Source organism: Pelobates fuscus, chromosome 6 (genome assembly GCF_036172605.1).
Source record: "Pelobates fuscus isolate aPelFus1 chromosome 6, aPelFus1.pri, whole genome shotgun sequence".
NCBI lineage: Eukaryota > Metazoa > Chordata > Amphibia > Anura > Pelobatidae > Pelobates > Pelobates fuscus.
In genome coordinates this window covers 27,085,483-27,229,661 of record NC_086322.1, presented here as the reverse complement: position 1 = coordinate 27,229,661, position 144,179 = coordinate 27,085,483, and the positions used below count along the sequence as shown (strand labels likewise).

The following is a 144,179-nucleotide window of genomic DNA, read 5'->3' as shown; positions in this document are numbered from 1 at the left end:
ACTCTTGTTTAAAGGAGCACTATATGGTCAGGAACACAATCATGTATTTCTGACCCTATTATGTTAAAACCACCACCCTGGCCCCTTCTTGCCTCCCTAAGTATAGTAAAATATAACTTGTATTCAAGTCTGCAGCTGCTGGCTCTGCCTCTGAACTGACTGTCTGCTGACATCATCAGAAGTGGTGGTCTGAGCAAATTACAATACTTCCCCATAAGATTGGCTGAGACTGTCAACTATGCAGATCAGGGGCAGAGCCAGCACAAGTCCAACATAGCCCTGGCCAATCAGCATCTCCTCATAAAGATAAATTGAATCAATGCATCTGTATGAGGAAAGTTCAGTGTCTGCATGCCGAGGGTGGAGACACTGAATGGCAGTGCTGCACACTAGGCAGTACTGCCCCAGGAAGCACCTCTAGAAGCCATCTAAGGAGTGCCCAGTGGAGTTATTTTCTCTGAAAAGAAAGTGTTCACTGCAAAAGGCCTGGATGGAATTATTCTACTTACCAGAACAAATACAATAAGCTGTAGTTGTTATGGTGACTATAGTGTCCCTTTAAGTTTGGAAGCTTAAGAGGGATGTATGGGATGTATGGGAACAAAACTTGTGTGGACTGGCTGACAATAAAATTAGTTTGGGTAATCAGACGTTGGTCTCTCTAACACTGTGGCATGTCCCCTTTCTTCTACACTCACTACATACACCTTTTCTCTGTCTCAGACTATATACCAGGAACTTCTGCCTGCTAGTAAGAAAGTAAGGAGACAAGTGGACATGTGAGTGCTAGGGGACCGTCCTTAGAAAGCATGGAGTGAGCGCATTTTAGGATGCATTTATGTCAAGCTCAGGGTGCTGCCTGCATAGTATGCCCTTAGTTGGACAGCCTGCAGGATTGGCTGGCAGCCTGGCATGCATTCATGCCAGGCTGTCCTTCAAATTCTTTGGACAGACATGCCCCCTTTTTGGGAGGCATGACTGTTTTAGTGTTTTTGGTCAATAAGATCCTGTAATTAGGCCCATCATAATTGTCAGCACCAGGCCCAGTGCGCTCTTAATCCGGCCCTGACACTGGGAGACATGGGGACACTAGGCACACTGGGAGACATGGGGACACTGAAACATTTGGGACACTAAGACACTAGGGACACAGAGACATGGGTACAGCGGGAGACTATGGGACACTGGCTGGGAGACAGACACTTGGGGACACTGGGAGACAAGGGGACAGTTATGGACATAGACATGGGAACACTGGGACATATAGGGACACTGGGGACACATGGGGACACTAGGCACACTGGGAGACTTGGGGACAGTGAGACACTAGCGACACTGGATGGGGGACATTGGGACACTGGGAGAAATGGGGACATAGTGTCTCTGTGTCCAAATTTCTCAGTGTCTCCCAATGTTCCTATGTTTCACATCGTCCCCATGTGTCTCAGCATCCCCATGTGTCCCAGTGTCCCCTAGTGTCTCAGTGTCCCCATGTTTTCCAGTGTCCCCAAGTGTCTCAGTGTTTCCAGGTCTCCTAGTGTCTGTGTCCCCATGTGTCCTAGTGTCTCAGTGTCCCCTAGTGTCTGTCTCTACATTTGTCCCCTAGTGTCTGTTTCCCCTAGTGTCTCAGTGTCCCCATATGTCCCCTAGTGCCTCAGTGTCCCCTAGTGTCTCAGTGTCCCCATGTGTCCCTGCTGCCTTTCCCCCCATCCCTCTCTTACCTGAGCTGTATAGCTGCTGTCTGGACTCTGTGCTGTATTGCTGCTCCCCCACGGATCAGTAAGTAGTAGAGAGAGGCAGGAATATGCTGTAACTTCCTATCCCTGCCTCTCTCCACACACAGTGACCCCTACTGGCCGGTGCTGGTATTGCAGAGTAATCTCCATTTATTCTGAGAAAAATACCTGCATTTGTATTGGCCAGGCAGCCTCAAGACTGCAATACTGGCATGGCCAGGCAGCCTCAAATACCAGTCAGGTGGCAAACCAGTAAAATACCAGTCAGATGGCAAACCTAAGAGTAGTGTGTAAAAAAAAAAAAAAAGTTTTTTTTTTTAAAATTTTTTAAATGGGCCTATTCCATGGGCCTGGGCCTGGAGCTGCAGCTCCATCAGCCCCTATGTTAATCCGGCCCTGGTGGTGGGGGGTGATGGTGGTAGTGGGGGTGAGGCTGAGGGTGGTGGGGTTGATGGTGGTGGGGGGTGATGGTGGTAGTGGGGGTGAGGCTGAGGGTGGTGGGGGTGATGGTGGTAGTGGGGGTGAGGCTGAGGGTGGTGGGGGTGATGGTGGTGGGGGTGATGGTGGTAGTGGGGGTGAGGCTGAGGGTGGTGGGGGTGATGGTGGTGGGGGGTGATGGTGGTAGTGGGGGTGAGGCTGAGGGTGGTGGGGGTGATGGTGGTAGTGGGGGTGAGGCTGAGGGTGGTGGGGGTGATGGTGGTGGGGGGTGAAGCTGGGGGTGGGAGAGCCTACCTTTCCCTGGTGGTCCAGTGGGCTCCCTGGTGGTCCGGTGGCCACTGCTCACGGTCTGCAGCTCCTCAGAGCTGCAGACCGTGTAATTTCGCGAGATTTCAGAGCGTTGCCGTGGTAACACGCGGCAACGCTCTGATTGGCCAATTCTCGCGAGTCACATGGTCTGCAGCTCTGCACACTGCGGAGCTGCAGACCAGTGTCTGCGATGGTGGCCGGGCAGCCAGGTCGGGCCTCGCACCCGGCGGCATACCGGGCAAGCCGCCGGGCCCCCTCCTGGTGTCAGGTCCTCGGTCACTGACCGAGGACCTTACACACTCTGCCCACAGGCGGTTTAGGCGGTCGCGAGGCCCCCGCCAGCGCGAGGCCTTAGGCGGCCGCCTAAACCGCCTAATTAGAGAGCCGCCTCTGCTTACAGATTGTGCTTTGTTTCACCACAACCACTGTTTGTTTTTCAATTATTTATAATATTTCCACTCTGTAAACACCTCATTTTATGTACACAGGGTTACTTTCACTCTCTATAAGAGGTCCATAGTGAATACGAATTATTATTATTTTTTTTTTTTTTTGCGCACCATCACTACTATATTGGATATAGCTCTATAAAATATTATGTGTAAAGAATTAATTGAATATGTCAAAACTTAACTCTGCCTTTATGTACTTGTGAGTATGAATATATCTATCTATTTTTTGTATATCTATATATATATATATATATATATATATATATATATATATATATATATATCTGTAATAGAAGGCTGCACTCACAGATTCCCATAAAATATAACTTTTAATAAGTCTTGTTAAAAGGATCAACGTTTTAGTCCTACTTGAGGACTTTCATCAGGATCATACAGACAATGTACAAAATACAGTATATATATATATAGGTTACAATAAAATGTAAAATAACTCACCCCAGGTGCTCTTTGTTGTGATCGGCGTCTAGCCCTAGCATAACATTGTTGTGTATAGTTACCATAGTAACGTGCTATGGAAATCGAATATGGCATAAATATGTAATCTTACATTCTAGTGCTGCTGTAAAATATTATGTGAATGGACATTTTATAAGTGGTGAAACAACTAGGGGCGTCATAGGGCGATAATGTGTGGGAAACAATGTATAAAAATAAAGTGCTTACTGCTGTTGAGGTGTTAGTGCAAAATCAGTCACTATGTAAAGTGCTGTGACTATGAAAGTGACAATTATTAAAGTGATATAGTGCTAAATAGGGTGATCTGCCACCTTATTAAAACAAAATTTTCAATTTGAAAAAAAAAAACAATGTCAATTTAAAATAAAACAGCTTGCAACTGCATGCTACATTCACAAAGAAAAACTAAATAGTGAACTTACATCTATCGCTTAAGGAATACATATCTCAATATTAGCTAGAAATACTATTATATCAGGTATCAGATATCATGTATTAAACACTTAAAATAATTACTGATACCTAAGATACTTTGATTAGATGATCATGCAACATTGCGTCTAAGCTGAGGACAAAACAAAACAAAAATATATGAAATCAGCAGTTAAAAGAAGGGAAAGAAAAAGAAAGAAAATGAGAAAAAGAAAAAAAAGAAAAAGAAAAAAAAAACATACATTAAAATAGCATTAGGGGACATAAGGACTGTATGAATTCAAATTACACAAAAGAGTGTAGAGACAGAGCTTAATTTAGTCCATTTGGTGCTCACTTTCATTAAATAATACATTTAAAATTTAAAGTAAATTAAGTAAGTAAATTAGAAGAAAATATAAAAAGAAAAATAAATATTTGTAAACAATGCCTGGATGTCATCACTAGACTATGTGTACAGCAAGTAAAGGCCCCAGTTAATATTTCTTAGTAGAAATACTCAATGACTGAAAAACCTTCCAGTAAGGTGCTATAGCACTGGGTATCCAGTAATTTAAACAAGACTCACAGACATCTGTATGATAGTGGAGCAGTGTCTGACAGCAAATACTGAAGGTTCTCATGTTTTACCCTCCTAGCTTTTCACCAACATCCTTCACTCACTTAACAGTAGATGAACCTCCGTACCATTCACCTTCTTCCACCCAAAAAGTGGGTGTCTGCATGTCTTCAGCATGAATGCAAATTGAAAAGGGACTAGTAAATAAAAACATCTATTTTTTTTTACATAATTTAAGTGTTGAAAGTGCCAGCAGTTTATTATTCACTATAAACTTTAGCTTTATTTTCCTATGGCATGCCTATCACATATTTCACATACAGCTTTTCAACTGATGCAAATTCTACCCAGTTGAAAAATGCCGGTTTCATCAGCTTTGTTATTAGGATGTGTGTCACAGAGTCTCAAATTACCCAAGGTTCCAAATATTCCTTTCTAACAGATTTTACAACCAAAGGGAGTAATTTGATAATTTGCCTAATCATATTGGTCAACAAACTAAGACATTATGAACACAAACAAGCTTACAGTTGGAATGACACACAAGAGAATACAGTTCACAGAAAATAGTCATATCAGATTACATCTTCTGGATACTAAATGATAATGTTAACACATATGGCTGTAATGATGAAAGAATACACAGACAAAAGAATAAATCAAGGTTTGCAAATTGCAGCTAAAATGTAAAATGATAATTTTGAGACATATGGCTGTAATTCTGAAATCATTCCCTGACAAATAAAAAAAAAAATATGTGTATATACATATAACCCACAAGCCGAAGCTCGGTGTTAGGTGTGGAGAAAACACTTGTCTTGTAATGCAATATACAGCCTTCCCCAATGGATATCCCCTTACAAAATAGACACAATGCAGAATATAAAGAGAATTCAGATGTTGATCTGCAAAAGAAAATGATTGCATAGTGTTATACAATTAAAACAAATCAGAACACTGCAAAGCTGGAAATACATAAAGATACAGTAACAAATCAAAATACAATTTAAAACCTCAAATATCCCCAAAAAGTAGATGCTGATATTCCCCTTTTGGGGATATTTGAGGTTTTATATTGTTTTTTAATGTGTTACTTTGTCTTTATTTATTTACTTTGGAACCTGAGGAAGTCCTAGGTTGGACGAAACATGTAGGACCTTTTTTTGTGTTTTATTTATATTCATTTAAAAATAAAGAGAACATTTTTTTTTCCAATTTGACAATTTTTATTTTCCAAGAAATGAAGACATGGGATACAGAAGAGAAATAGGGGGGTAGGGCAGTACATCACATTTTCCATCATACAGTATATTCGTTGTTACATGGTACAGTAAAAGTTCAATGACATTGTATCCATAGTGTTAGACCTGGGCTTGCCATCTATCTATGGGTTCTGGACCTGTCTTGCTCTCAACCCCTGTACGCGTACCATTATGGTCTCTGACCGATTTGACTCTAACTGCTTTGTATCGAGTACAGTATATGCTTCCCAATATGTGTTCTCCTCAAGTTTTCCCTCTAGTATCCCGGTGAGGGAAGGGTTGGAATAGCTGGTGGAATGGGGGGGGAAGAAGGGGGGGGGGGGGGTGGCTTAGCGAGATCCGCGTGTTCCTACGCCTACCGGTTCTGTTCCCTTATTGTTTTGGTGTTATCTGCTCAGTACTCTTGTTCTGCTAAATGTCCTCTGTCTGTCCTCTCTGTCCATATCCCATGGGCTCCCTCTTGTACACCTGGGGTTATACCCCCTTGTCTTACAAAGTCTCCTTCGGGGGTCGAATCCATGGTTTTAGGGCTATTCGCTATCCTCCTGTCCTGTGGGGGCATGTGTGGCTTCCCAGCTAACTTGTGCTTCCTCAAATCTTGGGCTGTTGCCATAGGTTTTCCTCGCTACCTTTTCGTAGTGTAAGTTAGTGGAGATTTGCTTTGACAGTACTCTTTTTGTCTGTGCTGTTATGGTTTTCCATTCTCTAGCTATGAGCGTCAGGGCTGCTATTAGTATGTGGAAGACCAGTATTGCCCCAGTTCCTTTAAACTGGTCCAAGTTCATAAATAGGAGGCACAATGCTGGGGTCAGTGTGGTGTTGGCGTCTACCGTCTCTTTAATTATGCACTCTACCATCTCCCAATAGGGATGGATCATCTCGCACGTCCACCATATGGGGTACATCGTGCCCTCTGTCACCCTGCATCTCCAGCACTGTGCTGATGTTCCCGGGTATATTTTTGCCAGTCTGGCTGGCACCATATACCATCTATAATACACTTTCCTCATTAATTCTAGGTGCGTTGTGCACAAAGTCTTCCCCTTGTATGCAGTTACAGCTTTTGCCCATTGGGTTTTGTGACGAAACCAACCTCGCCACTGGGCATTGGAGAAGCCTGTTTGCCTGCCTCCTACCTGCTGACTATGGCCCCTGGAAAATTGGTACGTTTAGAGAACTATATTTGGGCATATTGTATTTTATTGTGCGACTGCTGGCCCTTTAACCCCTTAAGGACACATGACGTGTGTGACACGTCATGATTCCATTTTATTCCAGAAGTTTGGTCCTTAAGGGGTTAAGCACAGTGAATGGTATTTTATTGTACGGCTGCTGGCCCTTTAAGAACTGTCTGGGGACATATTGAGACTTTGGGTAACAATACCCTTTAAGACTATGGACCCTGAAAAGTATTAACTTTTATTGGGTGTGTATGGCCCTTTAAGAACCGTCTGGGGACATCTTGTAACTTTGGTGAACAATGTCCCTTTAAGACTATGTCCCCAGACCTGTAAAATAACTTGTTCCTGGCTTTCTCCCACTTGGTTCAGTAAATAGGGCTTACTGAACCAAGTACCACACAGGCGGACCACCCAGAAGCTAAAGTGTGCAGGCAATTTACCTCCCAGGCTGTGAGGTTACTGCAAGTTAATTGCCGAGCGCTGGGTGGCCGCCATTCGACAGTCGAACACGTGGCGGCGGCCATCTTTGTTCAGTCGAACGCGGTCAGCGGTGTATGCTAAAGATTCTGTGGAACTGAAATCGGCTACACATTTTGCCGAACACCGCTGACCCTTACCTTCTCCCATACTGAACTTGCAGCTCCAGAGACTAAGTCCCGTTCGAAATGGGACTTAGTCGTTTTTCGGCATGAAATTGACCGGCCGCACAGCCCAAATCTATGGAACTGTTTTGGGCAGGAAAATGTGCTTGCGGTCGGTCATAAAGGGACCTCCAGCTAACTTTTGATCCACTGGAGGGATTTGTCTGATTTTTGGAAGTGTTTATGTTTAAAGTGTGCTGATTCCAAATATGTAATTGTTATGAAGATTGGATGTACGGTTTTAAAGTTATAGCACATGTATAAAACCTGTAGTTTTCCTGGCTGTAATAATTATGTTAACTGGTTATCTGAGGGGAGGGAACCTGTGGGTTGCAACCGTTATGCTATTGGCTATTTTACCCCTCCCCTGTGGGCGGTCTTATATGTGTAAGATGGAAATAAAATCAGACTGGGTGTGCTAGCACCTCAGATCATCTTGTACCTGTCACGTTCCGTTCCTGGCTGCGGATCATTCTGGTAATGGCTTCTGGTATCCAGTACTCCTTTTGCTATTCTTGTTTAATATTTCTTGGTTTTTGGTTTTCTATTCTGTGTCTGGTTTTCTTTATGCTGGGATTTCTGGGTTCATTCCTATAGTTCGTCCCTGGATTTCCCAGTCTCCAGGTTTCCTTTAAATGTTTGTTTTATTTGCCACACCCTTATGTTTCCAGCTTTCATTATGTGTTAGAGTTCCTGCAGGCAGCGGCTCAAAGCTTCTGTCCTTTCTTGCAGGTAAGTGCTATATATGTGTTCTTAATCTGTGGTTGTTTTAGCATACATTAGGCAGTGTAGGACCTGCCAGATATGGGGTACATTGGCGTTGTTGGCAGGCTTAAGCAATGTATGATCATATAGTGTGACTAAACCCCCATGATTTCCATATGTAGTACTTAGTTATTTCTCCTCTTGTTTTGCCTTTGTTATCTTGTCGTGTCTTAGTTTGTATATACCTGTCCATGTTCAGTCCTGTCCAGTCATGCCCATGTTTAGTTAATGTTCCCTAATGTCTTGTGTATATGTTCTGGGTTTAGCTTCCTATCCTTCTCTGGTTCTGGGTTCTACTAGTTATGTCTTGTTTTCATGTTTGGTGCCTGTTCTAGCTTTGTCTTGTTTCTAGTACTGGATACACCCTTGCTGCAGAGCCTCCCTATTTAGCTCCTGGGAGGTCTGCTTATTTCCTAGCTCCTAGTTCCTTGGATCCGCAGAAGCTGAATCAGGGTTCTGGTTGTGGCTGCACAAACGCTGGTGCTCAACACCAGGGGGCGTGCGGTTACCCTGCACCAGACCCTGCTAATCCACCTCCACGCTGAAGACTCCCACATCATCAGGCATTATGGGTCCCGGTCCATGCGCCGCCACCTGGACACTGTGTCTGGGTTCCGGGCACCGGACCGCCACCCTGACATATGGCCATAGGCACAATGGAGTTCGTGGAGTGGACCCTGCAGCTTTCCTGATCTGTTCTGTCTGTGTCATGTCTTGCCTGGATTTCGCAGCATCAAGAGTACCTGTATCCGCAGTGGTTGTCTTGCCCTGCTTTCCTGGCCTGACCTGACTGTATCCTGTTCAGTCTGGATTATGCAGCATTCAAGGGTACCTGTATCTGCAGGTTTCATCTTGCCCTGCTTTTCTGGACTATGCAGCTTTCAAGGGTACCTGTATCTGCAGGTTTCATCTTGTTCTGCTTTTGTTCCTGTTTTTCCGGCATGCAAGAGATTCTGTATCTGGACCAGTCTGCTGGAGATGACTTCCTCATTCCTGTTTTCTGTTTTGGAGGGGGTCGATCTGCTAAGCTGTTCGTTGGTCGATTCTGGTGTTCTCTTGTGATGCCTCGTTCCTGTTTGCTGACATACTCCTTTTCTGGTGGTGATCTTCATTCATTGCTGGTGGCTCTTTTTGCAGGAGGCATTTCCGGTGGGGGATGCTTGCCTCCGTGGAAGTCAAGAGGACTTCATTGCAGTATCCGCTCACCATTCCTGGTCTCTGCCTGAGAGTTGTTGGGAGCATCCGGACATTCCTTTCTGGTGGTTCCTATGCAGGAGACCTTTTGGTTGGGGGATCCTTGCCTTCGTGGAAGTCAAGAGGACTTCGTTGCAGGACCCGCTTTTGTTCTTGGTCTCTGCCTGGGAGCTGTTTGGAGCGTCCGGAGTTCGCTCCTTAAGAGAGGAGTTATGTCACGTTCCGTTCCTGGCTGCGGATCATTCTGGTAATGGCTTCTGGTATCCAGTACTCCTTTTGCTATTCTTGTTTAATATTTCTTAGTTTTTGGTTTTCTATTCTGTGTCTGGTTTTCTTTATGCTGGGATTTCTGGGTTCATTCCTATAGTTCGTCCCTGGATTTCCCAGTCTCCAGGTTTCCTTTAAATGTTGGTTTTATTTGCCACACCCTTATGTTTCCAGCTTTCATTATGTGTTAGAGTTCCTGCAGGCAGCGGCTCAAAGCTTCTGTCCTTTCTTGCAGGTAAGTGCTATATATGTGTTCTTAATCTGTGGTTGTTTTAGCATACATTAGGCAGTGTAGGACCTGCCAGATATGGGGTACATTGGCGTTGTTGGCAGGCTTAAGCAATGTATGATCATATAGTGTGACTAAACCCCCATGATTTCCATATGTAGTACTTAGTTATTTCTCCTCTTGTTTTGCCTTTGTTATCTTGTCGTGTCTTAGTTTGTATATACCTGTCCATGTTCAGTCCTGTCCAGTCATGCCCATGTTTAGTTAATGTTCCCTAATGTCTTGTGTATATGTTCTGGGTTTAGCTTCCTATCCTTCTCTGGTTCTGGGTTCTACTAGTTATGTCTTGTTTTCATGTTTGGTGCCTGTTCTAGCTTTGTCTTGTTTCTAGTACTGGATACACCCTTGCTGCAGAGCCTCCCTATTTAGCTCCTGGGAGGTCTGCTTATTTCCTAGCTCCTAGTTCCTTGGATCCGCAGAAGCTGAATCATGGTTCTGGTTGTGGCTGCACAAACGCTGGTGCTCAACACCAGGGGGCGTGCGGTTACCCTGCACCAGACCCTGCTAATCCACCTCCACGCTGAAGACTCCCACATCATCAGGCATTATGGGTCCCGGTCCATGCGCCGCCACCTGGACACTGTGTCTGGGTTCCGGGCACCGGACCGCCACCCTGACAGTACCTTCATGAAGTTTCGGCTCATGTTTGGGGGATTGGAGAACTACACTCTGGGGATTGCTATAATCACTATACTCCCCAGGGTATAATCGCTCAGCTCTGCTAAGAGCTTGTTCCTGTTCCTGCTCTCTGGAATTCGGAGAGGTCCATCTACTGGAAGATAGACCCTGGTCTTGGGTCCAGAGTGGGTAGCGTGGCGAGACCCCAACCAAGCTGCGGCGGTTCGTGGGAGTCTACAGTGGTTATGGTGTCTGGTGGAGTGCTTGGAGACCTCGGAAAGCACTAGGAGCATCCGTCAGCGGAGGGTACCCGGTCGGGGTGCCAGCGGTTCCGTTACAGTGGTGGCAGCGGTGGGATGGCGTCAGTGGGAGGTAAAGCAGCTCAGAGACACAGTTCGTTTGGAGTTACAATTGAGGGCAACGTTTGTATTCGTACAGCGGCCCTGTTCACAACACAATGGAGAGAGTTGGCACCCGGGCAGCACTGACCTGCGAGGAGACGTTCCTTCGGGAAATGCGATGGCGACTGGCGTGTTTTAGCAAGGATGTCCCGGACAGCGTTGTCCGGATACTTGAGGCTCATGTGGCCGAGGATCTGCAATACCAAGCCGAACGAGCCGGTGGGGGACACCCAAGCCACAGCGGCAGTGTGGGTCCCAGGGAGCTGAAGGTACCGTCCTTCCTCCCCAGCGGCAGTGTGTGTCCCAGGGAACTGAAGGTGCCCTCCTTCCTCCCCAGCGGCAGTGTGTACCCCAGGGAGCAGAACTTGACCAACATGCCATCTCAGATTTAAGCATGAGAGAAATTCTGCTAAAATGGTATGGGGAAAGCATGTTTATTCCCTTATTAACAGACATGTCCCTTTCAATTTCGACAGACGCTACTGCCACTTCTGAGTTTGCAGCAATTTTTGGCAATGAGTGGTTATGGGGCAATTGGCCAGAGGAAGTTAAGTACATCCCAGAATTCACAACCACATCTGCCTTTTTTGGGTTTGCCTTCTCCATTTACTTCAAGGACACATGAGGGAGTCCTTGTTTAGGATTGCTGCCTTGTGTATTTCTTTTGATATATTAGCGCTGACTCCATTTTCAGTTTTTTCTTATTTGAGTTTTACCCAATAGTGACAGCTGCAGTAACATGGGGCGTGTCTTGGTCAGGTAAAACGAAAGGTGTTTGTAGCAGGACCTGGGTACCCCGGCTGGTTACCCCCGCTATTCATGTATTAAGAGACCCATTTCTGCCAGTAACTGGATGACACACAGTTTCGGAGGTTTAAGCACCGACTACCTTATCAAGAAACAGGCTTCTTTTAAGCACAGACCCACTCAGGGGGTCTCCATTCAACATAACATAGTCACAGGCAGGAGGGGGCTGGGTTCCAAATAACAATCTCCCGCTCTGGGAGATACCAACAGCACACAGGCTTACACCTTCAAAACATTACATACAGGGGGAGGTAAACTTTGGGGCTCGGCGCCCTGGGAAGGGAAGGGGTCGCACAGGTAAAACATGTATCGTTAGATCCCTGTAAATAGCAGGACTATTGGGTGTACAGAGCCCGAGATACCAGCATCTAAGGCTTGAGGCTCTGTACATCCCCAAAATCAGTTCCACAGCGTCACTTGGTTTGGTCCGGTGAACTTCGCGCCTAAATCAAGCAATAGTCTATCCTCTGAAAGGCACAAAACAAATTTGCGCCAATCAGCGCCCAGGGAGGAGAGGGGTTTCGCCACCCAATCAAAAGAGAGGCCGTGAACCAATCTGGCTCAGGAAGGAGAGGGGTTTCGCCGCCCAATCATAAGAAAGGGCGCAAAACCCAATTTGAACAAGTGCTCCTGCTCTGATTGGTCGCCAGCTCCTTGCAGCAACCAATCAGTGCTCCCTCGTGCCGACCAACCAGGAGAATTGTGCAAACCCAGTTTGAATGGGTGCTCCTTCTCCCATTGATCAGCACAGGCTTACACGTGGCCACTGGGCCCTGTGGCTATGAGACCGACTCACAGCCCCAGGGATTCCCTGTTGGCATATGTCCCTCTCTCGGGTAAATATTCCCATGCTGGTATCTATCTGAGAGAGCCTTTTCCTGGGCAGCTATGAGCCTAGCCTCATAGCTCCCAGGTAGGGGTGGAAACAGTGGTTATAGCTCCTTTGGGCGTGTCCTAACCGCATATGTGAGCAGACGTGCAAAACGGTTGCTCTCCCGCAATGCGGCTTTTACAGCGAGATAAAATCAACAGACCGACCAGAAAATCACCACATCAAAGGGGTAAATAATCCGGCAGCCAATGACGATGAAATCGCTGAAGAAATTAAAACAGAAAACACTGAATTCCCACATGGAGAGGAACCAAAACATGGAGCCCAAAAAACAAAATGGCGCAGATGGGCCTCACCAGCGTGCAGCTCAGACATGGGAGACAGCAGCTACGACCGGCACAGCCCAGCAACAAATACATCAATCAGGCTGATAATGCAGGAGCTCCAAGCTTCATTCAAAGCCGACCTTCTACAAATGACTGCCGACATTAAAGCAGACATCCACAGCTTGGGGGAATGCACGGCACGCCTGGAAGATAGAACCGAGGAGATGGCGGAAGCACATAATTCTATGGTGGAGGCCTACACATCCCTGGAACACAAAATAATGCTACTAGAGGAAAAAGTGGCGGATCAAGAAGACAGGAGCAGGAGGAATAACATCCGCATAAGGGGCATTCCAGAATCCATAACACAAGCAGACCTGTCTAGGTATGTCAAAGACCTATTCAAAGCCCTGATTCCTTCCCTGTCTGAATTCGACCTGATCCTAGATAGAACGCATCGGCTCCCCAAGCCTAAACACCTTCCCCCTGACACCACAAGAGACACCATCACCAGGGTTCACCACTTTATGGTCAAAGACCGAATTATGCAAGCGGCTAGAACCACAAGCAAGTGGCCAGAAACATACACAAACATCAAACTATTTACAGACCTCTCCTCAGCCACCATGTTCAAACACTGCAAGTTTGCACCGATAACAGAGGCGCTGAGAGCCGCAAATATGGGGTTTCCCCGCAAAATGACTAATTAAAAGAAATGGCGTGGATAAATCTATTATGAATCCAGAAGACGACAAAAGAATGCTCCTGAAATGGAACATACCGTTACCGACCAGCAGTCCTCGGAAGAAGCAAGCGACAGCCTACGCACCGAAGTCGCTCTCCAAAGAATGGACCCAAGTGCCCCGAGCTCCAAACATGACATCCGATCAAGAGGCTTCACCATCTTGAGAAGACTAACGAATTATACCATACCTCCACCATCAAAATGGACTAAACGTACGGGTTTCATTTTTCATTTTATGTTTATAATTGCCTGGTTACCACATGACATCTTAGGATGGTCAGTCAGAAGACCCCAAACCTAAGCTGTGACGGGTTAGTAGTGCCCAGACACACCATGCTCAGGCTCAGATTATATCTCTTAATTTGTCGCAATCTCGATACCCTTACTCTGAGTAAACACCACCAAGGCTCAGACATAGCCTTAATTCTCAGTTGCTTAGGGCAACCTAATGTCACTACAGAGTGACACACGGAAAATTGTACATAGTTTTTCTCCAGTTAATTCCCTTACCCCTTTGCTGAGTATGTCCACTACCCATACTATGCATATTGCAATGCAATACACAAGGCTTGTGACACCCACAACCACAACATTTTCATACAGAGATCAGTATTTATATAGATAGTGATCCCTTACAAATAACACAGCAAAAATCACAATAGTCTAATGGTAATTAAGATTATGTCCCTCAATGCCAAGGCGCTTAAAGCGGCACTGTCATGCCGAATCCCGTTTTTTTTTAACCCCCCCTCCCGCCTCCACTACATCCAATTGACCCCCTAGTCACCCCCAAATGCCCCTAAGCCCCCCAGATTACCTATTTTTAAATCTGTATCTTCTGCCCCGATCTTTATTCAGGGCGCCGCCATCTTTGTGTGGGTAGGTGAAGTCCCTGTGGGACACGTCATCTACCCACACGAGACAGACTGTGACATTCCCGCACATGCCCAGTGAAACACCTGGACATGCGAACGGGAATTTCATCCATTCATTCATCAGACAGACGAATGAATGAATAGAAAAAATCAGACGAACAAACTAACACTGAGTATCAGTGTTCGTTTGTTCGATCAGTTTATTACAAGGAGGGAGCTACCGACGTGCAGCTCCCTCCTTGTAATATGTAAAGACAGAAGCGGTGGGGAGGTGTGCTCCCCACCACTTCATAAGCCCCCCAGGTCCCCCCCTCACTCTATGTGGGTCAATATGACCCCCATAATAGCACAAGGGAGATTAAAATCTCCCCAATGCCCCTACTCGCTATACCGCGCGTAGGGGCATGTCCACTAAACAGTGAGCAGCCTGTGGCTGCTCACTGTAAAAACATAAATGGTAATAAGGGGGGGGGGACCTACTGTCCTCCCCCCTGGCCCCCACCCCTGCGCGGTGGGTGGGGGCACTAATAAAATAATAAGAGGGGGGACCTACTGTCCTCCCCCCCGGCCGCCACCCCTGCGCGGTGGGTGGGGGCCCTAATAAAACAATAAGGGGGGGGGACCTACTGTCCTCCCCCCGGCCCCCACTCCTGCGTGGTGGGTGGGGGCCCTAATAAAACAATAAGGGGGGGGGGGGACCTACTGTCCTCCCCCCCCGGCCCCCACTCCTGCGCGGTGGGTGGGGGCCCTAATAAAACAATAAGGGGGGGGACCTACTGTCCTCCCCCCCGGCCCCCACCCCTGCGCGGTGGGTGGGGGCCCTAATAAAATAATAAGGGGGGGACCTACTGTCCTCCCCCCTGGCCCCCACCCCTGAGCCCTGGGTGGGGGCCCTAAATAAAGATAGGGGGGGGACCTACTGTCCTCCCCCCTGGCCCCCACCCCTGCGCGGTGGGTGGGGGCCCTAATAAAATAATAAGGGGGGGGACCTACTGTCCTCCCCCCTGGCCCCCACCCCTGAGCGGTGGGTGGGGGCCCTAAATGAACCCCCCCCCATCAAGGTGACTAGGGGTCCCAAGCCCCTAGTCACCCCCCCCCACCCCAAAACATTCTAACCCCTACCTACCCCCCTCACCCTAAAAATAGTGAGGGGGGAATAAAATAACTAACCTGTAAAAAAAATAATTAAACTTACCATTTGACGTCTTCTTTTTTCTAAATTCTTCTTTCTTCAGCCCCCAAAAAGGCCAAATAAAAATCCATCATACCCGTCGCACTTTAAAAAAAAAAAAAAAAACGAGCGCCAAAAAAAAATTAATCCATGTTCACCCATGGAGGGCACGCCGCGTACTGAGCTCCGCAGGGCGGGTCAAGGCTTATATAGCCTTGCCCCGCCCTGCAATTAGGCTTAGAACACACTGATTAGTTGGTTTAAGCCAATCAGAGTGCTCTGTGTCATTTTACAAGCGTGGGAAAATTCCAAAGAACTTTCCCACGCTTGTAAAATGACACAGAGCACTGTGATAGGATGGTTTTCAAGCCATCCAATCACAGTGCTCTGTGTAATTTTACAAGCTTGGGAAAGTTCTTTGGAATTTTCCCACGCTTGTAAAATGACACAGAGCACTGTGATTGGATGGCTTGAAATCCATCCAATCACAGTGATCTGTCATTTTACACAGCGTGGGAAAGTTCTTTTGAATTTTCCCACGCTGTGTAAAATGACACAGAGCACTCTGATTGGCTTAAACCAACCAATCAGTGTGTTCTAAGCCTAATTGCAGGGCGGGGCAAGGCTATATAAGCCTTGATCCGCCCTGCGGAGCTCAGTACGCGGCGTGCCCTCCATGGGTGAACATGGATTAATTTTTTTTTGCGCTTTTTTTTTTTTAAAGTGCGACGGGTATGATGGATTTTTATTTGGCCTTTTTGGGGGCTGAAGAAAGAAGAATTTAGAAAAAAGAAGACGTCAAATGGTAAGTTTAATTTTTTTTTTTTTTTACAGGTTAGTTATTTTATTCCCCCCTCACTATTTTTAGGGTGAGGGGGGGGTAGGTAGGGGATAGAATGTTTTGGGTGGGGGGGGTGACTAGGGGCTTGGGACCCCTAGTCACCTTGATGGGGGGGGGGGGATTCATTTAGGGCCCCCACCCACCGCTCAGGGGTGGGGGCCAGGGGGGGGAGGACAGTAGATCCCCCCCCCCCTTATTATTTTATTAGGGCCCCCACCCACAGCGCAGGGGTGGGGGCCAGGGGGGGAGGACAGTAGGTCCCCCCCCTTATTATTTTACTAGGGCCCCCACCCACCGCGCAGGGGTGGGGGCCAGGGGGGGGAGGACAGTAGGTCCACCCCCTTATTATTTTATTAGGGCCCCCACCCACAGCGCAGGGGTGGGGGCCAGGGGGGAGGACGGTAGGTCCCCCCCCTTATTATTTTATTAGGGCCCCCACCCACCGCGCAGGGGTGGGGGCCAGGGGGGAGGACAGTAGGTCCCCCCCATCTTTAACCCCCGCACAGGGGGGGGGGGTTTATTAGGTGTTTTTTTTGTTTTTTTTTTACAGTGAGCAGCCACAGGCTGCTCACTGCTTACTAGACATGCCCCTACTCGCGGTATAGCGAGTAGGGGCATATTATTTACTAATACTAAGTAATCTTTACTTAGTATTAGTACATTTGGCTTCAAGACCAATTCAGGTATTTCAGCCTTTTAGTAGATAACTCCCTAATTCCCACGGTATTAGGGAGCTATCTACTAAGCGGCTGCAAGATGCAGCCACAGCAATGAATAGGATCGGAGTTTCATTCATTAGAATGAAATTCCGATACGAACAAAGTACCGAATTGCATCCTAACACCAATGGAGAAACAGTGCTCATTCTGTTAGGATGCAATTCGGCAGTTTTGCCGGCGTTCTGTCTAAGTGACAGGACTTTCGGCAATACTGACAGGAAGCATTGTGGGAACTGGGAGGAAAGCTAGGGATCATGGGAAAATTGCTCTGACCAGCGGAAATGAAGCACACTTTGCTCCTCCGCTGGTCAGAGCTGGTCAAGCGGAGGAATCCTCCATAAGACAGAGTCCCTACTTTGTCTTATGATTTTAACCCTTTCAGGACCGCTGACGGTTCAGGACCGTCAGCGGTAAAACATGCGTTTGGACCGCTGACGGTCCTGAACCGTCATAACGGTCTGGGGCTACTTACCTGATCGCCGTCGGTCCCACGGCGGCAATCAGTGCTCCACCCGGTCCAGGGGGGTTGCCTGTCTGCCCGGGCAGTCCCCCCTTGGCAGATCAGGACCCTGCGGCCATGTGATCACTCGATCACATGACCGCAATAGGTGTCTGTGTATCTGCCTGCAGGGGGACTGTCTGTGCTGACAGGCAGTCTCCCTGCAAGTGAAAAATCTAAAAAATAAAGTTAAAAAAAAAAAGTGTAAAATCAGTGTAAAAAAATAAATAATAATATGTGTATATATATATATATGATATATATATACATGTATTATATCTATATATAATATATGTATATGTATCATATATATAATGTCATATTAAGTGTATTTTTATATTTATATATACGTATATTAATATAAAAATACACTTATATTTAAATTACACACGAATATATACAATATATATAATTGCTATATATATGGTATATATATATATTATTATAAAATACAAATAATATGTTAATAAAAATAAATAACAAAAAATAAAAATAATTTTTAATAATTATAAAAAAATATTTATATATGCAATTTTATTCTAACAGTATTTTGATAGATATATATATATATATTTATATCAAAATATACTTAGAATGTAATGATATATATGTATAAATAAATAAATAAAAACAATACGAAATATACATATGTCCATATACATAATTACATAAATAATTTCCTAAATATACACGTAGACGTCAAATATATAAATATGTATATATATTAAAATTCTACATGTGTATTTATGTAATATTTTTACCTAATTAAGTAATTTTAATGATTGCAATTTGAGGGACCTGCCTGCCAACCCAGGCCGAAAGTCCAGATAATTTAATTTGCTAGCACTGTGTTTAACCCTGTAACTTTCTATGACACCCTAAAACCTGTACATGGGGGTACTGTTTTACTCGGGAGACTTCGCTGAACACAAATATTAGTGTTTCAAAACAGTAAAACATATCACAGCGATGATATTGTCAGTGAAAGTGAAGTTTTTTGCATTTTTCACACACAAACAGCACTTTCACTGAGGATATTATTGCTGTAATACATTTTACTGTTCTGATACACTTATATTTGTGTTCAGCGAAGTCTCCTGAGTATAACAGTACCCCACATGTAGAGGTTTTATAGTGTTTGTGAAAGTTACAGGGTCAAATATAAGGCTTGATTTTACTTTTTTTTTAATTGAAATTTGTCGAAATTTGTCGTATGGTAGCCAAGGAATGAGAATTAGCCCCATGATGGCATACCATTTGCAAAAGAAGACAACCCAAGGTATTGCAAATGGGGTATGTTCAGCCTTTTTTAGTAGCCACTTAGTCACAAACACCGGCCAAAGTTAGCGTTTTTTGCATTTTTAACACACAAACAAATATAAATGCTAACTTTGGCCAGTGTTTGTGACTAAGTGGCTACTAAAAAAAACTGGACATACCCAATTTTGAATACCCTGGGTTGTCTACTTTAAAAAAATATGTACATGTTAGGTGTGTTTCAGGGATTTATGACAGATAACGGTGTTACAAGGTCACTATTGATACATTTAAAATATATATATATATTGAAACAGCAATTTCCTACTTGTATTTATAGGCCTATAACTTGCAAAAAAAAGCAATAAAGCATGTAAACACTGGGTGTTTTTAAACTCAGGACAAAATGTTGAATCTATTTAGCAGTTTTTTTCATTAGCTTTTGTAGATAAGTAAAAGATTTTTCAAGTAAAAGTCCAAAAACATGTTTTTTTTTTAAATTTTTCACCATATTTTATTATTTTTTTTAAATACAATATTGGACATAATACAAATAATGGTATGTAAAGAAAGCCCCTTTTGTCCTGAAAAAAAAATATATAACTTGTATGGGAACCGTAAATGAGAGAGCGGAAAATTACAGCTAAACACAAACACCACAAAAGTGTTAAAACTGCTCTGGTCCTTAACGTACAAACATCGCAAAAACAGGCCGGTCCTGAAGGGGTTAAAGAAAACTAAAGAAGAATGGAAGAAAAGAATAACAGATCCTGAGAGAGGGGGAGAAGAGGAAGAGATTGAGGAAAGGTAAGTTCGGCATGACAGTGCCGCTTTAACTCCCCAAACAAGAGAAGGTTGGCTATACAAGAGGCAAGGAAATGTGGGGCTCTAGTGGCGTTTTTTCAGGAGACACATTTTAAATGGAATGCCAGGCCTAAATTTACCTCCAAATGGTTCCCCCATGACTTCCACACGTTATTTAGCAAAAAAAATAAGCAAAGCCGTAGCATTCTCATCAGTCCGAAAAATAAGTGATAACAAAGGGCGATACTTAATATTGTAATGTATGCTTAACAATGCTCCATACACCTCGGTCAATGTGGGCGGTCCTAATGAAAATCAACATGAGTTTTTAAGTGGAATACTAGCAATAACTGATATGTATAAATATGGGGAGGTAATCATTGGGGGCAACACAAATTTCTTATTGGATAGCAGAACTGACTCATCCACCACTGCAGAAATTTCGAGTGGCACGTTCAAGCATAGAACAGCATTAACTGCAAAAATATGCGCCATCTTAGCCTCCCACCACATGGTAAACCCATGGCGCATCCTGCACCCAACAGAAATAGACCACACCTGCCATACAGCTGCTCACAACAGCTACTCACGTATGGACGGGTTCCTCATCCTCATACATCAATGCCTCACACGGTCGAGTCTACCATTGGGGTAATGACGTGGTATGACCATGCTCCCATCACTCTCAGTATTGAAGAAACATTCGCCAACAAAGGGTCGGGCAAATGGAGACTTAATGAGTCTCTTCTTACAGACCTTTCCATAGTCTCACAGATAACCACAGTCCTACAAAATTACTTTGCTGAAAACCCGACCGATGACTCCACCATTGAACAAATATGGCTAGCCCATAAGGCAGTCATATGAGGCAATTTTATAAAACATGCCAGTTACACACAAAAAAACAAAGAACAGCGGAATACAATACTCTCCTAGCGGAAATCTAACGCACTCCAATAAAAAGGAGCCAAAACCTACCACGTACGCAAAACTGCTGCCTCTCCAAACTCAATTAAAAAACATTGAGCTAGCCAAAACAACATACCTACTCTGAAAAGTCAAACATAACTTTTTTGCAAATGGTAATACGGCAGGTGCTATTTTGGCATCGCAACTAAAATGCAAAAGTGTCGCCTCCAGGATTGCCTTCCTAACTGACTCTAAGGGTAAGAAAATAACAAATCCCCAGAACATTGTGGACCAATTTGCTCTCTACTATAGTGAGTTATATAACCTCAAAGATGACCCTAGTGTAACAACACCCGCCCCAGACAAAATAGACAAATTCCTAATGAACCTCAACTTGCCCAAACTAACTGAGGAAGACTTAACACCCCTAAAATAACCCTTCTCTCTTAATGAGCTCATGACAGGGATCTCACAACTCCCTGCTCACAAATCACCAGGCCCCGACGGGGCACACTGGAATCCAGAAAGTAGCCAGGCCTTTTTCTCGCAATAGATGCGGAAAAAGCCTTTGTCTGCGTAAATTGGGCTTACATGACCAGGGACTTGTCAAAATTAAACTTTCCTACATCCACTATACGAAGCATTATGGCACTGTATCACCACCCAGCAGCGAGGGTCTCCCATGGTGGGTTTCTATCCTCACCTTTTCCCATCACAAATGGGACCCACCAGGGATGTCCCCTATCACTCCTTTTTGTATATACTTGCTCTCGAACCTCTGGCTTGCAAGATCTGTTCACACCCCGAGATACAAGGCATCAATATACATGACAGGACATAGTCTAGCACTATTCGCAGACGACATTTTTATAGCACTATTAGACCCAGCACATTCCCTCCCTCACTTGCTAGACCTCCTGCAAGAATTTGGTAGTATTTCATATTACAGCCTAAATCAGGACAAGACCCAAGCTCTGCCCATTAACCTGCCAAAAACACTACTAGATTCACTTAACGCCTCCTATCCGTTTGATTGGAAATCAACTTCCCTAACATTCTTAGAGGTGAAGATAGCACCCTCTATATCCACCACTTCACAACTAAACTATAACCCCCTTCTAACGCTATGCAAAACAAAAATTAACAAATGGAAGCATATAATGCTTTCCGGGCTAGGGAAAATCAACACTTATAAAATGATGATTCTTCCACATATCCTCTACATCTTTAGGATGCTGCCTCTTGGGATCTTAACACAGTACTACAACTCACTGCAGAAACTGTGCAGCACTTTTATTTGGGGCAGCAAGAGACCCAGGGTGTCTTTAGCACTCCTACAAACTGCACCTCGATTAGGGGGGTAGGTCTCCCAAATATCAAACAATACCACAGAGCACTTACTATCGACAGGATTTCTTCTTCATGCCAAACCCAGCCCAATCCAATTGAGAGAGCACAATTCAAAGAACAATCCCTAACTGACTACTTATGGACACCCAGACAATTTAGAGCCAGACGGCACGACCTATTTCAAACTACACAACTTACAATATCTCTGTGGGACGTCTTTGTGGAGACTATGGGTCACAGAAATACATTTCCCCCCCTAAATCACCAATGTCAGCTCTCAAGGCGGTTGTTTCAGACATCCCACTCAAATACTGGAATGACGCAGGGATAACCAAAATATCCCAACTAATAGATGTCAAAGGAATAATCCCATTCCCAGCCTTACAAACCAAGTGGCAGATCCCGAACCGAGCAATTTTTTTCCTATCTACAATTAAAAAGTGTTTTACAGGCACACACATCACTCTCACAAAAGACACACAGCTCAACCCGGGCTACCTCTTATCTGATTCTAGAAAGGTGTTGGGCATCACCCACCAACCCAAAGGCACTCACGCTATGCTATAAATCATGGCAAGAACTCTCAATAACCAAACCACACCCACATAAAAGTCAATGGGAGACAGATTGTGAGGCGAAACTGACAGATAATGACTGGCTACGTGCTCTCAATGACCTGTCCAAGTGGACAAAGTGCTATACGTACATTGAGGCCCACAAAAAACTTATATACCACTGGTATATGACCCCACAAAGGCTTCATAGTATCTATCCCAGTACACCCCAGACTTGCTGGAGGTGCAACACTTCTATGGGAACCTTGTGGTAGTCCTGCAGCGACATCCGACTCCTCTGGACCGATGTGTACAAAGTATTGAAAAACTAGACATCCCTAGATTTCCACTAACAAAAACTACCTGCCTGCTACTCATACTCCCTGATCACTTAACCCCAGGGCAAAAACAAATTACAGCCTTAACTATGCTAGCCACAAGAAACCTAATAGCACTACGGTGGAAATCTTCAGACTGCCCTTCCCTGACCCAGCTACTGATTAAACGTAATCAATTTAAAATATATGAAAAGATGGCAATAATGACTTCACAAAAGAAGCAAGAATTTGACATGAACTGGAGGAGTTGGAGTTTGGACGGAGCGGGAAGGGACTAGGTCCAAACCATTAGCGATCCATTCAACGGACAAATAGAAAAAAGTGGAGCCGCACACAATGTGATCATACTCAAGACCCAAACTCCGGCAATTGCGGAACTAGGACAATCACATGACATTCTAATACCCCCCCTCCTACGACCCTACCAGTTAACTCATACCTCTCCCCTCCCACAAAAAGTGTTTAACCCTAATCTGTGGGACCACTCAATCCGCTAGTGATAAGAGGCAAAACAATTTACGCTATTGATCTGCACACTCAGTTGTACTTCATCTTGTGAATTTTAAACAAAACACTGACATTCTGAAAAGCTCACCGACAATAACGCCCTAACAACCCATTGAAAGAGCTATATACAACAGAAAGAGAGAATACCTGCTTAGACAGCTACTTAGAAACCCCACCGCATAATATTAAACAAAATCATACAACTGAGAATATACTATGTCTACACCTGAACACAGGGGTCAAGTCCTGGGGAATAAAGTGTGGGAACTCACTCGAGTTCCCCCGTAACCCCACCACCAGAACAAAAAAAACATGCATGCATATATAAACACGTTCACAGACACACACACATACGTACATACATACACTCACAGACACACACTCCCAGACACACACACAAACACACCCAGACACACACACACACAAACACACCCAGACACATACACACACACACACTCCCAGACACACACACACACACTCCCAGACACACACACACACACTCCCAGACACACACACACACACTCCCAGACACACACACACACACACACTCCCAGACACACACACACACACTCACAGACACATGCACACACAAACTCAGACACACACACACACACATCCACTCAAAGTCACACACATACACACACTCACACTCACAGACACACACACATACACTCACAGACACATACACACACTCACATACACTCACCGACACACACACACTCACAGACACATACACACACACACTCACAGACACACACACTACCAGACACATACACTCACAGACATACACACATACACTCACAGACACACACGCATACACACAGACACACTCCCAGACACATACACACACACACACTCACAGACACACACACACATACACTCACAGACACACATGTTAATGATGATTCATGACATGTTAAGTGATGATTCAGTCAGTATTTGTTCAGCGAAGTGGCGGCAGAGCATCACAGAATGTGATGTATTTTGTGTGCCATAGCCCTTAAGATCATCATATACTAAATGCTTCCAATCATGTGAAATAAGAAGGCAAGATAGTAATTTTGTGAATTTTGTTGCATAAATTACTGTACAGCGATACCTTCAAATTTGAATTTACAGAATAAATGGAGCACAAGAACAGAATTTGTTGCGGATTTAGCTTTGTATTTTCTAACTCTATTCTCTGCAACATTCTCTTCCAACCTAAAATAGGGAGAAGGGCTGCGCCACAAAATGTCAGTATAAAAAATAGTCCAAATAAAAAAGAGAGAGAGTCTTATCTGGAACAGGTCCAATAGGGGATGTGGGATCTATGGATGTTGGTCCGGAGTGGATGTCCTCTTTCTCCTCTTTCTCCTCCTTCTTAGGGATTCACTCAGATATATGGAAAAACGAAGAGAAACAATAGTGCAATACGTCTGGTAAAAAGATACAACAGTCTAAAAGCTGGTATAAAACTCACATGTGGGGGAGCTATAACTTGCTCTAGTATGAAGGGCGTGCAGCGGTATGATCCCCGCTTATGGGATATATGGAAAGTTCCTCCGTCAGTGGTCAAATATATAAAAAAGAAAGGAGACAGCAAATAGTGCTCACTGGGTAAAATCCACGGTAAAAAGGAAAGTAAAAAATAATACTCACAAGGATGGAGCAGACCAACTGCTCCTTGATGATAGCGGTGGTATTATCCCCACCTAGGGATTGCTTGTGGTCCAAAATGATGCCAGGTAGTAAACAGGTATAAAAACAGTGCTCAGTGTATTAAATAGATAGATGGTACTAGTGAAAAAGTGACCAAATAATCTTTAATATAATAAAATACACAGTAAAAGTCCACATACGCGTTTCGCCAATACGGCTTTATCAATATGGAAAAAGAACCTGGTACCTGGCAAGGTAAAGTTTAAATAACAGTACAGATAATTAAAATTGGCGCCAAAAATTAGGAATAGCCAATCAGAATTAGAATAATGAGCAATGATAATATAACATATTAAAATAGACCAGTTGTATGCAATATACATTACAATAGGCTCTATGAGCCTTATAAAATATCAATATTATAAAAACGAAGGTTAGTTAAGATAAAAATGCATTTGTTAATGCGGTCATGTGACCGGCAAGCGGCCGCAAGGGATTCTGGGGCTTGGAGTTTATGGACGTCGGCAAGCACTGCGCAGCTGCCGACGTCCTTATGGGGAAGTGGGAATTAGACGTCGGCTCGCATATGATTGCGGCCGGCGTCTGACGAATTGGTTCACACTGTGATGTGACGACGGCTCGCGTGTAGCTGCGGCCGTCGTCATAGAGACACAAGACACATTGTAAAACCGGCGGCTGGCACAGGGCTGCAGCCGTCGTGTAGTAAACCAACTAAATTAGAGGGTCATAGGGAAATATGATCGGGGAGAAGGCTAGGTGTCTGATATACTGAAGAGTATCATCAGACACTAGCCTCACATATTGAAACAGTGTAAAAATAACCACATAACGAATTTTGATAGAAAGATGCTCCACAAAAATAACCAATTAAATGTACAGTATAAAATATTATTACAATATGGTAAAACCTGCAAAGCTTAATAAGCAGAAATAATAAAAGGCTGAATAAAAGGCATAAAATTACAGGAAATTATATAAATCGAAATCAACATTTAAACCATGAGGTGTGAGAGTTTGGAGTGTGTACACCCACTCCATTTCGGTTTTTCCTAGAATGTTTTTAATATTCCCCCCTCTCCATGGAATAACACATTTTTTTATTCCAATACACTTTAATAATCTAGGATCTCTATTATGTTTAATGAAGTGTTTGGATACTGAGTGATTTAAGTATCCATTTTTAATGTTTCTGCAATGTTCGCTTAACCGCGTTTTCAGGCACCTTGTGGTCATTCCAACATATTGGAGGCCACAAGGGCACTCAAGCGGATAGATAACATTTTTAGTTGCACAATTGATAAAATCATTAATTTTGTAAACATGATTTGTCATTTTTGAAGTAAATTGGGTGACTTTATTAGGAACTGTGGGGTCCGTGCTTCTACACACTATACACATTTTGCATTTGCAAAAACCCTTAATCTGTGGAAAAAAAGAAGGTGCATGTGATGCTTCTCTGGTAAAATTCTTAGTTAATATTGATTTAAAATTTGGAGCTCCCCTAAAAACTATATTCGGACGTTCTGGTAAAATCTTTTGAAGAACTTCATCCTGTTTTAAAATATGCCAGTGTTTCTTAATGATTTTTTTTATATTATTACTTTTATTATTATAATTAAAAATGATGGGCAGGGGCATAGGGTTATCTGTATTTTTTAACTTATATTGTAAAAGTTCATTTCTATCTTTATTCTGGATTTGTTCAATGGTATCCATAAGCTCTGTTTTAGAATAATTTTTCTCGATGAATTTGTCTTTTAGGAGATTTGCTTGTATATTAAAATCACTTATTTCCGAGCAATTCCTCCGGAGTCTTAATATTTGGCTCTTGGGGGCGCTATCGAGCCAGGGTTGGTAATGGCAACTTGTTTTGTCTATGGCAGTGTTGACACAGACTTTTTTAAAAAATGTTTTCGTGTTTATTTTGCCATTTTTTATAAAAATATTCAAATCTAAAAAATTAATATGTTCCCTACTATACTCATAGGTTAAAATAATACCTCTGTTATTAATGTTAAGATTGTCCATAAAAGAGTTAAGATCATCCTCAGAGCCATCCCAAATAAAAAAAAGGTCATCAATGTATCTAAAAAATGAGACTTCAGGAAGATAAAGATATCGTGATCAAGCCAGCTGACAAAGGAGGTGGGATTGTCATATTATCCAGTCAAATGTATATTGAAGAGGCACACAGACAATTGAATGATACCAATGTGTACGAAAAACTTTTGTCAGACCCAACTGCTCAAACACAAATCATTTTAACCCAATTTTTAAACAAAGGCTTAAATTTAGGGATTTTAAATAAACACGAATTTAATTTTTTTAAACAAAAAATTCCCGGTAATACCTGTTATATACTTTCTCCCCAAAATTCATAAAAACGAAACCTCACCCCCAGGGAGACCTATTGTGTCGGGCATAGGCTCCCTTTTGTGCAATCTGTCACAATACATAGACACCCTTTTACAACCATCCGTTAAACTTATGAGATCTTATCTCCAAGACTCTATGGCTCTTTTAAAGTTCTTAAATGATTTTATATGGAAACCCAGTTTTATACTAGTTACTTGTGATGTGCAGTCATTGTATACTATCATACCTCATGAGATAGGTTGTGAAGCTATCAAAGACATATTAACAAAAGAAGGTAAAATTGCCGGTACACAAATCGATTTTATATTAGAAGGTATTAACATCATTTTAAAAAATAACTATTTCTGGTTTTTAAACTCCTTTTATTTACAAAAAAGAGGGACTGCAATGGGTACTAGGTTCGCTCCCAGCTATGCCAACTTATTTATGGCCAACTGGGAGTCTGAAGCTATTTTTAGTGATCATGCCTGGAGAGCGAACCTGGTCTCATTTTTTAGATACATTGATGACCTTTTTTTTATTTGGGATGGCTCTGAGGATGATCTTAACTCTTTTATGGACAATCTTAACATTAATAACAGAGGTATTATTTTAACCTATGAGTATAGTAGGGAACATATTAATTTTTTAGATTTGAATATTTTTATAAAAAATGGCAAAATAAACACGAAAACATTTTTTAAAAAAGTCTGTGTCAACACTGCCATAGACAAAACAAGTTGCCATTACCAACCCTGGCTCGATAGCGCCCCCAAGAGCCAAATATTAAGACTCCGGAGGAATTGCTCGGAAATAAGTGATTTTAATATACAAGCAAATCTCCTAAAAGACAAATTCATCGAGAAAAATTATTCTAAAACAGAGCTTATGGATACCATTGAACAAATCCAGAATAAAGATAGAAATGAACTTTTACAATACAAGTTAAAAAATACAGATAACCCTATGCCCCTGCCCATCATTTTTAATTATAATAATAAAAGTAATAATATAAAAAAAATCATTAAGAAACACTGGCATATTTTAAAACAGGATGAAGTTCTTCAAAAGATTTTACCAGAACGTCCGAATATAGTTTTTAGGGGAGCTCCAAATTTTAAATCAATATTAACTAAGAATTTTACCAGAGAAGCATCACATGCACCTTCTTTTTTTCCACAGATTAAGGGTTTTTGCAAATGCAAAATGTGTATAGTGTGTAGAAGCACGGACCCCACAGTTCCTAATAAAGTCACCCAATTTACTTCAAAAATGACAAATCATGTTTACAAAATTAATGATTTTATCAATTGTGCAACTAAAAATGTTATCTATCTGCTTGAGTGCCCTTGTGGCCTCCAATATGTTGGAATGACCACAAGGTGCCTGAAAACGCGGTTAAGCGAACATTGCAGAAACATTAAAAATGGATACTTAAATCACTCAGTATCCAAACACTTCATTAAACATAATAGAGATCCTAGATTATTAAAGTGTATTGGAATAAAAAAATGTGTTATTCCATGGAGAGGGGGGAATATTAAAAACATTCTAGGAAAAACCGAAATGGAGTGGGTGTACACACTCCAAACTCTCACACCTCATGGTTTAAATGTTGATTTCGATTTATATAATTTCCTGTAATTTTATGCCTTTTATTCAGCCTTTTATTATTTCTGCTTATTAAGCTTTGCAGGTTTTACCATATTGTAATAATATTTTATACTGTACATTTAACTGGTTATTTTTGTGGAGCATCTTTCTATCAAAATTCGTTATGTGGTTATTTTTACACTGTTTCAATATGTGAGGCTAGTGTCTGATGATACTCTTCAGTATATCAGACACCTAGCCTTCTCCCCGTTTCCCCGATCATATTTCCCTATGACCCTCTAATTTAGTTGGTTTACTACACGACGGCTGCAGCCCTGTGCCAGCCGCCGGTTTTACAATGTGTCTTGTGTCTCTATGACGACGGCCGCAGCTACACGCGAGCCGTCGTCACATCACAGTGTGAACCAATTTGTCAGACGGCGGCCGCAATCATATGCGAGCCGACGTCTAATTCCCACTTCCCCATAAGGACGTCGGCAGCTGCGCAGTGCTTGCCGACGTCCATAAACTCCAAGCCCCAGAATCCCTTGCGGCCGCTTGCCGGTCACATGACCGCATTAACAAATGCATTTTTATCTTAACTAACCTTCGTTTTTATAATATTGATATTTTATAAGGCTCATAGAGCCTATTGTAATGTATATTGCATACAACTGGTCTATTTTAATATGTTATATTATCATTGCTCATTATTCTAATTCTGATTGGCTATTCCTAATTTTTGGCGCCAATTTTAATTCTGTACTGTTATTTAAACTTTACCTTGCCAGGTACCAGGTTCTTTTTCCATATTGATAAAGCCGTATTGGCGAAACGCGTATGTGGACTTTTACTGTGTATTTTATTATATTAAAGATTATTTGGTCACTTTTTCACTAGTACCATCTATCTATTTAATACACTGAGCACTGTTTTTATACCTGTTTACTACCTGGCATCATTTTGGACCACAAGCAATCCCTAGGTGGGGATAATACCACCAACGCTATCATCAAGGAGCAGTTGGTCTGCTCCATCCTTGTGAGTATTATTTTTTACTTTCCTTTTTACCGTGGATTTTACCCAGTGAGCACTATTTGCTGTCTCCTTTCTTTTTTATATATTTGACCACTGACGGAGGAACTTTCCATATATCCCATAAGCGGGGATCATACCGCTGCACGCCCTTCATACTAGAGCAAGTTATAGCTCCCCCACATGTGAGTTTTATACCAGCTTTTAGACTGTTGTATCTTTTTACCAGACGTATTGCACTATTGTTTCTCTTCGTTTTTCCATATATCTGAGTGAATCCCTAAGAAGGAGGAGAAAGAGGACATCCGCTCCGGACCAACATCCATAGATCCCACATCCCCTATTGGACCTGTTCCAGATAAGACTTTCTTTCTCTTTTTTATTTGGACTATTTTTTATACTGACATTTTGTGGCGCAGCCCTTCTCCCTATTTTTTGTATCTGTCACTTGTTTAAGGGTTTTCTGAGAGATCCCCTTATAGGGTTGCTGCCTTCTGGGTATTTAGCGCTTACTCTTATTTTCTGTTTTTTATTCTCTTCCAACCTGCCTTGCCTCCCTCTCCTGATGGGAAGCAAATCATCTGTGGACCAGAGGGGGGCATGAAGAACCCATGCCTCATCTGGCACAGAGCTCATAATAATGGTTATCGAGGGGCTCAGGAAGTATTGGTAGTTTTTCCTGACACATACACTCACAGACACACACACACACACACACACTCACAGACACACACACACACACTCACAGACACACACACACACACTCACAGACACACACACACACACTCACAGACACACACACAGACACACACACACACACACACACACTACCAGACACATACATTCATTCACAGACACACACACTCACATACACAAAAATAATTTGTATATTTTGTTTTAAATTTAAAAATGTCCACCCAGCCTCCCTACCTGGAGAGCTGGCGTGGACCTGTCCCTGGGGTCCAGTGGGGCTTCAGTGCGGCCGGCTCTTGTCTCTCCCTGTCAGATGCGGCGAGGGAGCTGTGTCCTCTCTGCTCCCTCTCGCCGCGCGGGCTGTCTGCTGATGCCGGGAGCCGGAAATGACGTCATATTCCGGCTCCCAGCATCAGCAAACGGCGCGGCGAGAGGGAGCAGAGAGGACACAGCTCCCTCGCCGCGTCTGACAGGGAGAGACAAGAGCCGGCCGGGGGGGGTCCTTCAGGTGGCCATTAGGCCACCTCTTGGGCCCCCCCATGACAGGGGGGGCATTTGGGGGCGGCATTTTTTGCCACTCCCTGAGTGCCTGCAGGACCATAAACGGGAACGGCGTTCCTGCACTAAAAAAAGTGCAGGAACGCCGTTCCCACGCGTTCCTGCAGGACTCGAGCCCTGCCTGAACACCATTGTACTGATGCGAACCACTGTAAAGGAATGTCTTATGTTATACCAATTGTTAACCATTGCGGAAATACAGAAAAGTGTGTACCCTAACTAATCCACCCCTTTTTCCTTTCTGTATCCACATTTGCACTATGAAAATAATAAAATACGTATTAAAAAAACATAATCAGTTCTTGCTAGAGTTTACTATTGTTGACACATTTTCTATGGAAACAATGGTTGCTTTTATTTCTTTTTGCCACCTTCACTTAAAATAGTCTTTAAATACAACTAAAACATACTTAACCAGCATACAACAACATATATTCACGCTATGGCCTAACAAACACAGTTTCCTTTAATCCTATCAGATTAAAACAATATTAAAAAGGTATCGAAGACTCTGAGTTCTATTCCTCCACCCTCTAGATTACCCATACGCAGTCATCTGTTCCAGTAACTTTCTGATCTTATAGATACCTCACCTTTCTAAACACAAACAAATCACTTCATCACGACCAAAATTTATCTGGGTTTCTCAGGCCTGGAAAATTCAGTGTCACAAACTCTTACACTCCCGACTACATTAAGAGAGCTTACCTTATAAAGACACAAGACCATAATCCCTAAACCATACAAAAACTAGTGTAAATAGTTCCAAATCAATGGTGCCCCATCAACATTTTGAATTCATACCTACCTTTATTCAGGGTTCCATATCAACCTTTGCTAGCGCGACAGGGCAATACTCTGACAACCAGTAGATGTATGCTTTATGTCACGGTGTTACGGTAAGGTAAATTCTTAATCCAGCTAATTACTCTGGTCACTCCTTTCGTATAGGACCTGCTACCACAGCCTCCAGCAAAAATATACCAGTACATATCATTAAGACCTTGGAATGGTGGAAGTACTTTGCGTACTCCAGTTATATACCATAAACTAAAAAAAATAATAAAAAAAAAATACCTACAAGATTTGGCTAAATTTAATAAATAAAACTACAAACACAATTAGAACCATTTGTAGGTACTAAAGATTTTGATATGCTCTCTGAACAAGTAAAAAATAACCTGGATAAACTAGAAAACTCTATTATTGGAAATAAGAAAAAGAAATATCAAAGAGATATAGAGGATTATGCTAATAATAGAGTAAGAAAGATGCCAGGAAATAAAACGACAGATCGGCATAAATCAAGACCTCCCAACAAATCATATAGAACCAGACATGAGGAAGACATATATGTGTACCTGTCATGACTACTAGTGTGGTCCAGCACGCAGAAACTATGTAAAGATATACATATATAAGGAAAGGGAAATAACAGGATAGAGCGTAAACCGGACCTTAGAACGGCCGGACTAATACGCTAGAGACAGAGAATGGTCAAAGGGAAAGCCGAGGTCAAGGAAGCCAGAAAATACACAATACCATAAAGACAAGCCAAGTCAGGGAAACCAGAATATAGAATAACCAGGGAAAAGCCAAGATCAGGATACCAGGAAATCAGAAACACGAAAATAGCACTCTCAGGAAACCAGGAAACGGAAACCACGACAGGGCAGAGTACTGGGGTGAGTTAGGGGTTTAAATATCCCTCTCTATGCTGTGATTGGTCAGAGGGCGACCTCTGACCCCAAAACGTGCGTGTGCGTCGACGTCGTGACGTCACGCACACGTTGGTATAAGTCCCGGGGGCAGGGCTAGCAATAGACGCGACCACGCGGTCGGGGCCATCTTGGATATGGGCGTGATGCCCGGAAGACCTGGGGGAGCGGTTCCCGGCTCGCCGACGAGCAGGTAAGCTCGTGTTGTCGGCGCGGTCATGCCGGTCGGCACGGCCGTGAGACTCGCAGGGCCGGCGACCGCAACAGTACCCCCCACTCGAAGACCGTGCACCGGGCGGTAAGGACCGGGCTTAAGAGGAAAGCGGTTGTGAAACGACCGGACAAGACGGGGCGCATGGACCCGGTCAGCAGGAACCCAACAACGTTCCTCGGGACCATAACCCTTCCAGTCAACAAGATAGGACAAGACACCTCTGGCCAATAAAAGCCGAGGGATCGCAATCAATTTTATTACCTTTAACATCAATTTTGAAGTAGTTTAAGGGTTACCATGTACTTTAAGAAGAGGAGCATTTTTAAATGACCAGTCAGTGATAAACAAAACTGGTCAAGTAATTGTACAGGACACCATTTGTATCCTGCGGGGTATAACTGTATGTCAATAGGTGGTCCCATTTTATTTGTTTTGGATTGTCGTAGGGTTAGTGTGTAGTGGTCTCCTTTTTTTGTTTAGACCTGCAATTTGCAACATGTTGGAAGTATCTTTGATTTTGTCTATTGTGAACTCGTTTGGTCATAAAAACCCATAAGATATATTGCTGTTTTAGTTGTTATGTTTGTTTGTGTTTCAAAATATTTGGTATCCAACAGGTCTGAATGTTTCTCCGTCTATAGGTTGACGTTTTGTGTTAAATCCGTCTTTATTGAGATTCACAGTTTGAACAGTTTTCCCACGCAGGTGAGGAATTGCATACATAGCAAACAGTATGGAAAACAACATTGAATTTAGTTCCCTGCTCAAGTTTGTCAGGACTTTTTTTCTTTCCTTTCCTTTCTTTTAATCTTTCTTTTTTTTTACTCCCCCCTCTCTTTCCCATTCCCTTCCTTTTCTCTGTTCTCCATTGTGTAACATAGAAACAATACTGGTGGTTTTGAGGAGATACAAAAACATGCAGGTGGTATAACAGTGGAATACGATAGAAGTTAGATTCAGCCTGTGTATTAATGATCGAAAAAGGTTTATGTGGCACTGAGATTGTCAGGCATTTAGTATACGGCCCACCTCTCTGGTTTTGAGGAGTGATATAGAATATATTCTGGGTCTCTAGGTAAGGTAATTTTGCTGCAGTCGGGAGCTATCGTAAATTGGGTATATACCTGCATTGCAGGGGTGTGGAGGAAACAAAAACAGAGTGGGTAGAGGGGAAGGAAGAAAGAAGAAGAGGGTAGGTACTGCGTCGAAGCCAGCATGGGCACCGCCCCAGGTTCTCCACCTCTTCCACCCAGCCCTTGAGTAGGGTGACATTTTGTAGGTTTGGGGCCTTCTAACTGTTGAATACCTTTTAGAATGTTCTTTATTGGATGTGAAGAGAAACTGTTTATGGCTGGTATATGTGTTTATTACAGGATGTTGTGCTCCTGTTAGATAAAGTTTTATAGTATCTAATGTCAACAGATCGATAATCTGGTATGCTGCAATTAATTTGTTGAAGATAATTATTGCCTGCCTAATTTATCTTTCAGTCCTTTTTGTCCAGTTCTACTGGTACCAGAGGTGGAATAACAATAGTAGGTAAAATGGGTTTGTTAGGGCATAAGACTGTGGTTTAAGTCCGGCAAAGTGGTGACTGAACAATTCCATTTATAAGTGGCTCCAATCTGTCTGGATATTGAAATGTGCCAAGGCAGCGGCTGCCATGGCTGAGAAAGACTTATGGTAGTCATAAATTGTATACCCATCGTACTTGTGCCCCAGATCTACCAATTTGTGCATATAAAATTCCAGTTCCTCTCTACATTGGTGATAATCATATTATGTGTCTAAAAACCCAAAAGCTAGGACAAATTCTGGTATTGACAGTTTTTTGCTTAATCTGGGGTCTCTGGCTTTTAGTACTACTGATAGGTCTCTGTAACTGTAAGTTTTGTTTTCAAAAAGGTCTTGTGACGCTATTAACAAAGAAATAAGGTTAATGTCTTTCCCTTCCAAAATGTCCTTCCTAATGTTGGGTGGTACTAAGTGTGCTGGTGTGATGATATGTGTCTTGGGGACCTGTGAAGTTTGTGCAACAGTAACATTACCCTGAGTAGTGGTTTGGTCAGTGCTCGATAAGACAGATATCTGGTAGACATGTTCAATTTGTTTAATTCCGAATGCAAATTCAGACGAATTTCGGCAATTCGGACGTTCGGATTCTGAATTTCTGAAGTGCCGAAGTCCTGATTTTCGGAAGTACCGAACCGAATTGCCATAGTGCCGAATTTCAGAAGTGCCGAAGTGCTTCGGATTTCTGAAAAGTGGCAAAACAAGAGAGGGAGGGAAAATTATGCGAATGATAACAGGAATCTAACCCTACCCCTAACCCTAGATGTGTAAGTGGTTGTAGTGGTTAGGGTAAGGAGGGACCATGTTACCATGGTCACCGGCAACTCCGCTGCCCAGCCTACATGTAGCCAACAACACATTTGACTATAGAGAATGGACTAAGAGAGGGTGCACACATGTAAGAGACCTCCTAGAGGGGCACAACCCGAAACCATTCCCCATCCTCCAAGAAAAATTTCACCTGCCCCCCAGACTGATATTCCCATATCTACAACTTAAATCAATGCTAGGGGCCCAAAGACCCACAGAGCAAGGGGTGTGCACGCTCACATGGTTAGAGACTACGTGCATTAACCAAAAGCAGAGGAAAGGGATCATATCTATGTGCTACTCGCTCCTGAATGTGGGTACCCCAGTACATCTAGACAGATTCAGTGAGGCATGGCAGATGGATCTGGGGAAACGATTTGATGAAACCCAATGGGCAAAAGCTGTAACTGCATACAAGGGGAAGACATCGTGCACAACGCACCTAGAATTAATGAGGAAAGTGTATTATAGATGGTATATGGTGCCAGCCAGACTGGCAAAAATATACCCGGGAACATCAGCACAGTGCTGGAGATGCAGGGTGACAGAGGGCACGATGTACCACATATGGTGGACGTGCGAGGTGATCCATCCCTATTGGGAGATGGTAGAGTGCATAATTAAAGAGACGGTAGACGCCAACACCACACTGACCCCAGCATTGTGCCTCCTATTTATGAACTTGGACCAGTTTAAAGGAACTGGGGCAATACTGGTCTTCCACATACTAAAAGCAGCCCTGACGCTCATAGCTAGAGAATGGAAAACCATAACAGCACAGACAAAAAGAGTACTGTCAAAGCAAATCTCCACTAACTTACACTATGAAAAGGTAGCGAGGAAAACCTATGGCAACAGCCCAAGATTTGAGGAAGCACAAGTTAGCTGGGAAGCCACACATGCCCCCACGGGACAGGAGGATAGCGAATAGCCCTAAAACCATGGATTCGACCCCCGAAGGAGACTTTGTAAGACAAGGGGGTATAACCCCAGGTGTACAAGAGGGAGCCCATGGGATATGGACAGAGAGGACAGACAGAGGACATTTAGCAGAACAAGAGTACTGAGCAGATAACACCAAAACAATAAGGGAACAGAACCGGTAGGCGTAGGAACACGCGGATCTCGCTAAGCCACCCCCCCCCCCCTTCTTCCCCCCCCATTCCACCAGCTATTCCAACCCTTCCCTCACCGGGATACTAGAGGGGAGACACAAAGGGCTTAGAACTTGGGAAAACTTGAGGAGAACACATATTGGGAAGCATATACTGTACTCGATACAAAGCAGTTAGAGTCAAATCGGTCAGAGACCATAATGGTACGCGTACAGGGGTTGAGAGCAAGACAGGTCCAGAACCCATAGATAGATGGCAAGCCCAGGTCTAACACTATGGATACAATGTCATTGAACTTTTACTGTACCATGTAACAACGAATATACTGTATGATGGAAAATGTGATGTACTGCCCTACCCCCCTATTTCTCTTCTGTATCCCATGTCTTCATTTCTTGGAAAATAAAAATTGTCAAATTGGAAAAAAAAAGTTCTCTTTATTTTTAAATGAATATAAATAAAACACAAAAAAAGGTCCTACATGTTTCGTCCAACCTAGGACTTCCTCAGGTTCCAAAGTAAATAAATAAAGACAAAGTAACACATTAAAAAACAATATAAAACCTCAAATATCCCCAAAAGGGGAATAGCAGCATCTACTTTTTGGGGATATTTGAGGTTTTAAATTGTATTTTGATTTGTTACTGTATCTTTATGTATTTCCAGCTTTGCAGTGTTCTGATTTGTTTTAATTGTATAACACTATGCAATCATTTTCTTTTGCAGATCAACATCTGAATTCTCTTTATATTCTGCATTGTGTCTATTTTGTAAGGGGATATCCATTGGGGAAGGCTGTATATTGCATTACAAGACAAGTGTTTTCTCCACACCTAACACCGAGCTTCGGCTTGTGGGTTATATGTATATACACATTTTTTTATTTTTATTTGTCAGGGAATTATTTCAGAATTACAGCCATATGTCTCAAAATTATCATTTTACATTTTAGCTGCAATTTGCAAACCTTGATTTATTCTTTGTCTGTGTATTCTTTCATCATTACAGCCATATGTGTTAACATTATCATTTAGTATCCAGAAGATGTAATCTGATATGACTATTTTCTGTGATCTGTATTCTCTTGTGTGTCATTCCAACTGTAAGCTTGTTTGCAGGGGCGGACTGACACCTCACAGGGCCCTCGGGCAGTGGGTGATCAAGGGCCCGCCCTCCTGGTCCTGGTCCAAGGTTTTCTGGTTCCCTGCTATTCTTCTCCCCCTTCTTTCTGGTGCTTTTACACATATATTATGTGTAGGCTGCCCAGCACACAGAATGGATGTGTGAGAGCCACACAGCCCTGACTCCCACATCCCCGAGTGCCCCCCAAAATGGCCAGATTAACTTTTCAGGGGTTAATCCAACACTGTTTTTAGATGGAGTAACCCTTGCTGGCGTGCCTCCCCAGCAATTAAAATAAAGCAAATTTAATACACACTTCCACTACTTTTGCTTTGGACATCACAAGCAGCATCCCCCACATGTACAACCTTAAAACTAGCCACATGTGTTTGGAGTCTACTTGTGGGGTTGCGTGCGGGGATGTGGTTAGTGATGTGTTCCTGTATGTTAAAGTGTTGTGTTAGATTAATCCTTTCTCTTGTTTTACCTGTTGTACAGCGCTGCAGAATATGTTGGCGCTTTATAAGAGATTGTAAAAGTTGTGTGTGTGGAGGCTGTGTGCAGTATTGCAATGGTGGGTATGCTGTTTGTGATGTGTATGTGAAGGGAGGCTGCATGTCATTTTGTATGTTTGGGGATGCTGCTTGTGGTGTGTCTATACAGTGAGGCTCCTTGTGGGTTTTTGCATGTGTGAATGGGGCTATTTTCAGTGCATTATGTGAGTAGAGAGGGCTGGCTGTATTGCAGTGTGTGTGGGATAGAATCTGTAGTAGGCATCTGGTGGTTACTGGGGCTGTAGTGTGTGCATGTTTGGATAATAGAGGTTCTACTGTGTATAAGTTGGATAGTGGCTGTAGTGTGTGTGTGTAGGGGGATAAATGCTGAAATAGGTGCAGGGAGGCACAGAGGCTGTGGTGGGCAATGTGAGGCGCGGGGACTGAGGTGGGCGCAGGGAGGCACAGGGACTGAAGTGGGGGTGGGGCTGGACAGAGTATGAGGTGGGACATAGATGTTGTGGTGAGCTCAGGAAGGGACATAATGGCTGTGGTGGGTACTGAAAGGGATAGGAGCTATGGTAGTTGGAGGTGGCATAAGGGATGTGGTGGGAGCATAGGGGCTTGGGTGGAAACATGGATAGGTAGATCCTGGGGTGAGTGTTGGGAGGAATGGTGGCTGAGGTGAGTGCAGGGGGGGGGGGGTGAGGTGGGTGCAGGAGCAGCTGTGGTGGATGCAGACGGGGCTGAGGTGGGTGCAGGGGAAGCTGTTGTTGGTGCAGGGACACAGGAGGCTAAGGTGGGTAAAGGGAGAGCTGAGGTGGGTGCAGGGGGAGATGTGGTGGGTGCGGATAGACAAGGGGCTGTTGTGGGCACAGGATGGGACATAGAGGCTGTAGTGGGCACAGGGAGGGACATAGTAGCTGTGGTGGGTACTGGAAGGCATAGGAGCTATGGTAGGTGGAGGTGGCATAGGGGCTGTGGTTGGTGCATAGGGGATTAGGTGGGTACAGGGATAGGTAGATCCTGGGGTAAGTGCAAAGAGGAATGGTAGCTGAGGTAGGTGCACGGGAACTGAGGCAAGTGCAGGGGGAGCTGTGGTTAGTACAGGGGGGCTGAGGTGGGTGCAGGTGGAGCTGTGGTTAGTACAGGGGGGTCGAGGTGGGTACAGGGAGAAAGGGGGCTGAGGTGGGTGCAAGGGGAGATGTGGTGTGTGGAGGAGGAGCTTAGGTGGGTATTGGGGGCTGAGGTGGTTACTGGGGGCTGAGGTGGGTACAGGGGGGCTGAGGTGGGAGCAGAGGTGGGTACTGGGGGCTGAGGTGGGAACGGAAGTAGGTACTGGGGGCTAAGGTGGGTAAAGGAGGTTGAGATGGGTAATGAGGGGTAGAGGTGGGAGCAGAGATGGATACTGGGGGCTGAGGTGGGTACAGGGGGGCTGAGGTAGGAGCAGAGGTGGGTACTGGGGGCTGATGTGGGTACTGGGGGGGCTGATGTGGGTACTGGGGGGGCTGATGTGGGTACTGGGGGGGCTGATGTGGGTACTGGGGGGGCTGATGTGGATACTGGGGGGGCTGATGTGGGTACAGATGGGGTGGATGTGGGTACAGGGGGGGCTGATTTGGGTACTGGGGGGGCTGATTTGGGTACTGGGAGGGGCTGATTTGGGTACTGGGGGGCTGATTTGGGTACAGGGGGGGGGCTGATTTGGGTACAGGGGGGGGCTGATTTGGGTACAACGGGGGCTGATTTGGGTATAGGGGGGCTGATTTGGGTACTGGGGGGGCTGATTTGGGTACTGGGAGGGGCTGATTTGGGTACTGGGAGGGGCTGATTTGGGTACTGGGGGGGCTGATTTGGGTACGGGGGGGCTGATTTGGGTACAGGGGGGGCTGATTTGGGTACTGGGGGGGCTGATTTGGGTACTGGGGGGGCTGATTTGGGTACTGGGAGGGGCTGATTTGGGTACTGGGAGGGGCTGATTTGGGTACTGGGAGGGGCTGATTTGGGTACTGGGAGGGGCTGATTTGGGTACTGGGAGGGGCTGATTTGGGTACTGGGAGGGGCTGATTTGGGTACTGGGAGGGGCTGATTTGGGTACTGGGAGGGGCTGATTTGGGTACTGGGGGGGGCTGATTTGGGTACTGGGGGGGCTGATATGGGTACGGGGGAGGGGGCTGATATGGGTACAGGGGGAGGGGGCTGATGTCGGTACAGGGAGACAGGGGGGTGCTGACCTGAATTAAAATTATAAGAAGCTTACCTGTGCTGTATGCCAGGCTGCTCCAGCTCCTTATCGTCCAGTGCTCTTCAGGCAGGGCAGGAAGTGATGTCACTTCCTGGCCCCGCCTCTTCCTCCTCACACACACAGCACCGCGCAGCTGGAGACCTGGCAGCAAGAACTGAATACTCACTGCCAGGTCTCCCTGAGAGAGGGGAAACGGGTGAGGGAGGAAGGGGGTTAACTACAGAGTGATATGCTGCAGGGGTCCTATATCACTGGAATAACGGAGGAATCATGTTTTCTGGCTGAGGAGATCTCTGATCTCCACAGCCAGAGCATGACTGTGCTGCCGGGCCCCTGACTGCCTCGGGCCCTCGGTCCATAACCGATCTGCCCGACCTGTCAGTCCGCCCCTGCTTGTTTGTGTTCATAATGTCTTAGTTTGTTGACCAATATGATTAGGCAAATTATCAAATTACTCCCTTTGGTTGTAAAATCTGTTAGAAAGGAATATTTGGAACCTTGGGTAATTTGAGACTCTGTGACACACATCCTAATAACAAAGCTGATGAAACCGGCATTTTTCAACTGGGTAGAATTTGCATCAGTTGAAAAGCTGTATGTGAAATATGTGATAGGCATGCCATAGGAAAATAAAGCTAAAGTTTATAGTGAATAATAAACTGCTGGCACTTTCAACACTTAAATTATGTAAAAAAAATAGATGTTTTTATTTACTAGTCCCTTTTCTATTTGCATTCATGCTGAAGACATGCAGACACCCACTTTTTGGGTGGAAGAAGGTGAATGGTACGAAGGTTCATCTACTGTTAAGTGAGTGAAGGATGTTGGTGAAAAGCTAGGAGGGTAAAACATGAGAACCTTCAGTATTTGCTGTCAGACACTGCTCCACTATCATACAGATGTCTGTGAGTCTTGTTTAAATTACTGGATACCCAGTGCTATAGCACCTTACTGGAAGGTTTTTCAGTCATTGAGTATTTCTACTAAGAAATATTAACTGGGGCCTTTACTTGCTGTACACATAGTCTAGTGATGACATCCAGGCATTGTTTACAAATATTTATTTTTCTTTTTATATTTTCTTCTAATTTACTTACTTAATTTACTTTAAATTTTAAATGTATTATTCAATGAAAGTGAGCACCAAATGGACTAAATTAAGCTCTGTCTCTACACTCTTTTGTGTAATTTGAATTCATACAGTCCTTATGTCCCCTAATGCTATTTTAATGTATGTTTTTTTTCTTTTCTTTTCTTTTCTTTTTTTTTCTTTTTTCTTTTTTTTCTTCTTTTTTTCTCCCTCTCTTTTTCTTTTTTTTCTTTTTCTCATTTTCTTTCTTTTTCTTTCCCTTCTTTTAACTGCTGATTTCATATATTTTTGTTTTGTTTTGTCCTCAGCTTAGAAGCAATGTTGCATGATAATCTAATCAAAGTATCTTAGGTATCAGTAATTAATTTAAGTGATTAATACATGATATCTGATACCTGATATAATAGTATTTCTAGCTAATATTGAGAATATGTATTCCTTAAGCGATAGATGTAAGTTCACTATTTAGTTTTTCTTTGTGAATGTAGCATGCAGTTGCAAGCTGTTTTATTTTAAATTGACATTGTTTTTTTTTTCAAATTGACAATGTTGTTTTAATAAGGTGGCAGATCACCCTATTTAGCACTATATCACTTTAATAATTGTCACTTTCATAGTCACAGCACTTTACATAGTGACTGATTTTGCACTAACACCTCAACAGCAGTAAGCACTTTATTTTTATACATTGTTTCCCACACATTATCGCCCTATGACGCCCCTAGTTGTCTCTCCACTTATAAAATGTCCATTCACATAATATTTTACAGCAGCACTAGAATGTAAGATTACATATTTATGCCATATTCGATTTCCATAGCACGTTACTATGGTAACTATACACAACAATGTTATGCTAGGGCTAGATGCCGATCACAACACAGAGCACCTGGGGTGAGTTAATTTCCATTTTATTGTAACCTATATATATATATATATACTGTATTTTGTACATTGTCTGTATGATCCTGATGAAAGTCCTCAAGTAGGACTGAAACGTTGATCCTTTTAACAAGACTTATTAAAAGTTATATTTTATGGGAATCTGTGAGTGTAGCCTTCTATTACAGATATATATATATATATATATATATATATATATATATATATATATATATATATATATATATATATATATATATACACAAAAAATAGATATATTCATACTCACAAGTACATAAAGGCAGAGTTAAGTTTTGACATATTCAATTAATTCTTTACACATAATAATTTTTTTTTTTTTTTTTTTTTATAATTCTTTATTTTTGTTGTGCATGGTATAACAACAGGCTTGTTTAGCCACAATAGCAGTCACAAGCAGTAATGAATGAACAGGTAAAACATAACGTGGCATATGAGTGTACAGCACAATTTTAGTTTTGTAAGAGAAAAAACATAAGAAACAAGCTATTCCGGTACCTATGCCTATCTGGGTAGGCTGTTATATGAAATGCATTAGCTTAGGTACGCATTATGTATTTACATTGCGAGGTCGTGGCAGAGGGTAGCCTAAGGTGACGGTATTATGCATGTTAACAAAATTTGGCTCAGGCTTAAAAGAGAAAATAAATAAAATAAAAATAAATAACTATTGAACTATGCTGGTAACCATCCCGGATTGACACATAATATTTTATAGAGCTATATCCAATATAATGTACATAGAAAACCTGTGGGGATTGGGTCCAGAGAATGTTTTACCACCAGAGATCTTACTTAAATATTAAACTAGAAACATAAAATTTGTTTTAATTCTGGGCCCTAATTTTATTTATATTCCCAAATAAATGGAATTTTGTATTTATTTCAGGTCTGAATATAATATTGAAACATTTTGGAAAAAATATGCATGCTAAAAGTCCAGCACTTGAGGCAAATATGGCAAATATCTCTACAGCCACCATGTATTTCCCTTTGGTGCTCAGATAGGCTGGGATCATTGCAATCCAAACACTGCAGAACACCAGCATGCTGAAAGTGATGTACTTGGCTTCATTAAAACTGTCCGGTAATGTCCTGGCTAAAAAAGCTATTATGAAACTAACAGCTGCCAGGATTCCCATATAACCCAGGACTGAGTAGAAGGCAATAACTGAACCTTCATTACACTGAACAATGATCGTTCCTTGATGAGAATGTGTGTCAAGTTCCATAAAGGGGGGTGAAATAGCCAACCATATTACATTAATTATAACTTGAACAGCAGAACAGCAGAATACAAAACAGTTGGAGACTTTTAAACTAACAAAGCTTTTCCAGACACTGCCAGGTTGAGTGGCTTTAAAAACAATATAGATAGTTATAGTTTTGCCCAAAATGCAAGAGATTGCTATTGAGAAGAGGGTTCCAAAAGCAGTTTGACGCAGCATGCAGGTTATTTCCACAGGTCGACCGAGGAACAGAAACACACAGAGAAAGCTCAGCATGATGGACACCAGGAGGACAAAGCTGAGCTTCTTGTTATTGGCTTTTACAATAGGCGTGTCTTGATACCAAATAAAAATGACTAATATCATAAATGTTATAAGGAAACACAAGATTGAGAGAGAGGACAAAATGATGGCAATAGTATCATTTCTGTAGGCTAGAAATTCTTCCAGTTTTGGAATACACCGATCTTTCCTCTCATTGGGCCATTCAGCGTTTAGACATTTCTCACAGTTTTCACTATCTGTAAAATAGTAAATAAAATATTATTTGTATGTGAATAAATATAGATTTATAAAACCTATTTAACCCCTTCGTTACCAAGCAATTGCAAATACGCCACCTCCAGGATACTAGTAATTTGGATGTCCTTGGAAATCATATTTAAATGTTTTATTGTTTCAGTATGGATAGCACGTTATTAGATGGACACAAAAACTAACATTTTAGTTGGACAGAAACACTTTATAAAATCATGTACCTAATAATGAAGTTTCAGACAAGGAAACAGTGTTGTAAATAAATATATAAGTATATTGTCACATTGCCATGATGTTGCCCATACCATAACACTATGGTGCCAAGATGTTACCCATAACAAAGCAGTAATACATGCATATACATACATACATCCCAGACACACTCACTGATACTACCAGAAATACAAACACACAAAGATTCAGTGCCACACACAGGCTCACATTCTCAGGCCCACACAAATTCACAATGTCAGAGATAGATACACACTCACACAGAATCCAAAATACACTGTCAGACATATGCACATATATACGCAGATATACACATTCACAGTCACACACGCAGTATTAGAATAGTTCACACACATTTACTCTGGTGGTGTAGTGTTTTGTAAGTCCTGACAGAAGCCGTCAGACAGGCCCCCAAGCACATGCTGCTTCCCTGCTTTTTTCTGATGTAAAGTGCACCTTGATATAGTTATGGAGTAGGGACATAAGTGTGTCTGGTGGCTTCTGTAGGATCTACAGCACACTATCTCTAACACTGCGTAAGGTGTATTAGGCTAATCCATCCTCCGATTGCCTTCTTCACCTGGAGCATGCCCAGCAGCTCACAGCAAATGAGATATGCCACCCCACTCAACCACAGCCTAATTAGCTAACCACAAAAATGATAGGCTTCTCAGTGTTTAGTGAGATAAACATATATCCACCTTTTGAATACAAACTCCCTGTTCCATCCACTGCATGGGAGCAACATACTGGTTATGTGATACATTATTGTATCAGTATTGATCTTTTCTTAGGCTACTCTTCATATATATATATATATATATATATATATTTGTGGTCAGGAAAAAAAAGCTGAGTAAATATTAAAATTATTATATACAAAAGTCGGTTGTCATGTGCCTGTAAATAAAGAGGGCAAATAGGAATTTAATAATGCAACACTTTAATACGTTTCTAATCATAATACCATACGAGTGGTTATTTAGTGTGCTCTTACCTAGCTAACTCTTTAAACCCATGTCTTAATTATTTTTCAGGTTCGGGTATGTATCAGTTGTATGACGCCGATTAACATTGCCTCAGTCTTTTAATAATGTGTACTCATACATTTTGGCTAGATGCTTCTGTTGCAGCACCTATGCAGAATAAATGGCCAATAAAAGCCGTGGGATTGCAATCAATTTTATTACATATTACATCAATTTTGAAGTAGTTAAAGGGTTACCATGTACTTTAAGAAGAGGAGCATTTTTAAATGACCAGTCAGTGATAAACAAAACTGGTCAAGTAATTGTACAGGACACCATTTGTATCCTGCGGGGTATAACTGTATGTCAATAGGTGGTCCCATTTTATTTGTTTTGGATTGTCGTAGGGTTAGTGTGTAGTGGTCTCCTTTTTTGTTTAGACCTGCAATTTGCAACATGTTGGAAGTATCTTTGATTTTGTCTATTGTGAACTCGTTTGGTCATAAAAACCCATAAGATATATTGCTGTTTTAGTTGTTATGTTTGTTTGTGTTTCAAAATATTTGGTATCCAACAGGTCTGAATGTTTCTCCGTCTATAGGCTGACGTTTTGTGTTAAATCCGTCTTTATTGAGATTCACAGTTTGAACAGTTTTCCCACGCAGGTGAGGAATTGCATACATAGCAAACAGTATGGAAAACAACATTGAATTTAGTTCCCTGCTCAAGTTTGTCAGGACTTTTTTTTCTTTCCTTTCCTTTCTTTTGATCTTTCTTTTCTTACTCCCCCCTCTCTTTCCCTTTCCCATTCCCTTCCTTTTCTCTGTTCTCCATTGTGTAACATAGAAACAATACTGGTGGTTTTGAGGAGATACAAAAACATGCAGGTGGTATAACAGTGGAATACGATAGAAGTTAGATTCAGCATGTGTATTAATGACCGAAAAAGGTTTGTGTGGCACTGAGATTGTCAGGCATTTAGTATACGGCCCACCTCTCTGGTTTTGAGGAGTGATATAGAATATATTCTGGGTCTTTAGGTAAGGTAATTTTGCTGCAGTCGGGAGCTATCGTAAATTGGGTAGATACCTGCATTGCAGGGGTGTGGAGGAAACAAAAACAGAGCGGGTAGAGGGGAAGGAAGAAAGAAGAAGAGGGTAGGTACTGCGTCAAAGCCAGCATGGGCACCGCCCCCGCCCCAGGTTCTCCACCTCTTCCTACCAGCCCTTGAGTAGGGTGACATTTTGTAGGTTTGGGGCCTTCTAACTGTTGAATACCTTTTAGAATGATCTTTATTGGATGTGAAGAGAAACTGTTTATGGCTGGTATATGTGTTTATTACAGGATGTTGTGCTCCTGTTAGATAACGTTTTATAGAATTTTATGTGCATGTTTCAGGTTGAGGTGGCAAAAGAAGGTGACTGCCACCATAGTATCTAATGTCAACAGATCGATAATCTGGTATGCTGCAATTAATTTGTTGAAGATAATTATTGCTCGAGTGGATGAGCATATGGTGTTCTCTATTAGAGTAGCTTGTGCTAGTGTTTTCACATGAGCCATGAGAAGTGCGAGTCCAGGATGAGGTCCTGAAATAACAGTGGTTTGTTTGGTACTTTCTCTGCTGTGGGATGAGATTGAAAGAAAACCTGTAAGTTGTAATGAGACAGAGCGAAAACTGCGGTATTATGGTTGCCTGGGATGTGAACAAGGATCAGGTAAAAGTGTTAATGAAGATGACCTACCCTTATTTATTATTTCACAGGCAGCTGTATTGTCTGTGTAACACTTTACTGATGTCCCCTTCCATAATTGCCCCTAGACTTGTGCTGCTGCCACAACGGGATACATTTCAAAAAGTGCAGAGGTTTTGTTGAAAGATGGTAGTCTTAACGTCTCTTTTGGCTGAATATCTCTGAATATGGATGCAACTTCTTATAGTCTTTGTTGAGCTCTGATACCTATTGAACAGTCGTGCAACAACCTGCAGGCACTGAAACTGCAGCCACCTGCATTGAAATTATTCTATATCTGTGCTTTACCTAAAACACTATTGGCCTACCTAATTTTATCTTTCAGTCTTTTTTGTCCAGTTCTACTGGTACCAGAGGTGGAATAACAATAGTAGGTAAAATGGGTTTGTTAGGGCATAAGACTGTGGTTTAAGTCCGGCAAAGTGGTGACTGAACAATTACATTTATAAGTGGCTCCAATCTGTCTGGATATTGAAATGTGCCAAGGCAGCGGATGCCATGGCTGAGAAAGACTTATGGTAGTCATAAATTGTATACCCATCGTACTTGTGCCCCAGATCTACCAATTTGTGCATATAAAATTCCAGTTCCTCTCTACATTGGTGATAATCATATTATGTGTCTAAAAACCCAAAAGCTAGGACAAATTCTGGTATTGACAGTTTTTTGCTTAATCTGGGGTCTCTGGCTTTTAGTACTACTGATAGGTCTCTGTAACTGTAAGTTTTGTTTTCAAAAAGGTCTTGTGACGCTATTAACAAAGAAATAAGGTTAATGTCTTTCCCTTCCAAAATGTCCTTCCTAATGTTGGGTGGTACTAAGTGTGCTGGTGTGATGATATGTGTCTTGGGGACCTGTGAAGTTTGTGCAACAGTAACATTACCCTGAGTAGTGGTTTGGCCAGTGCTCGATAAGACAGATATCTGGTAGACATGTTCAATTTGTTTCATTCCGAATGCAAATTCAGACGAATTTCGGCAATTCGGACGTTCGGATTCTGAATTTCTGAAGTGCCGAAGTCCTGAATTTCGGAAGTACCGAACCGAATTGCCGAAGTGCCGAAGTGCTTCGGATTTCTGAAAAGTGGCAAAACAAGAGAGGGAGGGAAAATTATGCGAATGATGACAGGAATCTAACCCTACCCCTAACCCTAGATGTGTAAGTGTTTGTAGTGGTTAGGGTAAGGGGTTAGTGTGTAAGATTAGGGGTTAGGTTTAGGGGTTAGGGGTACAGTTAGGGAATTGCCGAAGTCCTGAATTGCTGAAGTGCGCAAGTTCCGAATTGCCAAAGTCTCGAATTTCAGAAGTGCTAAAGTGTCAAATTGCCGTAGTCCTGAATTTCGTAAGTGCCAAACCAAACCAAATTGTTTGTCCATGCACATTGCATGTTAACTTATTTAATTGTGGTGTAGCTTTCCTTCGTGAAGCTATTTGATTGATGATGAAAATAGGTATAGAGAAACATAACTTACGGATGTGTATCTGTGTAGAATAGATCACGTTATTCTGAAAGAATATAAAGAAATACGAGCGTACTTAGGTGTAGAACACAAACTTAAAAAACTAAATATATATATATTAGAAATGTCATACCTTTATTAAACCGTAATAATCATTGATGCTTCACAAATGAAGAAAACCAAATAGCCCATAATTGCATTTCTACAGTAATCCCACTGTGAGGAACTGACTCTGCTGGGTTTCGAACCCTGGTTTACATGCTGCTAAACCTCTTCCTTACCACTACACCAGCCTGCCTTTTGCAAATGTACCTGAGATCTGGTAACCTTGACTCTATAAGCATTGGTATCAGTGACAAGTCTCTTCAGCTGTGTCTGGTCATGTGTCTGGTTCTTGGCCTATAAAAGCCACTTCCTGTATCTGTACCTTTGCCAGATTATTGTGGTTCCTGTACTCTCTAATCAAGCTTGTTCCTGTTTCTCCTACCTGTTGCTGATTTTGGACCGTTTTTGACTTTGCTGCTTCTCCTTCCCACTGACCTCGGCTTGCCTCACTACGATTATCATCTCTCTGTTCCAGTCTCCCATCTCTGCTTAAGACCAGAAGGCCACTCAAGGCTCAGGGGCTCAACCACCTGGGTAACGAGTGGCTACCTCTGGCAGAAAACATTGCTGATCTGGCTACTGGACTCCAAAACTTTGTAACATCAATATCATTACACCCACATACATATAGCACAAGCAAACATTGCAGTATAACAGTTCAGTTTTTCAATTGAATGTATTCAGTCCCCCGCAGTCTCCTCCTGAGGCACGGACACATACATACACCACACACAAAAAGTCACCCACATACATCATCACGCACCACACAATATCACCTTATGGATAGGCACTCCTATACACACAGTCACCCCACCAGTCTAACACAACACAGCCTCGCCAAAAATACTTCAGACATAGCAAAACTACAAGCAGACTCCCCATATACACAACGAAGACACAGACATATGCTCGTAGAAAAACAAACATACACTGATGCTCACTGCCTGTCATGCTTCCAATCAGCTCAGATAGACTTAAACTGAGGTGAACTTTAGGTTCTTTTTTTGGAATCTTAGTTTTGTCTTGAAAAACAATAAGAATAGCAGGAATTAAGGGGAAGTGAAATAATAAAGATAAAGGGAGAAAGTAGAACATATAGATGGAATTACATTGCAAGATAATAGAAAACAAGAGTTAGGCAATATGCACTAGGCAGGATTTTAGGAAAATGATGGGAACAGAACCTATAAGTGAAATTATAGGCAGAAGTAGATGGAGAACCTATGAACGAAATTATAGGTAGATGGTATAAGGAGAACCTATAAGTGAAATTATAGGCAGTTAGTAGATGGATAACCTATAAGTGAAAATATAGGTAAGAATGAAGACAGATAACAGAATTCAAGAGTTAGGCAATATGCCCTAGACAGGTTATAAAGTAACAGGATAATTTAGAAGTGATATTACAGGAATATAAAGAGAAGGAAAACCTGTAAAAAAAATTATGAGTTACAGGTAATGAAAATACAACTAGTCAATACAATAGTACAATAGGGAATCTTATCTATAGAAATAGCTGGTCTAGATCAATCCTCGTAATACCCCTGCTTGGAGGTCATTTAGTCAGCCCTTGAAATTATGGGTAATTATGTTAAGGAATACATTCAGAGGGGATTGCAATCTGATGTAGGTGAGAATGTGTGTTGTTCTCCTTGTTTTATAGGAGAATGTATATGTATTGGTTTTGTGGGGAATGCTGAGACTGGGACAAGGAGTAAATAACTAGGATATAACTCTGAAGTGCATTTCTATGAATATACAGGGTTTAAATACACTATTTAAAAGAAAACTTTTATATGAATTACTCGGAAAGGACCGTATAGACATAACAATGATTCAAGAAACTCACTGGAAAAGGGAGGAGGAGATCAGATGAAAATATGAGTGGTATGAGGTAGCTGCACACATGTCTCTTGAGAGAGTAAAAAAAGAGGAGTGGCCATTATTTTTTCAAAAAAGCTTAATAAAGAGACAATCTATTCCGAGGTAGATAAAGAAGGTAGATATCAGATTTTAGTATGTAATATATACTCAGTTAATTATACTTTTGTAAATCTGTATCTCCCCAATGTTTTACCAACCAAGTACTTAAATAAGATAATGGAAAGGGTGGAAAAAGTTAAATTGGGATTGTTAGTCATAACTGGGGACTTTAATTGTGTTCCAGATACAGTATAAGATAAAAAAAAAAAGGTTGAGATACCGCACCTCCTGAGGCGCCTACTAGTGGCCCTACTATCACCACGACAGGCGAAGTCCATCACAGTGGATGGGTTCTTCCGGGCCCCAAAACCGGCCTCCGCACCAGCAGCAGCCCCAAAGTACCTGATCGTGCGATTCCAGCACTTCTCAGCCAGAACCGCTATCTTAACAGCGGCTAGACACTGCTCCCCCTACATATTCGAAACGATGGAACTATCCTTTTTCACTGATCTTACAGGGGGCACCTTGGCATGGAGAAGGTCGCTCAGGCCGTTTACGACACTGCTGCAGAAACGTGGCCTAAATTATAAATGGCACCAAGCACGCAAATTGATGATTCAACACGGTGACACCAACCATGCAGTGCGTGACCTCCAGGAAGCCAGAGCGCTACTACCTACATTGGGACTCCCTCAGGACTCTCTAAACGCAGCTGAACCTCAGGGTACAACCAAACCGACACACAAGTGGAACCCCGAAAAAACGACACCCTTTATCCCACGTGGACCCACGGCCGCACGAAGTGGAACTGTGACTACCTGACTATGTCGGACTCTGAACTGTGATGTACAGGATCTGATAATCCAAATGTTGAAAATGTTCCCATGTTATGCAGCCACTATAGAGTTATTCTGCTGCTAAAGTTATTTGTTGTTACCCACACTCCTCTAGCAGGAAGGTCTATCGACCGCATTGCTTCCCCCCCCACCCGACACTAGCCTAACACACTCCTCGAGCCTAACCCTGACATAGCCGGGTGTAATAAATCTCACCATATATAGGCATCCCTTGCCCTCCAAGTAAAACACTGGTGGCACTACAACGGCATTACACGCCGGTAACGCATTCTGAGACAACGATACCACCTGGAGTGAATACTCAATTGTATGAATACACCTAGTAGGGCCTCTGTATTCAGATATCTTATGTTCTGTTCTTTTATGTTATCTTAGTTACTCTACTGCTAGCTCATCGGGGAACACTGCGAGTACACACAAAAGATGCATAGCTATGCTCAAGTTCCTCACAAGCCATCTGGGCTTGCCACTTTTAAGGTCTTTATATATTAGTGTATGATACTGCATGCCTGGACCAGAATGTATCTACTAGTTATTCATCTATAAAACTAAAATGTGCCTAGCATCTATCACCACATGTTTGTAATCCTATGTTTTATGATCAGTGTGCAACAATCGTTGTGGTTTTGCGCATCTAAATGTCACCCTCATGCACGATATAAATAAAAAATAAATAAATCAGTAAGCAATTAAAAAAACAATCCAATACCTTAAGAAATATAATGCAAGAAAATAACTTAATGGATATATGGCGATATATGTATTTCATGTGAAAGAAAAAGAATATACACACCACTCTAGAGTACATCAATCATTGTCTAGAATCGATTTGATTTTCGGCAAGAATAGTTTAGTTGAACAAAAGCAGAAAATTACAATAGAGGATAATCCATGGGCGGACCGTAGTTATAACTTGTTTGATATAAAGGAAATGAGAAAATATAAACCTTTTACTACGTGGCGCCTGGATGATAATATCTTGTCTAATATAGTAGACCAAAACCAAATTAGAAATCTAATAGAACTGTACTTTATTGAAAACAAAACGGAAGGATTGTCGTATGCAACCATCTGGTGTGCCTTTAATGCCATAGTGAGAGGGTATTTGATAAAACTTAAAAGTAAAATCCAAAGAGAAAAAGGCACCTTGAGGGAAAAATTATATATAGAGTATTATAAGCTACCCAAAAACATAAAAAAATACTTAACTAATGAAACGACAAAACAATTAGAGGAGATTTAAAATAAAATAAATAAAATAGAAATGGAATGGATCAATAAAAATTTAGAGAAAATGAAAATGAATTTCTATGATGACAAAAATAAAATAACAAAATGGTTAGCTAACAAACTAAAGAGGAAAACAGGGAATAATAGGACAGTAAGTATTAAAAAAGAACAAACAACATACAGAAATCCAGAGACTATAGCAAAAAATGTTCAAACTTATTATGAAGAATTATATAACATCCCAAAACAACCTAAAGAAATTCAAATCAAAACTATCTAAAAGATATAAACGTCCCTAAATTACATTGGAACCAAATAATTCTCTAAACGTACCCTCACTAAAGCAGAATTTAATTGAGCTATCGAAAAACTAGTAAACTTCAAAACTCCCGGTCCAGACGGTTTGACAACAACCATCAGGGAATTGAAACTGTGTATATATGCGGATGACACTATAATGACACTGACTGATCCAAATGCTTCCATTGCCCATTTCATAAATGAGAGAACGCAATATAGCAAAATATCCAATTACAAGATCAACATAGATAAATCTGTTATGTTTAAAAATTGTGAAGGGGATAGAAAAAAACAAATCTTAGATTAATATGGCTTTAACCCCTTAAGGACTGGACTGTTTTTGCAATGTTGTACGTTTGAGACCAGGCCTCTTTTTACACTTTTGTGGTGTTTGTGTTTAGCTGTAATTTTCCGCTCTCTCATTTACTGTTCCCATACAAATTATATATTGTTTTTTTCAGGACAAAAGTGGCTTTCTTTACATACCATTATTTATATAATCTCATGTAATTTAATTTAACAAAAATAAAAAAAATATGATGAAAAATTTAAATAAATACATGTTTTTTGACTTTTACTTGAAAAATCTTTTACTCATCTACAAAAGCGAATGAAAAAAACTGCTAAATAGATTCAAAATTTTGTCCTGAGTTTAAAAATACCCAGTGTTTACGTGCTTTTTTTTTGCAAGTTATAGGGCTATAGGTACAAGTAGGATATTGCGGTTTCAAAACATACATTTTTAAAATGTATCAATAGTGACATTGTAACACTATTATCTGTCTTAAATCTCTGAATAACACATGTATATATATATTTTTTTTAAAGTAGACAACCCAGGGTATTCAATATGGGGTATGTCCAGTCTTTTTTAGAAGCCACTTAGTCGAAAACACTGGCCAAAGTTAGCATTCATATTTGTTTGTGTGTGAAAAAAGTATAAAAAACTAAATTGAACGCCAATTTTGGCCAGTGTTTGTGACTAAGTGGCTACTAAAAAAGACTGGACATACCCCATTTGCAATACTTTGGGTTGTCTTCTTTTGCAAATGGTATGCCATCATGGGGGCAATTCTCATTCCTGGGCTACCATATGCTCTCAAAGGCAACGTAACCAACCTGGCCTTTTTCAATGTAAAAATAATTGATCCATATATTTGACCCTGTAACTTTAAAAAACGCTATAAAACCTGTACATGGGGGGTACTGTTATACTCGGGAGACTTTGCTGAACACAAATATTAGTGTTTCAAAACAGGAAAACGTATCACAGCTGATGATATCATCAGTAAAAGTACTGTTTGTGTGTGAAAAATGCAAAAAAAGTCACTTTCACTGACAATATCATCGCTGTGATATGTTTTACTGTTTTGAATCACTAATATTTGTGTTCAGCGAAGTCTCCCGAGTAAAACAGTACCCCCCATGTACAGGTTTTATGGTGTCATAGAAAGTTTCAGGGTAAAATATAGTGCTAGCAAATTAAATTCTCTGGACTTTCGGCCTGGGTTGGCAGGCAGGTCCCTCAAATTGCAATCAATAAAATTACTTAATTATGTAAAAATATTACATAAACACGCACGTAGAATTTAAATATATATGCATATTTTTATATATTGAAGTCTATGTGTATATTTATATAATTATTTATGTAATTTTGTATATGGACATATGTATATTTCGTATTATTTTTATTTATTTTTATATATATATATATATATATAGATAGATATATATACAATTTCATTCTAAGTGTATTTTTATATAAATATATATATATATATATATATATATATATATATTACTATCAAAATACAGTCAAAAATACAGTTAGAATAACATTTCATATATATATATTTTTTTTTTCTTAAATTGCTATTATTTTTACATGCTTTTATTTAATTTAAATTACTTATTTGTATTTTATAATAATATTTATATACAATATATAGTTATTATATATATACGTGTGTAGTGTAATTATAAGTGTATTTTTTATTAATATATGTACATATTAATATAAACATACACTTAGTATGACATTATACATGCTATATGTAGACATATTATATAGACATAATATATATGTCTATATCATATATATATATATATATATATATATATATATACATATATATATATATATATATATATATATATTTTTTTTTTTATTAACTTTAATTTTAATTTTTTATGATTTTACACTAGCAGGGAGACTGCCTGTCAGCACAATCAGTCCCCCTGCAGGCAGACACTAGGACACCTATTGTGACCATGTGACCACTCTGTTGAGCGATCACATGGCCACAGGGGTCCTAATCCGCCATGGGGAGACTGTCTGGGCTGCAGGCAGTCTCCCCACACCGGGAGCAACGCAGATCGCCGCCGGCGGAACGACGTCGGTCGGGTAAGTACATTGGACCATTAGGACGGTTCACGACCGTCACCGGTCGGCAATGCAACAATGCCGATGACGGTCCTGAACCATCCTCAGTCCTGAAAGGGTTAAAGAGGCCAAGGGAAGCTTTGATTATTTGGGTATATTGATGTCGGATAACTTAGATAGACTAACAGAGATTATTTTTTTAAAGCTGATGAAATCTACAGGGATGACTCTAAAAAAAGTGGAACACTTTGCTACTGAGCTGGCTGGGAAGAATTAATATTGTAAATGCCTATATGGTCCTTAGATGGACTTATTTTTTAAAAATGATACCATTAAAAATCTCCACTAGCTGGTTAGAGATTATACAGAGAATGTTTAGAAATTGTGTTTGGAGAGGGAAAAGACCTTGTTTTAATCAAGAACAATAGACTACTCCTTGGGGCAAGGAGGTATGCATTTCCCCAATATTATAAAACATTACGAAGCCAGCATACTATACCACACTCAGATACTAACTAAAAAAGATGTAAGAGAAACAGGACGGTTCATTCTAGAAACTCAAGTGTCAAATATGAAAGACTTAAATAAGTTAATTTGGCAGAATAAAATACCTTTGGCAATGAAAGAAAATAAAAATGTAATTTTAACTCATATTTGCTCTTCTTGTTATAAAATAAGAAAGAATATAAAAAAATATAGGCAAGCTATATGGATTTATGGAATTAGAAATCCTGAAATTCTTAATAGATTATTTAAAACTAGATTTATGGAGAGAAAGGAACATTAAAATTATAAATTATATAATAATGTAGGGAAAAATGAAAACATTTGCTATTTTAGTCCAAGAATATAGCCTGCCTGCATCCAAAGTGTTCTATTATCTGAGAGTTAAATCACTGTTGTTTAAAAACTTAGAGGAAGGGAGAAGTCAAAGTTCAATATATATAAAACAAAGCTTTGAAAAAGGAAAATCAATAAAAATATTATCTAAGTGTTACGCGTTAACAAGATCTATGTCTAAAATTATTTTGCCAAAACAGTTTAGAAAATGGGAAAGCAAATGCAATATTGATATTGATATTTGTGTCTGGGGTAAAAATCTATTTAGAACTAAGAAAAATATACAAAATATAATACTGTTTGAGACACACTTTAAAGTGTGTAACAGATGCTATTTAGTGCCAACAAGACAAAAAAAAAATGCTAGCAAGTCAGATATGTGTTGGAGATGTAAGAACATTGTAGGAAGTTATCTGCATGTATGGTGGAATTGTGAAAAAATAAAAAAAACTATGGGCTCACATTTTTAGATTTCTATATGTGTGTGATAAGATTAGAATTGACCGAACACCAGTAACAGCATTATTGCATTTGGGTTGGCCATAATTGACATCACTGCAATATTTTTCGGTCACCCACAGCTTTATAGCTGTAAAAATTTAATTGCAAGGAACTGGAAACAGTCATCTGAAATATGTTACACTCAGTGGGTGAACCAATTGGCAATACAAAAATGTTTGGATCTGATAAAGACATCTATGTTATGCTGAATAATATATGTACTTTAGAGTATATAGCAGTAAAGATAAAATATGTAAGATAAGAATATTCCGGTACCAGTCCTGTATTTCTCCTACATTTGTAGAATGTTGTTTGCAATATGACAATAATGGATTTGTTACATTTCAATTGTATGTTTACTAACTGTATGTATGTTTTATAATGTTCTTGTATATTGGAAAATCGAATAAAGATTTATGTAACAAAAACATAAATAATTGTCAGTAAAAGTAAAAAAAATAAAGAAACCACTGTGGTACTCCACAGAAGTGGCCAAAATAGTAAAAAATTAAAAAAGTTAGCATTCAATAATTATAACAAAAAACCCAGAGTGAGGAAGATAGAGAGATCTATAAGAATAGGCAGAAAGAGGTTAAGTAAGTTATAGGAGCTTCCAAATCCCACGCAAAAGAGAAAATAGCATAGTCAGTAAAAAAGGGGACAAAACATTTTTTAGATACATAAATGAGAAAATGAATGTAAAAAAAAAGATTAGTTAAATAAAAAACAAAAGAAGGAAGGTATATAGAAGAGGATAAAAGTCTAGCTGACTGCCTCAATGAATATTTGTATTCAGTATTTACAGATAAAAATGAAGGAAATGGTCCTCAGTTATAAACAAAGGACAAATGAGTCCTTTGTTACATGTGAGTTTACAGAGGAAGAGTTTCTATTTTCCCCTAACTTCACTCCCTCTGCTGTTCTATGTTCATTCGCACCCGCTACATTGGAAGAGGTTTCTGCTCTGCTCCAGTCCTCGCACCCCAAAACCTGCTCCCTTGATCCAATTCCCTCGCATCTCATCCGTACTCTGTCTTCTTCTTTCTCTACCTCTCACTAAAATTCTCAATCTCTCTCTCTCTCCTCTGGTATATTTCCATCGCCCCTTCAAACATGCAACTGTAACCCCAATTCTAAAGAAACTCAATCTTGACCCTAACTCCCCATCCAACTATCATTCTATCTCGCTCTACCTCTCACTAAAATTCTCAATCTCTCTCTCTCCTCTGGTATATTTCTATCGCCTTTCAAACATGCAACTGTAACCCCAATTCTAAAGAAGCCCAATCTTGACCCTAACTCCCCATCCAACTATCATCCTATCTCGCCTGCCTTTTGCATTCAAGATCCTTGAAAGAATTGTGCATGAGAGATTGACAGACTTCCTCAAGTCCAACTCTCTGCTAGACCCGCTTCAATCTGGTTTCTACGCTAAGCACTCTGTGGTAACGGCACTGACCAAAGTATCCAAGTAACTACTCGCTGCAAAATCTCGTGGTCACTGCTCTATCCTAATTCTCCTTGACCTGTTTGCGACTTTTGACACTGGTGATCATCAACAGCTTCTTCTCATCCTCCGCAATATCGGTCTATGAGATATTGCTCTCTCTTGGTGCTCCTCCCACCTCTCCCAGCGCTCTTTCAGTGTTTCTTTCTCTGGCTCTGCTTCTTCTCCCCAACTCCTCTCTGTTGGTGTCCTGCAAGGTTCAGTCCTTGGTCCCCTACTGTTCTCCATCTATACTGCCTCCCTTGGTAAACTCATTAGCTCCTTTGGCTTCCACGCAAATCTACCTGTCCTCTACTGATCTCTCCCCGTCCAACTTGACTAGTGTCTCTGACTGCCTCTCTGCTATTTCTAACTGGATGGCTGCCCACATCCTTAAACTAAACTTGACCAAAACTGAAATTCTGGTGTTTCCTCCCTCAAGTGTTGTTACTCCTGTGTCTGTCTCCCTCCAAGTCAACGGTGCTACCATCAGCTCCACCACGCAGGCTCGCTGCCTAGGTGTTCTCTTTGACTCCGACCTCTCCTTCAAGCCTCATGTTCAATCTATCACCAAATCTTGTCATCTCAAAAACATTTCGCGCAGCCGCCCCTACTTACCGCCAGATGCGACTAAGGTGTTGGTCCATTCCACTGTCCTTTCTCGCCTTGACTACTGTAATCCACTTCTCAGTGGTCTTACGTGCTCCCAACTTGCACCGTTACAGTCCATAATGAATGCGGCGGCGAGGCTCATCTTCCTGTCTGCCTGCACCTCCTATGCCTCACCCTTCTGTCAGTCCCTACATTGGCTTCCTATAAAATATAGAGCTCAATTTAAAATTCTGGTTCTTGCTTTCAAATGTCTACATAATGCTGCTCCCACCTATCTATCCTCCCTTATACACAAGTATGTCCCGTCTAGGCCCTTACGATCTGCTGAAGACTTACGTCTATCTTTTGTCCGTACTCCCACCTCTGATGCTCGCCTTCAAGACTTCTCGAGGGCTGCACCGTTCCTGTGGAACTCACTTCCCTCCTCCGTTAGATGCTCACCCAGTCTCCACTCCTTCAAAAAATCATTAAAAACCCACTTCTTCATAAAAGCGTATCAATTAAACTCTTAATAGCTCCCTACTGATTCCTCTTCTGCAACTGTCACTAGTCTAATACTATCCTTACCTTTTGTGTCATTTTACCCCACTCCCTCTAGCATGTAAGCTAATTGAGCAGGGCCCTCAACCCCTCTGTTCCTGTGTGTCCAACTTGTCTGGTTACAACTACATGTCTGTTCGTCCACACATTGTAAAGCGCTGCGGAATTTGACGGCGCTCTATAAATAATATAATAATAATAATAATTCCAAAGGGTTCACATACTTTTTCTTGCAACTGTATATATGTTTCTATGTCTATCAATGTGTGTGTCGGTGCATGTGTGTATATTAGTGAATATGTATGTATCCAAAGAGGCAATATGGCTTGCATGTGCACCTAAATGGAAAATACATTTGACATTTACTTTCCAGGATACCCATAATACTTGGATGCTCAAGGAGGCTTTTGTTTGCAAACCACTTGGTAGTGGGAGTGTTAAGTACAAAAGTGCACATTTAAATGATGCTGCTGTAATATTTTTTTTGTATTTTATTATACCAGTTCTATTGGTTATTTCTCCATCTGAACACAAAACACAGTCGTAGCAGCAGGTTTGTATTTCTTGTCTCAGGACTTTTCTGGTTCCAGGTAAACATTTTTCAGAACATATAGATTTTGGAATCTAAAGTAGATAAAAAGTAAAATTTGGAATAAATATAAGACCCTTAATCCATGGCACTCAAATTTAGATTTATAGATTTTACACTCATTTGAAAATGTTATGGGTTCATATTTAAGAAAGTAAAAAAATGCACACCTCTCACGGACTGGGAGGGGACACCTCCAGGAAATAAAGACAGTACCTATTTTAAATAATAAATTGATATATAAACAAAATGTAAGAGGACATAAATACTAGCCTTGCAAAGCTTCTCCTAGACCTGAATCATAGTTTAAAATGAAGGCAAGGTAGAAAGGAGTGGTGAACACTGAAATTAACACACCATAAAGATTTCTTATACTGTGTTCTTGGAGTAGTAGTGTGGTGTAGTAACACTGGGGCTGGACTATACATGGGCTTTAACATGTCATGCATCTTTTTTCCAGAATGGATGAATCGTCAGGCATTCTGATCATAAATGGAACACTGTTTCTCTCTCCCTCTTGCATCTCCAGATCTGCATGTGTGGGATCAATGATCTGCATGTAACTGCATGGTACCAACACATTAACAGTTTGAGTGATGTCTCCTGTGCCTTTCTGGACACTGAGCAGTCGTGTGTGAGATAGCAACTTTTCACCTATAAGATCTTCCCACTTTCCCATGAAGGGGGGTGTCACTGAAGAAGTTTGCATTTGGAGCATAGAATACAGTAAACCACAAGAACAAGAGGAACAGGCTCTAAAATGTTAACCTAAATGAAAATAAGTCTTGTAAAAATTGCTCTGTCAGGGGTTATGTGGGAACGTAGTTTTGTAGTTGTCTGTACATAAATATCTAAGTAAATGAGAGAGTCTCTTTACTCAGCAGGTCAACTTTTGTAATCTGGAATAAGTGTGTATGTGCCAAAATCTTGGTGTTGGGTCTAATCCCAGAGTATGTAGCACTCTGGGGTCTATCCCCAGGTGAGATTTATCATTGTGGTCAGGGGAAGCAACAGAGAGGGGAATGATGAGATTTGGCATCTCATCACAGTCGAGTACCAAATTCTCATAGTGACCTGAATGTACAGGGTTCCCCCACCCTGCCAAGCCCATGCACCATGTTCTTTACAGCCATGGAATTACTGCCAGTGGCCTTCCCACTTCAGCCTCTTCAGCCAGCTTCCATAACTTAGAGACATCCTGTTTAATCCACTCCACCACTCTCGGTTAGTGGCATTCCGTATAATACAAGTAAATATCTGGCACGGCAACCCCATCTCGTCTTGGGTTGGATCAGTTAGTGAAATTTCAGGTGTGATCTCCCCCCCTATAAATACCCTCCCAGAGCTGAACTCAGGGAGTTAAAGAATGCTCACAGGATAGTAATGGAAATTGTCTGGAATAAATACAAGAGTTGGGGGAGGAGATTAATTTGATTACCTCGATCCTACCAAGGAAGATATAGGCATTTTAGAGTGCTTGATATTAAACACCTGTGAGGTGGATGGATTATCTCAGCAATGGAGAAGTGCTCACTAAAACAGATTTAGACAGATTTGTGATTAATATTTGAGAGAAATAGGCCTTTTGTGTACATAGAAATAACCTTAGATCTTTGAGTTCAGTTCATGAAAAATGGGGGCAAAAACAAAAGTATAGCATTTATAATTTTGTTTAGTGTATATTTACAAAAATATTAAAATTATTACAAATGATAGGGAATCTTCTAATAAGAACCAACTTAAAACTTTTTTCAAAGAAAATAAAAATATGGATTGGATTAAAAATCACCAAAAAAGATAAATAAATAGAATTATAAATATGTTTTATAAAAAATTAAATAATTCAAAATCCAAGTTCAATCCATGTGGAATAAGGGTGTTCATATTAAAAATCCACTCCATCTCGATTTTTCCCATTCTTTGAATAAAATCTCCTCCTCTCCAGTTCTCTTCCACCTTTTTCAAGCCCATAAAACATAGACCTTTTTGATACTGATTATGAAATTGTTTAAAATGGCTAGAGACACTATGATTGTCAAATCCTTTCTGTATATTTCGGATATGTTCTCCGATCCTAACATGTAGAGGCCTAATAGTACGGCCTACAGGGGCAATTTAAAAGGTAAATTACATTTTTGGAATAACAGGTAATAAAATATTTTTTGAGTATTGACTTTCTCTCCATTGTATTTACATTGGTGATAGTTAGCATTCCCAGATTTTTTAGAGGCTGTGCACTGTCCACAGTCATAAAAACCTTTTTAATTATTAAAAATTGTTAGGGATTATTTTTGTCCTTAATATAACTATTAACCAAGGAGCAATTAAGATTTTTAACTTTTCTATGAATACATCTAGGTAAAAAGTTTAACAGGGGATCTTGCATTAAAATGGGCCAATATTTAGTTATGATCTTACGTACTTGGTGATTTTTAACATTAAAATTGCAAATAAATGGAATGTATTTGGTGGTTGGGTTGTCCCTAATTTTATATTCTAACACCTCTTTCTTTCTTTTTCTATCCTTTCTATCTATTTCTATCCTTGATAGTTCTAATTTTTGTTCCTCCTACTCTTTATCAAAACATTTTTGGAAGGATTCTTAACAATTGGTTCTCATAGGTTTCTACGTCTGTGCATTTACGTCGGATCCTGTCTGTTGTAAAATTCCTTAGACATTAAAACTATACCCCGTCATTATTAAACCTGCTGATAAGGGGGGGAGGTTAAATGTTAATAATATGGTCCATTCACTACATAAGCAGTCTGTGTATTATATATACAGTGTTAATACAAGTCCTTTTTCTTTCTTTCAACATATATGCCGCTCAAAACAGCTCCAGGTAAAAGTATGTCCGCCGGTATGTATACTCGTTACCACATAGAGGCTTGGACCCCACACATACTACCTAGGATTGGTAATAACGTCACGGAACAAGAACACCAGATATTCATCTCTTCATTATAAAGGTATATAACACAAACTGGAGAACCAGGAACTTACACATACTATGCCCAGCTGAGGAAGCTAGTGTTCAAGTAGAGATTGTAGCCATATTAGTCCAATAAATTGTAAAAAAATAATTACAAGATATAAATTTTATCTGTGTATATATATATATATATATATATATATATATATATATATACACACACACACACACACAGGATCTGAAAAATTCCAGGTACCAGGTCACCATGGTGACTAGACATTTCACCCTAGCGCCTGGCATTTGTCAGCCCTTTGCTAAGCCGTGCAGGAAACATTAAAGCCAGCCACCGCAGGGAGCATGGAGGTGGCACGTGAGTGAGCAGTAATTTTCCTACAGTTCCTCTCTGCTCCCTTGCGCGCTGTTTAGTGACTCCCTGATGTGACTCCAGCCCCAGCATCACTACAATTTGTAAGTGTGAGAAAATATGTGTGTGTGTGTGTGTGTGTGTGCTGAAAGGGCCTGTAAAGTGTGTGCATGTGCATCTAGGGGCTGCATTGTGAGTATATGTGTATTGAGGTTGCATTGTGTGTACTTATCAAGAAGCTGTAGTTGTTAGTGTGTGAGGGTGAATGTATGTGGAAATGTGTGGAAGAAGTGTGTATGGGGGTGAAGAGATGATGTGTGTGAGGGGTGCACTGTGTGTGTATGCAATGGTGTATTTTTGTTGGTGGGAGTGTACTGTATGTGGGGGGTTCACTGTATTTGAGGGTGTACTGTGTTCAGGGGGTGTAGAGAGTGGGATAGGGAAGAGCTTTACACATTTTCTTTAATACTTTAATACTTTAATACTTTTAATACTTAATATTCCCATTCCCCTCATCTTACCTTGCAGGGAGGGAGTTGCACAGATCTGTGGTGGTTATGAAGGCTGCCTATCCATTGGGTACAGGGTAGGTCACAAGATGAGAGTTATCTCTCTTGGAGCTCAAGCACTTACAGAGACTGACCCATACAAACCCACAGACTGACCCATACACATACACAGACTGCTCCCCCACACAGACTGAACCATACATACACAGACTGACCCTCCCCACACACAGACTGACCCCCCCCACAAACAGACTGAACCACACGCACATACTGACCTACCACACACAGACTGACCCATGCACACACACACAGACTGAACCCCCACCTCCACACACAGACTGACCCCCCACACACAAATTGACCCATACACACACAGACTGACCAGTACACACACAGACTGCCCCCCACACACATATTGACCCCACACACAGACTGACCCATGCACACACACACAGACTGACCCATACACACACACAGACTAACCCCCACACACAGACTGACCCATATACACACAGACTGACCCATACACAAAAACTAACCCCCACACACACACAGACTGAATCCCCACCCCCACACACAGACTGATCCCCACACACAAAAACGGACCCCCACATCCATACACACACAGACTGACACATACACACAAAGACTGACCCATCCCACACAGACTGCTCCCCCACACAGACTGAACAATACATACACAGGCTGACCCCCCCACACCCAGATTGACCCCCCACAAACAGACTGAACCACATGCACAGACTGACCTACCCCACACAGACTGACCCATGCACACACACACAGACTGAACCCCCACCCCAACACACAGACTGACCCCCCCACACACAGACTGACCCACACACACAGACTCACCCATGCACACACACACAGACTGGCCCATACACACACAGACTGACCCCCCACACACAGACTGACCCCCCACACACAGACTGACCCATACACACACAGACTGACCCATACACAAAAACTAACCCCCACACACAAAAACTGGCCCCCCACACCTATACACACACAGACTGACACATACACACAAAGACTGACCCATCCCACACAGACTAACCCATAAACACAAACTAACCACCCCACACACAGACTGACCCATGCACACACACACACAGACTGACCCCCCACACACAGACTGACCCATACACACACAGAGACTAACCCCCACACACAGACTGACCAATATACACACACAGACTGACCCATACACAAAAACTAACCCCCCCACACACACACACAGACTGAATCCCCACCCCCACACAAAGACTGATCCCCACACACAAAAACTGACCCCCCACATCCATACACACACAGACTGACACATACACACAAAGACTGACCCATCCCACACAGACTGCTCCCCCACACAGACTGAACAATACATACACAGACTGACGCCCCCACACCCAGACTGACCCCCCACAAACAGACTGAACCACATGCACAGACTGACATACCCCACACAGACTGAACCCCCACCCCCACACACAGACTGACCCATGCAGACACACACAGACTGACCCCCACACACACAGTCTGACCCATACACACACACAGACTGACCCCACACACACAGACTGACCCCACACACACAGACTGACCCCACACACACAGACTGACCCCACACACACAGACTGACCCATACACACACAGACTGACCCATGCACAAAAACTAACCCTCACACACACAGATTGAATCCCCACCCCCACACACAGACTGATCCCCACACATAAAAACTGACACCCCACACGCATACACACACAGACTGACACATACACACAAAGACTGACCCATCCCACACAGACTGACCCATACACTCAAACTAACCACCCCACAGACAGACTGATCTCCACAGACACAGACTGACCCCCCACACCTATACACACACAGACTGACCCATACACACACAAACTGACCCACCCCACACAGACTGACCCATACACACAAACTGACCCCCACACACAGAATCTGAACCCCCTACCCACACAAACAGACTGATCCCCACACACACATACTGACTCTCCCACACCAATACACACACCAGTACACGCACATACTTACCTACCCCACACAGCTTCTCTATGTCAGGTGTAGGAGAAACAGATCACTGCCCTATGTTATGTCTCACTGTCTCAAAAGACCAGGGCTTGTGAGGCAGCCAATTCCTAGTCATTCTGAGGTTAGTAAAAAGGCAGTAATAGGCTACAGGGTCATACAAGAGAAGGCCTTCACATGTTATCTCAACCAAATAAAAATTCAACAATAAATGTATCCAAATAACATTATACTTGTAAAGTCCTTTGTGAGTAACACAGTTGTCCCATTTTTTTTATCGTAGCAGCTTAGAAGTAATTTTCATATTAATTAGACATCTTTAATAGTATAAATGAATACAAGACTACAAAAGGTAATAAAAAAATCTCACTTGATTCTCTTTGGTTCTCCATTTTATTAATTTCGTATCAATGATGAGCTGCTCGCCCTCTGGTGCCCACTCAGTGAAGTTACCCACAATGTTTACAAATATGGACTCATTATATACTTTTATCCTGTTTATTACTGAATAATAACATGGGAATTCTCCATATTCATTAAAGAAATTACCCCTCTGCCCTATTGAGTCAAGTTTCAGCTTTTTTATGTAGTGATGTAACTGTTAATAAAAATAAAAGTTTTCTTTAATTAACATAATCAGAATATTCTATATTTCTACTGCAAACTCCTTCTCTCCCAGCCCGGTGTATTTCTACCTTCCCTCCCCCACAGATACTGATATTTAACCGTCAGAGAAACACATGCTGCCCAACTCTCTTTCCACACTGTTCATAAACCTTTATGACTAAAAGAACAGGTAGAACTACAACTCCCATGATGCATTCACAGGCTTTAGAATAGCGAGGCATCATGCAAGACGTAGTTCTAAAACATCTGGGGATCTACCTATCTTTTCTTTACTCAGCTATAGGCATTATATTTTTTTTTGGAGAGAAGGGGGGTTTACATGTTTTTAACCCCTTAAGGACCAAACTTCTGGAATAAAAGGGAATCATGACGTGTCACACACGTCATGTGTCCTTAAGGGGTTAAGGGGTGCCCTCAAAGGCACAGTATGAGTAAGACTTAGTTCCTCCCTCTACTTACTGTCGTTCCCTACTCTCTCCCCTTCAGATAAAATATTTTCAGATACGTACCTGCCTATTTCTAAGCTGGCAGATTGGCTATCCCCTCCTATTCACCACAATTCTTTTTGCTACATGTTACCTAAATAGAGGTTACATTGTTTTCCTTGCTAGCTTTTCAGTCCTATTGTTCATTTTCATATTTCATGCCACTGCTATTATTAATACTATTTCTGGTATTTTATAGATGTATCAATTATTTAATTAATTAAAGGTTATGTTTTTATCTATTAATGGGTTGCCTTTTCCTATGAGGGGTTAGGTTTGAGAGGAATATGTAATTCTTCCTCTTTTACTTTCCCTTTTGTTTTGTTGTTTCCTTGTTCAGACTACAAATATTATAATCAGGAGTTATCACCCACCTTGTATTTAGCAACCTGACACATTCTCTCTTAAGAAATCAGTTTGCATTAACTGATCAGAGATAGGTATCTTCTTACACAGCATACTAGACCAACGTGTTAGGAAGGGAGGAGTGAAAGCTTATATATATATATATATATATATATATATATATATATATATATATATATATATATATATACATACATACACACACCCTATACCATATAACTAATATGAAAATAAAATCCATATTAATATAAATTCAATTACATGTAAAATAGTACTACTAATGATAATTTGAATATATTCGTAGATAGAATCCTAATAGATAGAATAGATCTCATTATAATGAAACTCTAACATTAGTTAGATGTGTGTAAAAAGACATATGTACATTATATGTTATGACATGTTATTAACACAGACACACATAGCCCCATACAATAGGACTGTATAACTGGGAATCCAAAATTAGAAAAGAATTGATATAATTAATTACCAGTAATTAACTAAAAGTTTGAGCGAATTAATTCTACAAGACCCCATTTTAAGACGTAAGTTGAATAATGTCAACCACCTAAATGATCAAAAACAGTGAAGAGGGTTGCACTCAATCACATAAAACACAGGGTGCTAACTGAGTATGGGTCAGCATACCCCATAGAATATACATCAAAGAAAAAAATCTCAGGCACTCACTGTGATACGTCTTAATGGATCCGCAATGTTTCGACCTGTACCCAGGTATTTATCAAGTTAAATGATGGCACGAAATGGTGACTAGTTGTCTAGTTAGATCTACCAGAATCCTTTAAAATGTGATAGCCATATATGACTGATTAGCTATAAAGATAAGCTTTTTCCAAGTCATTTTCGTCATGGATTTCTTTGAAAAAGTTGTAATTGGAATTGGAAATAGCGATGAAAATGATCTTGATACAACTACGCTACCTACTGATCAATGTCTATAAAATTGACCACTAGAATTAGGTCAGCACTCATTATAATAATGTGCACTCATTTGATTCCATTGGTCACTTCAAAAAGTTATCGTGAAAAATAGAGATAAGAGAATTCCTAAAAAGTAAGAACACAGAAGAAACAGGGAAGACATTCTTGAACACATTCTTGGGAATACTTACTCTAATCAGGTTCTGATTCACTTTCTTAAACACATTCCTGAATATATACACTCTTGGAAATACTACATTCTCAGACACGCTTTTCCTAATACTGTTGCTAACTCTTTTGCTTAGCGAGAATGGTACTTAGAAAAATTCAGAAATGTTAAGACAACCATGTTTTCTTAATCTCTGCAAAAAATACTTTACTTCTCCAAACCTTAAACTTTTACCTCGCATACACCATCCATTGGATTATTCCAGCCAAAACATTTCAAACAAGAGACGCTACCAGATTGGTTAATATGCTCATTTAAGTAACATTTTTACTAAAAGCAAAAATATACCTGGATTTCAAAACTTTCTGAATCATAATTAGCTGAGGGAATTATATGTAATTCCAAATGTCTGGCTGCAGTGGAAGTTAAGACATATATATTGATTCACTGACAATTTGCCAAGTTTAGCGTATTAAGCTAATATTTTCAGAAATGTTAGTCAAATCTTTAATAAATCAGAGATAAATCTTAATATTTTTATCAGATAAATGACTGCAGCAAAGTGATTTTAAGGTTTAGGATTTTCTTATGGTTATCAGATGGTAAAGAACACATAATTTGACTATTTGTGTGAGATGAAACATTGTATAGTTCATTTACAATGTTTAAAGTGTTTATTCTATGAAAGTTAGTCAGCTGTGAAAGTAACTGTTGATCTTATCTTAACTAACTGCTAGTTAACTTGTGGCTTGGTGAATGGTGTTGGGAGCAAGGATTTGGCTTTATTTCTCATGGTAGCTCTGTTTGGCATGGAACTAAACTGTACAAAAAAGATGGTTTGCATCTTTCTCAAAAGGGAACAAATGTTCTCAGTGAGCAGTTCAGAGGTTTTGCTAGGATGTATTTAAACTAGGAGAGGGGCAAAAGGGTGATAAAACATCAATCCAATTTTCCCTAAAACAAGGACAGAAGGTGCCTGTAGCAAGTGTGTTAAAAAATGATAAGCTTAGAGTCTACAAATACTCACAGTTTAGGAAATAAGGGGTGGCCCTGTATGTGAAGGATAGCATAAAATCTAGCCTAATAAAAGTTACTGAGGTGAACATAGAGTCCATTTGGGTTACGTTAGAATTTGGTAATTGCACAGTAACTTGTGTAGGTGTGATTTATAGGCCCCCAGGACAAATTGAAGAGTTAGATAATCTACTAGTTGAGGAAATAGCTAAAATGACAATGAAGGGGGAAGTTATCATCATGGGTGACTTTAATCTTCCTGATGTGAATTGGAAAACAAAAATAGCTGCTTGTGCCAGAGGCACACATATTCTAAACTCCCTACTGGGATTGTCTCTAAAACAAGCCGTTGAGGAGCCAACTCGTAAAGAGGCCATGCTAGATTTAGTGTTAACAAATAGAGATTTGGTATCAGATATTACTGTAGGTGAAAGTTTAGGATCCAGTGATCATCAGTCAGTGTGGTTTAATTTAAGAACAGTGACTGCGTCACACCACACAAAAACAAAAGTTTTAGACTTTAGAAAAACAGACTTTTCTAAAATTAGAATATCTGTAAAGAAGTCATTATCAGATTGGAGCAATTTAAATGGAGTCCAAGAGAAATGGGATTATTTAAAAGTTGCACTACTGAAGGCAACAGAAAATTGCATTAGGCTTGTCAGTAAAAGCAAAATATTCAAGAAACCACTGTGGTACTCCGCAGATGTGGCCAAAATAGTAAAAAACAAAAAGTTAGCATTTAGTAATTATAAAAAATAACAGAGTAAGGAAGACAGAATGATCTATACGATTAGGCAGAAAGAGGCTAAGCAAGTTATAAGAGCTTCCAAATCACACACAGAAGAGAAAATAGCACAGTCAGTAAAAAAGGGGGACAAAACTTTTTTTTAAATACATAAATGAGAAAAGAAAAGTAGACAAACAACGGGCTAACATGACAAGATCCCCTCAGTATCACAGCTAGTATTATTCCACGGAGGGGGTTTGTCTCAGCAGTGCCAGTAAAGTGTGTCTGAAAAGCCCCCCTAATCTGTTGTTTTACCTGGGATTAGTGTATGGTTAGGTAGGGACGGTTCTGTATTGGCTTACTGGGATGTATTGCAAATTCTCACCTTGTTTTCACTTAATAGTAACATTAGACAGAGGGGGGGATTTTGCTACCCGTTCCCAACCCTCACACTCCATCAAGGGGCTGCAAACACCAAAGCTCTGCTTTGATCAATTCCTGTGGTAGGCCACGATAGGATGAGATACCTCAAATCTGTAGCACCTTGATGAATACCGAAATGACGTTTTCGCTCCTGTCCGAGGTACCATTTCTGTTCTTTTGTATGTTTTTATTTTTATTCGTACACACATATGCTTGTGTTATGTCTGAATGTATATTTCAACATGCTGCGCAGGTAACAGCTTTGATCCCCTGCCTGCTTGTTACATTATGTACTTGTACCTTGCTTAAATCACAAAGAAAAAGAGAATTGTGAAAAAAAAAATATATATATATATATTATTTGAGCCCCATGATGCACATACAAAAATAATAGTGGAGCAGTACCTTTTAATACTCCTTTATTTCAGTAGAAGAATTTTGAAATGCCTAATTATCTGGAAAATCCTCTTTTATCACATTAGAAATGCTTTACACTTGCTAAAGTGAGGGATCTCCTAAAACCCTTTTGTTTGAACAAAATAATTAGTACAAAGAAAAAAATATTTATCACAATATACTGCAACACTATTATAGAAAGAAAGTTGGCAAACTACACCTCTGCCAACAGAGATGCCTCCTACACCCATCAGAAATAGCTACTATCTTGGTATATTTCTTCCTTTTTGTTTTTTTTTACTTCCTATAGTTCAGTTTTTGTTACGTTATATTCTCCATATCCATATTCTCACTCTTGATAATAAAGGCCATAGAGCCACGAATTGATTCATCCACCAGATGGAAGCAGCCACATACAAAAACCCTGAACAAACGGGCCACAGTGTTAACGCCTATACAATGTATTGATCAAATGTATAACCATGGAAAAGTCTAATGTAGTGTTGTCGCGAACCCGAAATTTTCGGTTCGCGAACGGCGAACGCGAACTTCCGCAAGTGTTCGCGAACCGCGCGAACCGCCATTGACTTCAATAGGCAGGCGAATTTTAAAACCAACAGGGACTCTTTCTGGCCACAAAGGTGATGGAAAAGTTGTTTCAAGGGGACTAACACCTGGACTGTGGCATGCCGGAGGGGGATCCAAGGCAAAACTCCCATGGAAAATTACACAGTTAATGCAGAGTCTGCTTTTAATCCATAAAGGGCAGAAATCACCTAACATTGACACCTGTCCTCAAAGCCCTGCCCTGATACACACTGACACAGAGCAGAATAGAGACTGTTCCCCATCCTCAGAGACCATGATACACACTGACACAGAGCAGAATAGGGACTGTTCCCCCTACATAGGGTCACTTGGCAGATATGGATTGACACCTGTCCTCAAAACCCCTGATACACACTGACACAGAGCAGAATAGGGACTGTTCCCCCTACATAGGGTCACTTGGCAGATATGGATTGACACCTGTCCTCAAAACCCCTGATACACACTGACACAGAGCAGAATAGAGACTGTTCCCTGTCCACAGAGACCATGATACACACTGACATAGAGCAGAATAGAGACTGTTCACCGTCCACAGAGACCATGATACACACTGACACAGAGCAGAATAGGGACTGTTCCCCCTACATAGGGTCACTTGGCAGATATGGATTGACACCTGTCCTCAAAACCCCTTATACACACTGACACAGAGCAGAATAGGGACTGTTCCCCCTATATGGGGTCACTTGGCAGATATGGATTGACACCTGTCCTCAAAACCCCTGATACACACTGACACAGAGCAGAATAGAGACTGTTCCCTGTCCACAGAGACCATGATACACACTGACACAGAGCAGAATAGAGACTGTTCACCGTCCACAGAGACCATGATACACACTGACACAGAGCAGAATAGAGACTGTTCACCGTCCACAGAGACCATGATACACACTGACACAGAGCAGAATAGGGACTGTTCCCCCTACATAGGGTCACTTGGCAGATATGGATTGACACCTGTCCTCAAAACCCCTGATACACACTGACACAGAGCAGAATAGAGACTGTTCCCTGTCCACAGAGACCATGATACACACTGACACAGAGCAGAATAGAGACTGTTCACCGTCCACAGAGACCATGATACACACTGACACAGAGCAGAATAGGGACTGTTCCCCTACATAGGTTCACTTGGCAGATATGGATTGACACCTGTCCTCAAAACCCCTGATACACACTGACACAGAGCAGAATAGAGACTGTTCCCTGTCCACAGAGACCATGATACACACTGACACAGAGCAGAATAGAGACTGTTCACCGTCCACAGAGACCATGATACACACTGACACAGAGCAGAATAGGGACTGTTCCCCCTACATAGGGTCACTTGGCAGATATGGATTGACACCTGTCCTCAAAACCCCTGATACACACTGACACAGAGCAGAATAGAGACTGTTCCCTGTCCACAGAGACCATGATACACACTGACATAGAGCAGAATAGAGACTGTTCACCGTCCACAGAGACCATGATACACACTGACACAGAGCAGAATAGGGACTGTTCCCCCTACATAGGGTCACTTGGCAGATATGGATTGACACCTGTCCTCAAAACCCCTTATACACACTGACACAGAGCAGAATAGGGACTGTTCCCCCTATATGGGGTCACTTGGCAGATATGGATTGACACCTGTCCTCAAAACCCCTGATACACACTGACACAGAGCAGAATAGAGACTGTTCCCTGTCCACAGAGACCATGATACACACTGACACAGAGCAGAATAGAGACTGTTCACCGTCCACAGAGACCATGATACACACTGACACAGAGCAGAATAGAGACTGTTCACCGTCCACAGAGACCATGATACACACTGACACAGAGCAGAATAGGGACTGTTCCCCCTACATAGGGTCACTTGGCAGATATGGATTGACACCTGTCCTCAAAACCCCTGATACACACTGACACAGAGCAGAATAGAGACTGTTCCCTGTCCACAGAGACCATGATACACACTGACACAGAGCAGAATAGAGACTGTTCACCGTCCACAGAGACCATGATACACACTGACACAGAGCAGAATAGGGACTGTTCCCCTACATAGGTTCACTTGGCAGATATGGATTGACACCTGTCCTCAAAACCCCTGATACACACTGACACAGAGCAGAATAGAGACTGTTCCCTGTCCACAGAGACCATGATACACACTGACACAGAGCAGAATAGAGACTGTTCACCGTCCACAGAGACCATGATACACACTGACACAGAGCAGAATAGGGACTGTTCCCCCTACATAGGGTCACTTGGCAGATATGGATTGACACCTGTCCTCAAAACCCCTGATACACACTGACACAGAGCAGAATAGGGACTGTTCCCCCTACATAGGGTCACTTGGCAGATATGGATTGACACCTGTCCTCAAAACCCCTGATACACACTGACACAGAGCAGAATAGAGACTGTTCCCTGTCCACAGAGACCATGATACACACTGACACAGAGCAGAATAGAGACTGTTCACCGTCCACAGAGACCATGATACATAGAAACATAGAAACATAGAATGTGACGGCAGATAAGAACCATTCGGCCCATCTAGTCTGCCCAGTTTTCTAAATACTTTCATTAGTCCTTGGCCTTATCTTATAGTTAGGATAGCCTTATGCCTATCCCACGCATGCTTAAACTCCTTTACTGTGTTAACCTCTACCACTTCAGCTGGAAGGCTATTCCATGCATCCACTACCCTCTCAGTAAAGTAATACTTCCTGATATTATTTTTAAACCTTTGTCCCTCTAATTTAAGACTATGTCCTCTTGTTGTGGTAGTTTTTCTTCTTTTAAATATAGTCTCCCCCTTTACTGTGTTGATTCCCTTTATGTATTTAAATGTTTCTATCATATCCCCCCTGTCTCGTCTTTCCTCCATGCTATACATGTTAAGATCCTTTAACCTTTCCTGGTAAGTTTTATCCTGCAATCCATGAACCAGTTTAGTAGCCCTTCTTTGAACTCTCTCTAAGGTATCAATATCCTTCTGAAGATAGGGTCTCCAGTACTGTGTACAGTACTCCAAGTGAGGTCTCACCAGTGTTCTGTACAATGGCATGAGCACTTCCCTCTTTCTACTGCTAATACCTCTCCCTATACAACCAAGCATTCTGCTAGCATTTCCTGCTGCTCTATTACATTGTCTGCCTACCTTTAAGTCATCAGAAATAATCACCCCTAAATCCCTTTCCTCAGATGTTGAGGTTAGGACTCTATCAAATATTCTGTACTCTGCCCTTGGGTTTTTACGTCCAAGATGCATTATCTTGCACTTATCCACATTAAATGTCAGTTGCCACAACTCTGACCATTTTTCTAGTTTACCTAAATCATTTTCCATTTGGCTTATCCCTCCTGGAACATCAACCCTGTTACATATCTTAGTATCATCCGCAAAAAGACACACCTTACCATCAAGACCTTCTGCAATATCACTAATAAAAATATTAAAGAGAATGGGTCCAAGTACAGACCCCTGAGGTACCCCACTGGTGACAAGCCCAAGCTTCGAATATACTCCATTGACTACAACCCTCTGTTGCCTGTCACTCAGCCACTGCCTTACCCATTCAACAATATTGGAATCCAAACTCAAAGATTTTAGTTTGTTGATAAGCCTTCTATGTGCAACAGTGTCAAAAGCCTTACTGAAATCGAGGTAAGCAATGTCTACTGCACCACCCTGATCTATAATTTTAGTTACCCAATCAAAAAAATCAATAAGATTAGTTTGGCATGATCTCCCTGAAGTAAACCCATGTTGTCTCTGATCTTGAAATCCATGTGTTTTTAGATGTTCAACAATCCTATCCTTTAACATGGTTTCCATCACTTTCCCCACTACTGAAGTTAGGCTTATTGGCCTATAGTTGCCCGACTCCTCCCTATTACCTTTCTTGTGAATGGGCACAACATTCGCTAACTTCCAATCTTCTGGGACTACTCCTGTTATCAATGATTGGTTAAATAAATCTGTTAATGGTTTTGCTAGTACACCACTAAGCTCTTTTAATAGCTTTGGGTGTATTCCATCAGGTCCCATTGACTTATTTGTCTTTACTTTTGACAGTTGAAATAGAACCTCTTCCTCTGTAAACTCACGTGTAATAAATGACTCATTTATCCTTTTTCTTAACTGAGGTCCCTTTCCTTCATTTTCATCTGTAAATACCGAACAAAAATATTCATTGAGGCAGTCAGCTAGACCTTTATCCTCATCTACATACCTTCCTTCTTTTGTTTTTAATCTAACTAATCCTTGTTTTACTTTTCTTTTCTCATTTATGTATCTAAAAAAGGTTTTGTCCCCCTTTTTTACTGACTGTGCTATTTTCTCTTCTGTGTGTGATTTGGAAGCTCTTATAACTTGCTTAGCCTCTTTCTGCCTAATCTTATAGGTCATTCTGTCTTCCTCACTCTGGGTTTTTTTATAATTACTAAATGCTAACTTTTTGTTTTTTACTATTTTGGCTACATCTGTGGAGTACCACAGTGGTTTCTTGAATTTTTTGCTTTTACTGACAAGCCTAATGCAATTTTCTGTTGCCTTCAGTAGTGCAACTTTTAAATAATCCCATTTCTTTTGGACTCCATTTAAATTGCTCCAGTCTGATAATGACTCCTTTACACATATTATAATTTTGGAAAAGTCTGTTTTTCTAAAGTCTAAAACTTTTGTTTTTGTGTGGTGTGACTCACTCACTGTTCTTATATTAAACCACACTGACTGATGATCACTGGATCCTAAACTTTCACCTACAGTAATATCTGATACCAAATCTCCATTTGTTAACACTAAATCTAGTATGGCCTCTTTACGAGTTGGCTCCTCAACGACTTGTTTTAGAGACAATCCCAGTAGGGAGTTTAGAATATGTGTGCTCCTGGCACAAGTAGCTATTTTTGCTTTCCAATTTACATCAGGAAGATTAAAGTCACCCATGATGATAACTTCCCCCTTCATTGTCATTTTGGCTATTTCTTCAACTAGTAGATTATCTAACTCTTCAATTTGTCCTGGGGGCCTATAAATCACACCTACACGAGTTACTGTGTGATTACCAAATTCTAACGTAACCCAAACTGACTCTATGTTCGCCTCACTAACCTTTATTAGGCTAGATTTTATGCTATTCTTTACATACAGGGCCACCCCTCCCCCTTTCTTGCCTTCCCTGTCTTTTCTATATAAAGAGTACCCTGGTATTGCTATGTCCCAGTCATTTTTCTCATTATACCATGTCTCAGTAACAGCGACTAAATCTACACTATCAGTTGCCATTATTGCCACAAGTTCATGGATCTTATTCCCTAAACTGCAAGCATTTGTAGACATGACTCTACGCTTATCATTTTTTAACACACTTGCTACAGGCACCTTCTGTCCTTGTTTTGGGGGACAATTGGATTGATGTTTTATCACCCTTTTGCCCCCCCCTCCTAGTTTAAATACATCCTAGCAAAACCTCTGAACTGCTCACTGAGAACATTTGTTCCCTTTTGAGAAAGATGCAAACCATCTTTTTTGTACAGTTTATTTCCATTCCAAACAGAGCTACCATGAGCAATAAAGCCAAATCCTTGCTCCCGACACCATTCACCAAGCCACAAGTTAAAGTCCCTAATACGCATCCGCCTGTCATTCTGAGTGTTATGCACAGCAGAACTTCAGAGAATGACAATGTGGAAGCAACCTGCCGTATATCATTGGCAAAAACACTAAAAACTTCCTTAACCTCTGAAACCTCATTGCAAGCCAAGTCATTTGTCCCTAAATGGACAAGTACATCCAATTCTCCTTCCTGCTTTGCTTGCTTAACAATATTACAGATACGTCTCCTGTCTCTGTAAACAGTAGCTCCGGGAAGACACCACCATTGTCCATCTCCACACCTCTTATGATGGAATCCCCCACCAACAACTGCTTTCTATTAGGCCTCACCATAGTCTTCAAGCCTCTCTGCACAACACCACTAGCCTCAGTGCCTCTCTTCACAACACCACTAGCCTCAGTGCCTCTCTGCACAACACCACTAGCCTCAGTGCCTCTCTGCACAACACCACTAGCCTCAGTGCCTCTCTGCACAACACCACTAGCCTCAGTGCCTCTCTGCACAACACCACTAGCCTCAGTGCCTCTCTGCACAACACCACTAGCCTCAGTGCCTCTCTGCACAACACCACTAGCCTCAGTGCCTCTCTGCACAACACCACTAGCCTCAGTGCCTCTCTGCACAACACCACTAGCCTCAGTGCCTCTCTGCACAACACCACTAGCCTCAGTGTCTCTCTGCACAACACCACTAGCCTCAGTGCCTCTCTGCACAACACCACTAGCCTCAGTGCCTCTCTGCACAACACCACTAGCCTCAGTGCCTCTCTGCACAACACCACTAGCCTCAGTGCCTCTCTGCACAACACCACTAGCCTCAGTGCCTCTCTGCACAACACCACTAGCCTCAGTGCCTCTCTGCACAACACCACTAGCCTCAGTGCCTCTCTGCACAACACCACTAGCCTCAGTGCCTCTCTGCACAACACCACTAGCCTCAGTGCCTCTCTGCACAACACCACTAGCCTCAGTGCCTCTCTGCACAACACCACTAGCCTCAGTGCCTCTCTGCACAACACCACTAGCCTCAGTGCCTCTCTCCACGACACCACTACACTCTGAAAGTGCAGAAAATGAATTATGTAGAGCAACAGACTGTGCAATATGCCTTTTATCCACAACTCCAAGTCTACCAGATCCTACAGTAATCCATCTGCCATTCCTAGTATGTCTCTGCGGCAGTGGCTTTGCAGCAGTTCCAGCCTGAGTTTGTTTACCAGATAATTTACAAATCTCAGCCTTCAAAAATACAATCTCCTGCCGCAAGATAGAGAACTGTCTACAGATTAGACAACAACCAAATCTCCAAAAAGGGGAACGTGAAACAAATGCAAAGCAACTATTACACTGAACTAAGTCTGCCATTCCAATGAGGTGAATAATTTTAATCAAACAAACCTTTTATTTATCCTCCTGAATACCTCGGATTACCTCCAGGTTATCTCCAGAATATCTCCAACCACACACACACTTAGAAGCAACACTCTCCAGAATATCTCCAACCACACACACACTTAGAAGCAACACTTAGATGAAGCAACCAAGCTCTATTAGCCAAGCTAATGACAACTACCCTTATATACTCCTAAAATCACCTCCCACTAGGAATGTTTAACACCTGGGTAGGCCTCTGCTTATTAGCAAACAATAGCTAATTTAAATAGCAATCAATAGCAAGTAGCTACCTAATCCAATCAAATGCCTTATAATTACCAACAGGAAATTAAACCTTGTGCAGTCAGTAACCTTTTCCTACAGATGAATCTTACCTGTAACAGTAAAAAATAACTCTTAGCACAACTCTTAGACAGTTGAAGCTTCTGTAAAACTCTCCAGAATATCTCCAACCACACACACACTTAGAAGCAACACTTAGATGAAGCAACCAAGCTCTACACACTGACACAGAGCAGAATAGGGACTGTTCCCCCTACATAGGGTCACTTGGCAGATATTGATTGACACCTGTCCTCAAAACCCCTGATACACACTGACACAGAGCAGAATAGAGACTGTTCCCTGTCCACAGAGACCATGATACACACTGACACAGAGCAGAATAGAGACTGTCCACCGTCCACAGAGACCATGATACACACTGACACAGAGCAGAATAGGGACTGTTCCCCCTACATAGGGTCACTTGGCAGATATGGATTGACACCTGTCCTCAAAACCCCTGATACACACTGACACAGAGCAGAATAGGGACTGTTCCCCCTATATAGGGTCACTTGGCAGATATGGATTGACACCTGTCCTCAAAACCCCTGATACACACTGACACAGAGCAGAATAGAGACTGTTCCCTGTCCACAGAGACCATGATACACACTGACACAGAGTGTCCGCGTGAAATAGGGCCGTGAGTAATGACGTCACGGGTAGCCTGCCCATAGTATCTCATAGGGTGGAAGAGCTGATAGGACATCTGAAACGTATTGGGATGGAGATGCTTAATTGTTCACCAAAATGCTTGACACCACCCCATAGTGAATCTCTGCAAACTTTAATACCATCAGAGGAGGAAGAATGTGGCAGCCCACTGGGATTATTCGAAAAATTTCAAATTGATGATTTTCCAGACCCTGGGGTTGACATTAGTCCAGATTTACATCTAGTGACCCATGAGGATGTTCCAGGCACTACTTGTGAAATAAAGACAGATAATAAAGTGAATGATCCTTCTCCTTGGGACTTGCACCCTGTCGTTGAAGGTGGAGTAGGCAATGGCAAGAGCATGCTGTGGGTAGTCAGTGCAAACACTCTCTTCCCGGTGAATAATGAGGAGACTAACTATGATGACGTTATTTGCGTTGAAAGTAATGATGCCAGAGATCTTTTGAAACCATATGGAAGGAACGAATTGGTTAAAAGAAAGGCAAGAGACCACCTGCATATAGACAAGAATACGCATAAGAGAAAGAAGAGAACAGGTGAAAAAGAGAAGCTGCAGACTGCCTATCTGCAAATAGTTGAGTTATGTCCTGAAGATGTCCGTGTTACCACAGTGCAGACTCTGTTTGATACACTACTGAGGAGAGTCAGAGAAACCCCAGATCTTCACGTATTGGATGAGTCGGTGCGTGGAGTTGCAGAGAACGTAGAACAAGAAATATTTAAACTTTTCCTGTGTACTGACAGCAGATATAAGAATAAATACCGGATCCTCCTTTTCAATTTGAAGGACCCTAAAAATCAGATCCTGTTCCGTCGTGTGGTCCTTGGTGAAATCACCCCACAGTGTTTGGTTCTAATGAGTGCAACGTAAATGGCTGCACAGGAGCTGGCCAACTGGAGAATTCAAAAGAGAAAACATGCACTGGAACTAATCGAGAAAGAGGAAAGACAGCCATACCAAATTCAGATGACAAAGCTGACACACAAGGGGTTAATTGAAATTGATACCGTGCCCGATCAGAACTTGACCCTAGAGGATCTGTCTGATTCTGTGTGGCAGCCTCAGGATTCTCAGCAGGATTGCATCTCAGAGAAAAAGGACACAACATCCCAACACTAGAGCCACCTTTTAGATCAGGACTGCCTTATATGCAAAGGGCTGATAAACCCCCCAGGTGATGCTGACTTAAGCCAATGGGTAATTACCAAGAAACCAGAGAAAATATGGAAACACCATATAACTAATGGCAATCAACATTCTTCATGCATTGAAAAGAAGAACAAGAAATTGTATGATCCAGATACTAGACTCACAGATCCAGCAGACTCAAGTGTGTGGAAGGGATTCCTTCACATGTTCTCTATAAAGCAGTTTAAAGTTACAGCCACGCCAGAGTCTGGTTATAGCAGTCATCTTTGCCAGGATTTACCAAAAGTGTTAACATCCAAAGGATGCATTTTGCAAGAGTCTGTTTGGGAATATGTGGATCGTATCTGGCCAGAGTGCACCAAGGACATGTGTGTGATCCGACTGAATCAAAGAACGTCAAGTGATGCAGTTTCATATGCTCGGCTGTATTCTTATCTTAATCGGAAGCTGAGATATGCAATCATCAGAAGTCATGGCATGGAGGCGTTCCTAGTGCCTCTACCTGCCGGCCAACCCATCCCTCAAAGATTGCGTCCTTTGGGAGGTCCAGGTTTGGAAGACAACCATCCTATTCTGCTTCTGATCTTGCTTCTTCCAAGCCATCCTTCCTGGACAGCTTATCCCAAAAAATCTTCCAAGAAACATAAAGAAGGTTTGGATATCCCAGATGATATTTTCTCTGACATATTAGCAGATGTTGAACGAGAGGAGAGACAAATGGCCGAGCAAGGGCTCCCTCCTCCAGGTTTCCCAAATTTTGAGCAGTGGAATCAGAATTCTGAGGATACAGGAGAGGAAGTTGGCATGCCTGAGATCATGAATATGCTCCAAAATTTGAGCAATGGCCTTCAGTTCCCAGGAGAATTCTCTGTAATTATAGGAGAGAGTCAGGGTGCTAATATTATGTATATTATTGTATCCAGAAGCAGCCTACCCTGGCTGGCATGGTATGTTGCCCCCTACTCATGCAGTAAATCCATTGTCCATTGACCCAGCCAATCTCTTCTCTTACCCGCTTTCACAAATAATACCACCTAACTTCTTATCTTATCAACATTTTACTGCAGGACCTCAACCTTTTGCATAAATGTTGTAGTTTTGTTATATTTACGTTTTTTTTTTTTTTTTTAACTGTTATGTTTTAGCGAAATATTGAAAAAAATACATGTAATGTGCTGAACATCAAAGCTGAAATTTTAATTTGTCTCAGTAAGTTGAAAGCCATACTTTCTATGGGAGTTTCAAATGTTCAATAATTGTTTTCTGAAGAAAGCATAACTGTCTGTTTTTAGCAAGCAACAACCCCATATTAAGCTGTTTATTCACTGAACATCTATTTGTACTGAATTGAAAACTGAATGAGAAAATGTAGGCAGAAAACGAATGATTTGAATATATTCTTCAAATACCAGAATTTTTTAATTTGTTTTTTAGTTCACTACTATTCTGTGTTTAGTAATGTATAAGTGTGCCAGATGTGACAAGTTTACATAGGTTAATTATAGCCATTGTTATATCTGGGCTACAAATACATGCATTTTGGCAAACACCTCAAAGCCCATGTAAGCTTTTTGTTGTTGAATTTCAGTGATTTCTTTTCTGTTGCATGTGTACAGTTGTACTGTAAAATGGGTAAAGCATGGGATATGTTTTTACATTTGTATACTAAAAATTTTAATATACGTTGAAAAAAAAAAAAAAAAAAGGACGCATGAGCCTACAGGCATTGCGCATGAGCGTCCAGTAACGTGGCAAAAAAATTCCAAGCTCCCCAGAGGCTGTCCTAGTACCCCGGTCATACAAATATTCATTAACAGCTTTTTCTTGTTGGAGCAGGCGGTCGAACATTAGGAGTGTTGAATTCCAACGTGTAGGGCTGTCGCAAATCAAGCGCCTCACTGGCATGTTGTTTCGCCGCTGGATATCGGCAAAGTGAGCCATGGCCGTGTAGGAACGCCTGAAATGGCCACACACCTTCCTGGCCTGCTTCAGGACGTCCTGTAAGCCTGTGTACTTATGCACAAAGCGTTGTACGATCAGATTACACACATGTGCCATGCACGGCACATGTGTCAACTTGCCCAACTTCAATGCCGCTATCAAATTTTTTCCGTTGTCACACACCACTTTGCCGATATCCAGTTGCTGCGGAGTCAGCCACTTTTCCACCTGTGCGTTCAGGGCGGACAGGAGTGCTTGTCCGTTGTGACTCTCTGCTTTCAAGCAAGTCAAACCCAAGACAGCGTGACACTGCCGTATCCGGGATGTGGAATAGTACCTGGGGAGCTGGGGGGGTGCCGTTGATGTGGAGCAAGAAGCAGTGGCACAAGAGGACTCAGCCGAGGAGGTTATGGAAGAGGATGGAGTAGGAGGAGTAGAGGAGGTGGCAGCAGGACTGCCTGCAATTCGTGGCGGTGTCACCAACTCCTCTGCAATGCCACGCATTCCTTGCTTGTCAGCCGTCAGCAGGTTTACCCAATGCGCAGTGTAGGTGATATACCTGCCCTGACCAAGCTTTGCAGACCAGGTATCAGTGGTCAGATGGACCCTTTCCCCAACACTGTGTGCCAGACATGCTATGACTTCCTTTTGCACAATCAAGTACAAGTTGGGGATTGCCTTTTGTGAAAAGAAATTCCGGCCGGGTACCTTCCACTGCGGTGTCCCAATAGCTACAAATTTTTTGAACGCCTCAGACTCAACCAGATTGTATGGTAAAAGCTGGCGGGCTAATAGTTCGGACAAGCCAGCTGTCAGACGCTGGGCAAGGGGGTGACTTGGTGACATTGGCTTCTTACGCTCAAACATGTCCTTGACAGACACATGACTGTGGGCAGATGAGCGGGAACTGCTCAAGGCGGGAGACGGAGTGGCGGATGGTTGAGAGGGGGCAAGAAGGACAGCAGTGGTTGACGTGCCTGAAGATGCTGGACCAGGAGGAGGATGGCGGCTTAGAGTAGGCGTGCTGCTTGTACTCATGTGTTGATCCCATAGGCGTTTGTGATGTGAGATCATGTGCCTACGCAAAGCAGTTGTACCTAGGTGGGTGTTGGACCTCCCACGACTCAGTTTCCTTTGGCACAGGTTGCAAATGGCATCGCTGTTGTCAGAGACAGACACACAAAAAAAATGCCACACTGCTGAGCTCTGCAATGACGGCATTCTGGTGGTGGACACAGCATGCGTTGATTGGCGTGCTGTCGGGCTGACCCCGGGTGCCGATGCATGCTGTCTGACTGTGCCACTAGCTCCTTGCGACGACCCCCCCCTGCTTCCAACTCGTCTCCTCCTCCTCCTCTCTGTCTCCCCATCTGAACTTTCGCCCTGTTCTTCTTCTTGCCGAGCGGGCACCCACGTGACATCCATGGAAGCATCGTCATCATCAACCGCTTCGCTTGTATCTGACAACTCACAAAAGGAAGCAGCAGCGGATACAACATCATCATCATCACACCGTACCTCCATGTGTTTAATGCTGCCTGCCTGAGACATATCCCTGTTATCTACATCCTCTAGCAATAATGGTTGCGCATCACCGCTTGAAGACAAGTAACTGCTATTCAATCTATAACAGTGAAAAATAAATTTTGCTTTTAAAAGCACGCTATAGAGACACCAGATATGATTGGCAATGTGCACTGGAACAGTTCTGCAGAGCACACGCTGAAGGAAGGACTGACACACCCGCTTGAAGACAAGTAACTGCTATTCAATCTATAACAGTGAAAAATAAATTTTGGTTTTAAAAGCACGCTAAAGAGACACCAAATATGATTGGCAACTGTCAAAGCACGCTGGAACAGGTCTACAGAGCACACGCTGAAGTAGGCCTGACACCCAGACGCTTGCAGACAACTAACTGATCTTCTATTACAGTGAAAAAAAATGATTTCTTTAAAATCTAAAGCTTAAGCTATTGTAAAAACAGATATGAGTGGTGGCACTGGGCAAGAGGGCACAGTATCCACTGTGAACCTCACACAGAAGCTGGCAGGCAGGCAACTGCTCTTCTATTACAGTGGAAACAAAATTTTGGTTGTAAAAGCACGCTATAGAGACACCAGATATGAGTGGCAACTGTCAAAGTACGCTGGCAGGGTTGTGCAGGGCACACGCTGAAGGAAGGCCTGACAGAGCCGCTTGAAGGACACTGACTGGCTGCTATTAGCTTACACTGGAAACCTTTTTTCTTTGTAAAAGCACGCTAAAGAGACACCAGATATGATTGGCAACTGTCAAAGCACGCTGGCACAGGTCTGCAGAGCACACGCTGAAGTAGGCCTGACACCCAGACGCTTGCAGACAACTAACTGATCTTCTATTACAGTGAAAAAAAATAATTTCTTTAAAATCTAAAGCTTAAGCTATTGTTAAAACAGATATGAGTGGTGGCACTGACTGTGCAAATGGGCAAGGCATCCAACCTGACACAGAAGCTGGCAGGCAGGCAACTGCTCTTCTATTACAGTGAAAACAAATTATTTATTTTAAATCTAAAGCTTAACCAATTGTTAAAACAGATATGAGTGGTGGCACTGACTGTGCAAATGGGCAAGGCATCCAACCTGACACAGAAGCTGGCAGGCAGGCAACTGCTCTTCTATTACAGTGAAAACAAATTATTTATTTTAAATCTAAAGCTTAACCAATTGTTAAAACAGATATGAGTGGTGGCACTGGGCAAGTAGGCACAGTATCCAATGTGAACCTCACACAGAAGCTGGCAGGCAGGCAACTGCTCTTCTATTACAGTGAAAACAAATTATTTATTTTAAATCTAAAGCTTAACCAATTGTTAAAACAGATATGAGTGGTGGCACTGGGCAAGTGGGCACAGTATCCAATGTGAACCTCACACAGAAGCTGGCAGGCAGGCAACTGCTCTTCTATTACAGTGAAAAAAAATATTTATTTTAAATGTAAAGCTTAACCTATTGTTAAAACAGATATGAGTGGTGGCACTGGGCAAGTAGGCACAGTATCCAATGTGAACCTCACACAGAAGCTGGCAGGCAGGCACCTGCAATTACATTACACAGGAAAAACAAAAAAGCAGCCTGATGTTATAGCCCTAAAAAGGGCTTTTTGTGGTGCTGTCCTTACAGCAGAGATCAGATGAGTCCTTCAGGATTGTAGTGGACACTGAATACCCTAGCCTAGCTATCAATTTCCCTATCTAATCAGTAGCAGCTAAACTTTTCCTCCTCTCACTAAGCATGCAGCTTCAGAATGAATCGAAAATGGATGCTGGGAGGGAGGTTGGAGGGTGTGGAAGGGAGGGAGTGCTGCTGATTGGCTGGAATGTGTCTGCTGACCAAGAGGCACAGGGTCAAAGTTTGCCCAATGATGATGAATAGGGGGCGGATCGAACTGCGCATGTGTCCGCCCGCCGTGGCGAACGCGAACACGCTAAGTTCGCCGGGAACTGTTCGCCGGCGGACAGTTCGGTACATCACTAGTCTAATGCAATCAGAATTTGCATACCTGTTGACTCATAATGCAAATGTATGTGTACTAACCTGTGCAATGATTCATTTCTGTAACGATTAACGCTATGCCAAAAATCCCAAACCAATAAACACAGAATGTAAAAAAAAGAAAAAAAAAAAAAAAGATGGAAGGTATGTAGAAGAGGATGTTCAGTATTTACAGATGAAAATGAAGGAAAGGGACCTCAGTTAAGAAAAGGGATCAATTAGTAATTTATTACATGTGAGTTTACAGAGGAAGAGGTTCAATTTCAACTGTCAAAAGTAAAGACAAATACGTCAATGGGACCTGATGGAATACACCCAAAGGGACCTGATGGAATACACCCAATGGGACCTGATGGAATACACCCACAGCTATTCAAAGCTTTGGGTGTACTAGCAAAACCATTAACAGATTTATTTAACCAATCATTGTTAACAGGAGTAGTCCCAGAAGATTGGAAGTTGGCAAATGTTGTGCCCATTCACAAGAAAGGTAATAGGGAGGAGTCAGGCAACTATAGGCCAGTAAGCCTTACTTCAGTAGTGGGGAAAATGATGGAAACCATTTTAAAGGATAGGATTGTTGAACATCTAAAAACACATGGATTTCAAGATTGGGTAACTAACATTACAGATCAGGGTTGTGCAGTAGACATTGCTTAACTAGATTTCAGTAAGGCTTTTGACACTGTTGCACATAGAAGGCTTATCAGTAAACTGCAATATTTAAGTTTGGATTCCAATATTGTTGAATGGGTAAGACAGTGGCTGAGTGACAGGCAACAGAGGGTTGTAGTCAATGGAGTATATTCGAAGCCTGGGCTTGTCACCAGTGGGGTACCTCAGGGATCTGTACTTGGACCCATTCTCTTTAATATTTGTATTAGTGATATTGCAGAAGGACTTGATGGTAAGGTATGTCTTTTTGCTGATGATACTAAGATATGTAACAGGGTTGATGTTCCAGGAGGGATAAGCCAAATGGCTAATGATTTAGGTAAACTAGAAAAATGGTCAGAGTTGTGGCAACTGACATTTAATGTGGATAAGTGCAAGATAATGCATCTTGGACGTAAAAACCCAAGGGCAGAGTACAGAATATTTGATAGAGTCCTAACCTCAACATCTGAGGAAAGGGATTTAGGGGTGATTATTTCTGATGACTTAAAGCGGCACTGTCATGCCGAATTCTGTTTTTTTTTTAACCCCCCTCCCGCCTCAACCCCCTAGTCACCCCCAAATGCCCCTATGCCCCCCACATTACCTATTTTTTATTCTTTATTTTCTGCCCCGATCTATATTCAGGGCGCCGCCATCTTTGTGTGGGTAGGTGAAGTCCCTGTGGGGCACGTCATCTACCCACACTAGATAGCCCTGAGATTCCCGCACATGCCCAGTGAAACATCTGGACATGCGAACGGGAATTTCACCTATTCATTCATTCATCAGACAGACGAATGAATGAATAGAAAAAATCAGACGAACAAACTAACACTGTTTATCAGTGTTCGTTTGTTTGTTCGGTTTATTACAAGGAGGGAGCTACCGGCGTGCAGCTCCCTCCTTGCAATATGTAAAGACAGAAGCTGCTTCCCCACCACTTCATAAGCCCCCCAGGTACCCTCCTCACTCTATGGGGGTCAATATGACCCCCATAATAGCACAAGGGAGATTACAATCTCCCCAATGCCCCTACTCGCTATATCGCGAGTAGGGGCATGTCCACTAAACAGTGAGCAGCCTGTGGCTGCTCACTGTAAAAAAAAAAAAAAGGGTAATAAGGGTAATAAGGGGGGGACGGGGGACCTACTGTCCTCCCCCGCCGGCCCCCACCCCTGGACGGCGGGTGGGGGCCATAATGGGAATGAGGGGGGACCTACTGTCCTCCCCTCAGGCCCCCACCCCTGGGCGGCGGGTGGGGGCCATAATAGTAATAAGGGGGGGGGACCTACTGTCCTCCACCCCCCGGCCCCCACCCCTGGGCGGCGGGTGGGGGCCCTAATGGTAAAAGGGGGGGGATCTACTGTCCTCCCCCCGCCCCCACCCCTGGGCGGCAGGTGTGGGCACTAAGTAAATCCCCCCCCATCAAGGTGACTAGGGGTGCCCAAGCCCCTAGTCACCCACCCCCCACCAAAATAAAAAATGCCCCTACCTACCCCCCTCACCCTAAAAAATAGTGAGGGGGGAATAAAATTGCTAACCTGTAAAGTAAAATTAAACTTACCATTTGACGTCTTCTTTTTTCTAAAATGTTCATTTTTCAGCCCCAAAAAAGGCCAAATTAAAAACCATCATAGCCGTCGAACTAAAAATAAAATAAAAAACCCGAGCGCAAAAAAAAAACCTGACGAAAAAGAAAAAACCCGAGCGTACAAAAAAATAATCCATCTTCACCCATGGAGGGCTCCGCGCAGACTGAGCTCCGCAGGGCGGGGCAAGGCTTATAAAGCCTTGCCCCGCCCTGCAATTAGCCTAAGAACACTCTGATTGGTGGGTTTAAGCCAATCAGAGTGCTCTTTGTCATTTTACAAGCGTGGGAAAGTTCTTTGGAATTTTCCCACGCTTGTAAAATGACACAGAGCACTGTGATTGGATGGATTTTTTTTTTTTTTGCGCTCAGGTTTTTTATTTTATTTTTAGTTCGACGGCTATGATGGTTTTTAATTTGGCCTTTTTTGGGGCTGAAAAATGAAGATTTTAGAAAAAAGAAGACGTCGAATGGTAAGTTTAATTTTACTTTACAGGTTAGCAATTTTATTCCCCCCTCACTATTTTTTAGGGTGAGGGGGGTAGGTAGGGGCATTTTTTATTTGGGTGGGGGGTGGGTGACTAGGGGCTTGGGCACCCCTAGTCACCTTGATGGGGGGGGGGAATTTACTTAGTTCCCCCACCCGCCGCCCAAGGGTGGGGGCCGGGGGGGGGGCAGTAGGTCCCCCCCCCTTATTACTATGATGGCCCCCACCCGCCGCCCAGGGGTGGGGGCCGGGGGGGAGGACAGTAGGTCCCCCCCTACTACTTTTATGGCCCCCACCCGCCGCCCAGGGGTGGGGGCCGGGGGGGGGAGGACAGTAGGACCCCCCCCTCTTATTACCATTATGGCCCCCACCCGCCGGCCAGGGGTGGGGGCCAGGGGGGAGGACAGTAGGTCCCCCCCCTACTACTATTATGGCCCCCACCCGCCGCCCAGGGGTGGGGGCCGGGGGGGGGAGGACAGTAGGTCCGCCCCCCTCTTATTACCATTATGGCCCCCAACCGCCGGCCAGGGGTGGGGGCCGGGGGCCGGGGGGAGGACAGTAGGTCCCCCCCCTACTACTATTATGGCCCCACCCGCCGCCCAGGGGTGGGGGCCGGGGGGGGGAGGACAGTAGGTCCCCACCCCTCTTATTACCATTATGGCCCCCACCCGCCGGCCAGGGGTGGGGGCCGGGGGGGAGGACAGTAGGTCCCCCCCACCCTACTACTATTATGGCCCCCACCCGCCGCCCAGGGGTGGGGGCCGGGGGGAGGACAGTAGGTCCCCCCTTTATTACCATTATGGCCCCCACCCGCCACCCAGGGGTGGGGGCCGGGGGGGAGGACAGTAGGTCCCCCCCCCTCATTATCTTTATGGCCCCCACCCACCGCTCAGGGGTGGGGGCCGGGGGGGGGGACAATAGGTCTCCCTCCCTTATTTTACTTTACGGCCCCCACCCGTCGTTTAGGGGTGGGGGGCAATATTTTTTTTTTTTTTTTTTACAGTGAGCAGCCACAGGCTGCTCACTGCTTACTAGACATGCCCCTACTCGCGGTATAGCGAGTAGGGGCATATTATTTACTAATACCAAGTCATTTTTACTTAGTGTTAGTAAATTTGGCTGAAAGACCAATTTAGGTCTTTCAGCCTTTTAGTAGATAGCTCCCTAATACCGTGGGAATTAGGGAGTTATCTACTAAGCGGCTGCAAGATGCAGCCACGGCAATGAATAGGATCGGAGTTTCATTCATTTGAATGAAATTCCGATCCGAACAAAGTACCGAATTGCATTCTGTTAGGATGCAATTCGGCAGTTTTGCCGGCGTTCTGTCTAAGTGACAGGACGTTCGGCAATACTGACAGGAAGCATTGTGGGAACTGGGAGGAAAGCTAGGGATCATGGGAAAATTGGTCTGACCAGCGGAAATGAAGCACACTTTGCTCCTCCGCTGGTCAGAGCTGGTCAAGCGGAGGAATCCTCCATAAGACAGAGTCCCTACTTTGTCTTATGATTTTAAAGAAAACTAAAGAAAAAGAATAACAGATCCCGAGAGAGGGGGAGAAGAGGAAGAGAGAATTGAGGAAAGGTAAGTTTGGCATGACAGTGCCGCTTTAAAGGTAGTCAGACAATGTAATAGAGCAGCAGGAAATGCTAGCAGAATGCTTGGTTGTATAGGGAGAGGTATTAGCAGTAGAAAGAGGGAAGTGCTCATGCCATTGTACAGAACACTGGTGAGACCTCACTTGGAGTATTGCACGCAGTACTGGAGACTGTATCTTCAGAAGGATATTGATACCTTAGAGAGAGTTCAGAGAAGGGCTACTAAACTGGTTCATGGATTGCAGGATAAAACTTACCAGGAAAGGTTAAAGGATCTTAACATGTATAGCTTGGAGGAAAGACGATACAGGGGGATATGATAGAAACCTTTAAATACATAAAATGAATCAACACCGTAAAGGAGGAGATTATATTTAAAAGAAGAAAAACTACCACAACAAGAGGACATAGTCTTAAATTATGTCAGGAAGTATTACTTTACTGAGAGGGTAGTGAACGTGTGGAATAGCCTTCCAGCTGAAGTGGTAGAGGTTAACATAGTAAAGGAGTTTAAGCATGTGTGGGATAGGCATAAGATAAGACCAGATACTAATGAAAGTAGTTAGAAAATTGGGCAGACTAGATGGGCCGAATGGTTCTTATCTGCCGTCACATTCTATGTTTCTATGTTTTCTAAGTATCAGTTAACTATATTCTGTGTTCTGTGATATGTTCTGAGCTCTAAAAGATATTTTAGTATTTTGTAATCTTTCTTATCTGTTCTTATCATTTAACATTATGTTCATTTTAAATACACATGAATAATCTTCTGATTATTCACGTGTATTTAAAATCTTCTGATTATTCATGTGTATTTAAAATCTTCTGATTATTCATGTGTATTTAAAATCTTCTGATTATTCATGTGTATTTAAAATCTTCTGATTATTCATGTGTATTTAAAATCTTCTGATTATTCATGTGTATTTAAAATCTGTACGAAAACTTGCTAAGTATACTGACCCCTTAAGAAAAGTGAGCTAGACATTATCTTTGTTGTGGTTATTGTTGCCATAATTATTGTTTTATGTTATTCACTGATTGTTGTCATGCATGTTACATATTATTGTTGATTATTTGTCACAATAAATTATATTTTTATAATCGGTTGTGATTAATGTGTGAAATATAAATCTAACAAAAGTGGTCCAGGGTCTATAAGAGATAGAAATAGTGAGTAACTTTTAGCTTTAAACCAATCAATGGGAAACGGTGCCAAAATATTGTTGATGCTAAAAAAAAAATGAATATATTTCTTGATTTTTATAAAAAAAATTTTTTTTAATATTTATTACCCCATAAATATATTCACAATACATCTTTATGTACAACAGGCCCTTCTGAAAAAGCTGGTGTTGCTAATTCTGGAGTAGAACATAGGGCAACTTTCAATGTTACAAATGCTTTCTCTGCCTCAGGTGTCCATTTTACCAAGACAGGTCTGCTAGCTTTAGTCAGGTCTGTCAAAGGACTTGCAATTGTAGAGAAGTTAGGGATGAACCTGCAGTAATACCCAGTAAGCCCTAAACATGTTCTGGCTTGTTTCTTGGAAAAAGGACATTGACAATTCAGTATTGCATCAACCTTTGAAGTTTGGGGTCTAATTAAGCCGCTTTGGGTCTAATTAATCCGCTTGGGGTCTAATTAAGGCCCTACATATTTTGCTTCATCTAAGCCTATGGGATATCTGACAGGGGCTATGAATCACAATATCATCAAGGTATGCAGTGGCATACTGTTTATGTGATCGCAAGATCTGGTCCATCATTCTTTGAAATGTGGCTGGGACTCGTAATCCAAAGGGTAAAACCAAGGCCGACCTTATACCTTTAGACACCCTGTGCGAAAATTCTTTGCAGCACCCCTACCTAGTAATACACCTTCATACATGCATATTTTGTCTAGTGTTCGTATATGGGATTTAGGAGTAGATGGGAGACAGGGGCACTGTGGCATTAGATGGGGGCAGGGGCACTCTTGGAGTAGATGGGGGCAGAGACACTGTGGCAGTAGATGGAGAAAGGGCACTGTAGGAGTAGTTGGGGCATAGAAGGGGAAGATGGGGTAGGTGCACTCTAGGAGTAGTTGGGGGGTAGGGGCACTGTAGAAGAAGGTGGGGTAGGGGCACTGTAGGAGTAGTTGCAGGCAGGGACTACTTCCTGTTTCCCTCTCACTTACCAGACTGCTCGCTTAGCTCTGCCCCATCAGCTTAGCCCCACCCTGCCGACAGTTTAGCACCACCCATGCCACTCACTTAGCTTCACCTCCGCTTACTTCACTGATAGACCCGGGTAGAGGATAATGAAATCTTCCACCCAGGTGCCACGCTACACAGTGCAACCAGCATTAGAGAGGATGCTCAGTGCACCACTCTCACAACTGTCACCCGGGGGATATGCGATCTGTGTTGGCTGTATGGTGCTCACTGTGGCCATGGCTCCCTGTGCGACCTCACAGCTTGCACACCCCTAAGGCTGGCCTTGGGTAAAACCTTGTTTTGGAAAAGACCTTCAGGTAGAAAAGACAGTCTTTGCCTTAGCACATTCTATAAGGGGCACGAGCCAATAACCTTTAGTAAGGTCTAGTGTTTTAAGTTATCGGGCCATACTGATACCGGAGAAACTGACGGAAGCCAAGCACAGAGAGATGGACACAGGTTTCTTCAGGAAGGAAGAGATTCTTTATTCGGTTCACCGATCGGAACTCAGAGGGACTAATGTCACCAAAATACAACAAGTTCTGAGCCCCGGACAATAGTGCAGGCTCCTTATATAGGCACATAACTCCTCCCATATTAAGCTCCACCCGCACATTCTCTTGACCAATCAATACGAACAAGATCTAACTTCCTGCTTGACCGCATGGCTTGTCCAGCACAATGGAGGAGGGGAATACTACATCCGGTATTCCTGCACATGCTCCGTACACTACTGATCATATCTTGCCACGTGCAACCAACCGACTGATACGTCAGCAAATGCACGTACACATGCCACGTGGTAATCTCAGCCTACTAAATTTATTTCTACCGAGATTCCACCACATTCCCCCCTTTGATGCCTCTTGATATTTCACAATTACTTGAGGCATCACTTAACCTTGGTTTGCATACACCTCAGGTTACCATGAACCAGACCAGACTTTTCTATGATGTGAATCGCTCAACACTCCTCTTCCTGCATTGGTTCTCCCTGATCTAGAGCCTCATATTTATATATAGCCATTATCTGTGCTGCAGCCTTCCTTTCTGCTATATTTTCTATCAGGCTTTGCACAGACCTAACTACTAAGGGAATAAGACAAGGCAGGAGCAGACACAACATTAAAATCAGTATGACTCCGCCTACCAATGCCTTAAGCCCTCCAAACTGCTCATACCAGTTACCAAACCAACTACTTGGATTGTACCCTTTCCATACCTGAGTAGGCACATGCGCTAGTTTAACCATATGGCTAGTAAGCTCAGCTATTGCTTGCCCTTCGTCATCTATTTGAAGACAGCAATTGCTCAGGTTAAACTTCCCACATACACCTCCCTCTACTGCCAATAGGTAATCCAAGGCTAATCTATTTTGGTAAACTGCTGTCCTCATCCTGGTATTATGCTTTGCTAGAAGATTGAGCGCTTGTGAGGTCTCATTAGTAATTATCTCAACCACCGCCTGTAACCTTATAATGCGGTTGAGCATATCAATTGGGGTTCTATATCCGAAAGTACCATCCTCTGATCATGTGGCTGGTCCATAATAATCTATAATACGCTGGGGAGGCCATTCATCATCTTCCCCTTTTCTTCCTATGATTCACATCATACACTTTAACACCCAAAGTCTCACCTGTTTCAATAGGTAACAAGAAGAAGGATGGTTTGAGCATACCCAACACACATGCCCCTTCCCAGTCCTGTGGCAACTCCGAATAGGCCTTCTTACCACAGATCCAGTACAAATTTGCTGGGGCTTTCCAACTAGATGTGATAGATAAATCAAACCATACGTCCTTTAAATTGGCATATCTCGCAAACGGGTTAGATGGTTCTGAGACATTTGAAGCCGACCACCAAGTTGTATTCTTTGTATCATTATCATAAGCTTTTTGCCCTAGACAAGTTAACTCTCCTACAGAAGTATTAAACATCATTCCTTTCCTTGCTATGCAAACATAACCTATGATGGAGGTCTTTAATCTCCACTCAGATTTACCTCTAACACTCATCTGATAATCGGCTTGTGAGGATATTAATTGTTCAACTGCCTCAGAACCGGACATTACCTCCTTTGCTTCCCAAGGCCATTGGTCTCCCATGTTAGTACCTCCACACACATAGCAGTTGGTTACATTAAGACTACCGGCAATACTCTCAGCTAAATCTATGAACAGGTTTTTAGCGTTATGGGGGATCTTATTATCTATACTCATCTCTTCATAAAACGAATGGAATACCTGATGAGTTTGGGAGGTTACCGTATCGGTCTCTATCCCTATAAACAATACTGTCCCAGGGTCTAAACCCGTCCCGTATATTTGAAACCCAAATAAATTACCATATCTATCCAAGAATTGGTCAGGATTATTTATAAGAATATGGACTGGATTGCATTCCATAGACTTACAGTATGGATTGGTAGGCAACTTAGTCAGAATCATGTCCTTGTCTGCTGTCTGTCCCCAAGTTGCCCACCCCACACAAGACCAATATGGGCAAAAATTATATTCTCTATTTGGGCATCTAGGACTCACATACTTATTTTTACTACTGGGACATATATATTTATCATTAGACCCATACGTTCTCTCCCATCTAAGATCCCCACATACATTCCACGGCTTTCTACCACTTGATATTGATTTACATGCATCAAAGAGCAGAACACCCGAAGAATGTACGGATTCTAACACCGTTTTGTTTATTAGGGTCCCCGGAGGATCTCCATTCCTGAGAGTCAACCAAAGTGTACGGGGTTGATACTCCGGATTGAAGCACTTAGGTTCTCCTATCCCTAAATGGCATACACTATACTCTATATTTAAGTATCTACACCTAGACACATCTCCTTTACATTCATATTGCGAATGCCAAATTAGGGTCTGGGAAATATGGTTACCTGTTCTTGTAGTCTTAATGCATACCTCACAGCTAGGAGTGTCGGTACCTCTACCTTCCTGAATATAAAAATACATATAAATTAACATTATCACAAGCACATCTTTCGTCGGCTGCATCCTCAGTCTTCGTGCGATGGCACCTCAGCTTCCAGGATGTAAGGGCTGCAGGGAATGGAGTTCTGCTCGTCTTCACAGGGGTCCCTTCGAGACTTTCCTGGCTTTTAAATTACACGTCGGTGAGCGGACAGGCTTTATTATGGCCGTCTAAACACTCACTTACCAATCTCTGAAACAATAAAATTTGTAATCCACAAGTTTCCTCGTCACTCCGACTGAGTCGTGCGCTTTAACCGGATCTTGCAGGGATTCTCTGGATCTGATGTAGCTTGCCAAGAATCTACCGCTGCTGGTTTAACCCTGGAGTGATGAATCCACGGAGTCACTTCAGCCACTTTTATCGCTGTAGGGGTAGACAAAAGTACAACATAAGGACCTCTCCACTTGGGCCCTAATGGTACATTATTCCACTCTTTAATCCACACTTGGTCTCCTGGGTGGTAACTATGAACAGGGGGATAAATATTCACAGGTAAGCTATCTTGTACCCATTTCTGTACCTCCTCCATAGTCTTACCCAACTCTACAACCTGCTGCCGGGTAATTCCTTCTCCCAACTGACTCAAATCCCCCCTTAAGTTACCAAGTACGGGAGGTGGACGCCCATACATGATTTCAAAAGGAGAGAGACCCATCCTTCTGGTAGGTGTACTGCGAATTCACAACAGAGCTATTGGCAAAAGAACGTTCCACTTAAGTTGGGTTTCCTGACACATCTTTGCCAACTGGTTCTTAATAGTTCTATTCATTCTCTCTACTTTACCAGAACTCTGAGGTCTATATGCCGTATGAAGTCTCCACTTTATACCAAGCATATGAGTTAGTTGTTGTAGGCACTGATGAACGAAAGCTGGACCATTGTCCGATCCTATAGAGCAGGGTAGTCCATATCGGGGTATTATTTCTCGTAGCAGGAATCTCACAACTTCTCCTGCTTTCTCTGTACGAGTAGGACATGCTTCTACCCAGCCTGAATAGGTGCACACAACTACTAGTAGGTAGCGATGTCCACCAGATTTAGGCATTACTGTATAGTCAATTTGTAGATCGGACATAGGGAGTCCCCCCATATACTGAACTCCTGGTGGCTTTACTAATGCCTTGCATTATTTTTAGCACACGTTACACATCTTCGTACAATGGCTTGAGTTAAGTTGGACAATCTTGGTATGTAGAAATGTTTTCTGAGAGATTCTTCTGTACTATCTCTTCCAGAATGCGTCCCGGTATGATAGTTTTGGACGATTTCTACCGCTAGTGATGCTGGAATAACTATTCTCCCATCTTCTAACTGATACCATTTGTTCTCCAAATACTTTCCAGGTTCAGTCTTTAACCACTCCTCTTCTTGAGCTGTATAAACTGGAGTCCATTGAGACAGTGGAGTTGGAATAAGAGCAGCTATATGTTCCACATATTCCTGTCTTCCTGATTCAGCGGCACGCTTAGCTGCACTATCTGCCATCCGATTTCCTTTGGTTACATCACCATCTCCTCTCAGATGCGCTCGACAATGTATAATACCGACTTCTTTCGGTTCCCATACTGCTTCCAATAGTTGTAGTATTTCAGCTGCGTACTTGATTTCTTTGCCCTCTGAATTCAATAGTCCTCTTTCTTTATACAAAGCTCCGTGGGCATGAGTGGTTAAAAACGCATACTTGGAGTCTGTGTAGATGTTCACTCTTAAACCTTCAGCCAATTGTAACGCTCGTGTCAGTGCTATCAATTCTGCCTTTTGTGCTGATGTTCCTTTTGACAGTGGCCGAGCTTCTATCACCTTATCTATCGTTGTTACTGCATATCCTGCATAGCGAATCCCTTCTTTCACATAACTACTGCCGTCTGTATAATATTGGACATCGGGGTTCTGGATGGGAAAATCACGAAGATCTGGTCTACTTGAAAATACTTCATCCATCACTTCCAAACAATCGTGTTGACTTTCAGTAGGTTGCGGCAGAAGGGTAGCTGGATTTAAGGTATTTACAGACTCTAAATGCACTCTTGGGTTTTCACACAACATTGCTTGATACTTGGTCATACGGCTGTTACTAAACCAATGATTTCCTTTGTAATCCAACAACGTCTGTACTGCATGTGGAACTCGTACATAAAGTTCTTGACCCAGAGTGAGTTTATCGGCTTCAGCTACCAGCAGGGCGGCTGCAGCTACGGCTCTTAGACAAGGTGGAAGACCGCTGGCCACTGCGTCCAGTTGCTTAGACATATAGGCAACAGGTCTTTGCCATGATCCCAAGTACTGTGTCAATACTCCCACAGCCATTCTTCTTTGCTCGTGTACATACAGGTAGAATGGTCGTGTGTGATCAGGTAGACCTAATGCTGGGGCACTCATCAAAGCCTTCTTCACATCTTCAAATGCCGTTTGCTGTTCTTGAGTCCATAGGAAGGGGTCGTGTTCTGTACCCTTGATAGCTGCATACAGAGGTTTCGCCAATATCGCATAACTGGGAATCCATATCCTACAGAAGCCTGCTGCCCCCAAGAACTCTCGCACTTGTCTTTTATTCTTGGGTGTTGGTATTTGGCACACAGCTTCTTTTCTCTCTGGCCCCATTATTCTTTGACCTTCAGAGATATGGAATCCCAGATATTTGACAGTTGGCAGACACAACTGAGCCTTCTTCCTAGACACCTTGTATCCTGCCTTCCAGAGAATGAGTAGTAGATCGTGTGTTGCTTGCTGACATATTTCTCTTGTAACTGCTGCTATCAACAAGTCGTCTACATATTGTAATAATACACATTCTCCTGGGATGGACTTGAAATCCAGTAGATCTTGACTCAGAGCTGAACCAAATAGGGTCGGTGAGTTTTTAAACCCTTGGGGCAGTCTTGTCCAAGTCATCTGGCGTTTCGAGCCCGTTACAGCATTTTCCCATTGGAAAGCGAAGATACATTGGCTTTCTGCGGCAATTCGGAGGCAAAAGAAGGCATCTTTGAGGTCTAAGACTGTAAAATAGGTAGCCCCGCCCGGAATTAAAGCAAGCAGGTTATACGGATTGGGCACAACTGGGTGTATACTGACAACCGCATCATTGACTGCTCTCAAGTCCTGCACAGGACGATACTCATCTGTACCGGGCTTTTGAACAGGCAGCAATGGGGTGTTCCAGGGGGAAGTACAGAATTTTAGGATACCATACCGTATGAACTTATCCAGATAAGATTGAATATTTTTCTTAGCCTTCTGCGGGATGTGATATTGCCGTAGGCTCACTGGATAAACCCCAAGCTTTAGTTCGATTCGAATGGGTGGAATATTGCGGGCCAGTCCTGGTGGGTTGTTCTCTGCCCAAACTCCTGGTATGTTGAATAAGGATTCATTACTCTTAGGGTTTTGGCTAGTCAACGCTGTATAAAGTCGCCACTCTTCTTCCTTTGGTACGGATAATGTCATAATACCTGAAGGTCCATTAAACTTTAAGGATGTTGTTCCATTTGGTAGGAACGTTATCTGCGCTTGTAATTTGGATAGCAAATCACGTCCCAGCAATTGGACTGGACATTCAGGCATATAAAGGAATTGATGTTTTACTACGTGGCCTCCCAATGTGCTGAGTCGACTTTTAAGGACCGGTTTTGCAGCACTCCTTCCAGTCGCTCCTATTATGGTAATAGTCCTTCCGGATGGAGGAGCAACTAAGTCAGTCACCACCGAATGTTCAGCACCAGTGTTGATCATGAATGCACTCCTTTTTCCCCCTATTGATACATCGACCATAGGCTCCGCTCGACCAAGGGGGATGGAGCCCGGTCGGTATCAATAGTTCTCCATGACCGTATCAGCCAATCCTACAAAGTCCCTATCTTCTCTATCGCGGGACCTTTGCGCTGCGGGATAGCATCTGTCTTCTCTTACACTTCCTCTGTTACTACTATTACTCCCTCCGGGACCTCCTCTACCTCTCGCTCTGCCTCTAAAATTTCCATATCCTGCCCTGGGTTGGTCTCTCTCGTATTGCTCTCTTTTTGGACACTCGCTTCTCCAATGCCCTTCTTCTCTACAATACGTGCACTGATTCCTACTCAGGGGTTCCCTATTCCACCTACTATCGCCTCTATCTGGGCCCCGTCTATCTACGCCTGCGATCGCTACCGCTAGCATATCTGCTTTTTTACGCATCTTGCGCTCTTCCTCTTTCTTACTTTCTGATTCCCTATTCATATACACCTTATTTGCTACCTCCATTAGTTGGGTGATGGACATTCCTGCGAACCCTTCTAACTTCTGTAGCTTGCGCTTAATATCTCCGTAGGCTTGGCTGACAGGTGCCTATGTAGGGGTAACCTATGTAGGTGTAACAGTCCCTATTCTGCTCTGTGTCAGTGTGTATCATGGTCTCTGTGGACGGTGAACAGTCTCTATTCTGCTCTGTGTCAGTGTGTATCATGGTCTCTGTGGACAGGGAACAGTCTCTATTCTGCTCTGTGTCAGTGTGTATCAGGGGATTTGAGGACAGGTGTCAATCCATATCTGCCAAGTGACCCTATGTAGGGGGAACAGTCCCTATTCTGCTCTGTGTCAGTGTGTATCAGGGGTTTTGAGGACAGGTGTCAATCCATATCTGCCAAGTGACCCTATGTAGGGGGAACAGTCCCTATTCTGCTCTGTGTCAGTGTGTATCAGGGGTTTTGAGGACAGGTGTCAATCCATATCTGCCAAGTGACCCTATGTAGGGGGAACAGTCTCTATTCTGCTCTGTGTCAGTGTGTATCAGGGATCATTAGGATAGGTGTCAATCCATATCTGCCTAGTGACCCTATGTAGGGGTAACAGTCCCTATTCTGCTCTGTGTCAGTGTGTATCAGGGGTTTTGAGGACAGGTGTCAATCCATATCTGCCAAGTGACCCTATGTAGGGGGAACAGTCTCTATTCTGCTCTGTGTCAGTGTGTATCAGGGATCATTAGGATAGGTGTCAATCCATATCTGCCAAGTGACCCTATGTAGGGGGAACAGTCCCTATTCTGCTCTGTGTCAGTGTGTATCAGGGGTTTTGAGGACAGGTGTCAATCCATATCTGCCAAGTGACCCTATGTAGGGGGAACAGTCTCTATTCTGCTCTGTGTCAGTGTGTATCAGGGCTGGGCTTTGAGGACAGGTGTCAATGTTAGGTGATTTCTGCCCTTTATGGATTAAAAGCAGACTCTGCATCAACTGTGCAATTTTCCATGGGAGTTTTGCTATGGATCCCCCTCTGGCATGCCACAGTCCAGGTGTTAGTCCCCTTGAAACAACTTTTCCATCACTATTGTGGCCAGAAAGAGTCCCTGTTGTTTTTAAAATTCGCCTGCCCATTGAAGTCAATGACGGTTTTGTGGAAGTTCGCGTTCGCCGTTCGCGAACCGAAAATTTCGGGTTCGCGACAACACTACCAGTCACTAAGTAATCGATATTATGCCCTTTGGCGAAACTATACCGTCACCCACGCTATAATTCTCTATATATGAATTACCCGTCTATAACACACCCCAGTAACATCGTCTTTACAAACAGCAGTTACAGTACGGTTAGCATAGGTCAAAGTACAATTTAAGGTCACAATACAATTATTAGTGGTTATGGTGTTAAACATGCAATAGACGACAATTATTAGTACTTATATACAGTATCAGTAAATATACAGGGTTATGGTACCGTGCACTATAATACAGCAACACACTATTAACACTCTCGCTAGACGGCAGAGCTCACGCTATCTAACAAGATATACACGTTACTAAACAATCTTTATCACATATACAATTCCCAACTAATCTATTGGCCAGTACCTTGATGGACTACCTAAAACTATCTACATCCGTTTTGGTTAGCCACACTGCCCAAGCACCACATATAGCGAACTAGAGGGCGGAATTTACAACAGAACCCTTTTAGTCTATCTACTCTATCAAAAGTCTAGTGGGTTCCAAATTTACACGCCTTCCCACTTAGCCAAGATAGGTTGAGAGCTAGCGGACCGAATTTACACAGACGCCGCTTAGTCTCCCGGTCCCTCCGACCTAGCGAACAAATTGTACACCCTAGAACGCTAGTCTAGACAAGACACCGGTGTCCGGCTAGGGCTATTTACACAGAACCCCAAACCAAATCAAACGGTCTTACTAAAGAGCGTTCGATTGAGCGGTGTGCCTTCGCTCCTTCCCTCCGACAGAGGGGGCAGATTCCATACACAGATTAACCCCTTATGGGCCTACTGCACAATCGGTATACCCCTAGTGGGTCCGGCGTCTAAAACAGCGGTCGTCTTACCTCCTCGTTCCTGAACCTGAGTTCACACTCATCGACGGGGACACCCCAGCACTTACTACGTAGAGGCCGATGATCTCCTGGACAACAGACCAGTGGCGCCGAGACGAAGGGAGGTCCACGCAGAAGTTCAGGGGTGCAGCCATAGAGAACGTGGGCAAAGATAGACCGTCTCACGCCTCTGCTTCTCAGCTACCATTGAACGATGAGCTTCCCGGCCAATGCACCAAATGATACCGGAGAAACTGACGGAAGCCAAGCACAGAGAGATGGACACAGGTTTCTTCAGGAAGGAAGAGATTCTTTATTCGGTTCACCGATCGGAACTCAGAGGGACTAATGTCACCAAAATACAACAAGTTCTGAGCCCCGGACAATAGTGCAGGCTCCTTATATAGGCACATAACTCCTCCCATATTAAGCTCCACCCGCACATTCTCTTGACCAATCAATACGAACAAGAACTAACTTCCTGCTTGACCGCATGGCTTGTCCAGCACAATGGAGGAGGGGAATACTACATCCGGTATTCCTGCACATGCTCCGTACACTACTGATCGTATCTTGCCACGTGCAACCAACCGACCGATACGTCAGCATATGCACGTACACATGCCACGTGGTAATCTCGGCCTACTAAATTTATTTCTACCGAGATTCCACCACAATACCTAACCTTTTCACTAATTAATCTACCCTTGGCATGGGGTATGATATGGGGTATAATTTTGATATGTTATTTCGTTTTCAATAGTTATTACAAATTCAGATGCAGCTATATGGTTTTGGAGCTGACAAAATTGGTCTAGTCCAGTCACTGTGTGACTCTTCAATGACTCCCAACTACAACATCTTTTTAAGTTCAGAATTAATAGCTTCCCTTTTGGTCCCAGGAATTCAATAATGTTTCAAGCTAAGACACAATTCCCCGAGTCAGTATAGAATTCATGTTTAGCTACATTTGTTCTCCCTGGCACTGTAGAAAATACATCAGAGTTTGTTTGTTTTCAAATATTTTTATTCATACATTTTTTTAATAATAATAATAACAAAATATGTATATTTTTAAATTCTTTTTTTTTTTTAAGCAAGTTGTCAGATACTTGTTATTGGCGTTAAGACATATGACAGGTTACAGGAGTTTTTTTTTTTTTTTTTAAAGGAAAATAAATAAACAGAAAAATCAACATCGAGAGTTCCCTGGGAGGCCCCAAGCTGTTTGCATATAGACAGGTAGCAAATGCAGAGGTGGAAGGTAAACCATGGATTACAACAAAATAATAGTAGATTAATGCAAATGTAGCTGAGAGTGACACAAGTTTTCTAGCCAATGCTTAATGGTAAAGGGGTAGTATGAAGGGCCATGGACTCTTCAAAGTGCAGCCTGGAATTCTGTTATTAACCTATGCCGACCAGGGGCTTAGCAGAGTCTTCGTCTGGTGAGAGGAGAGACAGGCTTCTGAGCCTCAGTGTGCACTGGAGATCTGACCATATGATTGGGTTGTGGTGTTGCTTAGTACCTCAGATCGTGCAAGAGTCCCAGCACTGGACTGTGATGGTGCCCTCACATGTGCAGCTCTTTGTTGAAGTGATGCATATTTACCATTTCGCCACCATGTTGGGGCATTGTGCACTGTTGGGGCTACGGTCTCGTTCCTAGCCAGGCTGCTGTTCTTGTAGTGAGTAGTCGCTTGACTTTATGGGTAGAGGTTACTGCACCCGTAGCTTGAGTTTTTGCCAGAATTTCGTAAGTGTTCTGCCAAGCCTGGACAAGATATCTTGTCTCGCCCTTGTGTTACTTGGGATACACACGGTGCGCCGGGGCTTGTTTTATTAGCGCCGGAGTAGGAATCCACTATGCTTTTGCTGAATAGGCTGCTGCAGTCCATAAGCTAGTTTCTGCCAGAAAATAGAGGCATACAGTAACCAGATTGCAGGTCAGGAGCCCGGATTTAAGTTAAGGGCTTGTGAGCTGCACCACTGTAACCACCTAATAGGGAGTTCTGATAAGGGGGTAACCCTTCAAAATATGCAGGAAATAGGAGGACGGTGACATTCAGAAAGGTGACTTTAATTGTGTTCTCAACCTAAAATTAGATAAAAGTAACAACACGATGTATTTTCCTTGCATTCCCTTTAATGAAAAGGTAAAATACCAATTTCTGGTGTAGTAGCCTCCTGTCATGTGGTAAAATTATAAATATACTACACCAGAAACTGGTATTTCACCTTTCCATTAAAGGGAATGCAAGGAAAATACATCTTGAGGGGTTGTGACCCATAATACACGCCTGCTATAGTGATCTGAGCCTGTCTTAATGAGGCTCAGAACCATGTGAGTGAACCACATTTCTGTATCACTCAATTTTGAATATCTGATAAACTACACAATATTTGTTATTTCTCCCCTCCCCAATAAGCCTTATACCAGTCCTTGGGAGTGAGTACCTAATATTTCTAGCGCTCCACCGTTTTAACTGGGGTTGATCTTTATATATCCCACTGTTAAATATACACCTTTTTTTTCCAGAGGTATGAATCCAGCTGTGCAATAAAAATACCTATCTACTTGGTAGCTGGGCATTCATCAACATTCTAACCTAAGAACAATAATAAATATTAAGTTAGAAAGTTACTCACAGCTATTTCTATTATATTAATTCAGATAAAATGTAAAACTTAGATCAATTCTAATTAGAAGACCTTTCTATTTACATAGACAGTGATCCTCAATTATTGTTAACATCTTTACTATTTAGCGATAAAAAAAAAAAAAAAAAAAGAACATGACCAGGATCTGAGTATTTCAGGTGTCCTGGAAAGTAATGGTTAAATGTAACTTTGTTACAGTATGTCTAATTAACACATTATTTATTAGTAGTACACATTTTATTTTTTCTTTGACAGGAACATTTTTTTAAAGTAATTTATGGCATCAAAGGAAAACTAGTCGAAAGGGGTGGTCAATTCCATTGACAGCTAGCAGGTTGTGCAAAGGGCACCTCTTTCCCACCAGAGCATGCACCTGATGGAGGGAGTGCTGCAAGCTAGGTACCTGCTCTGCAGCTATCTGAAGTGGCCAATAAGCAGGCAGTGAGGGGGCTCTCCACTGATTTCTGACCTCCCTTGTGTGCCGTGTAATGGAGCTGGGATGTGATGTCATCCTTGCCCCTGCATGAATAAAGAGCTGCTAGAAATGATGACAGCAGTCCCCTCTGCGTCACATATCTCCTTTCCCACATTATCCTTAATTTAGGGCATTTATATTTTGTGTAAATAAAAGTGACTGTGAAATCGATCTGGAAATAAACACTTCTGGACAACATGAAACATCTTTGTCAACATAGATCACGGAAGTCAATTTGCATCTGGTGTATTTTACAGTCTACTCTGCACCCCATGTATTTAAAGTGTTTCAAAGAAGGTAAGAGGACACAATATTTACCTGATGTCTATACATGTAATGTTTTTTAATTTTTCCTTCAAATTCATTTTTTTTCATTACAAGAAAGCTATCCAGGGCTTTTGCCATAGCAATCACTGCATAAAACACCCGAGGAGAAATTCCCGTTGCTAAATGATTCTTAGCATGAAACGTATTGTTTTGACCTGTACAGTTATAAAAAGGTATAAATGGATACATCTGTCTATATATATCATTCTTTTCTGCATTTGTGGTTAAGCAATTGAAATATGTCATCCATATATTTTCAAGAAGCTTATCTTCTGAACGTTTTGAAGGATGGATATTATCAAAGAAACTCCCAGTGTCTGGCATAAACATATGATGTGGTTCTACAGCTAAACTTCCACTCAATATTTCTAAGTTATATTGTATGAGCAGATAATTTGAAGCCCAGGATGGAGGAAAGATGAATGTGTAATCCTGGTGGAGCATGCTGTTCAGATACCGCATAAGAGAAACAACGTTAGCACTAAATGTGCCACAAAGTACAATGATTTGACTTTTTGAAGTTTTAATACTCTTATTTATCCTAGAAAACATTTCAGATAATGACTCTGTGGGATGAATATGATGCACAAAAGAAGCACAAATACCATAACTGGTCATGTATTTTCTTAAAATCTGACTCTCTGTCCCTACAGTCTCATCATACGAAGTCAGAATTCCCACCCATGTCCAGCCAAAATGTTTCAGAAGTTGGGTCACAATCTTAAAATAGGTGTAATCATTTTGAACCATTCGAAACAAATGTGGATACATAAGTCTGTCACTCAAAGAGAAATCTGTAGCTCCATAACTTATCTACAAAAAGAGAAAAGAGACCATGGGAAAATTTTCATTGCAAGAGAGGATAGTTACATTTCAAATAATCAGTTTCATAGCCGATAAACAGCATTTTAGAAGGGAATACAAAAGGGACTCAGTAAGAACCCAAATCATTATTTTTTAGTGTAGTAGTTTTGCTGTGTAGATGCTGTTCATTTTTTTGGCAATGTAAAACATTGTAGTTTCAAAGAAATGTCAATGTTTACATTTGTGAGAGAACATACATCTAAGTAATGTGTTTTTATTCAAAGAAATTAATACAAAAAAAATTCAACAAATAAAACGTACTGTCAACCAGTGCCCAAGATTTAGGATGACAGCTTCTAAATTCCCTTTTCTTATTTTCAGATAATGTTCCCCAGTTTATGCAACGTACATCAGATCATCAGAGGACTCATATAATGCATAACCAAACGAGAAACAAAAATAAAGTAGTGCAATCAGATGACGCCAAGGAAAAATCACATAAAGTGTTTCATGCTCCCATGGCACTTAGTCATAAGTCACTGTTATAAATCTTAAAGGGTTACTAGTAGTGGTCATGGTAGCAGGAATCTGCACATGCAGGGTTTCAGATATGTTCACTTTTGTGCCATTAGCTAGTAGCATACCTTGCACATATGCCTTAGGTATCCCGGAACTCTCTTCTAGGCTACCAAATATGAATTCTGTATAAAAATGTATGTGGCCATGCAGCAGACGGTCAAAAAATAAACCTTATTTAACAATGTATGCTGAATAAATATTAAGAATTGTATTCATTTACAACATAATGTATATCTCCACGATCTAGCAAAAAATCCCCATGTGACATAAGCAGAACTCTCCCAGTATTATGTTTAGCTAAGCTAACTGGATTGATTTAAATGGCTACACATTATGCATTAGCATTAAAAATAATCCATTGATCTGTATGAAGGAGTAGTTTTACTCACCTGTGAATATCCATACACTCCTAATATCTCTGCTATGGGGATCGTTGTAAATGAATGGTGATCACCAATAAAACCTGCCAGCTTGTTGTGATCCGTACAAGAATAATTAGGGATGGTTTTCTCTGCACTGCATAGAATCTGTAGAACACTTTTCACAGCTTTTTTTGCGTTAAAACAGGAGTCATAGAAATGATATCCCAGCGTGATATTTGGCAAAATGTTTAGATCCATATTTACATACTCAATGGCAAAAAGAAACACAAATAGATTGATGTAATCACGAGGATCGGGTCTGTGGAATAATAGATAATAAGGCTATTGCAAAAAGTCTCAAATCTTATTTGTTAAATATCACACGTCACTTTTAGCCTCTAATAAAATATGAGAAGGGAAGACAAGCCTATAATTCATGCACAAAGGTCCATATCGATTAGATTTCAAGAGATCCCAAAGAGAGATCCCTAGATTGGTATTAATAAGGAGCACTTTACAATACTAAGAGTGAATGCAGCTGTGATAGAGTGAAGTGAAATAGATACAATTAACAGAGTAATTCACTTTGTTGCTTATTCAGTAGTTTATTAGGCTTTATTTATTAGTTGCCAAAATGAAAACTGACATAAAGTGTAACTCTGTTTACCAATTAAATTAGGGTGTCTATTAACGTAATGGGAGTATCAATAATCCCTCTAAAGAATATGATTTTTTTCGTAGTAATAGAATACAATTATCCAGGACAACCTAAAATTGGGATATCAAGAGAGTATTGCCACATTAAGGATGATGCTAATTATAGAGAGGGGAATAGGGATAGTTATAGGAGGTTAAAGTATGTACAGTGAGGGGAAAGGGGTATCAAGGAAAATAGTAGAATCCACTAGACAAAAAGCAGTGAATCCTATAACTCTTCTTCCCTGCACCTTATTAGGTGCTTAAATGCTGTATAGATCCATTGCTGTTCTGACAAATATACTAGCTGCAGCTACCTGCCAAATGCTAGGCTAAATAGTAGATTAAGCTTCTCCTAGTTCTCCCTGACTGCACCTTCGTGGGTGCTAATAATATCAGCTATCACAGCTGCAGCTACCTGCCAAATGCTAGGTTAAATGGTAGAGTGAACCTCTCCTAGTTCTCCCTGTCTGCACCTTCCTGGGTGCTAATAATAGTATGTAACTCCTATTCTAAGTCAGCAATACCTTCCGTGTCTATCCTTGTGGATATCCCCATAAAATTCCCTGCAATCCTACCAACATCCTAATAATCAAAATAGTGAGTACATGATAAATCAGTGCATAGTGCAAAAATACCTTGAGGTGAACCTTGATGAAGGTGCCGTTTGAGCACCGAAATAGAAACATAGAAACATAGAATGTGACAGCAGATAAGAACCATTCGGCCCATCTAGTCTGCCCAATTTTCTAAATACTTTCATTAGTCCCTGGCCTTATCTTATAGCTAGGAGAGCCTTATGCCTATCCCACGCATGCTTAAACTCCTTTACTGTGTTAACCTCTACCACTTCAGCTGGAAGGCTGTTCCATGCATCCACTAACCTCTCAGTAAAGTAATACTTCCTGATATTATTTTTAAACCTTTGTCCCTCTAATTTAAGAATATGTCCTCTTGTTGTGGTAGTTTTTCTTCTTTTAAATATAGTCTCCTCCTTTACTGTTTTGATTCCCTTTATGTATTTAAATGTTTCTATCATATCCCCCTGTCTCGTCTTTCCTCCAAGCTATACATGTTAAGTTTCTTTAACCTTTCCTGGTAAGTTTTATCCTGCAATCCATGAACCAGTTTAGTGGCCCTTCTCTGAACTCTCTCTAAGGTATCAATATTCTTCTGAAGATACGGTCTCCAGTACTGCGTACAATACTCCAAGTGAGGTCTCACCAGTGCTCTGTAGAATGGCATGAGCACTTCCCTCTTTCTACTGCTAACACCTCTCCCTATACAACCAAGCATTCTGCTAGCATTTCCTGCTGCTCTATTACATTGTCTGCCTACCTTTAAGTCATCAGAAATAATCACCCCTAAATCCCTTTTCTCAGATGTTGAGGTTAGGACTATATCAAATATTCTGTACTCTGCCCATGGGTTTTTACGTCCAAGATGCATTATCTTGAACTTATCCACATTAAATGTCAGTTGCCACAACTCTGACCATTTTTCTAGCTTACCTAAATAATTTGCCATTTGGCTTAGCCCTCCTGGAACATCAACCCTGTTACATATCTTAGTATCATCAGCAAAAATACATACCTTACCATCAAGACCTTCTGCAATATCACTCATAAAAATATTAAAGAGAATGGGTCCAAGTACAGATCCCTGAGGTACCCCACTGGTGACAAGCCCAAGCTTCGAATATACTCCATTGACTACAACCCTCTGTTGCCTGTCACTCAGCCACTGCCTTACCCATTCAACAATATTGGAATCCAAACTTAAAGATTGCAGTTTATTGATAAGCCTTCTATGTTCAACAGTGTCAAAAGCCTTACTGAAATCTAGGTAAGCAATGTCTACTGCACCACCCTGATCCATAATTTTAGTTCCCCTATTAAAAAAAAATCAATAATATTTGTTTGGCATGATCTCCCTGAAGTAAATCCATGTTGTCTCTGATCTTGAAATCCATGTGTTTTTAGATGTTCAACAATCCTATCCTTTAACATGGTTTTTATCACTTTCCCCACTACTGAAGTAAGGCTTACTGGACTATAGTTGCCCGACCCCTCCCTATTACCTTTCTTGTTAATGGGCACAACATTCGCTAACTTCCAATCTTCTGGGACTACTCCTGTTAACAATGATTGGTTAAATAAATATCTTAATGGTTTTGCTTGGACACCACTAAGCTCTTTTAATAGCTTTGGGTGTATTCCATCAGGTCCCATTGACTTATTTGTCTTTACTTTTGACAGTTAAAATAGAACCTCTTCCTCTGTAAACTCACATGTAATAAATTACACATTTATCCTTTTTCTTAAATGAGGTCCCTTTCCTTCATTTTCAACTGTAAATACCGAACATAAATATGTATTGAGGAAGTCAGCTAGACCTTTATCCTCTGCTACATACTTTACTTCTTTTGTTTTTAATCTAACTAATCCTTGTTTTACTTTTCTTTTCTTATTTATGTATCTAAAAAATGTTTTGTCCCCCTTTTTTACTGACTGTGCTATTTTCTCTTCTGTGTGTGATTTGGAAGCTCTTATAAATTGCTTAGCCTCTTTCTGCCTAATCTTATAGATCATTCTGTCTTCCTTACTCTGGTTTTTTTTTATAATTACTAAATGCTAACTTTTTGTTTTTTACTTTTTTGGCCACATCTGCGGAGAACCACAGTGGTTTCTTGAATATTTTGCTTTTACTGACAAGCCTAATACAATTTTCTGTTGCCTTCAGTAGTGCAACTTTTAAATAATCCCATTTCTCTTGGACTCCATTTAAATTGCTCCAATCTGATAATGACTCCTTTACACATATTCTAATTTTAGAAAAGTCTGTTTTTCTAAAGTCTAAAACTTTTGTTTTTGTGTGGTGTGACTCAGTCACTGTTCTTAAATTAAACCACACTGACTGATGATCACTGGATCCTAAACTTTCACCTACAGTAATATCTGATACCAAATCTCCATTTGTTAACACTAAATCTAGTATGGCCTCTTTACGAGTTGGCTCCTCAATGACTTGTTTTAGAGACAATCCCAGTAGGGAGTTTAGAATATGTGTGCTCCTGGCACAAGCAGCTATTTTTGTTTTCCAATTCACATCAGGAAGATTAATGTCACCCATGATGATAACTTCCACTTTCATTGTCATTTTAGCTATTTCCTCAACTAGTGGATTATCTAACTCTTCAATTTGTCCTGGGGGCCTATAAATCACAACTACATGAGTTACTTTGTGAATACCAAATTCTAACGTAACCCAAGCGGACTCTATGTGTGCCTCACTAACTTTTATTAGGCTAGATTTTATGCTATCCTTCACATACAGGGTCACCCCTCCCCCTTGCTTGCCTTCCCTGTCTTTTCTATATAAAGAGTACCCTGGTATTGCTATGTCCCAGTCATTTTTCTCATTATACCATGTCTTAGTAACAGCGACTAAATCTACACTATCAGTTGCCATTATTGCCACAAGTTCATGGATCTTATTCCCTAAACTGCGAGCATTTGTAGACATGACTCTAAGCTTATCATTTTTTAACACACTTGCTACAGGCACCTTCTGTCCTTGTTTTGGGGGACTATTGGATTGATGTTTTATCACCCTTTTGCCCCCCCCCCCCCCAGTTTAAATACATCCTAGCAAAATTTCTGAACTGCTCACTGATAACATTTGTTCCCTTTTGAGAAAGATGCAAACCATCTTTTTTGTACAGTTTATTTCCATTCCAAACAGAGCTACCATGAGAAATAAAGCCGAATCCTTGCTCCCGACACCATTCACCAAGTCACAAGTTAAAGTTCCTAATACACATCCGCCTGTCGTTCTGAGTGTTATGCACAGGCAGAACTTCAGAGAATGACAGTGTGGAAGCAACCTGCCGTATATCATTGGCAAAAACACTAAAAACTTCCTTAACCTCTGAAACCTCATTGCAAGCCAAGTCATTTGTCCCTAGATGGACAAGCACATCTGTGACAAAAACATCCGGTTGTCTGTTATATTGGATTCGTCTGTTTGGCTGTCCGTGCATATAATGACTGTTTCCCATAGCCCAATCGTCCGAACGACTATTTTGACCGAACAAAGCTGCCGAACGGATGGCCACCCAGAATAAGAAGTGTGCTGCTGGTTAACCTCTTGATCCCAATTAGAACGTTGTGGTTAACCGCAGACACTTCTCAATTAGACCGACTTCAGGGTGGCCGTCGTTCGTATGTCGACCACGAGGCAGTGGCCATTTTAAAACGCAAGAAAGCCCAGCGGTGTTCGGCACGGATTTCATGGAACTAAAAACGGACACTCGTGCTGCCGAACGCCGCTGAACCAACGGGTCACTTAGCTGTCTCGACGAGCCCGTACGAACACCGGCTGTTCGGTAGTTCTACTGCATACGAAAGTACTGAACCCAGGTAGCCTTCCCATGGAGTCAATCGCATACCGAAGGACTGTATGAACTTTGACTCCATGGCGATTGGACTATACGCATAGGATCTGAGCGCTATTCGTCAATAATATGCCCTCAGATCCCGGCTATCTGGGAATATGTGATACGAATGTAGAATATTCGGTTATTATAAAGTTATCTATTTTTATGTACTTTCTGTGTTTATGTTTAAAATGGCGATGTGCCTTTGTTCTGGAGATAATTGCATTACTTCCCAATTATCTCCAGGGCAGAGGGGAGGGAAACATAATGCATTGTGGGAGAAGTCTGTCTGAACTGTACTTTTGTCCTACTGTAATTACAGTCTTCCATTTGGTCCCCTAGGGGAGTGTCCACCAAGTGGAAGACCCGCATAAATACGGGCGGGTAACCCACAGTAAAGCGAGATCTTGTTTGACCCTCAATACGGAGCTTTTGTCTCGTTTGTGGGGAAGGGGATTTACTATTGGGACAGCGTTTATTTCTAGCTGTGAAAGGATTTCGGATGGATTGCTGATCGGGAGTTGCCGTGTTCGTATGCTCCATTCGGGAGTTTGATGATCGGCTGGACTAAAACTGTATTGCTGGAGAAAGGGGATTATCTATTAAGCGGCGGCTTCACTCCCCTGGCGGTGAGTGTCGTAACAACATCCAATTCCCCTTCCTGCTTTGCTCGCTTAACAATATTACAGATACGTCTCCTGTCTCTGTGAGCAGTAGCTCCGGGAAGACACCTCACAAGACCACCATTGTCCATCTCCACACCTCTTATGATGGAATCCCCCAACAACAACTGCTTTCTATTAGTCCTCACCACAGTCTCCAAGCCTGTCTCCACAACACCACTACCCTCAGTGCCTGAGCCTGTCTCCACAACACCACTACCCTCAGTGCCTGAGCCTGTCTCCATAACACCACTAGCCTCAGTACCTGAGCCTGTCTCCATAACACCACTAGCCTCAGTACCTGAGCCTGTCTCCACAACACCACTAGCCTCAGTGCCTCTCTCCACAACACAACTACCCTCAGTGCCTGTCTCTATAACACCATTACACTCTGAAAGTGCAGAGAATGAATTATGTAGAGCAACAGACTGTGCAAAATGCCTTTTATCAACAACTCTCAGTCAGATCCTACAGTAATCCATCTGCCATTCCTAGTACGTCTCTGCGGCAGTGGCTTTGCAGCAGTTCCAGCCTGAGTTTGTTTACCAGATAATTTACAAATCTTAGATTTCAAAAATACAATCTCCTGCGTCAATATAAAGAACTGTCTACAGATTAGACAGCATCCAAATCTCCAAAAAGTGGAACGTGAAACAAATGCATAGCAACTATTACACTGAACTAAGTCTGCCATTTCAATGAGGTGAATAATTTAAATCAAACAAATCTTAACTTTTTATTTATCCTCCTGAATACCTCAGATTACCTCAAAGTTATCTCCAGAATATCTCCAACCACACACTTAGAAGCAATCTCTCCAGAATATCTCCAACCACACGCACTTAGAAGCAGCACTCTCCAGAATATCTCCAACAACACACTTAGAAGCAGCACTCTCCAGAATATCTCCAACCACACACTTAGAAGCAGCACTCTCCAGAATATCTCCAACCCCACACTTAGAAGCAGCACTCTCCAGAATATCTCCAACAACACACTTAGAAGCAGCACTCTCCAGAATATCTCCAACAACACACTTAGAAGCAGCACTCTCCAGAATATCTCCAACCACACACTTAGAAGCAGCACTCTCCAGAATATATCCAACAACACACTTAGAAGCAGCACTTAGATGAAGCAACCAAGCTATATTAGCCAAGCTAATGACAACAACCCTTATATAACTCCTAAAATCACCACCCACTAGGAATGTTTAACACCTGGGTAGGCCTCTGCTTATTTGCAAACAATAGCTAATTAAACAGCAATCAATAGCAAGTAGCTAACTAATTAAATCAAATGCCTTATAATTACCAACAGGAAATCAAACCTTGTGCAATCAGTAACCTTTTCATACAGATGAATCTTACCTGTAACCAGTGGTGTATCCTGGTTTTGTGCTGCCCTAGGCAGGACAAAACTCAGGCGCCCCCCTCCCGCCCGCCCGCGCCACCCCTACCCAACCCTTCCCCCGCCCCGCCTTCTAAATACACACACACATTCACTGACAGATACGCATACACTAGCTAACAGAAACACACACACACTAACAGACACACTCACTAACAGACACTCACTAGCAGATACACACACACTCACACTAACAGACACACACAGTCAGACACACACACACACTAAGACATACAGACACACACACACACACACACACACACACACTAACAGACACACTCACACTAACAGACACACACTAACAGACATACGCACACACACTAACATACATACACACTAACAGACATACACACACTAACAGACATACACAGACACAATAACAGACATACACAAACACACTAACAGACATACGCACACACACAATAACAGACATACACACACACACACACACACACACACACTAACAGACATACACACACTAACAGACATACACACACACACTGACATACACACACACACACACACTAACAGACATACACACACACACAATAACAGACACACACTAACAGACATAAACACACACACTAACAGACACACACACACACACACTAACAGACACACACTAACAGACATCCACTAACAGACATACACACACTAACAGACATACACACACACACTAACAGACATACACACACACAATAACAGACACACACTAACAGACATACACACACACACACACACACTTTTTATTTTTTTTTATTTAACCCCCCCCCCCCCAGCCTCCTTACCTTTGGGAATGCTGGGGGGGGTGTTCCCTCTCTCCCTGGTGGTCCAGTGGCTGCTGGGCGGTGCTGGCGGGCGGCTGGCGAGGGAGCACTTCCTCTGAGCTGTCTGCTCAGCTCCTTCGCGCGCCGCACAGTGAGGCTGGGAGGCGGAGCCGGAATATGACATCATATTCCGGCTCCCAGCCTCACTCTGCGGCGCGAGGGAGCTGAGCAGACAGCTCAGAGGAAGTGCTCCCTCGCCGGCTGCCCGCCAGCGCCGCCCAGCAGATCGCCCGCCCAGAGGACTTGTCAGTTAGCCGCAAGGCTAACAAGGCATCTGCCCTGGGCATTTGGGGGCGGCGTTTTTTGCCGCCCCCTGGAAAATGCCGCCCAAGGCAAATGCCTTGCTTGCCTCGCGGCTAATACGCCCCTGCCTGTAACAGTAAAAAAGAAAACTCTTAGCACAAATATTAGACAGTTGAAGCTTCTGTAAAACTCTCCAGAATATCTCCAACCACACTTAGAAGCAGCACTTAGATGAAGCAACCAAGCTATATTGGGTTTATCTTGGGTTTATTTAATTTTATTATTTTACCTATGTCGTGAGGTCTTTTTCCAGGGAGTGAGGGATAAAAATCCCATAAAGCGTTTTGTGTTTGTTGGTCCATGTTTAATGGTAGTATTTTGCTTTTTGTGTCGTTAACACGAAAATTTGATAATTTGTTACATAAGATGAGATTTCTTCTATAATATGTGACATTAAGGTTATGGGGTCTGCAATAATAAATAGCAAATCATCTGCAAATGCGGAGACTATATGTTGCGGACCGTTTCGCTCATAAGGGTATAAACACCGTTTAGGCGATAATCCCCTTTCCCATAGACCAGCAGCTACAGCAATCACCAATCTCCCGAACTGCAAACTCACGAACCCTGGAATCAGCCGAACAGGAAAAGCATACAATCCGCTTACACTCCTGGCAGTCAGCATACAATCCAATTCCCCCAAAGAACGAGACGACACATCGCTTTGAGGGTTAAGCAGGAACTCATTTACTCAGGGCTACCTGCCCAGTATTTATGCAGGTCTCCCACCTGGTGGACACACCCCTAGGGGACCAAATGGAAGACTGTAACAAAGGACAGACATAAACCAATTACCGACACACAGCAGTAAAACATTCCCACAATGCATCTTGATCTCCTACCTCTATCCTGGAGATAATTAGAGAAGTAATTCAATTATCTCCCAGGACAGAGGCAAAACTCCATTACACACATGGGACACAAAATACAGTGAAACACCTTACAATACACAAAGTTACCTTTTATACATAAAACACAGACATGTCACACATCCCCAGATAGCTCAGGTCTGAGTGCACATTATTAGGTGAATGGCACTCAGACCACACAAATACAGTTTAATCGCCATGGAGCCAAAGTCTTTAATCCCACGAATAGGCTCCATGGCATGGCTATCTGGGTTAACACATATTCTCATATACAAAATACCGAATGCCGGTGTTCGGTTAAACTTGTACGAATAGGAACCAGGCGACGGACGGCTCAGCGGTGTTCGTGCAAATAAGTGTCCATTTTTAGTTCCATAGAATCCTCGCCGAACACCGCTGGTCTTTCGCACGATTAAAATGGCCGCCGCCTCGTGGTTGGGAACTGAACAAAGACCACCCTGGATTCGTCAATTAAGTTGCGGTTAACCGCAGCTTCAGGGAGGTAAATTGAAGGCATACTCCAGCTCCCAGGTGGTCGCGCATTCGTCAGTTTGTTCAGTAGATCAAATCTACCGAACACCCTGGCAGAAACTCACGAATATGCCTTTCTGCAGGGAAAATAAAAGGTTTAACCTGCAGGGCCATAGTCGCATGGCAGGAGGCTAAAAACCAGGCTTCTCCAGTTCACAGTGGCGAGGTTGGTTTCGCCACACTTCTCCCCTTTACCAACTAGACTAACAGGGTACCTGACCTCCTGCCGGTCAGTGCCCTTGTTAGTCCAGCAGCCCACCCACAAGACAGAAACAGCAGTACAGCCCACCCACAATAAACGGTTACTACACCTGGGTAAGGGAGAATCTTGTCTATGTCCAGGTGCCTTACCACGGCTGTGTGGGGGACTGGTAGGCTGCCTTGGTGGGTTGCTGAGGGGGCAGAGACCAGCGGTACTCTGTCCTGGTGCCAGCACTACCACGGGAGTAGTCTGGTTGGAGCCTGGTTGCTGGAGACTGACTGTCTCCCCTTTAGGTGCATAGCTCGGCTGCCGGAGGGGGTAAACCGACTGTCTCCCCTTTGGATACACCGCTCTGTGGCTGGGGGACAGGACCGACCGTCCCTACCCCTTGTGCTGTAAGTGCAGAGACTACGGTCCCATCTGCACAGTTGTGGGGCTTAACATCTCCCCTTGGTGGGTTAGGCTGCCGCTGGAGAGAGGGTGTAACAAGCTCCTCTCTCTGGACGGTAAACCGCTGCTGGGGAGAGGGGTTAGCAGGCTCTTCTCTCTGCCACTCTCTCTGCTGGTGGAAAGGGGGGCCAGCTGTCTCCCCTTTCATTCTCTTGTCCTGCTGCTGGGGTGCGAGACTGACGGTCTCTGTTCCCTGCAGGACACTCAGTCGCTGGGGAGGAAGGATGGCACCTTCAGCTCCCTGGGGTGCACACTGCCGCTGAGGAGGAAGGACGGCACCTTCTGCTCCCTGGGGTACACACTGCCGCTGGGGAGGAAGGACGGCACCTTCAGCTCCCTGGGGTGCACACTGTCGCTGGGGAGTAAGGACGGCACCTTCTGCTCCCCAGGACTCACACTGCCGCTGGGGAGGAAGGACGGCACCTTCTGCTCCCTGGGGTACACACTGCCGCTGGGGAGGAAGGACGGCACCTTCTGCTCCCTGGGGTACACACTGCCACTGGGGAGGAAGGACGACACCCTCAGCTCCCTGGGATACACACTGCCGCTGGGGAGGAAGGACGATACCTTCTGCTCCCTGGGACTCACACTGCCGCTGGGGAGGAAGGACGGCACCCTCTGCTCCCTGGGGTACACACTGCCGCTGTGGATGAAGGACGATACCTTCTGCTCCCTGGGACTTACACTGCCGCTGGGGAGGAAGGACGGTACCTTCAGCTCCATGGGATAAACACTGCCGCTGGGGAGGAAGGACGGCACCTTTTGCTCCCTGGGGTACACACTGCCGCTGGGGAGGAAGGACGGCACCCTCTGCTCCCTGGGGTACACACTGCCGCTGTGGATGAAGGACGATACCTTCTGCTCCCTGGGACTTACACTGCCGCTGGGGAGGAAGGACGGTACCTTCAGCTCCATGGGATAAACACTGCCGCTGGGGAGGAAGGACGGCACCTTTTTCTCCCTGGGGTACACACTGCCGCTGGGGAGGAAGGACGGCACCTTCTGCTCCCTGGGTTACACACTGCCGCTGGGGAGGACGGACGACACTATCAGCTCCCTGGGACTCACACTGCCGCTGGGGAGGAAGGACGGCACCTTCTGCTCCCTGGGACACACACTGCCGCTGGGGAGGAAGGACGACACCTTCTGCTCCCTGGGACACACACTGCCGCTGGGGAGGACGGACAACACCATCAGCTCCCTGGGGTACACACTGTCGCTGGGGAGGAAGGACTGCATCTTCTGCTCCCTGGGACACACACTGCCGCTGGGGAGGACGGACGACACCATCAGCTCCCTGGGGTACACATTGCCGCTGGGGAGGAAGGACGGCAAACCCCCTTGCCCGCTCTGATTCCCACGGCAAGTACTCTCGCACTGCTTTCTTCACACGCTGCACTATAGTCTCCGAGGGGTTGGGTCCGCATAAAGCCAGCACCGCGGTGACCTGTCTGTCAAACGCCTCTTGAGTGTAGCTGGGTGCCATGCTTGCTCTGCTGAAGTTGGTTCCTTGTAGATAGGGGCGCTGTACGGGTACTGGCGTTGCCCTCACTTTGTAAATCCAGGGGATGGTGTTACCTGTAGCTGTCCCTCTGGTTGTAGGAACGATCCCGCCGCTTGCCACCAATTGTTGCGGACCGTTTCGCTCATAAGGGTATAAACACCGTTTAGGCGATAATCCCCTTTCCCATAGACCAGCAACTACTGCAATCACCAATCTCCCGAACTGCAAACTCACGAACCTTGGAATCAGCCGCTAAACCTTTGGTGAATAATTTCAAGTCAATGTTTAGCAGCAAAATGGGACGGTAACTTCCTCAGCTGGTCAGGTCCTTCCCTGGTTTGGGTATTCGTGTGATATTGGCCTCTAATGCTGAAATGAGGAGTGTTTTGGATTGAGTGAGGGAGTTAAAGGATGTCGTAAAGGGTTTGAGAGGTCTTGGAGACTATATTTGACTATATTTGGATTGTTGAGTAGGTGATCATTGAGTTTCCATTGGAATATTTGGAGTATTTGTTTGTCACAGAGGAAAAGTAGGAGGACTCTTTGGAGTGAGGGTGTGTAATACGCCAGGTGTAATAAAGTTGTGTGTTGTCTAGGAGGGTGGTCCTATTTCTTCTAGTGAAAGATTGGTAGGTGGTGGAGGGTGAGATTGTGTCTAAGAATGAGTCAAAAGAGGTGTTGAAATCTCTTCATAGAATGAGATTGCACTCTGTAAATCGTTTGAGGATTTGGACATATTTTCTGAGACAAATTATTTGCTTCTTGTTAGGGAGATATAGGTAATCATATTGGTACCAATTTGACCTTTAACGACAATAAGCTTACTGTGTCCATCAGTTTGGTATTCTTTGTGTGTAAAGGGGACGTGAGCGAAGAATAGGATGGCCACTCCTCGTGCTTTAGCATCTTTAAAATTGCTATTATACCCCATATGGAATCTGTTGTTGCTGAGGAAATATGTGGTGTCTGCCTTCAAATATGTTTCTTGGATAAAAGCCATGTCTTCCTTTAGTTTGTGTAGTCTATGGAGCACTGTAGATCATTCGATGGGGGATTTGAGACCTCTTAGGTTTACAGGTATAACTCTAAGGGTAGCCATGGTGCTAGATATTGAGCAAGTAGGGAGTCTTGTCTGGACTCGTGGACAGTGAACATGATAACATAACTAATGTACAGTATAACATAAAAACGTAGGCAAGAAAGTGAGATATTTGTAGGTGGCAGGTTTGGTATGCCAAATATGTCGGTGGCTATCCCCATGAGGAGGAAATATTCCTATGTGGAACTGTATAGGCACCACTAGTGAGGCCATGTTAGTTTGGTTGTGTCTTGGGGGTAACAGTAAATAGGAATTGAATCTGGTTGGACCAGCAAGCAGCAATCCTTCAACGGTATTGAAATGGATTATAGGGACATATAAAGTATGCCGTGTACTCATGGTGAGTGGAAAGATATCTACATTGCTTCCATGGATTGTGGGGTACGGTTGGTAGAAATTAAATAGGACATGTAAGGGGGGATGGGAGACTGACCTGAGTCATACTTGTGGAGTGGTGGCTATGTGGACATATATATATATATATATATATATATATATATAAACATGTCCACATAGCCACCACACCATTATATATATATATAAAAAAGAAAAAAAGACCTTGCACTCCAACTTACATTTTAACAGACCAGGTGCTCCATTGCACTAAATAGATACAGCCAAAAGGAATCAGCACTTCCAGGATTTATTAAAGAAGCGAAAACTTTTCTTTATTCCAATGGTCAACGTTTCAGTTCCACTAGGGAACTTTCATCATCTATTCTGTCCTGATGAAAGTTCCCTAGCGGAACTGAAACATTGACCGTTGGAATAAAGAAAAGTTTTCGCTTTTTTTAATAAATCCTGGGAGTGCTGATTCCTTTTGGCTGTAATAAATATATATATATATATATATATCACAGTTAATGGCACTCACCCTTGCTCATATAGTAAATAGTAGAGGTGCCCTGGTGCAATCTCGCGCTTATAAATAATTATAAAGATGCACTCTTTGGTCTTTTTGAAAGTATTGATGGTCTTTAATCCATATAAGGTTTACAAGTTGCTTGATCAAGACCAAAGAGTGCATCTTTTTTCAATATAATTATGTATATATATATATATATATATATATATATATATATATATATATATATATACACATATATATACACACACACACACACATATTATCTATTTATCTATTCACTTATTTACCTTTTTTGAATTGTGATATGGGCTAGCTCTCACTCTGCTCCCCATCCACCACATATTTTGAAATCTTATGAATAATCATGGATTGAGAGAGACATATTCCTAATTTAAAAGACAACCATCAGTGAGTGTCCAAGTAAAAGCACTTGTGAAACCACACATAAGAGGGCGCTAGAATATCAGATGTAAAATTTCATATTTACCTATCCTGGAATAATGGGTATAAATACGGGGCTCAAGCACATAAAAATAAGAAAGGCAGAGAGGGAGAAAAATATCTGGATTAAAAAAGGTGAACAATTTATTGTGCAGCAAAATTGAAAAGTGAATACTAATACAACAAATTGAAATATACAGCACAGTGAAGTCCACAGTAAGCCCTATAGGTATGAAATGGTGTCAAACAAACCCCCTCGGTCGCATCTCCTGGGGGTAATCAATACCTATAAAGTTCTAAACAAGTATAAAAAAGTGACCATAGTCACCAAACTGTGGAGCTGTAAAACAATACTTATGATGATCGGGGCGTTTCGTCCCCTGGTCATCAGGACTTCCTCAAGAATATGCCGATCTTAAATAACTGTCTCTTCACGCCTAAAGGTGAATAAATGGATACGCATATGGACACATACACTTCTGGGTGATCTCGCGCAACAACGTACTACCTAGCATCATGCTACGCGAACCCGAAAGTGTCCATTGCGTAAGCGTTCCACCCTGGAGAGCAAAACAACTTTATTGGCAAACACAGCCCCAACCTGAAATGGCATCAAGTTTTTCAATGAAAAAAAGCTGTTTGTGGCAAAAAGTGTGTCACATAAGTTGCACTTTATCTGTATGACCTGAGTATACCACAAATTAGGGCTATGTAAAAAACAATAAGTAAAAAAAGAGGAGATAATCAATTAAAAAGGGAATTTCCCGCCAAAGTTACAATGAATGTAAAAAGGTATTTGTGGTACACTTCACATTCTATTGTATTAAAAATAGAAAATAAAGAAAACATTTACTAAATCTGTCTGAATCTACTTAAGGTGCAAAAAAGGTAAACAATTTAAAAGAAATGGCTAAAGAACCATCAAAGATAAAGGTGCATAATATATCATAGGAAAAAAAGAGAGAATCATAAATAATCCATATAAATAGGAATCGCATTGATAAAATGTGGGAATAGATAACACACTCCAATATAAAAAAGAAAAACATTGTATTAAAAATATATATATTGAAGACAACAATTGTGACGGATCACCTGCACCCTGACTGGGTACCTCTGTTGATGGATGCTCCTAGTGCTTCCTGAGGGCTCCAAGAACTGCAGCACTGCTGCCCCCACGAACCGCCGCAGTTTGGTTGGGGTCTCGCCGTCTCCTACCCACCCTGGACCTACGACAAGGCTCCAGGCTCCAGTGGGTGAACCTCTCTTCCTTCAGAGAGCGAAGCAGGAACAAGCTCTTTAAAGAGCTTAGTGATTATAGCCAGGGGAGTATACAGCATATAGCAATCCCCAGTGTAGAACCAGCCTTTTCCCGCACACATGAGACAAGGCTCTATGTTGAGGGTAAAACAGGAACTTAGCAGTCTGAGGGTTTTTTTCTCTTATATACAGGTTTTTCCACAAGGTTACCACCCACGTGGACCTTGTGGTACACAGGATACAAAGTTGCAAATACCAATCAGGACATACTTGTACATTCAGACACTCCCAAATAATGCACACAAACCCTCCCATCTGCTTGGTAGATAATTGAGCAAGATACTGTATTAACTCAATTATCCGCAAGCAGAAAAACCAAATGTTTACACATTTCTCATAACATCAAAATTATACATTCAATTCACATTTACATTTTCTGAACGGGCATAATTATGGGAACAACATATTCAAAAATCATAGTACTCGGTTCAGGGGTTCGGGAGATGAAATTCACATTTGACAGACCGCAAGCATGGCTTTTATGTCCAAAACAGTTCCAGGGATTTAGGCTGTGCGGCTGGTCTAGTTCACATAGTTCAAATGCAGTTCGAATGCACGAACGGTAGCAGTTCGTGTAAATAGCCAATGTTAAAGTGGCGTTCGAATTGTCGAACGCTGTTCCACTCCTGCCGAAGCGTCGAAGTTTCAAAGAAGGTAAGGTTCAGCGATGTTCGTGCCATCGCGTGTCCGATTTTAGTTCCATGAGCTCAACAGCAAAACACTGCTGACTGTGTTTGACTAAACAAGATGGCTGCCGCCACGTGTTCGACTGTACGAATGGCGGCCTCTTTGACTACATCGGCACTTTGGCTGCTTCCGAAATGCCATTTCAAAAGTGCAAATCTTTTCCAACATTTAAAGGGGCAGAAACAATGTTTTGAAATCCTATATGCCCAAATCAATTTTTTAAATGGCAATACCCCCATGGGCCATAGTCACAGGGCAAGAGGCTGGCAAGCAGGCCTCTCCAAAACTCAGTGGCGAGGTTTATTTTGCCACAACAATATTTATCCAAAAACATTTATTTCCAAAAATAGTTATATTTTCATAAAAATGCTAAAAACTTCCAATCTGTATTCAAACCATATGGAATAGAGGTTTTAAGTTGATAGATCCATTCTGTTTCTTTTCTCGCCAAGGCCCTTAATGTATCACCTCTAGTGATGTCCCGAACGGTTCGCTGGCGAATAGTTCCTGGCGAACATAGCTTGTTCGCGTTTGCCACGGATGGCGAACGTATGCGATGTTTGGTCCGCCCCTACTCGTCATCATTGAGTAAACTTTGACCCTGTACCTCACAGTCAGCAGACACATTCCAGTCAATCAGCAGCAGACCCTCCCTCCCAGACCCTCCCACCTCCTAGACAGCATACAATTTAGATTAATTCTGAAGCTGCATTCTTTTTTTTTGCATTTTTTCTGTGTTTGTGTTTATTATACATTATCCTCCATAGCCAGTAACCTGTGTTTATTATACATTATCCCCCATAGCCAGTAACCTGTGTTTATTATACATTATCCCCCCATAGCCAGTAACCTGTGTTTATTATACATTATCCCCCCATAGCCAGTAACCTGTGTTTATTATACATTATCCTCCCATAGCCAGTAACCTGAGTGTAATATAGAGATACTGTGTGTAATACAGAGATACTGAGTGTAATACAGGGATACTGTGTGTAATATAGAGATACAGTTTGTAATACAGAGATACTGTGTGTAATACACAGATACTGTGTGTAATACAAAGATACTGAGTGTAATACATGGATACAGTGTGTAATACAGGGATACAGTGTGTAATAGAGAGATACTGAGTGTAATACAAGGATACTGTGTGTAATATAGAGATAATGTGTGTAATACAGATATACTGAGTGTAATACTGGGATAATGTGTAATACAGGGATAGTGTGTGTAATATAGAGATACTGAGTGTAATAGAGATACTGTGTGTAATACAAAGATACTGAGTGTAATACAGGGATACTGTGTAATACAGGGATACTGTGTGTAATATAGATATACTGAGTGTAAGACAGGGATACTATGTCTAATACAGAGATACTGAGTGTAATACAGGGATACAGTGTGTAATACATGGATACAGTGTGTAATACATGGATACAGTGTGTAATACAGAGATACTGAGTGTAATACAGGGATACTGTGTGTATTATAGAGATACTGAGTGTAATACAGGGATACTGTGTGTAATATAGAGACACTGAGTGTAATACAGAGATACTGAGTGTAATACAGGGATACTGTGTGTAATACAGGGATACTGTGTGTAATACAGGGATACAGTGTGTAATACAGTGATACAGAGTGTAATACAGTGATACTGAATGTAATACAGGGATACTGTGTGTAATACAGGGATACTGTGTGTAATACAGGGATACTGTGTGTAATACAGGGATACTGTGTGTAATACAGTGATACTGAGTGTAATACAGGGATACTGTGTGTAATACAGGGATACTGTGTGTAATACAGGGATACTGAGTGTAATACAGGGATACTGTGTGTAATACAGGGATACTGTGTGTAATACAGGGATACTGTGTGTAATATAGAGATACTGAGTGTAATACAGGGATACTGTGTGTAATACAGGGATACTGTGTGTAATACAGGGATACTGTGTGTAATACAGAGATACTGTGTGTAATACAGAGATACTGTGTGTAATACAAGGACTATTGGAGAGGGGCAGTAAATGTAATATAATAGAATTAAGGGAGGAAGACATGGAGAGGGACATGGCACTAAAAGACTGTGTCCACTCCGGGCAGCAGCCAGCTGACCCGTGTGAGTCAGGCTGGGGCTGCCGGGAGTGGACAAGGGGGAGATATGTGGTGGGACATCGCCACTAAGTGCCATGTTCCCTGAGTATTCAGAGGTTTGGTTTTATATTTTGTGTCTCCAATATGTACTGTGATGGTTTTCCCTTGTGTATGTCTTGCTTTTACTGCATTGCAGAACATTTAAAAGTTGACAGTTGACAGTTGACAGTTAACTCCTGGAGCCGTGAATAAAAATTGTCAGTTGACTCCCAGGCTGTGTGTCGTGTGGTCCTTGGGAATGGGAATTATGCTGTGTGTCCTGCCTTCTGTATGATGAATCCTGAGTATCAGCGGAGAGCCCTTGGATTAACCCCTGCCGCTCCGCTACAAGGCTCCCATTGGCCCACGTCATTCCAGCACCCCCACACACGAACGTTTTGGGGGCGTAGGCATGACGTGGGCCAATCACTGGTGTAACAGTAGTGTACATTAAAAACTTTAAAGCATGTTATTCCAAACAATTTAGGAATGTTAGGTGATTTATGCCCTTTATGGATTAAAACCAGACTCTGCATCAACTATGTAGTTTTCCATGGGAGTTTTGCCATGGATCCCCCTCCGGCATGCCACAGTCCAGGTGTTAGTCCCCTTGAAACAACTTTTCCATTACTATTGTGGCCAGAAAGAGTCCCTGTGGGTTTTAAAATTCGCCTGCCTATTGAAGTCTATGGCGGTTCGCCCGTTCGCGAACATTTGCAGAAATTCGCGTTCGACATTCGCGAACCGAAAATTTTATGTTCGCGACCTAACTAATCACCTCCTCTCCAATTTGGTTGTCAGGGTGGCGGCCCGGTGCCCGGAACCCAGACACAGTGTCCAGGCGGCGGTGCGTGGACTGGGACCCAATATGCCAGATGTTAAGTGGGAGTCTTCAGCGTGGAGGTGGATTAGCAGGGTCTGGTGCAGGGTAACCGCACGCCCCCTGGTGTTGAGCACCAGCGTTTGTGCAGCCCCATACCAAGACCCTGAATCAGCTTCAGCGGATACCAGGAACTAGGAGCTTGGAAATTAAGCAGACCTCCCAGGAGCTGAATAGGGAGGCTCTGCAGCAAGATTGTATCCAGTACTAGAAACAAGGCTAGACTAGAGATAGACACCAAACATGAAAACAAGACAGAACTAGTAGAACCCAGAACCAGAGAAGGATAGTAAGCTAAACCCAGAACATATACACAAGACATGAGGAAAACATGAACATAACATGGGCATGACTGGACAGGACTGTACATGGGCTGGGTATACAAACTAAAACAAGACAAGATAACATAGGCAAAACAAGAGGAGAAATAACATAAGTACTACATATGAAAATCATGGGGATTTAGTCACACTATATGATCATACATTGCATAAGCCTGCCAACAACGCCAATGTACCCCATATCTGGCAGGTCCTACACTGCCTAATGTTTGCTAAAACATCCTAAGTAGACATATATAGCACTTACCTGCAAGAAAGGGCAGAAGCTTTGAGCAGCTGCCTGCTGGACTCTGAAACAGAAAGGAATGATGGAAAACAAACGGGGTGGCGACATAAAACAAACATTTAAAGGAAACCTGGAGACTGGGAAATCCAGGGACAAACTATAGGAATGAACCCAGAAATCCCAGCATAAAGAAAACCAGACATAGAATAGAAAATCAAAAAAACCAAGGAAAACTAAGCAAGAATAGCAAAAAGAGTACTGGATACCAGAAGCCAAGTCCAGACATCAGAACAGAGCAGAGCAGATCATGACAGTGGTATTATTCTGTCAATTTCTATGCAAACAAGATATTTCACATTAAAACAGGACATTTATGACAGTGTCTAGGCACGCTATGTTTTTCACTTTTATTTCTAATACCATTAAAATATTCTAGCAACCTTTCGTGCAATTTCCATATAGTGTGACCTATATATTGAATCCCAGCATTAATATGGGCCAGTGTTTCTTTCTTAATGGCTTTCTCAATTTTAGTTGCTTTACTGTTATACTTTGTTCAAAAGGCCATGATAAAATCCACATTTTTAACTATTTTCTTGGGTTTTTCTTTTAAACTTTCTTTCCTATTTAAACACTATATCTCCCTTTGGGAGTTTTTCAACAAGTCCTCGGGGTATTTCCTATCTAAGGATGTCTTGTTTAAAGACTCTACTTGGATCTTAAAATCTTCTTTTCTCGATCAATTCCGATGTAGCCTCATTTGTTGTCTTTTTGGAATGTTTCGCAGCCATTGTGGATTGTGGCAACTTGTATAGTCTATCAAACTGTTACAATCAGTGGGCTTAAAATAGGTTTTATTGCGCACTATTCCATTATTTACAAAGAGTGTTAAATCTAGGAAGTTAATACTAGTGTCACCTACTTCTTGGGTGAAGCGTAAACCATAATTATGGGAGTTCACATATTCAATCAAATCTTTAAAAGAGGGTTTATCCCCTTGCCAAATAATTAAAATATCATAATACCTTTCCATAAAACCAGGTTCACCAAAAACGGATTAACTTTGACTCCCAGTTAACAAAACAGATATCGGCATATCTGGGGGCAAACCTGGTGCCCATGGTTGTCCCGCATATCTGAAGATGATGTGTGCCCTCAAACCAAAAAGCATTTTTCTTTAAAATGTACTCAATACATTTCAATATGAATACCATCTGTTTCTGAGACATTTGTTCATCAACGGTGAGAACATCCTGTACAGCCCTAATCCCTTTTTCATGGTCTATTACTGTATATAAGGAAGTTACATCCAGATGTAATCCTCTTTCCATTGAAGGTCCTCCATTTCTCTTATTATGTGGGCAGAATCTTTTATATAGGAAGGTGCTTGACATATTTCTGTAGATAAAAATCTACATATTCTGATAAAGTACTGGTCAAAGATCCAATCCCACTAATAATTTGTCAGGGTACCTGTAGTCTCCACCTCAGAGGAGGTGAGAGACTTAGACGTTTATCCTCCCAGAGGGACTGTTTCTCCCATTCCTCGCGGTCCTCCCGGTCACTTACACGCCGGCCGCGAGTGATCCACTTCCTTTTATGACACGACGCTCAGTAGTCGACGTCATGACGCCAACCCGGACCGACCTGTCAGTCAATTATCAAACACTAATCAGGACTCGTCGGAGGCGTGATTACTCTCTAGATCCAGGGTATTTAATAGAGCTTTCCGCATTTGCTCATTGCCCTGTCATGGTTCTAGCCTGTCTAGTCACTCAGTGCTCTTGTATTCTAGTTATCTCTTTGGTTCTGACCCGGCTTGTTTGTATTACTCTGCTTATCTCTGTTACCCTTTGACTCGGCTTGTCTCTCGCTTACCTGTCTTCTCGTTCCCTCGACCTCGGCTTGTCTCTGACCATTCTCTACTGTCTCCGTACGTTAGTCCAGCCATTCTAAGGTCCGGTATACGTACCTGTCTACTGTTTGTACTCTGCGTGTTGGATCCCTGTCCCGATCCTGACATTACGACAGGGCCAATGGATCCTGCAGGTACAAACATTCAGCTTGGTCCTTCCGATCCTAGGTTTGACGCCATGGAACACAGAATGGACCAGATGGCTCTAGCGCCACAGGCGTTATTATCTCGTTCTAATAACCCACCAGAGGAGACGCGTACTACTTCCATTTCCCCTGTAAGTTCAGGCCTAGAGGTAGCCACTGTAGGTGCCTCTTCCCGTATTACCCCACCAGTACGTTATGGTGGTTCCCCTGAGAAGTGTCGTGGTTTTTTAAACCAAATCAGTATCCACTTCGAATTACAACCCCACTCCTATCCTACAGATAGGGCGAAGGTTGGATTTATTATCACATTACTCGTTGAGAAAGCTCTGAGATGGGCCAATCCATTATGGAAGAATGATAATCCATTAGTATATAATTATAATGCCTTTGTAGCTGCTTTTAGAAGAACTTTTGACCCTCCTGGTAGAAAGGTCAATGCAGCTAGATTACTGTTGCGCCTTAGACAAGAGAACCGAACACTTGTGGATTATGCACTAGAGTTCAGGTCTTTGGCGGCAGAAGTTAAGTGGAATGAACAGGCTTATATAGATGTATTTTTAAACGGGTTATCAGATGTAATCCTTGACGAGGTTGCTACTAGAGAGCTTTCTGAAAATTTGGAGGATTTAATTTCGTTCATTTCTCGTATTGATGAACGTTTAAGAGAGAGACAGAATACTCGAGAGAGGAACCTTAGACCTTCCTTTAAACTAGCTCCCGCATTTCAAAGTCCTGAATCCACAACCTCACTGTTTCCGGAACCTATGCAGATAGGCAATACTCGTCTCTCAGAAGAGGAGAGACAGTACAGGAGAAGGGAGGGATTGTGTATGTATTGTGGAGTCAGAGGTCACTTACGCCTAAATTGTCCTAATCGCTCGGGAAACGCTCGCACCTAAGTTTCTCTAGAGGACAGGCCTTGGGTGTTTCTATTTTGTCCTCTACTCATAATTATAAAGATCACAGGCTTCTGCTACCCGTTTCTTTAACTTGGGAAAAAGGAGTACTAAAGACTATGGCTTTGATAGATTCCGGAGCTGCTGAGAATTTTATCGACCAAGTCTTCGCTACTAAACACGCTATCCCATCCCAGTTAAGGGATACTCCTTTGGCCGTTGAGGCCATAGATGGTAGACCATTAGTTGAACCTGTTATTTTTCGTGAAACCATACCCGTTAACTTAACCGTTGGTATCTTACACGAGGAAGACGTATCGCTTATGCTTATTTCGTCTTTTTCTGTTCCCATAGTCCTGGGGTACCCATGGTTAAAGAAACATAACCCTATTATTGATTGGGAGCTAGGGGAGATACTCTCATGGGGCCAGGGTTGCCAGGATAGGTGTTTACGGAAGGTTTCTCCATTGTGTGTAGTTAACACATCAAGTAATTCTACACAGTCTACAGATGTACAGATACCGTCCCTGTACCTGGACTTAAAAGCAGTATTCGACAAAAAGAATGCTGATACTTTACCTCCACACAGGTCCTTTGATTGTAAGATTAATAAACTACCTGGTACTATGCCTCTGAGGGGCAATGTATATCCTCTTTCCACTAGAGAGAACTTAGTTCTAGAGGAATATATTCGTGAGAATCTAGACAAAGGATTCATTAGGAGATCCTCCTCTCCTGCCGGGGCTGGGTTTTTTTTTGTTAAAAAGAAGGATGGTACGCTAAGACCTTGCATTGATTACCGAGGTTTGAATAAAATAACCATTAGAAATGCCTACCCGATTCCTTTGATTACCGAGCTGTTTGATCGTTTAAAAGGCTCTAAAATTTTCACCAAGTTAGATCTCAGAGGGGCGTATAACTTGGTGAGAATTCAGCAGGGACACGAGTGGATGACAGCATTCAATACCCGTTATGGGCACTATGAATACACGGTTATGCCTTTTGGTCTTTGTAATGCACCGGCAGTTTTTCAGGATTTGATTAATGAAGTTCTTAGGGAATTTCAACATGATTGTGTTATTGTGTACCTGGATGACATACTTATACACTCTAGAGAGATTGAGACCCACCACAGACAAGTCAGAAAGGTGTTACACAAACTTCTGCAACATGGGTTATACTGCAAATTGGAGAAATGTAGTTTTGACCAGTCTCAGATAAACTTTCTTGGTTATGTGATTTCTGGGGAAGGCTTTAAGATGGACCCTGACAAACTCCAGTCTATTTTAGATTGGCCATTGCCTAAGGGACTCAAGGCTATTCAGAGGTTTATTGGTTTCTCCAATTATTATAGGCGCTTCATTAAGGGATACTCTTCTATTATTGCGCCTATTACCAATATGACCAGACAGGGGGCTGACACTAAGACTACTGAAGCTCTCGTTGCTTTCAAGACTCTCAAGGAACTTTTTGCTTCTGCCCCAATTTTAGTCCATCCTGATACGACTCTGCCGTTTCTACTCGAGGTAGACGCCTCTGAGACGGGTATAGGTGCCATCTTGTTGCAAAGATTAGGGGTGGATAAACCGTTACACCCTTGTGTTTTTTTTTCCAAAAAACTATCTGGACCTGAAAGCAGATATGACATCGGTGACAGGGAACTACTAGCGGTCATCATGGCTTTAAAGGAGTGGAGACATTTATTGGAGGGGACCTTACATCCTGTTACTATTTTAACGGACCACAAGAACTTGTCCTATATTGGGGAAGCAAAACGTCTGTCCGCCAGGCAAGCTCGCTGGTCCTTATTCCTTACTCACTTCAATTATGTGCTCACTTATAGACCTGGTTCTAAGAACTCTAAAGCCGATGCTCTGTCTCGCCAATATGAACCTTCTACTATAGTTGAACCGGTTCTGTCCTCGATTGTTCCTAAGTGCAATATTATCGCTAACACGAATCTCAGGATTCATTCTCCATTGCTTGCCGAGATCATGAAGCTACAGCATCTGGCTCCTAAACAGACTCCTGGGGGTCGACATTTCGTTCCTCCTGCCCTCCAAATGGAACTGTTACAGTGTTTTCACAACAGCAAGGTGGCTGGGCATCCTGGCATTCGCAAGACGTGTGCTTTGATCTCTAAAGAGTTCTGGTGGCCTGCTTTACGTAGGGATATTAAAGATTTCGTCGGTGCGTGTGAGGTCTGTACGAAGACCAAGCAACCTCATACGCTCCCATGTGGATTTCTTCATCCCTTAGAGATTCCCGAGAAGCCATGGTCCTGTCTAGCTATGGACTTCATTGTCGATTTACCTATCTCTAAAAAACAGACTGTTATCCTCACTGTGGTTGACAGATTTACCAAGATGGCTCACTTCGTTCCCTTACCTAAACTTCCATCTTCTCCCTAATTGGCAGAGATATTCGCGAGGGAGATTTTTCGTTTACATGGGATACCCTCCCAAATTGTATCTGACAGAGGTTCCCAATTTGTTTCCCGTTTTTGGAGATCCTTCTGCTCTCAACTGGGTATCAAATTGAATTTCTCTTCTGCCTATAATCCTCAGTCTAACGGAGCTGCCGAACGCACCAACCAAAAGATTGAACAATATTTGCGTTGTTTTGTTTCCGAACACCAGGACGATTGGGTCGGTTTGATTCCTTGGGCGGAGTTTGCGCACAACAATCTCGTTTGTGATTCTACTCACTCAAGCCCCTTCTTCATGAATTATGGCTTTCATCCATCCATTCTTCCCTCGGTTTCTCCTTCCCAAGGGGTACCGTCGGTTGATGTTCATGTTGCCAATTTGAGGAAGTTGTGGGATCAGACTCGACAAATTCTTCTGCACAATTCTATGCTGGTTAAGAAACACGCTGATAAACGTAGAAGGGCGGCTCCGGTTTTTGTTCCAGGCGATAGAGTATGGTTGAGTACAAGAAACATTCGTTTAAAAGTTCCTTCCATGAAATTCGCTCCTCGTTATATTGGTCCTTACAGGGTCCTGACACAAATTAACCCAGTTGCGTATCGTCTAGCTCTTCCAGCTGCCTTACGCATCCCTAATTCCTTTCATGTTTCATTGCTGAAACCGCTAGTCTGTAACAGATTTTCCTCCGCTTTATCCTCTCCTCGCTCTGTTCAGGTGGAGGGCCAGGAGGAGTATGAAATCAACTCTATCATCGATTCTCGAATCTCCCGGGGAAGATTACAATATCTGGTCGACTGGAAGGGATATGGTCCTGAAGAGAGGAGTTGGGTACCTCAAGAGGATGTACATGCTCCTCGTCTCCGCAGGGCTTTTCACTCCCGCTTTCCATCTCGTCCCGGTTCCTTCCGCCCGGTGGGCGTTTCTGAGAGGGGGGGTACTGTCAGGGTACCTGTAGTCTCCACCTCAGAGGAGGTGAGAGACTTAGACGTTTATCCTCCCAGAGGGACTGTTTCTCCCGTTCCTCGCGGTCCTCCCGGTCACTTACACGCCGGCCGCGAGGGATCCAATTCCTTTTATGACACGACGCTCAGTAGTCGACGTCATGACGCCAACCCGGACCGACCTGTCAGTCAATTATCAAACACTAATCAGGACTCGTCGGAGGAGTGATTACTCTCTAGATCCAGGGTATTTAATAGAGCTTTCCGCATTTGCTCATTGCCCTGTCGTGGTTCTAGCCTGTCTAGTCACTCAGTGCTCTTGTATTCTAGTTATCTCTTTGGTTCTGACCCGGCTTGTTTGTATTACTCTGCTTATCTCTGTTACCCTTTGACTCGGCTTGTCTCTCGCTTACCTGTCTTCTCGTTCCCTCGACCTCGGCTTGTCTCTGACCATTCTCTACTGTCTCCGTACGTTAGTCCGGCCATTCTAAGGTCCGGTATACGTACCTGTCTACTGTTTGTACTCTGCGTGTTGGATCCCTGTCCCGATCCTGACATAATTGGTCTATAAGCTGGGTTATTTAAATGTTTGTGGATCTTGGGCAGGTGGTAAAAAATTGCCAATTTTAGATGCTGAATATACAAATAATCCAGCTCAATTTTAGAGATAATCTTTTCATTAAAGGTTCAAGTTGTTTTTTTTTTTTTTTTTTAAGTGTGCTAGGATTTTCTTTTCAGACTTTCTACGTATTCTCATCTTTTAAAATCCTGGAAGCTTTGTTGAGGTACATCTGTCTTTCCGTAATGACGATCCCGACCCCTTTGTCGGGCCTGGTGCAGGGTAACTACATGCCCCCTGGTGTTGAGCACCAGCGTTTGTGCGGCCACATGCTAAGGCCCTGATGCAGCTTCTGCAGATCCCAAGAGCTAGGACCTTGATGATATGCAGACCTCCCAGGAACTGCATAGGGAAGCTCTGCGGGAGATATATATCCAGTACTAGAAACAAGGTAAGACTAGAATAGACACCAAATAAAAAAACAAGACAAAACTAGAAGAACCCAGAACCGGAGCAGGACAGAAAGCAGAACCCAGAACATGTACACAAGACATGAGGGAAACATGAACAGGACAGGACTGTACATGAACTGGGAATACAAGACAAAAATAAAACCAGAGAAGCAAGGCAAAACAAGAGGAGACATAACTAAGTACTATATATGTAAAACATTGGAGATTTAGACATGCATAAATGGCCAAGATGTATGCAGTCCACCACTGTGCCAAAGTACTCCAAGTACGGTGGGTCCTAACTGCCTAGATATACATGACTAAATAAACAATAATAAAACACACACAGCACTTACCTGCAAATGACACGAAGCAACTGCCTGCAGGAACCAACTGAAACAAAATGATTAATGGAAAAGGAAAGGGTGTGGCAACATAAAAAAACAAAGGAATCCAGGAGACTGGGAATTCCAGGAACGGAATAAAGGAATGAACCCAGAAAACCCAGCATAAAGAAAACCAGACAGAATAGAAAACCAGAAAAAACAATAACAACTAAACAATATTTGTAAAAAGAGTATTGGATACCAGAAACCAAGGCCAGACATCTCTGCAGAACAGAACAGGTTGTGACAGTTTTAGATTGTTTACCTTTTTTGCACCTTAATAGATTCAGCCAGATTTAGTAAATGTTTTTTTTATTTTCTATTTTTAATACAATAGAATGTGAGGTGTACCACAAATAGTTTTTTACATGCATTGTAATTTTAGGGGGAAATTCCTTTTTTAATTGATTATCTCCTCTTTATTTAATTATTGATTTTTTACATAGCCCTAATTTGTGGTATACTCAGTTCATACAGATATATGGCAACTTATGTGACACACCTTTTGCCACAAATGGCTTTTTTTCATTGAAAAAATTGATGCAGTTTCGGTTGGGGCGGTGGTTGCCAATAAAGTTGTTTTGCGCTCCAGGGTGTAACGCTTATGCAATGGACACTTCCCGGTTCACGTAGCATGAGGCTAGGTTGTACGTCATTGTGCGCAATCACCCAGAAGTGTATGTGTCCATATGCGTATCCGTTCATTCACCTTTGGGTGCGAAGAGGCAGTTATTTAAGAAGATCGTGAGAAGAGACTCCTATTCAAGCACCCTGGTTCTTGAGGAAGTTCTGACGACCACTGGACGGAACACATCAAGAATCATAAGTATTGTTTTACAGCTCCACAGTTTGGTGACTTTACACACTATTTTATCCTTGTTTAGCACTTTATAGGTATTAATTACCCCAAGGAGTTGCGACTGAGGGCATTTGTTTTACACCATTTCATACCTATAGTGCTTACTGTGGACTTCACTGTGCTGTATATTTCAGTTTGTTGTATTAGTATTCACTTTTTAATTTTGCTGCACAATAAATTGTTCACTTTTTTAATCCAGATATTTCTCTCCTTCTCTGCCTTTCTTATTTTTATGGGCTTGAGCCCCGTTATTATACCCATTATTTCAGGATAGGTAAATATGACATTTTACATCTGGTACTCTAGCACCCTCTTATGTGTGGTTTCACAAGTGCTTTTACTTGGACACTCTCTGGTGCTTGTTTACTATATTTATAGACGCCTCTGCACCTAGCTTACTTAGTCTGTTTTCTACTAGTTTTGTTTTTAGTTCATCTCCTAGTAACCGGACAGAGAGTCATGTGATCCAAGATGGCAGAGGGATGCCGGGAGGTGTTGCTTTACTCAATTATGCAAGTAATACCAGCTAACCAATCAGAGGACTCTTACTAAAATTATATAGTGGACATGGCATGAAAAAGCATTTATAAGGGCTTTCCCTGCCATGAGAGCTAATTTTACAGCAAACCCTCGCAGGACGAAGATGGATTCATTTTATTGTGTATCTTTCTCTTAATTGTTCTGTTACGGTATAAGCCGGGTATCGTGGGTTAATACCGAATAGGAGGTTCAGCTTGTTACGGGAATAGCAACTCACGAACGCTTCAATTCACCGAACTGGATAGTTATACGAAAGACCTCTCTCCTCGATACGAACAATCCAATTCCCTGAACTAAGAATCAGCCAAAATCCTTCTCTCCTGGAACAGGAAAAAGAATACTCCAAAGTAGCAATCCCCCCAAACACGAGACCAAGCTCCGTCTTGAGGGTTAAACAGGAATCTGGTTTATTGAGGGCTACCTGCCCGGTATTTATGCAGGTCTCCCTCCTGGTGGACACTCCGCTAGGGGACCAGATGGAAGACTGGGACAAATGAGGTACAGTAGCCAATCACAGTGGCTCAGGTATAAACACTCCCCTTTGTACAGGTAAGCCCCTCCTCTCTATCCTGGAGATAATTGGGAAGAAATCCAATTATCTCCATGGATAGAGGCAAACCGCCATTTTACATGGTATAACAAAAACACATAAAAATCCATAAATGTAAAACTACCGAATGCATTTAATTCGTATAACGTATCTCCAGATAGCCTAGATCTGTGCGCACATTACTACCGAATAGCGCTCAGACCCAATGCACACAGTTCAATCGCCATGGAGTCAAAGTCTTTCACACTGTTCTTTCGGTATACGAATGACTCCATGGGATGGCTGGGTTAAGTCCATTCGTACAATAAAAAGTCCCGAACGGACCGGCGTTCATATGCCCGATGATAAGAAGGGAGGTCGGCGGTTTCAGCGGTGTTCGGTAGAAAAGTGTCCGTTTTGAGTTCCATAAGTTCATCGTCGAACACCGCTGCCTCATTCGTGTGTTTAAGGCCGCCGCCTCGTGGTCGACATACGAACGACGACCACCAAGCATACGGTTCCAATTAAGAGGTGTCTGCAGTTAACCACAACATTCTAATTGAGGCCAATACGTTAGCCAGCAGCACACTTCTCTTCTGGGTGGCCGGCCGTTCGGTAGTTTTATTCGGTATAAACTAATAGAAACGCACAGGCAGGTAATTCCACGAATGTATAACAAAATAGACGAACCAGCAGATAGTACTTAGACAGATGGATCTGTCACATGGCTCCCTCCTTGTGGGACACTACGGCAGACCCGGCTTGACCCTTTGGCGTGTCAACTTGAGGATGACCGGACTAGGAGGTGGGGGGAGGTCAGTTTGCCGGGAGAATCCATCAGCATTCCCGTTCTGCTTACCGGGTTCTGCTTGAAGCTCTCGTTGCTTTCAAGACTCTCAAGGAACTTTTTGCTTCTGCCCCAATTTTAGTCCATCCTGATATGACTATGCCGTTTCTACTCGAGGTAGACGCCTCTGAGACGGGTATAGGTGCCATCTTGTTGCAAAGATTAGGGGTGGATAAACCGTTACACCCTTGTGTTTTTTTTTCCAAAAAACTATCTGGACCTGAAAGCAGATATGACATCGGTGACAGGGAACTACTAGCGGTCATCATGGCTTTAAAGGAGTGGAGACATTTATTGGAGGGGACCTTACATCCTGTTACTATTTTAACGGACCACAAGAACTTGTCCTATATTGGGGAAGCAAAACGTCTGTCCGCCAGGCAAGCTCGCTGGTCCTTATTCCTTACTCACTTCAATTATGTGCTCACTTATAGATCTGGTTCTAAGAACTCTAAAGCCGATGCTCTGTCTCGCCAATATGAACCTTCTACTATAGTTGAACCGGTTCTGTCCTCGATTGTTCCTAAGTGCAATATTATCGCTAACACGAATCTCAGGATTCATTCTCCATTGCTTGCCGAGATCATGAAGCTACAGCATCTGGCTCCTAAACAGACTCCTGGGGGTCGACATTTCGTTCCTCCTGCCCTCCAAATGGAACTGTTACAGTGTTTTCACAACAGCAAGGTGGCTGGGCATCCTGGCATTCGCAAGACGTGTGCTTTGATCTCTAAAGAGTTCTGGTGGCCTGCTTTACGTAGGGATATTAAAGATTTCGTCGGTGCGTGTGAGGTCTGTACGAAGACCAAGCAACCTCATACGCTCCCATGTGGATTTCTTCATCCCTTAGAGATTCCCGAGAAGCCATGGTCCTGTCTAGCTATGGACTTCATTGTCGATTTACCTATCTCTAAAAAACAGACTGTTATCCTCACTGTGGTTGACAGATTTACCAAGATGGCTCACTTCGTTCCCTTACCTAAACTTCCATCTTCTCCCTAATTGGCAGAGATATTCGCGAGGGAGATTTTTCGTTTACATGGGATACCCTCCCAAATTGTATCTGACAGAGGTTCCCAATTTGTTTCCCATTTTTGGAGATCCTTCTGCTCTCAACTGGGTATCAAATTGAATTTCTCTTCTGCCTATAATCCTCAGTCTAACGGAGCTGCCGAACGCACCAACCAAAAGATTGAACAATATTTGCGTTGTTTTGTTTCCGAACACCAGGACGATTGGGTCGGTTTGATTCCTTGGGCGGAGTTTGCGCACAACAATCTCGTTTGTGATTCTACTCACTCAAGCCCCTTCTTCATGAATTATGGCTTTCATCCATCCATTCTTCCCTCGGTTTCTCCTTCCCAAGGGGTACCGTCGGTTGATGTTCATGTTGCCAATTTGAGGAAGTTGTGGGATCAGACTCGACAAATTCTTCTGCACAATTCTATGCTGGTTAAGAAACACGCTGATAAACGTAGAAGGGCGGCTCCGGTTTTTGTTCCAGGCGATAGAGTATGGTTGAGTACAAGAAACATTCGTTTAAAAGTTCCTTCCATGAAATTCGCTCCTCGTTATATTGGTCCTTACAGGGTCCTGACACAAATTAACCCAGTTGCGTATCGTCTAGCTCTTCCAGCTGCCTTACGCATCCCTAATTCCTTTCATGTTTCATTGCTGAAACCGCTAGTCTGTAACAGATTTTCCTCCGCTTTATCCTCTCCTCGCTCTGTTCAGGTGGAGGGCCAGGAGGAGTATGAAATCAACTCTATCATCGATTCTCGAATCTCCCGGGGGAGATTACAATATCTGGTCGACTGGAAGGGATATGGTCCTGAAGAGAGGAGTTGGGTACCTCAAGAGGATGTACATGCTCCTCGTCTCCGCAGGGCTTTTCACTCCCGCTTTCCATCTCGTCCCGGTTCCTTCCGCCCGGTGGGCGTTTCTGAGAGGGGGGGTACTGTCAGGGTACCTGTAGTCTCCACCTCAGAGGAGGTGAGAGACTTAGACGTTTATCCTCCCAGAGGGACTGTTTCTCCCGTTCCTCGCGGTCCTCCCGGTCACTTACACGCCGGCCGCGAGGGATCCACTTCCTTTTATGACACGACGCTCAGTAGTCGACGTCATGACGCCAACCCGGACCGACCTGTCAGTCAATTATCAAACACTAATCAGGACTCGTCGGAGGCGTGATTACTCTCTAGATCCAGGGTATTTAATAGAGCTTTCCGCATTTGCTCATTGCCCTGTCGTGGTTCTAGCCTGTCTAGTCACTCAGTGCTCTTGTATTCTAGTTATCTCTTTGGTTCTGACCCGGCTTGTTTGTATTACTCTGCTTATCTCTGTTACCCTTTGACTCGGCTTGTCTCTCGCTTACCTGTCTTCTCGTTCCCTCGACCTCGGCTTGTCTCTGACCATTCTCTACTGTCTCCGTACGTTAGTCCGGCCATTCTAAGGTCCGGTATACGTACCTGTCTACTGTTTGTACTCTGCGTGTTGGATCCCTGTCCCGATCCTGACATAATTGGTCTATAAGCTGGGTTATTTAAATGTTTGTGGATCTTGGGCAGGTGGTAAAAAATTGCCAATTTTAGATGCTGAATATACAAATAATCCAGCTCAATTTTAGAGATAATCTTTTCATTAAAGGTTCAAGTTGTTTTTTTTTTTTTTTTAAGTGTGCTAGGATTTTCTTTTCAGACTTTCTACGTATTCTCATCTTTTAAAATCCTGGAAGCTTTGTTGAGGTACATCTGTCTTTCCGTAATGACGATCCGACCCCTTTGTCGGGCCTGGTGCAGGGTAACTACATGCCCCCTGGTGTTGAGCACCAGCGTTTGTGCAGCCACATGCTAAGGCCCTGATGCAGCTTCTGCAGATCCCAAGAGCTAGGACCTTCATGATATGCAGACCTCCCAGGAACTGCATAGGGAAGCTCTGCGGGAGATATATATCCAGTACTAGAAACAAGGTAAGACTAGAATAGACACCAAATAAAAAAACAAGACAAAACTAGAAGAGATGCAAAATAGAACAAAAAAAGGTTGCGCCTAAAATATACAGTAAAACATATAAGAGTGTATAATAAATAATATAAAATAATACAATTTAATATTAAATATTAAATGAAATATAAATGGATAATTGGCAATAGGCCAAAGCACTTATCATAAGTCCATAATGGTAGATGCCGTGTATAAGAACAGGGATCCTGAGGCGTAAAATGGGGTGTGTCTTCACAAAGGTGTCCTTGAAATCCAGTGAAGTAATATGTGAAGAAAAAAGCAAGAGGAACTCCAATGGCACAGTATATAGATGAATAAAATGGTAAATAAAATAAAAATAAAAGTAGTCTTACTCACACTTTTCAGAGCTAGAACGTGCGTTATATCAGAGCTAGGTTCTAGCTCTGAAAAGTGTGAGTAAGACTACTTTTATTTTTATTTTATTTACCATTTTATTCATCTATATACTGTGCCATTGGAGTTCCTCTTGCTTTTTTCTTCACATATTACTTCACTGGATTTCAAGGACACCTTTGTGAAGACACACCCCATTTTACGCCTCAGGATCCCTGTTCTTATACACGGCATCTACCATTATGGACTTATGATAAGTGCTTTGGACTATTGCCAATTATCCATTTATATTTCATTTAATATTTAATATTAAATTGTATTATTTTATATTATTTATTATACACTCTTATATGTTTTACTGTATATTTTAGGCGCAACCTTTTTTTGTTCTATTTTGCATCATTTCTTATCATTAGGGGATTATAGGGGACTCCCCTTTAAGGATTGCAGCCTTACTATTATTATTTTCTTGTGTGGCAATCTAGCGCTGATTTTTTCTCTTTCCATTTTACAAAACTAGAAGAACCCAGAACCGGAGCAGGACAGAAAGCAGAACCCAGAACATGTACACAAGACATGAGGGAAACATGAACAGGACAGGACTGTACATGAACTGGGAATACAAGACAAGAATAAAACCAGAGAAGCAAGGCAAAACAAGAGGAGACATAACTAAGTACTATATATGTAAAACATTGGAGATTTAGACATGCATAAATGGCCAAGATGTATGCAGTCCACCACTGTGCCAAAGTACTCCAAGTACGGTGGGTCCTAACTGCCTAGATATACATGACTAAATAAACAATAATAAAACACACACAGCACTTACCTGCAAATGACACGAAGCAACTGCCTGCAGGAACCAACTGAAACAAAATGATTAATGGAAAAGGAAAGGGTGTGGCAACATAAAAAAACAAAGGAATCCAGGAGACTGGGAATTCCAGGAACGGAATAAAGGAATGAACCCAGAAAACCCAGCATAAAGAAAACCAGACAGAATAGAAAACCAGAAAAAACAATAACAACTAAACAATACATGCATTGTAATTTTAGGGGGAAATTCCTTTTTTAATTGATTATCTCCTCTTTATTTAATTATTGATTTTTTACATAGCCCTAATTTGTGGTATACTCAGTTCATACAGATATATGGCAACTTATGTGACACACCTTTTGCCACAAATGGCTTTTTTTCATTGAAAAAATTGATGCAGTTTCGGGTTGGGGCGGTGGTTGCCAATAAAGTTGTTTTGCGCTCCAGGGTGTAACGCTTATGCAATGGACACTTCCCGGTTCACGTAGCATGAGGCTAGGTTGTACGTCATTGTGCGCAATCACCCAGAAGTGTATGTGTCCATATGCGTATCCGTTCATTCACCTTTGGGTGCGAAGAGGCAGTTATTTAAGAAGATCGTGAGAAGAGACTCCTATTCAAGCACCCTGGCTCTTGAGGAAGTTCTGACGACCACTGGACGGAACACATCAAGAATCATAAGTATTGTTTTACAGCTCCACAGTTTGGTGACTTTACACACTATTTTATCCTTGTTTAGCACTTTATAGGTATTAATTACCCCAAGGAGTCGCGACTGAGGGCATTTGTTTTACACCATTTCATACCTATAGTGCTTACTGTGGACTTCACTGTGCTGTATATTTCAGTTTGTTGTATTAGTATTCACTTTTTAATTTTGCTGCACAATAAATTGTTCACTTTTTTAATCCAGATATTTCTCTCCTTCTCTGCCTTTCTTATTTTTATGGGCTTGAGCCCCGTTATTATACCCATTATTTCAGGATAGGTAAATATGACATTTTACATCTGGTACTCTAGCACCCTCTTATGTGTGGTTTCACAAGTGCTTTTACTTGGACACTCTCTGGTGCTTGTTTACTATATTTATAGACGCCTCTGCACCTAGCTTACTTAGTCTGTTTTCTACTAGTTTTGTTTTTAGTTCATCTCCTAGCAACCGGACAGAGAGTCATGTGATCCAAGATGGCAGAGGGATGCCGGGAGGTGTTGCTTTACTCAATTATGCAAGTAATACCAGCTAACCAATCAGAGGACTCTTACTAAAATTATATAGTGGACATGGCATGAAAAAGCATTTTTTTTTTTTATTTTTTTTTTTATAAATTCTTTATTTTTTATTTTTGACAGTGCAGTAGTTAGTATCATATAGCGAAGAGTACGGGTAGGCATAGGTACAACAGTAATTGACGTTAGATATTGGTAGATAGCCTGTAAGTTCCAGGTATACTGCACTGGTATTTTTGTAAAATAATGTAAACAACAGAAAGTAACATAACAATCAAACATTTCAGCCTGCGTGTCCTTAAAACCTAAGGTGCTGGCATTTACATAGGTTACCTGAGGTGGAAGGGGGCCAGGGAGGTACACAGCTGGGACCCAAAAGCGGAAACAAGGTATGATAGTAATAATCACTAAATCAAAGATGAGCTACCTGTGAAGGTACGTGTCGGGTATCCCTATCTGACATTCTTGATATGCAGTCTAGGCTGGTTGGGCCGAACCCAGAGTGGGCGTAAGGTGCAGGGTCACTAGCTGCCCTGTGATATAAGATGGTTTGCTAGGACCTACGTCTATAACTTACGTAGGTAATGGGTTGCTCAAACGAGTAAGTTGGCCGGGTGCTCATGGTATATATGTATAGTGCCAACTCCACTGGTTACTATCATGGAAATGAAAATCAAACTTGGGAAGTCAGACTACATAAAGTAAACGATAACACTAATATTGTATATTGTATGGA

General features: G+C 42.3%; 1 protein-coding gene across 1 annotated transcript; it reads right to left on the bottom strand.

Annotated features, from left to right (window-relative positions):
• Window positions 1-43,579: 43,579 nt before the first annotated feature.
• Window positions 43,580-107,901, bottom strand: LOC134566023 (vomeronasal type-2 receptor 26-like). Its single transcript, XM_063425737.1, has 5 exons — window positions 107,671-107,901; window positions 106,504-106,711; window positions 105,890-106,053; window positions 60,211-60,334; window positions 43,580-44,502 (listed from the first exon to the last, which is right to left on the bottom strand). The coding sequence occupies exons 1-5, from the start codon at window positions 107,899-107,901 to the stop codon at window positions 43,580-43,582; spliced, it is 1,650 nt and encodes a 549-aa protein (XP_063281807.1).
• Window positions 107,902-144,179: the final 36,278 nt, after the last annotated feature.

Excerpts from the sequence above, each read along its gene's own strand:
- LOC134566023 (XM_063425737.1), bottom strand. The coding sequence starts at position 107,901 with ATGGATCTAAACATTTTGCCAAATATCACGCTGGGATATCATTTCTAT. Across the intron at positions 106,712-107,670 it reads GAGTGTATGGATATTCACAG|ATAAGTTATGGAGCTACAGA; the intron begins GTGAGTAAAACT and ends CTCTTTTTGTAG. Across the intron at positions 106,054-106,503 it reads AAAATACATGACCAGTTATG|GTCAAAACAATACGTTTCAT; the intron begins GTATTTGTGCTT and ends ATAACTGTACAG.